This window comes from Trachypithecus francoisi, unplaced genomic scaffold, assembly GCF_009764315.1.
Source record: "Trachypithecus francoisi isolate TF-2019V2 unplaced genomic scaffold, Tfra_2.0 Lachesis_group17, whole genome shotgun sequence".
In the NCBI taxonomy this organism is placed as follows: domain Eukaryota; kingdom Metazoa; phylum Chordata; class Mammalia; order Primates; family Cercopithecidae; genus Trachypithecus; species Trachypithecus francoisi.
The window spans coordinates 5,605,815-5,749,993 of record NW_022681462.1 but is presented as its reverse complement, the minus strand read 5'-3'; the positions used below and the strand labels follow the sequence as shown (position 1 = coordinate 5,749,993).

The 144,179-nt window shown below is 41.0% G+C and overlaps 1 protein-coding gene and 1 long non-coding RNA gene across 3 annotated transcripts; one reads left to right on the top strand and one right to left on the bottom strand.

The window, feature by feature from the left end:
* Window positions 1-12,699: 12,699 nt before the first annotated feature.
* On the bottom strand, window positions 12,700-29,060 carry LOC117062920. Its single transcript, XR_004428625.1, has 3 exons — window positions 29,050-29,060; window positions 19,770-19,773; window positions 12,700-12,801 (listed from the first exon to the last, which is right to left on the bottom strand). It is a non-coding gene; the product is annotated as an uncharacterized LOC117062920 (long non-coding RNA).
* A 41,854-nt stretch (window positions 29,061-70,914) lies between these two features.
* Window positions 70,915-129,128, top strand: PNPT1 (polyribonucleotide nucleotidyltransferase 1). 2 transcript variants are annotated; one of them, XM_033239099.1, is made up of 28 exons: window positions 70,915-71,157; window positions 76,858-76,918; window positions 78,151-78,225; window positions 79,583-79,688; window positions 80,822-80,871; window positions 83,721-83,784; window positions 83,881-83,928; window positions 84,799-84,912; window positions 92,080-92,266; window positions 93,107-93,158; window positions 93,783-93,840; window positions 97,143-97,239; window positions 97,989-98,091; window positions 103,890-103,960; window positions 106,003-106,039; window positions 110,052-110,118; window positions 110,203-110,292; window positions 111,470-111,523; window positions 117,711-117,817; window positions 118,672-118,743; window positions 118,836-118,899; window positions 119,724-119,807; window positions 120,115-120,198; window positions 121,398-121,504; window positions 121,610-121,665; window positions 123,828-123,906; window positions 127,530-127,577; window positions 128,728-129,128. In XM_033239099.1, exons 1-28 carry the CDS (start codon window positions 70,997-70,999, stop codon window positions 128,881-128,883), a joined length of 2,352 nt encoding a protein of 783 aa, XP_033094990.1. In that variant the 5' UTR covers window positions 70,915-70,996; the 3' UTR covers window positions 128,884-129,128. The 2 variants fall into 2 exon arrangements, with proteins under 2 accessions (XP_033094990.1, XP_033094991.1); XM_033239100.1 differs by having other exon boundaries at window positions 70,976-71,157; window positions 78,155-78,225.
* The last annotated feature ends 15,051 nt before the right edge of the window (window positions 129,129-144,179 follow it).

Genomic DNA, 144,179 nt, shown 5'->3' with positions numbered 1-144,179 from the left:
CACCACATAGCAGCTGGCTTCCCCCAGAAGCAGAGAGATTCAAGAGATCAAGGCAGAAGCTGAAATGCCTTTTATAACCTAGCCTCCAAAGTCTCACATCTTCACGTCTGTCTATATTCTATATGGGCACACAGAGCAGCTCTGACTTAATATAGGAAGGTATTACACAAGGGCAAGGATTAGTGTGGATCCTGTTAGGGGACCTCTATTGCCCAAAAAATTGAGAACGCATACTAAAAATGCATATGCATCAAAATCATTAAAAATAATATTAGAAAGTCAAATCAGAAACCATAAACAGGCAAGAAGGGAGCTATTTCTGCCTGGGCCTTCAGGTAAGATATTTATTACAAGTCTACAATTTATTAAGAAAAACCCTTGAGAGCAGATATGTTTCAGAATTTAGAATTTTTTGATTCCAGAAAGGTAAGGAGACACATACACCATATATTACATAATACCCTCCAGTAGGGCCAGGAGCAACAATGTAAAATCAACCACATTGTTATTTATACAGCAAAATGTGTGAATTTTAAAACTAAGTAGAAAAAAGATTTTAAGTGGTCTGACAACCATTTAGGTCAGATTTTGACAACAAAAAAATTTTTTAAGCCTGGGTTTTTAGAGCTTTTTGGATTTCTGAATTGTGGATAAAGAATTGTGAGCATGGAGAAGTTGTAAGCTCACAGGTTCGGGACATATGGCTACAGATGCGGAGTGGAAAAATACTAAATATCAGAGGTCAGGAAAGTCAGGAAACTCCCCTTAATGCTAGAACAACAAGGTTATCTGGAAGGTCCCTAGCAGGGCAAACGGCCGTTTGTGGTTTGGTCAAAGGGCGGGAACCAATGAACAACTGACTAATGTTTAACTTTAAATGTTAGCCAACTGTAAACCTACAACTGTAAAAATCCCCAGTGACTCTGTAACTTGCTGTAACTTGTTTGTGTCTGACTATAAAAGATGGCTGAGCACCGAGCTCGAGGTCTCTCCCTAGGATCTGATGCCTAGCCGGAGAGATCCGAGTTCGAACTCAAAATAAAGCGATCCCTGCCGCTTGGCTTTGTCTCTGGACTCTGGTGGTTGCTTTTGGGTCATCGCGGGTCTGGGCATTACACAGACTGTCCTAGATTTCATGCATCCATCCCTATTTCCAGGCCTTGCTTCCCAACAACACCCTTCTACTGCTGATCAAGTTTGTCACAAACTCAAATTCTCAAAGCTGACCCATTCATATTTAGGGTCTTCTGATCATACTTCTCTGCCATAGATTTTGATTTGGGAGCTAGCTTTCCATAGTACCCAGCTTATCCCCAGTCAAGACAAAAAAGCATAGAAGTTGTTTAAGAGAAACCAATGTTTTCCTTACATCAAATCCTGATAGGAATTTAGTCAAATGTCCTATCATAAATACATACTTTTAGTTTGATAATGGAAACATCCAAAGCAAGACACAACATCCCCACAAGTCACAAAGTAAATGATTATTCATTTGTATAAAATAAAAGTATGAAATTTCTAAGCAGGGTTAAAAGACAACTGACAGACTTGGAAGTTTTACAGCATGTAAAATAAAGAAAGAATTAATGAGAGCTCTCCAAGTTAACAGGAAAAGAACAAAAAACTAATGAACAGTAAATTCACAGGAAATACATTTAAATGCCAGATAAACACATGAAAAGATTCCTGACATTGCTAAGAATGAGGAAAATACAATTTTTTAAAGTGAAGTACTATTTTTTATTCATCAGATGGGTGGAAATTCAAAAGTTTGATAATATCAAGTTTTTACAAGGGCGTAGGGAATAGCACTCTCACACTCTTATCTGTGGACATATAAATGGTACAAACTTTGCAAAGGTTAATTTGGCAATATCCATCTCAATATAAATACAAAACCCTTTAACCATTGATTACACTTCTAGGACTTTATTAGCATATGACATGGTTTGGCTGTGTCCCCACCCAAATCTCATCTTGAATTGTAATTCCCACAGTTCCCACATGTCATGGGAGGAGCCTGGTGGGAGGTGACTGGATTATAGGGGTGGGTCTTTCCTGTGCTGTTCTCATGATAGTGAATGAGTCTCAAGAGATCTGATGGTTTTAAAACCAGGAGTTTCCCTGCACAAGCTCTCTCTTTGCCTGCCGCCATCCACATAAGATGTGACTTGCTCCTCCTGGCTTTTTGCCATGATTGTGAGGCCTCCCCAGCCACGTGGAAATGTAAGTCCACTAAACCTGTTTCTTTTGTAAATTACTGAGTCTCAGGTATGTCTTTATCAGCAGCATGAAAACGGACTAATACAGCATATATCCACAAAAACACAAGTAGTCAGATTTTAACCACAGCATTTCTTGAAACAGTGAAAAATGTGAACAATCTAACTTTCCATTAATAATGAAGTATTTTAAAAAGAAACAACTATGATATAGCCCAGGAGTTAGAAATCTATTGGTCCCTGAGCCAAATGTGGCCTGCATCCTGCCTTAGTACTGTCTCCAAGCTAAGAATTGTTTTGAAAGAATTGAGGACAAGGAGGACAAATAAGAGGACTCCATCTCTACAAAAAAAAAAAAAAAAATTTAAAACTAGCCAGGCACAGTGGCACATGCCTGTAGTCCCAGCTACTCAGGAGGCTGAGATGAGAGAATCTCTTGAGCCCAGGAGGTCGGTGAGCTGTGACCACGCCACAGCACTCAAACCTGTGTAATAGAGAGAGACCTGTCTTTAAAAAAAGAAAGGAAGGAAGGAAGGAATGAAAGAAAAGGAAAGAAAATAAATTCTACTTTATTTTGGGCTTAAATCTTTCCTGTCACATTTTTTTTTCTTTTAACACTGTGGAAGATGTGTGTGTTGGGGGGCAGGGGTGTGTATGTAAATCTTTAGTACCTCAATGTACTGTGAGTTTTAGAGTATGAAGGGAGGCTGGGCATGGTGGCTCATGCCTGTCATCTCTGCACTTTGGGAGGCTGAGGCAGGCAGGCTGCTTGACCCCAGGAGTTCAAGACCAGCCTGGGCAACATGGCGAAACCCTATTCTACAAAAAAATATAAAAATTAGCCATGCATAGTGGTGCATGCCTGTAGTCCAAGCTACTCAGGGGGTGAGGCAGGTGGATCAACTGAACCCAGGAGGTCAAGGCGGTAGTGAACTGTGATCGTGCTACTGCACTCCAGCCTGGGTGACAGAGCGAGAAGAAAGGAAAGAAAGGAAGAAAGGGAGGAAAAGAGAGAGAAAGAGCGAGAGAGAGGAAGGAAGTAAGGAAGGTAGGAAGGAGGGAGGGAGGGAGGGAAGGAAAGGAAGGAAGGAAGGAAGGAAGGAGAAAGAAAGAAAGAAAGAAAGAAAGAAAGAAAGAAAGAAAGAAAGAAAGAAAGAAAGAAAGAAAGAAAGAGAGAGAGAGAGAAAGGAAATCTGAATATAAACTCTACGTCAAGTTAGCGATCCTGATCTTTAGCCTAGCATAGACAGTATGATACTATATATCTCATAGAGTAAAATATCTCTTAAACATTGCATTTATGGGAGCCTCCTTGTGTCATATCAGTACACAGGAAGAGAAGCCCTGAACAACCAAGAAACAAACAAAAAAAGGAGACCTGAATCACTTGCTGTTGGGTTTTTTGTTTGTTTGTTTGTTTAATAATTGTAGCAGAAGAAAAAGTAGTGGAAATATCCTAACAGGCAAAATGCTACCCATCTGCGTCTTGTATGGCATTGCTTAAACTCTGAGAACAGGGGGAACTGATTCCTCTGCCCAGATTTCCCATGATAGTGGCAGCTTAAAAACAAAACAAAACTGGACTTGACTCTCACAAAGTATTTTTCTTAAAAGCCTTGCAAAAGATCCTAACGGTTTTCAAAGGCCAGGCCTTAAAAGCAAAATGATTTTGCAAAAGCCAACTCTGGTTTTGTTGAAACTACCATGGCCAAATGAAAACTTCACCAATCTTTCATGAGTTAAAGCAGCCCCAGAGCAGCATACCAAGCAAATGGCAAGGCTACGGTCAATGTAACTTACATTGAGAAAATAATGACAGTTCAGATTTGAAGGAGCTCAGAGTCAAGCTTTATCCCCAAATAGAGACTCATTAAGCAAACAGTGTACTAACCACAGCGTACCCTACAGGGATAAATTCAGACCTCTTGGCATATGAGATGTTAGGGCTGGAGCAACTCTGAACTTCTTTTATAAAGGCATGAAAAACATGAGAAGCATGCCTCTGAACCTAAGCCAACACGTAAGACTGCCATGCCCTCCTGTTTGGGCAAGAAATTGAAAAACACTTAACCTTCAGGTAGTTATCTGTCCTTATTGTGTTATTCTAATCCGTAATATTCTGAAGATAGAAAACTAAGGCTAAAATTTGAGTTAACTGGGAATAGGGTGAGGAAGACCTTATATCTAAACCCAACTTCACATTGCCAATTACTATCACTAATATTACTACTTTTTCCTCTCCTATCAGTAGACTTCAGTGTGTACTATAGGTTTATTTGCCAAAAAATTGTATAGATCTGTTTTGGAAGAAAATGCTGTGTTTGAGGAGCAAATGATATGAGGCAACAATGCTTGTTGGAAAAAACACAATGAAAAGTAAAAGGAAACAGCAATCCAAGGAAATTGAAAAACAAGGAAAAACAAAGTGAGTGATGAAATCATATAATGAGGAAATCCGTAAAGCAAGATTAGGACATGCACACAGAGAAATAAATATAAAATGGAGAAGGGAAAAAGCAAGGAGCAAACATAAGAAAATTTTTTAAATGACAAAGGAAGAGAAAAGGGCATAGGAAAACAGGGTTAGAGGAATTGAGGGACTAAGCACTTGTAGGACAAGAAGAACACACTTGCAAACATTTCAGAAAGCACCTAGGTAATGGGACAAAATGATCTTGGAAAATGTTTGTCTTTGAGAGGTTTTACATTTGCATTATTTGGTCCTGTATTAATTGCAGCAAATAAGGTATTTTTAATTGTGTTCAGGTACCAGGCAATGTAAGTCAGACTTTTTAAACTATCAATGTATAATTATGCCTCGGAACTTTTTCCCCAATAAGCATATAAGCAGATGAAGTCAATATAAAGTTACTATGATGGAAAAATACGATGAGTATTAAGGAGTCCTGTGGGGGTAATTATGCATGACAGAACACAAAAACACCTAAGCTTCCCCCTTAGAGAAATATTAGGAATTTCAAATAGAGGAGAACACAGTCTAAGGGTCAAGCAAGCTTAGTATCTTGGCCTGATGCATAATAGAAGCAAAATTAGACTCATACTTAACTGATCCATTTCTCACAGAGGAAATTATTTCAGTCATACCATTCTAAAGCCATCTTAATATAGAAATTCTTAACACAGAAACTTGAAGACTGTAGCCAGTAAGCCAGTCACAATGGCACACACGTGCAGTCCCAGCTACTCAGAGTATTGCTTGTGCCCAGGAGTTCGAGACTGGCCTGGGCAAAGCAGTGAGACCCTGTCTCTTAAATAAATAAATAAAGCCTGCAGCCAGTAATGTGAACAGATAAAAAAAAATTACAACTTCTAATAATATGTTCCCAAATTTTGAAGCCAGCTTTTCTTTTCTTATTTAACTTCTAAAATGTTGTGGTATGCAAAATTTTGGCCTGCATGGTCTTTGCCCCTGGGATTACTCCTACGGTTATGGTTCATTACGTGGTAAAAGGATGTTAATGATCTAATGAATGTTTCTAATCGGCTAACCCTAAAATAGGTAAATTACTCTGGATTATCCAAGGGGACCCCAAATAATCACATTTACCCTTAAAAGCAGGAGAGGAAGTCGGAGAGATGTAATAGAAAAGGAAGTCAAAGGAATTGAAAGTATGAGAAAGATGTAATGTGCTGCTGTGGGCTCAAAGGTGAAGGGGGCTGTGTAGGAGGCATGAGAAGGAACTGAACTCTGCCAACAACCTGAGTAAGTTTGTGCTTTAAAATGTAAGTCCTATTATTATTCAGATATGGTGGGCCAAAAGATCAGAAGACAGTTGCCATTGAAAAGACAGTTTGTTACAGCTGCCAAAAGGAGGCGGCACGTCACACCACACAGGGAAGCACCAGGGTTGGTCAGGACACAAGAACCCTAATTGTGGTTTCCGTAGGAAGAAATGGGAGAGGCGGAGTATGCAGGTTTAGAACTGGCTAGTTAGAAAAATTACACTGGGTTCTGGAGAACAGAGGTTTTCCCCACGTGCCTGGTACCTGGGCCCTGGGATAACTGAGCAAGTGGAAAAGGGTCCTGAATGTGAATCTGATAAATGAAGTGGTTCGGGTGGGTTTGCTAATTTGCATATGAAAGATACACTCAAAGGCAAGTCATTTACTATCTCTAGGAATTGGCTAGCCCTGGGAGGTACAGGCACGGGAGTGCCAGCAAAGTCCCAGATGTCAAAGCATCAGAAATACAGAAATAAAAAGGCATGATTAATACCTTGGATACAGCTTGGATATAGATTCTTCCCAATAGCCACCAAAAAGGAATGCAGCCCTACCAACACCTTGATTTTGGCTTTGTGAGATCCTGAGCAAAGAATACATGCCATGCCAGACTTCTGTTCTACAGATCTGTGAGAAAACAAATGGATATTGTTTTAAGCTGTTAAATTTGTGGCAATTTATTACAGCAGCAAGAGAAAACTAACACATATGCCAAATCTTCTTTGGGGTATGCTTCCAATTAATTCTCTGGGCATGCTATATCCTGCAGTACTTTCTGCCCTTTCACAATTACAATCATACAGAAAAAGGCTAATTAGACAAGCTATGTTTGATGACTACTTTTGGCAGGTTTCCATCAAGTTAAATATAATAAGAAAATTCTAATGCTATTCACCATTAGAGTATGGAGGAAAATTAAATCAAGATGTGCTTAGGAAATTACTTCGAGTTTGTGAAGCTCAAATTCTTAAAAACTTTAAGCATTTGAAGGTTGTGTGAGATAAGGACTGATAATGCAGCACATGTGATCCATTCCTCTTAGGCAAAAAGCTAACTGTATTAATATATATATACATTTAGCCTCAACTATGACAGATCAAGATAATGTCATAAATTCATGTTTTGGGCCACTCCCCACCCCAAATAAGTTTATAGCAATGAAAGATAAAATAGAAATTTGAAAAAAAATAATTGCAGCCAAGCTTACAAAAAGACAAACATTTCTGTGGGTCAGAAACCAAATATTCATTCATTAATTTACTTAACAAGCTTTTATTCAGCAACAATGTGACAGACATTGTTCTACACAAAGGATGCTGAGCTGAAGAGAATAAAGTTCCTGCTTTTATGAAATTTAGGTTGCAACAGAAGAGAATTCTAACAGAAACACAGAGCAATAAACTGGTGGATGCAGTAGGCAAAGGCAGACAGGAATTTACACCCTTAAGGGAAATCAAGACTATGCATCCAATGTGAGGTAGAAGATGAAATCTAGTCACACTGCTTGAAATAAGAGACTAGGGTGGATCCCAGCACTTTGGGAGGCCGAAGTGGGCAGATTGCCTAAGGTCAGGAGTTTCAGACCAGCCTGGCCAATTTGGTGAAACCCTGTCTCTACTAAAAATACAAAAATTAGCTGGGCATGGTGGCACATGCCTGTAATCCCAGCTACTCATAAGGCTGATGCAGGAGAATCACTTGAACCCAGGAAGTGGAGGTTGCAGTGAGCCAGGATCACACCACTGCACTCCAACCTGTGCAACATAGTAAGACTCTATCCAAAAAAAAAAAAAAGAGAGAGAGAAAATGGAAAGGAAGCTGGAAAAAGCTATATTTCTGTACCTTCCTCTTAATGTTGCAGTGAACCTGAAACTTTTCCAATAAAATTGCCCTTTTAAAAAATTACTGGCCAGGTGCAGTGGCTCATGCCTGTAATCCCAGCATTTTGGGAGACTGAGGCTGGTGGAGCACGAGGTCAGGAGCTCGAGACCAGCCTAGCCAATATGGTGAAACTCCGTCTCTACTAAAAATACAAAAATTAGCCAGGTGTGATGGTGCGTGCCTGTAGTTCCAGCTACTGGGGAGGCTGAGGCAGAAGAATGGCTTGAACCCAGGAGAGAGAGGTTGCAGTGAGCTGAGATCGGGCCATTGCACTCTAGCCTGGGCAACAGAGCAAGACTCTGTCTCAAAAAAAAAAAAAAGAAAGAAAAGAAAGAAAAAAAGTTACTGATTTAGTTTGGGTCTGCATCTACATCAAATTTCATGTTGAATTGTAATCCCTAGTGTTGGAGGTGGGGCCTGGTGGGAGGTAATTAGATCATGGGGGTAGTTTCTCATGAATCATTCAGTACCATACCCGTTGGTACTGTCCTCATGATGGTGAGTTTTCATGAGATCTGGTTGTTTAAAAGTGTGTAACACCTCCCCCAACCTCCTCTCTCTCTCTCTCGTTCCTGTTCCGGCCATGTAAGATGCACCTTCTCCCTCTTTGTCTTCCACTATGAGTAAAAGCTCCCTGAGGGTACGGGCACGGTGGCTCAAGCCTGTAATCCCAGCACTTTGGGAGGCCGAGACGGGCGGATCACGAGGTCAGGCAATCGAGACCATCCTGGCTAACACGGTGAAACCTCGTCTCTACTAAAAAAATACAAAAAACTAGCCAGGCAAGGTGGTGAGCGCCTATAGTCCCAGCTACTCGGGAGGCTGAGGCAGGAGAATGGCGTAAACCCGGGAGGCGGAGCTTGCAGTGAGCTGAGATCTGGCCACTGCACTTCAGCCTGGGCGACAGAGCGAGACTCCGTTCCAAAAAAAAAAAAAACGTTCCCTGAGGGCTTCCAGAAGCAACTGCTATGCTTCCTGCACAGCCTGGAGAACCATGAGCCAATTAAACCTTTTTTCTTTATAAATTCCCCAGTCTCAGGTATTTCTTTGTAGCAATGTGAGAACAGACTGATACAGTGAGAAATCCTGGAAATGAAAAATTAGAGTTTAAGTTTTCAAAAACCTTAATAATTGAGATAATGGAATCCAGAATTGATATATTGAAAGAGTACTGGGAATTTACCCAAAACCCATTTTGGTGGACTAAAGAGGTGCAAACACATTATAAAAAATACGGAAGATCCACTGGGCATCTCCAACATATATATAATGGAAGCACCAGAAAATAACATTGAAGAAATGGCATAAACTTTCCCAAAATAGAAAAAATACAGTAGCCTTCAGATTAAAAGCACCCACCAAGTGCTACACAGAATAAGTGGGCCAAATTTATGCTCAAGTAAAACATCTACCCTTAAAATACCTATTTATATTTAAAATATTTAGAAGTCTAAATATAAGAACTTATACAATGAGTTCAGTGTTCCTTAGCAGCTCCAAAACTCAATGGAAGACACATGTAAGTAAATTTTGAATTTCCAGTTAAAACTGGTATGGAAATTATCTAACAATGTTAAATTTATCATGTCTTCCTATTAATAAATTGCCTGTCCATTTCAATGATTCTGTGAAGTAATGATGTTGAAGTAACTCAAAAAGTTAAAATGGAGGAAAAAATAAAGTCAGCCATAGGGGAAACGAAATACTACTAATAAGTTGCCTGTATTACCTGGAGGAAGGGCAAAGTTTTTATTAACCTTAGATTTTGATAAGTAAATTAGGCATGTTATAATGTATAGTATAATTACTAAAAGAATAAAACTGAAGTATATAACTACAAAGTTAATGTTTTTTAAAAATATTGCCAATCCGGAAAAAAAGCAAACAAGGAGAGAAAAAAATGGCATGTCAAACATAAATAAAATAAAATAAAATAATTAAATAAAAATATATCAATGTTTACCTTCAATGTAAATAGACTAGATGTTCCAGTGTTAGAAACAAAGATTTTTAACCTGGATTTTTTAAATGACATTGAGAAATTGAAAATTAAAAGATGCAAAAATCATAAACCATGCAAATAACCATAAAAAAGCTGTGTGCGCTTATGTTAATATCACACAAAATCAACTTTAAGGAAAAAAAGTGTCCGGGTACTGTGGCTCATGCCTGTAATCCCAGCACTTTGGGAGGCCGAGACAGGTGGATCACCTGAGGTCAGGGGTTCAAGACCAGCCTGGTCAACATGGTGAAACCCTCTCTCTACTAAAAATACAAAAAATTAGCTGGGCATGGTGGTGGGTGCCTATAATCCCAGCTACTTGGGAGGCTAAGGCAAGAGAATCGCTTGAACCCAAAAGGCAGAGGTTACAGTGAGGCAAGATCATGCCATTGCATTCCAGCCTGGGTGACAAGGCAAAACTCCATCTTAAAATAAAAAAAAAAAAAAAGTATTCTAAATAAAGAGGCTTCCTAATGATAAAATTTCAATTGACCAGGAAGATAAAATTTTAAATTTGTACACACCTAACATGGCCTCAAAATATGTGGAGCAAAAACTGATCTACAAAGATAAATAAAGGAACCCACAATCATACTAGGAGATTTAGCATACCTCTCTCAGTAAATGACAGAACATTTATTATCAATATTAAGCCATTTAACATTGGCTGGGCACGGTGACTCACACCTGTAATCCCAGCACTTTGGGAGGCCGAGGTGGGTGAATCACTTCAAGTCAGAAGTTCAAGATTAGCCTGGCTAACATGGCGAAACCCCATCTCCACTAAAAATACAAAAATTAGCCAGGCATGGTGGCATGTGCCTGTAGTCCCAGCTACTTGGGAGACTGAGGCAGAAGCACTGCTTGAACCTGGGAGGAGGAGGTTGCAGTGAGCTGAGATCACCACACAGCATTCCAGCCTGGGCAACAGAGCAAGACTCTGTCTCAAAACAACAAAAAAAGACATTTAATATTAACATTAAAAAGATTACATTTCTTCCCCAATTTATGTAAGACAAACATAGAAAAATGAGGACAAAAGATCTGAACAACACAATTAACAAACTGACTTACTAGATGAACCAGACATACATAGAACACTGACTCCAAATGTAGTTGTACACAAGAAATATTTACAAAAATTTCCCATATACTGGACCATAAAGCAAGTCTTAACAAATTTCAAAGGACTAAAATCACACAAAGAATATTCTGTGACCACTATACATTTTGGAAAGATAACTACAAAAATTGCCATTTTTTTGAGAAATAATGAAATGGGCCAAAGAAAACAAATGAGATAAATTAGAAAATAATTTAAATTGAATGATAATGTACAAACTTGAATACCAGAACTTTAAGATACAACTAAAAGAATACTTAGAGGGAAACATATAACTTAAACTGAGTATGTCAGGAAATTATAAGGATTAAAAATTAGTAAGCTAAGCATTTGTCTCTAGAAATAAGAAAAAGAAAACTGAAGAAAAGAAGGAAATAAATAATGACAGAGTAGATAGAAATTAAATAAAAAAAAAATGGACAAAAGCCAATAAAGTCAAAAGGTCTTTCTTCAAGAAAAACTAACAAAATTGACAAACCTTTGGTGAAACTGATCAGGAAAAAATAAAAAAGGAATGAATACCAAATATCAAAGGTAAAGAAGGGAACCGCTACTTATGCTACACACATTAAACAAATAATAAGAGCATATTATTGACAGATTTTTGTCAATAAATTTTAAATTTTAGATGAAATTTTATAAAAACCTAGAGGAATATCATATGTAAAACTGACATCAGAAGAAATAGAAAATATTGAATCCTATAAACAGTAAAGAAGTTAAATCAGTAGTCACAGTGTGCCCACAAAAAAAACTCCAGGTCCAGATGATTTTACTGGTGAGTTTTAACAAACGCACAAAGAATTAATAATTCCCAATATATACAACCTCTTCCAGAGAAGAGAAAAATAGAAAATATTGTCCAACTCATTTCATATGGCTAGCATAATTGTGATACCAAAACCTAACAATGATACTATAAAGAAAAGAAAATTACAGGCCAACCTCACTTATGAGCTATGATGGTTAATTTTATGTGTTAATTTGGGTGGGTCATGGAGTGCGTGGATTAAACATTGTCTCTAGATGTGTCTGTAAATGTGTCTTTGGATGAGATTAGCATCTGAACAAACAGATTGTCTTCCGCAACATGGTTGAGTATCATCCAATCCACTGAGGGCCTGAGTAGAATAAAAGCTGGAAGAAGGAGGAATTCACCTTACTTACTGGTTGAGTTGCCACATCTCATTTCTTTTTTCTGATTTTTTTTTTTGAGACAGAGTCTCGCTCTGTCTCCCAGGCTAGAGTGCAGTGGCAGGATCTCAAGCTCACTGCAAGCTCCGCCTCCCGGGTTCACACCATTCTCCTGCCTCAGTCTTCCAAGTAGCTGGGAATACAGGCACCAGGCACCCGCCACCATGCCCAGCTAATTTGTTGTATTTTTAGTAGAGATGGAGTGTCACCATGTTAGTCAGGATGGTCTTGATCTCCTGACCTCGTGATTCGTCCGCCTTGGCCTCCCAAAGTGCTGGGATTACAGGCACATGCCACCGCACCCAGCCCTTTTTTTTTTTTGAGACAGAATCTTGCTGTGTTGCCCAGGCTGGAATGCAATGGTGCGATCTTGGCTCACTGCAAGCTCTGCCTCCTGGGTTCACACCATTCTCCTGCCTCAACCTCCCAAGTAGCTGGGACTACAGGTGCCCGCCACCACACCTGGCTAATTTTGTGTGTGTCTGTGTGTTTTTAGTAGAGACGGGGTTTCACCGTGTTAGCCAGGATGGTCTCAATCTTCTGACCTTGTAATCCGCCCACCTCAGCCTCCCAAAGTGCTGGGATTACAGGCGTGAGCCACTGCGCCTGGCCTGCCACATTTCATTTCATCTAATCTCATCAGGCCTTCGGACTCTGACTGAATTACACTACCAGCTTTCCTATGTCTCTAGCTTACCAACAGCATATCGTAGGACTTCTCAGCCTCCATAACTGCATGACTCATTCCACATAATAAATCTCCTTTTGTGCATATATTTGTTTTGTTTCTCTAGAGAACCCTAATATATGAGCACAGATGCAAAAATCCTGAGCTAATAGTTTGCTCTACTGGATTGGCAAATACAATCTAGCAACCTATAAAAACAGATCATGATCAAGTTGGATTTATCCCATTTATCCCAGAAACGTATGGTTGGTTTAACATTCAAAAATTAATTAATGTTTTTCACTATGTTAACAGATTAAAGGAGAAAAAAGTCATATGGTCATCTCAATATAGGCAGATAAAAGTACTTAACACACTTTAACATCCATTTACGATTTCATCAAATAAAGCTCTGCGCAAACTAACAACAGAAGAAATCTTCTTTAATTTGATAAAGGATATTTGTAAAAACATACTGTAAACATCGTACTTAAATGCTGAAAGTTTTTCATTTGAGATCAGGAACAAGACAGGAAAGTCTGCTATCACTGTTTCTAGTCAACATTTCACTGGAGGGCCCAGCCATGAGGGAAAAAAAAAGAAATTAAAGGTAAGAAATTAAAGTAAAGGAAAAAACATAATTATGATTATTTACAGCTGATAATGATTATACACAAAAATCCAAAAATATATATAAATAAATTGTTGGCATTTAGAACAAGCAAGTTTAGCAAACATTTTAGATAATAAATCAATATATAAAAATCTATTTATTTATACCACCAACAAATAGAAATTTTAATTTTGTAAAAGATACCATTTACAATAGCATTAAAATATTACCAGTTACTTAGGAATAAATCTAATAAAGATGTTTAAGACCTTTATAGAGAAAATTATAAAACCTTGTTGAGAGACCTTAAAGAAAAGTAATATAGAGGAGACTGTCCAAGGATTGGAACAGTCAATATTAAAAATATGGCATTTCTTCCACAATTTATGCAAAAATTCAATGCAATCTTATCAAAATCATAAGTTTTTATGGAATTTGACAAACTGCTTTTAAAATTAATATAGAAATGCAAAAAGCCAAAACAATCAAGGCACTTGTATTAGTTTTCTAGAGATGCTCTAACAAAGAACACCACAACCAAGTGGTACTGGCTTCAAAAAGAAGTTTATTGTCTCACAGTTCTGATGGCTACAAGTTCAAAATTGAGGTATTTCCTGGTTGATGCTTCCCCTGAAGCCTGTACAGAGAATCCTTCCTTGTTTTTTCTCAGCTTCTGGTGGTTTCCTGGCAGTCTTTAATTTTCCTTGGCTTGCAGCTGCATAACTCCAACCTGCCTTCATCGTCGCATAGCATTCTCCTTGTGTGTTTCTGTCATCACATAGCCCTCATCGTACAAGGACATCATTTGTGCTGGATTAGGGGCCCACCCTACTCCAACATGTCCTCATTTTAACTAATGAGGACATTATCTGCAATTACTTTATTTCCAAATAAGGTCACATTCTGAGATATGAAAACTTCAACATATGTTTTTGGGGGAGACACAATTCAGACTATAACAAAACACTTGAAGACAAAGAACAAAGAGGAAGATGTGTGTTACTAGACATCAAGATATATTCTAAAGCTATAGTGAGTGAGACAATGTGGTATTGGCACATGCATAGGGAAATAGATGAATATACACAGAAAGACAACTCACAAACAGCTCAGAAACAGACTTGTGTGAAATCTGATTTATGACAGAGATGTCATTGCAGAGCAGTGGAGATGGAATGGACTTTCCAATAAATAATACTGCACAATGAAAAAATGAAATTAGACCCCTCTTTCACAGCATATGGAAAAATAAAACACAATGGATGTGAGAATAGAATACACACAGAATGGTTTCTTCTTGACCTTGGACTAGGGAAGGATTTCCTAAACCACTCATTATGAAGAAAAAGACTGACAAAATTAATTTTAGAACTTCTACTTATAAAAGGCAATACAGAAAGAGCAAAAAGTCAACCCTCAGAGTAAGAAAAGATATTTGCAACATATATACGGGCATAACTTTGGAGACAGTGCCAGTTCAGTTACACACCACCTCAATAAAACTGATATTACAATAATATGAGCCACACAATTGCAATAATATGAGCCACCCAGTGTATATGAAGTTGTATTTATATTATACATAGTCTAATTCAATGTACATAGCATTATGTCTGAAAAAAACAATGTATGTACTTTTATTTTTAAAAATGCTTTATTGCTAAAAAGTGCTAATGATCACCTAGGCCTTCAGCAAGTAATAATCTTTTTGCTGGTAGAGAGTTTTGCCTCAATGTTGATGGCTGCTGACTGATCAGAATGGTGGCTGCTGAAGGTTGGGTGGCTGTGGCAATTTCATAAAACAAGACGACAATGAGCCAGGCGTGGTGGCTCATGCCTGTAATACCAAAACTTTGGGAGGACAAGGCGGGAGGGTTATTTGAGACTAGGAGTTTGAGACCAGCCTAAGCAACATAGTGAGACCCTATGTCTATTAAAAAAAAAAAAAAAAAATTTAAATAGCTGGGTTTGGTGGTACGTGCCTGTAGTCCTAGCTACTTGGGAGGCTGAGGCAGGAGGACTGCTTGATTCCAGGAGTTTGAGATTACAGTGAGCGATGATTGTACCACTGCTTTACAGCCTGGGTGACAGACAGCAAGATCCTGTCTCAACAATAACAACAAAAGAAAACAATCAAATTTGCTTTGCTGCATTGATTAGCTCTTTTCACACACATACACACACACACACAAAATTTATGCAATGTTGTTTGATAGCATTTCACCCACAGAAGAACTTCTTTCAAAATTGGAGTCAATCTTCTCAAACCCTGCCACTGCTTTATCAAGTAAGTTTATGTAATATTCTAAATCCTTTGTGGTCATTTAAACAATTGTTTACAACATCTTTAGCAGGAGTAGGTTCCATATCAAGAAACCACTTTCTTTGCTCATTCATAAGAAGCAACTCTGCATTTAAGTTTTATCATGAGAGTCCAGCAATTCGGTCACATCTTCAGGCTCCACTTCTAGTTCTCTTGCTATCTCCACCATATCTGCAAATACTTCATCCACTGAAGTCTTGAACCTCTCAAAGTCATCTATGAGGGGTGGAATCAACTTCTTCCAAATTCCTGTTAATATTGATATTTGACCTTGTCTCATGAATCAAAAGTGCTCTTAATGGCTTCTAGAGTAGTGAATCCTTTCCAGGTTTTTCTTTTTTTTTCCAGTGTCTGATGAGGGCTACTCTCTGCGTTAAAGGTGGCACCTTCCTGTTGCATCCTCGCATGGCAGAAGGGGAAAGCAGTCTCCCCACAGCCTCTTTTATAAAGGCACTAATCCCATTTGTGAGGGCTCCACCCCTCTGCCCCAATCACCTCCCAAAGACCCTACCTCCTAGTACCATCACCTTGAGGGTTTTCTTTCTTTCTTTTTTTTTTTTTTCTCTTCAATTTGTATTTTAAGTTCAGGAGTACATGTGCAGGATGTCCATGTTTGTTACATAGGTAAATGTGTGCCATGGTGGTGTGCTGCACAGATCATCCCATCACCTAGGTATTAATCCCAGCATCCATTATTCTTCCTGATGCTCTTCCTCCCCCAATCCCCCACAACAAGCCTTAGTGTATGTTGTTCCCCACCATGTGTTCATGTGTTCTCATCATTCAGCTCCCACTCATTTATATAAGTGAGGACATGCAGTGTTTGGTTTTCTGTTCTTATGTTACTTTCCTGAGGATAATGGCTTCCAGCTCCATCCAAGTCCCTGCAAAGGACATAATCTCATTCCTTTTTAGGACTGCACAGTATTCCATGGTATATATGTATCACATTTTCTTTATCCAGTCTATCATTGATGGGCATTTGGGTTGATTCCATATCTTTGCTATTGTGAATACTGCTGCAATGAACATACACATGCATATATATTTATAATAGAATAATTTACATATTTGGGGGTACACACCTAGTAATGGGATTGCTCAGTCAAATGGTATTTCTGCCTCTAGATCTTTGAGAGGTTGCCACACCATCTTCCACAATGGTTGAACTAATTTACACTCCCATCAACAGTGTAAGTGTTCCTTTATCTCTGCAACCTTGCCAGCATCTGTTGTTTCTCAACTTTTTAATAATACTCATTTTAGCTGGCATTAGATGGTATCTCATTGTGGTTTTGATTTGCATTTCTCTAATGATCAGTGATATTGAGCTCTTTTTCATGTCTGTTCATGTCCTTTGACCAATTTTTAATGGGGTTGTTTTTTGTTTGTTTTTTGAGACGGAGTCTCACTCTATTGCCCAGGCTGGAGTGCAGTGGCGAGATCTTGGCTCACTGTAACCTCCGCCTCCCAGGTTCAAGTGATTCTCCTGCCTCAGCCTACCAAGTAGCTGGGATTACAGGCGTGTGCCACCATGCCCAGCTAATTTTTGTATTTTTTTCTTTTTTTTTTGAGACGGAGTCTCACTCTGTCCCCCAGGTTAGAGTGCAGTGGCACGATCTCGGCTCACTGCAAGCTTCACCTCCCGGGTTCCCTCCATTCTCCTGCCTCAGCCTCCCGAGTAGCTGGGACTACAGGCGCCCGCCACCTCGCCCGGCTAATTTTTTGTATTTTTAGTAGAGACAGGGTTTCACCATGGTCTCGATCTCCTGACCTTGTGATCCGCCCGCCTCGGCCTCCCAAAGTGCTGGGATTACAGGCGTAAGCCACCGCTCCCGGCTTAATTTTTGTATTTTTAATTGTGAAGGGGTTTCACTATGTTGGCCAGGCTGGTCTCGAACTCCTGACCTCAAGTAATCCTCCCACCCTGGCCTCCCAAAGTGCTGGAATTACAAGTGTGAGCCACCATGCCTGGCCTTGTTTTTATCTTGTAAATGTAAGTTTCTTGTAGACTGGATATTAGACCTTTGTCAAATGGATAAATTGCAAAAATGTTCTCTCATTCTGTAGATTGTCTGTTCACTCTGATAGTTTCTTTTGCTGTGCAAAAGCTCTTTAGTTTAATTAGACCCCACTTGTCAATTTTTGTTTTTGTTGCAAATGCTTTCAGCATTTTTGTCATGAAATTTTTGTCTGTGCCTATGTCTCGCTCTGTCACTCAGGCTGGAGAGAAGTGGCGCGATCTCGGCTCACTGCAACCGCCACCTCCCGGGTTCACGCCATTCTCCTGCCTCAGCCTCCCGAGTAGCTGGGACTACAGGCGCCTGCCACCATGCCCGGTTAATTTTTTTTTGTATTTTTAGTAGAGACGGGGTTTCACCATGTTAGCCAGGATGTTCTCAATCTCCTGACCTTGTGATCCCCCCGCCTCGGCCTCCCAAAGTGCTGGGATTACAGGCGTGAACCACCGTGCACGGCCTCTTCTAGAGTTTTTATAGTTTTGGGTTTAACATTTAAGGCTTTAATCCATCTTGAGTTAATTTTTCTATATGGTGTAAAGAAGGTGTCCAGTTTCACTTTTCTAAACATGGCTAGCCAGCACTCCCAGCACCATTTATTAAATAGGAAGTACTTTCACCATTGCTTGTTTTTGTCAAGTTTGTTGAAGATCAAATGGTGTAGGTGTGCAGTCTTGTTTCTGAGTTCTCTATTCTGTTCCATTGGTCTATGTGCCTATTCTTGTACCAGCATCATACTGTTCTGGTTACTATAGCTTCGTAGTACAGTTTGAAGTCAGGGAGCATGATGCCTGCAGCTTTGTTCTTTTTGTTTAGGATTATCTTGGCTATTCGGGCTCTTTGTGGTTCCATATGAATTTTAAAATAGTTTTATCTAATTCTGTGAAGAATGTCAGTGGTAGTTTAATGGGAATAGCACTTAATCTATAAACTACATTGGGGCAGTATGGTCATTTTCATGATATTGATTCTTCCTGTCCAATGAATGTGGAATGGTTCTCCATTTGTGTCCTCTCTGATTTCTTTGAGCAGTGATTTGTAGTTCTCGTTGAAGAGGTCCTTCACTTCCCTTGTTAACTGTATTTTTATGTATTTTATTCTTTTTGTAGCAATTGTTAATGGGACTTCATAATTTTTAAGGGCTCTGGGATTTAGGGAATGGTAAATGAGCACAGGCTTCAACTTAAAGTCACCAGCTGCATCAGCCTTTAACAAGTGAGTCAGCCTGTTCTTCGAAGCTTTGAAGCCAGGCATTAACTTCTCCTCTCTAACTGTGCAAGTCCTCATGGCATCTTCTTCCAATAGAAGGGTGTTTTGTCTACATGGAAAATCTGTTGTTTATATAGCCACCTACATTAATTATCTTAGCTAGATCTTCTGGATACCCTGCTGCAGCTTCTCTATCAACACTTGCTGCGTCATCTTGAACTTCATATGTTAAGGAGATGGCTTCCTTCCTTAAACCTCATGAACCAACTTTGGCTGGCTTACAATCTTTCTCCTGCAGCTTCCTCACCTCTCTCAGCCTTCTCAGATTTGAAGAGAATTAGGGCCTTGATCTGGATAAGGCTTTGGCTTAAAGGAATGCTGTAGTTGGTTTGATCTTCTATCCAGGCTACTCACACTTTCTCCATATCAACAATAAGGTTGTTTCACTTCCTTATCATTCATGTGTTCACCACAGGAGTACTTTAGTTTTCTTCAGAACTTTCTTTCAATGCACAATGAACTGTTTGGCACAAGAGGTTGGTCTATCTTGGCTTTAAGCATGCTTTCCTCAACTAAGCTCAATCATTTTCAGTTTTTGATTTAAAGTAAGAGATGTATGACTCTTCCTTTCATATCAACAGTTAGAGGTCATTGTAGGGTTATTAATTGGCCTAATTTCAATATTACTGTGTCTCAGGGAATAGGGAAGCCCAAAGAGAGAGAGAGATAGGGGAACAGTCAGTCAGTGGAGCAGTCAGAACACACCATTTGACTTATCTTATATCTAACTTATTTATCAATTAAGTTCTCTATCTTACATGGGCATGATTTATGGTGTCCCACAACAACTACAGTGTACCATCAAAGATCACTTATCACACATCACCAAAGCAAATATAATAATAATTTAAAAGTTTGAAATATTGCAAGAATTAACAAAATATGACACAGAGACACAAAGGGAATCCATGCTGTTGAAACACCTGCTCAATATGGAGTTGCCACAACCTTCAATTTGTAAAAAAAAAAAAAAAAATGCAGTATCTGTGAAGCACAATAAAGCAAAGCTACAATAAAACAAGGTATCAGCCGGGCGCGGTGGCTCAAGCCTGTAATCCCAGCACTTTGGGAGGCCGAGACGGGCGGATCACGAGGTCAGGAGATCGAGACCATCCTGGCTAACACGGTGAAACCCCGTCTCTACTAAAAAATACAAAAAGCTAGCCGGGCGAGGTGGCGGGCGTCTGTAGTCCCAGCTACTCGGGAGGCTGAGGCAGGAGAATGGCATAAACCCGGGAGGTGGAGTTTGCAGTGAGCTGAGATCCGGCCACTGCACTCCAGCCTGGGTGACAGAGCAAGACTCCGCCTCAAAAAAAAAAAAAAAAAAAAAAAAAAAAAAAAATGCCTGTAACTGACAAAGTATTAGTATCCAGGACATGAAGAAACTCCTCCAAATAACAAGGAAAACCAGGAGTAAAACTAGTGAAAAAGACTTGAACAAACACTTCTCAAAAGAGAAAATCCCAACAACCAATACCATATTTTTAAATCTTCAGTGTCATTATTTGTCAGGGAAATGTATTTTTTTTTTGTTCTTTTTTTTGTTTGTTTTTTGTCTTTTTAGGGAAATGTATTTTAAAGTCACAATGAAATACCACTACTCATCTATCAGATGAGCAAAAATATAAAAGTCTAATACAGACTACATTATACAGATGGAATTAACTGTATTAACTGTAATAACTGTGTTACCAAAATATGGAGCATCAGGAACTTACATAATGTGAATGATGTAAATTGCTACAAATCATTTGAAAATGTGTTGTATTATCTAAAGAAGTTGAAGATATGCTTACCTCATGACCTTGAAATTCTACCCCCAATCTTTATCTTAGAGATTGTATGTTTAAATTTACCAGGGTATATGTACAAGAATATCCACAGAAGCATTGTTTATCGTCACCCAAAACTGGAAACAATTCAAATGTCCATTAGCAAAAGAATGGATAAATAAAGCATGATCTTTTTTTTTAGCAACAGTGTCTCACTATGTTGCCTCTCCCTGGCCTCAAATTCCTGAGCTCAAGTGATCCTCTTGTCTCAGTTTCCTGAGGAGCTGTGATTACAGGAAGCTCCTCTCCACCCAGCAAGTGCACACCACTCCACCCAGCAAGTGTGGCCTTAATCAGCAATGAGAATGAACAATTCATAACTATAAATAATAATCAGAATAATTTTTCATTCTTTTGAGATGGAGTTTTGCTCTTGTGGCCCAGGCTGAAGTACAGTGGCACGATCTCAGCTCTCTGAAACCTCCAGCTCCTAGGTTCAAGTGATTCTCCTGCCCAGCTTCCCAAGTAGCTGGGATTACAGATGCCTGCCACCATGCCCAGCTAATTTTTGTCTTTTTAGTAGAGACAGGGTTTCACCATGTTGGCCAGGCTGGTCTCGAACTCCTGACTTCAGGTAATCTACCCACCTCAGCCTCCCAAAGTTCTGGGATTACAGGCATGAGCCACCATGTCTGACCAGGAATAATTCTTAAAACAAAGTCAGTAGAAGAAAAGAAAAGTCACACAGTAAGAATACATACAATAATGATTCCATCTACATAAACATCAAAAACAGGGAAACACAAACTATATTACTCAGGGGTATACACCCAAGTAGTAAGATGACAATGAAAAACAAGAAAAGTACTTCTATAAAAGTCAGGAGAGTGATTTTCCCTGGTGAAAGAAAAGGAACTTGGGATTGAGAGAAGGACAATTGGGAAGACAGACATAGGAAGCTTCCTATGTGTCAATAATGTTATATTTCCTCACCTGGGTGGTAGTTTTCATGGATATTCACTTTCCAGATATTTGTTAAGCTATACATATGAGTTGTATGCACTTTTTGTATCCTATATTTCACAATATTTAAGTTGTTTAAAACATTTTTAAGCCCAAATTGTCTGGAAGAGAATAAACAAGTCAATCTTTTAGTCAAGAGAGAAGCCTGTGATTTTGAAAAGAGACCCCTCTAAGTGCCATAAGTGGATACATCATTGAAGATTTTCTGAGCAGGGAATAATAATAATATCAGACTTGGGCTTCAGGAAGTTAGAAATGGGACAGTAAATAGTCTGAAGGCAAGAAAATTGTAGAGAGATGGGGGCTCAGAATTGGATTGCATCTGTTAGAATTGGGTAGGTATGAGAGCTTGCAGGAAGGTAAACTGTATACAACTTAGCAACTGGTCAGCAGAGCAAAGAATAAGGCAGAGAAAAATTAAATATGGCTGGAGATCCCAATCCTGGGTGATTTTCATGGATGGTTCTATCATTAACTCAAAAGGGACTCAAATAAGGCTTCACTATTTCAGGGCTTATGTTCTTGCTTTTTGTTTTGTTTCGGTTTGTCTTTTTTGTGGTTCAAGATGTACTGTTTATGTTGCTCTCAGAGTTGAAGTCATCTGCAGTAAGTATCACATTGAAAAAGTGTTGAGGAAAACACAAAATGCTTGAGAAGGCCAGTGTGAGAAATATGAGAGAGTAATTATAGATTTCAAAGATAATAAAGTATCAGAGATGGCCTGTAATTACACTTGTAATTCTAGCACTTTGGGAGGCTGAAGCAGGTGGATCACTTGAGCCCAGGAGTTCAAAACCAGCCTAGCCAACATGGTGAAACCTCGTCTCTCCTAAAAATACAAAAAAAAATTAGCCAGGTATGGTGGCAGGTACCTGTAATCCCAGTTACCTGGGAGGCTAAGGCAGGAGAATTGCTTGAACCCAGGAGGCAGAGGTTGTAGTGAGCCAAGATCACATCACTGCACTCCAGCCTGGGCGACAGACTGAGACTCCATCTCAAAAAAAAAATAAAAAATAAAATAAAATATCAGAGATGGTGAAAACAGGAAAGTCATCCAATCCATCCTTATCAATATATGTTTGGGAAAAATGAGCTGAGAACCGGCCACTGCACTCCAGCCCGGGCAACAGAGCAAGACTCCGTCTCAAAAAAAAAAAAAAAAAAAAAAAAAAATGAGGCCTAGAGAAAGGACTTACTAAAAAGCAAAGTTTGAACTATACGGCTATCAACACATAGGACAGTATTCTTCTTTAAGCCTTACCATTTTGTCATGTAAAATCAAAGTCCTTTGGAGCCCAATTCCTTCTTTGTGAGTTATGTAATACATGCATAGGAATAGAATCCTAGCATGAGCAGTAAAACAAGCATTTCCCATGCTTTCAAATGCAAGTTAGGTACCTTGGATTATACTTCTTTTGATCTTGGCCAGACTTTTTGGTGTGGGGGATTGGGGAGAGGAACACAGTATTTCTTTTTAAATTCATTTAAAAAGTTAGAAGTATTGTAGGGATAAATTTAGAAAAAAAAATTATCTAATAGTATAGCATTTTATATTAAACTGGTATTTTAAAAAATATTTCTAGCTTCCTAATTTCTTAATCTAATCAAGAGCTCACTTTGCATTAAATTAATCCTAAGAACAGCTAAAATAAACGTACTTATTTAATCACAGAAGTTATTAAGACACTATTAAGATATGGGAAAATTTCAAATCTCTTGCTAATATCAAATCACATTATTAAGTTGTTCTGATAATGAAAAGTTTAAGTGCAGCTTGAAGACAAGACTAAAAGGGTAAAGAAACACTTCACTAGTCTTCTACCACATTTTAATCATACCAGAGAATAGTAAAATCTGCTAATATGTGTAAAATAGCCAAATGAGGAAGCCACAGAAAATATCCACCTATAAAACTGCGGTACTAGTTTTAAAATAATCAGTTTCTGTTTTTAATTATCTTCTAATTTACAGAAGAGCAATCTGAATGTATATTTTAGGAAAAATTGTAATTAGATAAGGCCCATTTTCTTAAAGTTACCCATTTTAGATTCAAATATGAAAAATTGTCAAAAATAATATGAAGGCAGCTGTTTCCAATTATACTTATTTTGACAACTGAAAATGAGTAAACAAACCAAAAATAGTTTAATATTTTAATCAATGTAGCTTAATACTAAACAAAATAATTATGCTTTATATTAAAGTACAATTTAAGAAACACATGTTAATGTTTAAATAGAAAGGAATTATTTTCCCAAGTTCTCAGAAATTCATTTTTATACAAATTCAGGTAAACAAATTCAGGCAGATAAAGTATATCTTCATAAACACAAACATTCCAAAGACGTCATGCCCAGTCTCTAAGTCAGATATTCAAATTGACTCAACGCAAGTTCATAAAAGGTTTCCACAATATTTGTTATTTGAAAGATAAGTCAAAATAGAATGTCAATACAATAATAGTATAAATGTGACTCAATTCTCCTAAATATTTTCCATTCTGCCAAAGGTAGATTTCTACCCTAATTCTTAAAAAACTACAAAACTATTTTCTAGTAGGGAAACTTCAACTTTCTGACTTTCTATTTAGAAGGAATGTTTTTCATGCATCAAAACAAACATATAAATAATAAGGACAAGGCAAAAAGAAGGGAAACATGAGCAAGAGAATTAGTTGTCAGTCATATAAAAGAGCTAGAAAATACTGCAGAAACAATACAGGAATCTGGGTTTTTCTCATCTAGACTGCTATGAAATATTTGGAACACCATTTAAACACTTTGTATTTTTTGGTTAAAACATCTTTCCAATAAGGACCCACCCTTCTTTCATTACAAATCTGCATTTTTCTTTGAAGCTTTCATTAAGACCTTTTAATAGAAGGAATAAGGATTTTTCTCAAGAGAAAAGAAGTGAAGATTCAAAGGCAGCTCTAACCTTATATATAATATACTATGAGACACTAGAAAACTTGCCTGCTCCCAGACAGACAGGTTCAATTTGCCTGACATCACCTAAAATTTCCACAAATTGGTTATACTTACAGATTTTTGGGGGGGATCAGAAATTAATTCTAAAAGATTCCTGTTATTAAAGTGCAAAATGGTATATTCCTGCTATTTATCTTTCCAGTAAGCTAGCTGGCTATGCCTGTTTGGGAGCAAATACATAAGGGAAGGGGACACTCAACTATTTCAGGTCAGTGGCTGGGCACTGTGGCTCACACCTGTAATCCTAGAACACTTTGGGAGGCCGAGGCGAGAGGATCACCTGAGGTCAGGAGTTCAAGACCAGCCTGGCCAACATGGTGAAACCCCATCTCTACTGAAAAAATAAAAATTAGCCAGGCATGGTGGCAGGTGCCTGTAATCCCAGCTACTTGGGAGGCTGAGGCAGGAGAATCACTTGAACCTGGGGGGCAGAGGTTGCAGTGAACTGAGATTGCACCGCTGCACTCCAGCCTGGGCGACAGAGCGAGACTGTGCCTCAACAATAAATAAATAAATAAATAATAAATAGACTGTTTCAGGTCAGCAGCTGTCCATCCTTACCAAGGACAGTAGGGTAACGAAGAGATCCAGAGCATGGGGTATGGTCTAAAGGCAAATCTGTGAGGGTTTTGAGGGGGGTGTCCTTAAACAAAGCCATGTGGGAATAGTCATGTTATACCAGAAACGGGGACAGTAAAAGAACTAAAAAACACCATTTTCCTACTTTACCATTTGATTTCCTAAATACTTTTCATTGCCAGAGGTAGCTTCACTCACAGTATAATAGTATCGATTGAATGTACCAGAAAAAAGCAACATGCTACCGTACTGTAAGTTTTGTATTTCTCCATGTTTGGAAAAGGAGCTGTTTCTTCATATAAATCTGTGCCTTGTTTTCTGCCTTTGAGTAGTAATTCTGCTTTTCCCTAATTCCTTATCTGCCTAGTCCTGCAGCAGGTTAGGCATAAAACACAGGCCCAGTGAGGATCATTCCACCTTAATATTAAACAATCAGGCCAAGGGCAGGAAGGAGCCAGGAGTAGCCATCTTTGCATATTTCTAAAACGAAAAGCCATGACTTTGCTTATTTAAAGTGTCAAGCCATCTCATGGACTAACAGGATCAAAACCAGATGGTTAGCCTGTTTTAAAGATTACCCTGTTTTTCCTAAGAAAAAATAACCCTAGTTAGCCTAAAAACTATAATCTAATTTTTATCTTAAAAAAATAAAAAACTCTTGAAAGTAAATTATTTCACACACACAGACCCAAAAACACCATAGTTTACTTGGGTGGAAGGGAGGGGAGGGAAAGAAAAAGAAAAGAGACATAAATTGAGGTTTGTGTGGAGCGTAAGTAATTTGAACCCTGGACATGGGCATAGATCTTTACCATTAGTAATTCTTCTGCTATTCCGGGGGAGAGGAGAGTTAAAGCTAGGGTTGAAAACAATTCAGGATTGACCAGAGATTAAAGCACTAATTCCAATGCGGGTGGGGGATCAGATTCAGAAATACTGGAAAGCTTTGTATTCCTCACCCTGTGTCTTGGAACTGCCGGATCAGAAGTTGGCAACTCTAGATTAAACATCATAACAGCTGGGATGAGGAAACTCTTCACAGAAGGGCCACCCCAAAAGTCAGGAATGAAAAAATGCTAGAGGAATAAACACAAGGAAATCCCTCAGGAAAACATATCTGGCCACTGGGTGGGTATCAGCTTTGTGTCATATTTGGTATGCACTGGAATTTTTTTTTTTCTTTAAAATAAAGATTATTTTTCCTTTCAGAAAGTTTTCTCATTTTTAGGTATTCACTCATCTTTCCTAGAAACTTCAATTCTAAGTATATATTGCTTATTATAAGGCTTTATTTTGAGGGGACCTCTGAGGCCCCTCAAGTGATGTGAAAACAGAGTACTTAGAAAGTATAACAAGGTGGGAACCAAACCCATGAACAGGTAGTTTGAGACCCTAGAAAACAATTCTTAGTCAAAACAAGGATCAAAATCAAGGGCAGAGAGAGGTCTAGAAAGACAACAAAATATCCTGTCGGGCGCAGTGGCTCATGCCTGTAATCCCAGCACTTTGGGAGGCCGAGGTGGGCGGATCACAAGGTCAGGAGATCGAGACCATCCTGGCTAACATGATGAAACCCTGTCTCTACTAAAAATACAAAAAATTAGCCAGGTGTGGTGGCGGGCGCCTGTAGTCCCAGCTACTCGGGAGGCTGAGGCAGGAGAATGGCGTGAACCTGGGAGGCAGAGCTTGCCGTGAGCCAAGATCTCGCCACTGCACTCCAGCCTGGGCGACAGAGCAAGACTCTGTCTCAAAAAAAAAAAAAAAAAGAACACAATAAAATATCCTTAATTTAGCTTTTTAACCTTAAAGAGAAATCCAGAAAAACAAAGCTTTCTATATAGAATGTGCTTTTCCCCCATTGAACAATGAATTATCTAGGTAAATGTCAGAGAAACTACCAGAATACCTTCACTCTAAGTTGCCACATAGACAGATACATTTCTTCTGTATACTAAGGAAGAAATAGAGCTCTAGGCCGGATGCGGTGGCTCGCAACTGTAATCCCAGCACTTTGGGAGGCCGAGGCGGGTGAATCACCTGAGCTCAGGAGTTCCAGACCAGCATGACCAACATGGAGAAATCCTATCTCTACTAAAAATAAAAAATTAGCCGGGTGTGGTGGTGCATGCCTGTAATCCAGCTACTCAGGAGGCTGAGGCAGGAGAACTACTTGAACCCGGGAGGCAGAGATTGTGGTGAGCCGAGATCGCACCATTGCACTCCAGCCTGGGCAATAAGAGTGAAGCTCCATCTCAAAAAAAAAAAAGAAAAGAAAAGAAACAGAGTTCTAATACAAGAGATGACGTTTGTACTAGACTTTTTTTTTTTTTTTTTTTGAGACGGAGTCTCGCTCTGTTGCCCAGGCTGGAGTGCAGTGGCCGGATCTCAGCTCACTGCAAGCTCCGCCTCCCGGGTTCACGCCATTCTCCTGCCTCAGCCTCCTGAGTAGCTGGGACTACAGGCGCCCGCCACCTCGCCCGGCTAGTTTTTTGTGTATGTTAGTAGAGACGGGGTTTCACCATATTAGCCAGGATGGTCTCGATCTCCTGACCTCGTGATCCGCCCGTCTCGGCCTCCCAAAGTGCTGGGATTACAGGCTTGAGCCACCGCGCCCGGCCTAGACTTTTTTTTTTTAACTGACTTTAGGGGAACAAGTCACTGGAATATGGCACCAAAACATCTTCTCTGGAAACCTAAAGAATCTAAACTAATTATTGGACAGGGCTACCTGGAAAATCTAGATGAGAGCTCCTTTAAGCCAGGGAAAGACTATACAATGTTTTTGAACACTAGCTTGGCAGTCAAGCATATTCTGGATGTGAATTATGCTTCTACCAGTCGCCATATCTGTGATCTCAGGCAAGTTGGTTAGCCTCTAGAAGCAAAGGTTTCTCAGCTATGAAAATGGAGCTAATACTAAGCTCCTCTGCAGGGTTGTTATGAGAATTAAATGAAATGGTGTGTGTAAGTTCTGGTACAAGACAGACAAATAATAATAAAGCTAAACTGTATCTAGTGATAGCTAAGTGTCAGGCACTGTTCACCCGTATTCTTAATTTAAACTTCACAGCAATCCTATATGACATGCTATTAGTAGCCACATTTCACAGATGAGGAAACTGAGGTTTAAGTAATTTGTCTGTGGTCCATCAGGAAGTAGTAAAGGTAGGACCCAAACCCAACTACCCTTACCCACTATGTAACTACTACCTTTCAATACTCGTCGGTATACCCCCAGTACCAAGCACAAGCCTAGCATATTAGGCATTCAATAAATAATGTATTGTGTTGAATTTAATCTCTCCGCATTACTTAGCGCTGAGACTGGCAAGCAAGTCAACTGTCCAGGCCAGGCGCGGTGGTTCACGCCTGTAATCCCAACACTTTGGGAGGTCAAAGCAGTAGGATCGTTTGAGCTCAGGAGTTCAAGACCAGCCTGGGCAACACAGTGAGACCTCATCTCTACAAAAAATCAAAAACTGAGGCAGGGGGATCGCTTGAGCCCGTAAGGTCGAGGCTGCAATGAACCGTGATCGCATCACTACACTCCCACCTGGGTGACAGAGCAAGACCCTGTCAAAAAGAAAAAAAGGAAAAGGAAAGGAATGGATGGGAACTGTCCAAACAACCAAATAAATTGTATTCATATTTACAATACCAAAAGGCATGATTGTCATTTTCTTCATTGCTTTTGTTTTTCTTAATTTAAGTGAACTGAATAAGAGTTTGGGTAATAGAGTACACTCTAATGTTCATGAATGTTACAAGAAAACTATAGGCCGGGCGCGGTGGCTCAAGCCTGTAATCCCAGCACTTTGGGAGGCCGAGACGGGCGGATCACGAGGTCAGGAGATCGAGACCATCCTGGCTAACACGGTGAAACCCCGTCTCTACTAAAAAAAAAATACAAAAACTAGCCGGGCGAGGTGGCGGGCGCCTGTAGTCCCAGCTCCTCGGGAGGCTGAGGCAGGAGAATGGCGTAAACCCGGGAGGCGGAGCTTGCAGTGAGCTGAGATCCGGCCACTGCACTCCAGTCCGGGTGACAGAGCGAGACTCCGCCTCAAAAAAAAAGAAAAAAAAAAAAAACTATAGACCTGGCGAGGCACAGTGGCTCACGCCTGTAATCCTAGCACTTTGGGAGGCCAAGGCAGGCAGATCATTTGAGGTCAGGAGTTTGAAACCAGCCTGGCCAACACGGTGAAACCCCACCTCTACTAAAAATACAAAAATTACCCAGGCGTGGTGACAGGTGCCTGTAATCCCAGCTGCTGAGGAGGCTGAGGCAGGAGAATTACTTGAACCCAGGAGGCGGAGGTTGCAGTGAGCCAGGATCACGTCACTGCACTCTAGCTTAGGGGACAGAGTGAGACTTCATTTCAAAAAACAAAAAAAAGGAAAAGAAAACTACAGACCAATATTGCTTAGGAAAATAGAAATAAAAATCATCAACAAAGTACTAGCAAACCAAATCCAGCAACATGTATTATATATTGTGATTATATATTGTGAATATTATATATTGTGAAAGAATTATATATCATGATCAAGTGAGATTTATCCCAGAAATGCACAGCTGAAAATCGGTGTGATAATCACGAATAGCCTCAAAGATATGACATGCAGCATTTTGTCATTTTACTAAGAAGCAAATTTGAATCACACACAACATGAGATTGATGCGTACAGGTTAGGTGTAGGAAGGTGTTTGGTGTGTGCACTGAGAAAGGGCCCACTTGGAAGGCAGATTTGCCCTTTTCTATAGGTCATTATCTTGGTAATAATTCCTATGAAGTTGTGGCGGGAGAGGCTTCTTTATGGAAAAGTGTGCCTGAAATGTCAGCCAAAGATAGAGCTATAACAGTATTCATGATTGGGAATTCAAAAGAAGATGGGGAAAATCCCTAGTAGATATCATACGGAATTTGATAACCATGAAAACTAAAATCAGATCAAGTCAGAGCCACCCAGATGGAAGACCAAATAAATTATCTAACAATTACCCAAAAATTCTGATGCAAACTTTCAAAATCCAGTTCCTCTTTCTTATAATTTTTCCATAGTTGTTACATAAATATGATATATTCATGATTTCCTATTTAATTATCTTCAGAAACTTTTTAAAAAACGGTTACATTTTTGCATTTTCCAAATAACACAAGGAATCAGATATCAAAGCAACCATAATAAAGGATTTAAAACGGACACAAAGAAAATATGAAATTGCTTTGCATTGTAACATGAACTTAACCACATTCCAGAGTAAATATTGTGTTCCCATCCAGAATATCATAAGAGTAAACTAATGGTTCAGAAACAACATGTGTGATCTGACTAAATTAGTGTTACTATGGAAACGTGATATTTTCAATTTCCTGACCCTTACCCTTAAGGTTGATTTCAACACAGCAATATACTGTGTTTTCCATTTTGCTGCTATAGTTTAGTACAGTAGAAATGCACACTGCAAATCAAAGTTATTAAACACTCTAAACTACAACCAGGAAACAAAAGTAGGAACAACTATATTCTCTTAAAAAGTTCACTCATATGTCATCTATGGTTCACTCCATAACCCAAGTCCTCATCTGGCTTGTCTTTATTTTTCCCAACAGTTTGCTGGCAGATTAACAAACTCAAAATAAATAGAATTTTTCCACTATCTAATTCTGAATTTGGCAGAGGAACTCAATGATGAATCTATTCCTACCTCAAAAAAATGTTTTCTTTCATACATTTCACTCACCCATACACGAGTCTGTAGACTAGAGGAATAACATAACTTTATTATGGGGGTGTTTCTATCATGTTTTTCAGGAATAAGTCAAATGCAACTTAAATCATAATATCTGAAATTTCAAATAGGAATACTCAGTTTTTCTACCATTTTCCATTTTGGATTTCTTCCAGGCCATCTGATAGCGGATAGTGCAGTGGCTCACAGCTTTGCCTAGCCCACAACTCGATCCTGTTTAAAGTACAAATGTTTCACAGCCCATACGACCTTGTAGCTAGCTAACTTATGCAGGACTTACAACAATAATTTAAACAATTTTTTAATTTTTTCCTTCACTATGTGTAAGGAGTATAGCCATCCAAAAATGCTTTCTCTAGTAGTTTTTTTCTCACTTTTTCTATTTAAACTTAGTCCCAGTCACTGTCCACCTACCAAGTCTACTTCTGTTACAAATCTTTTCAAAAGAGCCTTAAAGCTTTTTCATTCTAGTTTGGAATTAATACCAAGGAAGTGACACAATGTGAACCACCCTGTTTGTTCCACGTAGGTTCCTGGAAACAACTTATAATTTCTATTTGGAAAGAGACAAACCTAGACTATATATGGTCTTTTACTGTGGAATCAGTTAACATTTCTGTGTCCCCAGGGCATTATTTCAAGGGAATTTATTAATTTATACTGCATAGTGCCTCCAAAATTGTTTACCAAAATCATGTCACTACCTTGTGCAAAAACCTTCAATGATCCTCTTTCTTCCTCCATTGCCTACAAGCTAACATTCCAAAAGGCCCTCCACAATCTGGGCAATTAATGATGGGAAACCTACTTTCTACTCTTGCTACCCAGACTCTCTTACAACCAGGGTAGGGAGAACTTAAAATTCCTTTCCAGCAGGATGTAATATGTGCTGTGGACCAGGGAAACTGTGTATTGTGGTCCATCCACTCTTCCTAATGAGCATTTTATTGAAGTTATCCTATTCTTTATTCACAATTCCATATTAGTTATGTTAGAAGTGGAATCCTGGCCGGGCGCGGTGGCTCAAGCCTGTAATCCCAGCACTTTGGGAGGCCAAGACGGGCGGATCACGAGGTCAGGAGATCGAGACCATCCTGGCTAACACGGTGAAACCCCGTCTCTACTAAAAAATACAAAAACTAGCCGGGCAAGGTGGCGGGCGCCTGTAGTCCCAGCTACTGGGGAGGCTGAGGCAGGAGAATGGCATAAACCCAGGAGGCGGAGCTTGCAGTGAGCTGAGATCTGGCCACTGCACTCCAGTCCGGGCGACAGAGCGAGACTCCGCCTCAAAAAAAAAAAAAAAAAAAAGAAGTGGACTCCTGAGGCCGGGCACAGTGGCTCATGTTTGTAATCCCAACACTTTGGGAGGCCAAGGTGGGTGGATCACGAGGTCAGGAGTTTGAGACCAGCCTGACCAATATGGTGAAACCCTCTCTCTACTAAAAATACAAAAATGAGCCGGGTGTGGTGGTGTGCATCTGTAGTCCCAGCTACGCAGAAGGCTCAGGCAGAAGAATCTCTTGAACCCGGGAGGTGGAGGTTGCAGTGAGCCGAGATCGCACCACTGCGCTCCAGCCTGGGTGACAAAGTGAGACTCCATCTCAAAAAAAAAAAAAAAAAAAAAGTGGACTCCTGAAATCTTTAGACTGTGAAAAGTTGTATCCAGACCTGATGGAGAAGAAGGAACAACACCCAGAGAGCCTGGACTTGGAACTTGAATTAGACTTTGGATTGCCTCATTAGAGAAGGGTCGTAACACACGTGACCATGTGATAGTCTTCGGGTAAGCATCCTCATGCCGAAAAGCTCACATAGATGGATGCTGAGGACTTTGCAGTTGCCTCCCCACATATTATCCACTCCCTTCTATGAATCAACCATGCTGTTTGAACCATGCAGCAACCCACAACTCTAGCTCTAGGTGTATCCTAATTTGTCTAAGCCAGTCATCATCATCCTATTCCCCTTGAAACAGACATTGGCTCAGTAACCTAGACCTAAGCCACATAGTAGCTGTTATTCTCTCAGCCCCTGTGTTTAAAGATGGCACAATCAGAGAAAATCTGAGAACTTTTGTTCAATGGCTAAAAGAAGCAACTTTATTCTGGATATAAATAAGGAATCCTATAGGCCAGATGTAGTAGCCAGCTTCTAAGATGGCCCCAATGATGCCAGCCTCCTGACATTTGCACCTTTGAATAATTCCCCCTCACAATATATCAGGGTTGGCAAGGTTGGTCTGCATAATCAATAGAGTGGGAAGAAGTGAGGGAATATCACTTCTGAGATTGTGTTATAACACACACCCCTCTCCCTCATCATTTGCTCTGAGAGAAGCCAGTTACCATGTCATGAGAAACTGTATAGAGAGGCCCATATAACAAGGAACTGAAGTCTCCATTACAGCAGGATGAGTTAGCTTGGAAGCTGATCCTCCAGCCCTCATAAAGTTTCAGATGGTCAGCCTGACTGATATCTTGATTGCAGCCTCACAAGAGACCCTGAGACAGAGCCACCTACTAAGCTGCACTGAGATTCCTGACATTTATTCCAGAGAATAAATGTTTTGTTTGGTGGTGGTTGTTGTTTTAGACAGGGACTCACTCTGTCACTCAGGCTGGAGTGCAGTGGTACTAAACCTCAACCTCCTGGGCTCAGGTAATCCTCCCACCTTTGCTCACTAAAACCTCAACCTCCTGGGCTCAGGTAATCCTCCCACCTTTGCCTCCCAAGTAACTGGGACCTCAGGCACGTGGCACCACACCTGGCTAATTTTTGCATGTTTTTGTAGAGATAAGGTTTTGCCATGTTGCCCAGGCTGGTCTTGAACTCCTGACCTCAAGTGATCCACCCACCTCAGCCTCCCAAAGTGCTGGGATTATAGGAGTGAGCCACCGTGCCAGGCCTGATGATGTTTATTGTGGCCAGGCGTGGTGGCTCACATCCTCAATCCCAGCACTTTGGGAGGCCAAGGCAGGATGATCACTTGAGCCCAGGAGGTAGACGCTGCAGTGAACCTGTTCATGCCACTGCACTCCAGCCTGGGTGACAGAGTGAGATACTGTAACAACAACAAAAACAGTTTACTGGCCGGGTGCGGTAGCTCACGCCTGTAATCCCAGCACCTTGGGAAGACAAGGCAGGAGGATCATTTGAAGTCAGGAGTTCGAGACCAGCCTGACCAACATGGTGAAACCCTGTCTCTACTAAAATACAAAAATTAGGTGGGTGTGGTGGTGGGCACCTGTAATCTTAGCTACTCAGGAGGCTGAAGCAGGAGAATTACTTGAACCCAGCAGACAGAGGTTGTAGTGAGCCAAGATTGTGCCACTGCACTCCAACCTGGGCAACACAGTGAGACTCTGTCTCAAAAATAAATAAATAAAAATTAAAAAGTTCACTGCTTGGCCAGACACAGTGGCTCACACCTGTAATTCTAGCACTCTGCGAGCCAGAGGTGAGTGGATTACCTGAAGTCAGGAGTTCGAGACCAGCCTGGCCAACATGGTGAAACCTCGTCTCTACTAAAAATACAAAAATTAGCTGGGCTTGGTGGTGCATGCCTGTAATCCCCACTACTCGAGAGGCTGAGGCATGAGAATCACTTGAACCCAGGAAGTGGAGGTTGCACTGAGCTAAGATCGTGCCATTGCTCTCCAGCCTGGTCGACAGAGTGAAACTCTGTCTCAAAAAAAAAAAAGTTTACTGCTTAATCTGCTAAATTTGAGGGGGTTTTGTTATGCAGCAATAGATAACCAATACACCCAGGGAACCATCTAACAACCAAGAACACCAGGCTGAAGGTAGAGAGCAGTGACGCTCACAGAGAAACAGAGCTACTACCCAAATTAACCCACTCCTGCACACTCTACCTCTCGTTCTCTTTACTTATATCAACTAATAAATATCAACTAATAAATCTGTCCCCAAATGTGACTTCCCAGCTACCCTGATCTCTGCTCATTTGCTCATGTAGCAGCCCTTTAATCTCTGCCCTCTTATTCTCACCCATCCTTCTTGGCACCATTCGAGCCTCACCTTTTCCGATCAGGCAATCAGTGCAAGAGGGTCTCTAGGTAATCTAAAGTCATACACTACCTTTGCTGTCACTTTGATTCACTTTGCTGTCACTTTCATTCACTTGGCACTTGTCATATGCTGCTCTATCTTTAATGTGTATACGTTTATCTACAGTAGGGAACTTTTTTTTTTTTTTTTGGTGAGATAAGATCATAATCTATCACCCAGGCTGGAGTGCAGTGGCATGATCATGACTCACCGCAGCCTCGACCTCCTGGGCTCAAGTGATCCTCCCACCTCAGCCCCCTGAGTAGCCAAGACTACAGGTATGTACTACCAAGCACAGCTAATTTTTTGTATATCTTTTAGAGACAGGGTTTTACCATGTTTTCCAGGCTGGTCTCGAATTCCTGGACTTAAGTGATCCACCTGCCTTAGCCTCCCAAAGTGCTAGGATTATAGGTGTGAGCCACTGTACCTGGCCAGGACCATTTTTTGTATACTCTTTCATTCCTATGGTATTTGCCATGGAAGGTACTAATTGAATACTGACTAAGTCTATTAGTCTATCAGGTAGGATTTCTTAACCTCCTGGCAGGTCAGATGCCAACACATCTGCTGGGGCAAAAGGAAAACTCAGAAGAAAATAGGAGGTTACCTTTTTTTGCTGGCCCATGTTTTCTTAATTTCATCACTTGGATATGCAATAATTTTTTAAATGCTGCTTGGTTCCTGACAATATCATCCCATAAGACTTTCTGCATATTTGAAAACAATGCAAAGCTATCAATAAACATTATTATATTTATATATATACAGAGAAACATATGTAATGTCTATTCTACCCAACCTGAATTCAGTAGAGTAAAAGTATAAAGTATCCTTTTTTCCCCCAATTACTACCTTAACCGTGCTGTACTGAACCTCCCTTTCTCACCACTTAACAACATTCTGGGCAGCTCTCACAGCTTTGAAATGAAGAAGTCCAATCCTCCCTTCCTGTAGAGAGCTCAGGCATTTGTGGCCAGGGCCTGAAATGGAAAAAGGGTGCAGTCTCCACCTTCCATCCCTCTTGAGTTGTTGGCTTTGGGGGTGGTGGTTTGTAGTAGATGCAGAGACAGAAAGGAACTGTCTCATTCAGTGCTGTAACTGTGGTCTTCTCTTGGCTGGTGCTGTCGATTAGTCTCTGTGTGGTGGGTGTCCCAACACAGGCTCTTCCATGGGCTACGTTTGGGACTTGCAGGAGTCTCCCCAGGACAGAGTTTCCTGCTGTGGGAGCACCATCCACCTGGCTCTTCTACCACCCCCTCAGTTGCTTCCCCTGGCATTCCCCCAACTCCTTTTGAGTAGAGTATTGGCAGGTTAAGTCAAGTCCGGCTACTTTCATGGTGGCTTTCTGACCCCTGGAAGACCCATACAGAACTGCCATACCACCAGGTGGGTGCAGCCTGCTCCACTGCCTCACTTCCCTCTGCCTCATTATCTCAATTCTCCATTCCCTTACTTTCAGAGGCACTGGGGTCAGATCAGCTGGTGTGAGCTAAGAAATAAGATGTCATTCTTCTCATTTAGTCCCACTTCTGTAGGTGGTCCTCAGGGCACCCAGTCTTTGGCTTCAAAGCAGGAGTCACTGTACTTTTCACCAAAGACTTGAAACTCTCATCACATGCCTGTCTTCCCTGTCTAGTCAAAAGTGTAAACAGATTGGGCATGAGGAGTGGTTGAGTCTCAGATGATGATTAGGGGAATGCCTAGTCAGTTTGCCTGACTCTTACTAAATCCTGGAGGAGGTACTTGGCCTCCAGTACTCGGAATATGAGGTTCTTGGTGCCTCTTTGTCCTTAGCTTTGGATCCAAGTCACCAATTGCCCACTCCACATTCTGAGACACATGTCAGAGAAAAAGAAGCTAGTGTGGTGAAAAGAACTGGCTTCTTACCTCTGCTCATCATTGTCAGCTAGCACAGTACTACTATGAGAGTCTTTAATTCTCCATGTCCATATTTTCTCATCTGTAAAATGAGAATACTATTTACTTAACCAATCAACCTCATACATCGCAATGCGATACTATCCTAAATACATATTATCATGTTGATTTTATTTAATATTTAGGTTGTGTCTATAGAAGAGAATGCAGGAAAAAAGTCAGTTATGCCAGTTTCTTAGCACTGATTTATAATGCTAGCTTGTCACATATTATGTAAGAGGTAATAGGTCTATTGTGAGGATTAAATGTGATCATGCATGAGGAAGGCTTGGCATAGAGTAAGTGCTCAATGAATATTATCCATCATTATTATGTTTATCTCTGTGACCTTAGATAAGTCATTTAAGTCCTCAGAGTCTCCATTTCCTCATTTTAAATTGAGGGTAATAATAGAGTTCTGAGGATTCTATGAAATCATGTTATCTGGAAGCAATTGTAAATTTCTTTGTAAATGTTAGATATTATCTATGAAACAAGGACATTGAACTTTTAAAGTATTTTCCTCTTCTAAAATGCTATGTGTTTATTAATTGGTGTTACAAAGAAAGAAAAGAAAAATGTTTCTTTTTCAACAGAGTGTGTTGGAGTTATCAAAAAATAAAATCAGGAAACACTGCCTCATTTTATCTATGAACTCACAAATTTTCACAGATAGTAAGAGACTTGTCTTTCTTTCTATCATAGTTTCAATTCTTATCTGTTCTCCAAAATGTTTTATGTCCTCAATGTATATACATTTCAAGTACCATCACATAACCTAAAACAGAAAAGGAATTATTTAAGATACAACGGAAAACTACCAAAGAATCAACAAATAAAATTTAGTTATAGGGGTTATTTATTCTAATTCTTGGCATCTAAGACCTTGGTGGAAAACTTTCTTTCATCCCACCTTTAAATATGAATATTAATCATATCACAAAGATATCAGCTCCATTTCGAAAATTCCAAATTGTATCATATTCCTTTCCTATTGAATAAGGTACAGAGTATATGCAAAAACTAGGGTTTGGGTGGGTTAAGTGGCCCAGGCTTGTAATCCCAACATTTTAGGAGGCCAAGACTGGAGGATCACTTGATCCCAGGAGTTCAAGACAAGCCTGGGTAACATAGTAAGATCTAGTCTCTATTAATAAATAAATAAATAAGAAAAATTTAAAAGTTGACCATTTGTAATTCTATATATGTAATGTGATACCAAGTGCTATTATGGTCTTTAAATACAATGTGAAATAACTGAATCAACCTAGTTAACATACACATCACCCCACATATTTAACAACTCTTGTGGTGAGATCATTTGAAATGTACACTGTTAGCAATTTTGAAACGTACAATGTTCTATTATTAACTATATTCACCATGATGTCCAATAGATCTCAAAAATAAACATATTCCTGCAGTGCAAAAAAAAAAAAAAAAAGAATAACACACTATTGTTACAGGCAACAAAATGGATGAATAACTTTGCGTAAAAGAAGCCAAGCATAAAAGGTGACAACATAGTGGATGGTTTCATTTGTAAAGGTTTAAAACAAGAAAAACGAGTCTCTGATGATAGAAGTCAGAATAAAGGTTTTCTTCTTGGGGTGGTATCTGGAAAGGCATAGGGGAGGGGCTTCTAGATGCTGGACATGCTCTATTTTCTTATCTCACTGTCGACTACATTAGGCCTATTGCATTTGTGAACATCCTCAAAATACTGATGATTTAAGCACTCTTTTGTATGTATACTATACATCAGTAAAAAGCTTACTTTATTAAAAAAATAAAAAATTTAAAACTAAGGTGTGTTTTTAAAATAATCTATGTAATTTACATTCATTGTCTAGTCTGCCAAAAAATATCTTGACTGCCTCAGCACAATGAAATTTGAAAGAAACATAAATCTAAGTTTCTACTGTCACAACATATCATAATTATTTATTGCTATCTTTAAGTACAAAATTGAAACAAACTCTACAATGTCTGCCCTCAAGAAATAACGTAATAGTTAATGTATTTTGGCTACTAAAGACATTCAGACTCACAATTATTTCCAATTATTAAGTTTTGAAATAGGAGATTGTCTTGGAAACAATCAATTTCAAGTTTTAAAGTTAGCACCTCAGCACAAATTAGCAAGTGGCTCCATTTATTTATAAAGCAAAATATCTTTTGAACAACCTTCGCTATATATTTTTATGGACCTTTGCAATTGAGAAGGGCTTTTTCATGCATTTTTGTATTTAATGTGTGAGATTATCTGGGAGAGAAGCAGAGTATAAATAAGGAAAATGAGGCTCAGTGACTTGCTCAAGAGCAGAGGAACTGGTAGAGCAAAAAGCAGAACGTGGGTTTCTTTAGTTCCAGCACAGGAATCCTGCCATAACAGGCTGCTTCAGACATCCATGGACTTATCTGAAATCCTGAGAGAACACCTCATCTATCCCCGAACATCCACCAGTTAAAATCACGTCCAAAATAAATAAATAATAAAATAAAATCATGTCCAGTGTAGGAAAAATGCTTACAAAATTCTTCATTTACTTATTTACTCATTCAAAAATGATTTGTTGGCCGGGCGCGGTGGCTCAAGCCTGTAATCCCAGCACTTTGGGAGGCCGAGACGGGCGGATCACGAGGTCAGGAGATCGAGACCATCCTGGCTAATACGGTGAAACCCCGTCTCTACTAAAAAAAATACAAAAAACTAGCCGGGCGAGGTGGCGGGCGCCTGTAGTCCCAGCTACTCGGGAGGCTGAGGCAGGAGAATGGCGTAAACCCGGGGGGCGGAGCTTGCAGTGAGCTGAGATCCGGCCACTGCACTCCAGCCTGGGCGACACAGCGAGACTCCGTCTCAAAAAAAAAAAAAAAAAAAAAAAAACAAAAATGATTTGTTGAGGGCACACTATGTGTCCAGCATTGTGCTAGCACTTGGCATCCAGTTGTGAGTAAACCAGACACAGCTCCTACTTTCCCAGAGCTTGCAGTTCAGCCACGGACAGAGACAACTGACATCATCACACAGGTAAATGTATAATTAAAGACCATGAGCAACACTGTACAGAGTGAGCACAGCACGCTTTGAAAGCGTCTAGCAGGGAGTCCTCATCTTATCTGAAGCATCAGGGTGGGCTGGGATGGGAGGAAAGGGTAGGGAAAGAAGGAGCAACCCAAGCCAGAGAAAGCCGTGCCCAGCCAAGAGAATCATCTAAAGAAGCCCTGACGCAGGAAGGAAAATTGAACATGCGTTATGATAGCAATTTTATGTAAGCCAAGGGGGAAAAGTCTAGCAGGAAATACTCCAAAACATGAATGATGTTTTCTTCTGGAGAAGGACTGGCGATGTTCATTTCCTCGTTTATGCTTTATTGAATATTGCACATTTTCTACAATAAAAATATAAGCTTTGTGATCTGGAGGGGAAAAGAATAGAAAATCTGGCCCAAAAGACCCCTGTGTGAGAAAAGGAGGGAAAATAGGACCCTCTCCCAGCCACTCTAGAAATCCAGGAGCTGGAGTGTGAAGCTGGAAGTAAACAGTACAAGAACGCCGGGCGCCGTGGCTCAAGCCTGTAATCCCAGCACTTTGGGAGGCCAAGACGGGCGGATCACGAGGTCAGGAGATCGAGACCATCCTGGCTAACACAGTGAAACCCCGTCTCTACTGAAAAATACAAAAAACTAGCCGGGCGAGGTGGCGGGCGCCTGTAGTCCCAGCTACTCGGGAGGCTGAGGCAGGAGAATGGCGTAAACCCGGGAGGCGGAGCTTGCAGTGAGCTGAACATAATTCACTCTGATGATTTTTTATTTTTTATTATTTTTATTTTATTTTATTTTATTTTTATTATTTATTTATTTATTTATTGCCTAGGCTGGAGCACCACGGCAACAATCACAGCTCACTGCAGCCTTGAAAACCGGGGCCCAAGTGATGCTCCCACCTTGACCTCCCAAAGTCCTGGGATTACAGGCATAAACTACCAGCCCCAGCCCACTTTGACAATTTAAAAGGGCCCTGAATACTCAAAATGTACAAAGCTTTGAAAGAAAAGGAACTAATGTGTATCTAGCCCTATCATGTGGCTAGAGCTACCCTATTAACTCTACAGCATTTCCTGGAACAGTAATATACAGATAATGGTGCCTTATTTCCACAATTTACCTTCTGATTGTATTCCTTTCTCTCACACTAACTCTGTTAGATGATTATTATCATCCCTATTTTACAAATGAGAAAGAAAGTAAAATTTAAAGAGAGGTTTAGTAACTTGCTCACAGTCAGTCCTATTAGGTGGGAGAGCTGGGATTAAAAGAAAATTCCAGGCTGGGGTGCAATGGTGCAATCTCGACTCACTGCAACCTCCTTCCCCCACCTCCCCAGGTTCAAGCGATTCTCCTGCCTCAGCCTCCCAAGTAGCTAGGATTACAGGCACCTGCCATCATGCCTGGCTAATTTTTTGTATTTTTAGTAGAGATGCGGTTTCACCATGTTGACCAGGTTGGTCTCAAACTCCAGACCTCAGGTGATCCAACCACCTCGGCCTCCCAAAATGCAAGGATTACAGGCGTGAGCCACCACACCTGCCCATAAATTCTTAACTGTCATGGTGCCCTCTATATGTGAATGGTCTATGGACTGGTGCCCCTGATGAGACTGGTGAAAGACAAGTTCTCTTTAGAAACTTGAAGCAGGTAGAAAACCACCTTGACCCTGACTGCCATCTGCCTAAGGGTCTGAGACCTAGCCTGGAGGCAGTCTGTTCCTGATTCTTAGAGGGGGCACTAACTGATAAAACCTGAGCTCTGATTGCCCAAAAGCAGTGTGCCCTGTAAAAACCAAGTATCTAAGCTAGTGGGTCTCAAACTGTAGCATTCATCAGAATCACTCAGAGAAATTGTTCAAATGCAGACCAATGGGTCCACTCTCAGAAGTTCTAATTCGGCCGGGCGCGGTGGCTCAAGCCTGTAATCCCAGCACTTTGGGAGGCCGAGACGGGTGGATCACAAGGTCAGGAGATCGAGACCATCCTGGCTAACACGGTGAAACCCCGTCTCTACTAAAAAATACAAAAAACTAGCCGGGCGAGGTGGCGGGCGCCTGTAGTCCCAGCTACCCGGGAGGCTGAGGCAGGAGAATGGCATGAACCCGGGAGGGAGCTTGCAGTGAGCCAGGATCCGGCCACTGCACTCCAGCCGGGGGGACAGAGCGAGACTCCGTCTCAAAAAAAAAAAAAAGAAGTTCTAATTCAATAGGTCTGGGGTGGGGCCCAAGAATTTCCATTCTAACAAGTTCCCAGGTGATGCTGATGTTGCTTGGTGGGTTGAGAACCATTAGCATAGTCTAACGTAAGGCAAGACTCACAAAAGTGTCAGTGCCTTGCACCAAATTCTGACACGGAGAGTTTATCTCACCCTGGCCATCCCACCCCACCTCCACCTTCTATAAAGTGGTTCTAGAGTAGGTAAATAATGGAGAAGACACTGTAGCTCTCAAACTTGCGATGAACCAGGACCAGAAATGTTTGCTGGAAAACAAAAACAATTTATTTGGGGGATGGTGGAAGTTTATTTTTTTCTTTTTGGAGGGAGTTTTGATTGCTGTCATTTGGGTAATTATTTTTAATACAAAAGGAAAAACAAGACACCCCCAAGCTTTAAAATGTCGTTGCTACATTAATCCTAAAATCTTAGTTAAGTTCACGCACAAATATAAAAATTAAAATTCCATTTTACAGTTTGAGTTACAAAGGAGGTCCCAAAACCTGAAGAGGTGAATTAAGCAACACCTGAGCGCCCTCTAGTGGGAAATAAATTCTCCTAGTGTCCAAAGGTAAACAATAAATGAGACTGCCATTATTTTATTTTAACCCTTTGAAGCTGGTGAATGGTTTGTGCCTTAAAAACAAATATAAAGAAAAATAGGCCGGGCGCGGTGGCTCCCGCCTATAATCCCAGCACTTTGGGAGGCTGAGGCGGGTGGATCACGAGGTCAGGAGATCAAGACCACTCTGGCTAACACGGTGAAACTCCGTCTCTACTAAAAATACAAAAAATTAGCCAGGTGCAGTGGCAGACGCCTGTAGTCCCAGCTACTGGGGAGGCTGAGGCAGGAGAATGGTGTGAACCCAGAAGGTGGAGTTTGCAGTAAGCCGAGATCGCACCACTGCACTCCAGCCTGGGCGAGAGAGCAAGACTCCCTCTCAAAAAAAAAAAAAGAAAGAAAAAGAAGAATAGAAGAAAGCTAAATTTTAGATCATGTAAATATCTGTTACTCTTCAAAAGTTCACCCACTAGTTTAAGCATCCATTGACGATTCCTGCTTGCCTCAATTATTTACGATGGCAGAAAGTATCTTTACTTACATTATAGAATCCAAAGCACTTCAACAATATATTAATCTATTAATATAGAATTCTAGTAAACTCTTGAGATTACCTCAAGTTGTAAATATTATGCTGGTCTCATTTGAAAACACATACGACTTTTGTAGAAATCACTGGTCTTGTGGCCGGGTATGGTGGCTCACACCTGTAATCCCAGCACTTTGGGAGGCCAAAGAGGGTGGATCACCTGAGGTCAAGAGATTGAGACCAGCCTGGCCAACATAGCGAAACCCCATCTCTACTAAAAATACAAAAAGGTAGCCAGGTGTGGTGGTGGGCACCTGTAATCCCAGTTACTCAGGAGACTGAGGCAGGAGAATCACTTGAACCTGGGAGACGGAAGTTGCAGTGAACCAAGATCGTGCCATTGCACTCTAGCCTAGGCAACAAGAGCGAACTCCATCTCAAAAAAAAGAAAGAAAGAAAGGAAGGAAGGAAGGAAGGAAGGAAGGAAGGAAGGAAGGAAGGAAGGAAAGGAAAGGAAAGAAAGAAAAGAAAAAAGAAAAGAAAGATAGATAACTGGCCTTATTTCCATTTACTTGACATTTTGTAAAGCTAACTTTTACACTTTGTAAGGTGTCTTGACCCACTACATGGCTCTCTCTGGATTCAAATTAGTATAGCACATACCTAAATGTTCAGAGCCAGATCTAGGGGTTCAGTATAAATCTGTTTTTCTATTAGACGCCTTTATTTCTATAGAGGCAGACCATCTTCCCAATCCCTTGTAATCCAACCATCTGTAACCTTTGACCTGAACCACACTCTCAAATGCAATAATTTCGCGCTCTTCATCACTGGTCCCTCCTCTCCATTCCTGTTTCTGGTATCCTGGTGTAGTGTCCTGACTCCTCTCTGCCTTTAATTTTTCTACCTCTAATGTATCTTACATAATACCTGAGATTATTTTTCCTGAAGTGTAGTCCCATTCAAAGTATTGCCTAATGCGAAGCCCAGTGCGAAGCCCAACGCTCATTAGAGACAGAACCCCAGAGCCTTTCAGGACTTGGTTCCGACTTACCTTGGCAGCCACATCCTCCTCATCTGGCTTTAGCTTTACTCTATCATCACACAAACAAGAAGTCTCAGTTGTTCCCAAACAATATCCTGAGGGTGACTGTGCCTTCACTTGGACAATTCCCTCCCATCATATCCCCATATCCAAATCTTACCAATCCTTCAAGACCTAGACCAGTCCTCAGTGATTCTGAGAGGTGACAACGTGCTAGCAGCCCTCGCTCTCAGCGCCTCCTCGGCCTCGGAGTCCACTCCGGCGTCGCTTGAGGAGCCCTTCAGCCCGCCACGGCACTGTAGGAGCCCCTCTCTGGGCTGGCCGAGGCCGGAGCCGCCTCTCTCTCTGCTTGCGGGGAGGTGTGGAGGCAGAGGCGCGGGCGGGAACCGGGGCTGCGCGCGGCGCTCGCGGGCCAGCGCGAGTTCCGGCAGGCGCGGGCGCGGGTTCCGCTGGCCCAGCACTCGGAGAGGCCGGCCGGCGCCGCCAGCCCAGGGCAGTGAGGGGCTTAGCACCCGGGCCAGCAGCTGCGGAGGTTGCGCCGCGTCCCCCAGCACTGCCGGCCCGCATGCACCGCTCTCGAATACTCGCCGGGCCTGAGCCTCCTCCCCGCGGGGCACGGCTCGGGACCTGCAGCCCGCCATGCCCGAAACCCCCACCACGGTGGGCTCCCGCGCGGCACAAGCCTCCCGGACGAGCGCTGCCCCCTGCTCCGCGGCGCTGGGTCCCGTGGACCGCCTAAGGGCTGAGGAGTGCAGGCGCACCGTGCAGGACTGGTGGGCAGCTCCGCCCGCCGCCCCGGTGCCCGACCCACTGGGTGAAGCCGGCTGGGCTCCTGAGTCTGGTGGGGACTTGGAGAGCTTTTATGTCTGGCTGAGGGATTGTAGATACACCAATCAGCACTCTGTGTCTAGCCCAGGGTTTGTAAATACACCAATCAGTACTCTGTATCTAGCTAACCTAGTGGGGACTTGGAAAACGTTTCTGTCTAGCATTCTGTGGCTTCCTCACGGATTGTAAACGCACCAATCAGCTCTCTGTAAAATGGACCAATCAGCAGGATGTGGGTGGGGCCAGATAAGGGAGTAAAAGCAGGCTGCCCCCACCAGCCAAAGGCAACCCGCTCAGGTCCCTTTTGGAAGCATTATTTTTTTGCTGTGTGTAATACATGTTGTTGCTGTTCACTCCAGATCCACACTACCTTTAAGAGCTGTAACACTCACCGCTAAGGTCTGCAGCTTCACTCCTGACAGTGAGACCACGAACCCACTAGAAAGAAGAAGCTCCAGACACGTCTATCTGAACGTCTGAAGGAACAGACTCCGGACACACCGTCTTTAAGAACTGTTAACACTCACCGCGAGGGTCCGTGGCTTCATTCTTTAAGTCAGTGAGACCAAGAACCCACAAATTCCAGTCACAATTCTATCTTTTGTAATTTTGCAAACTATAAATTATTTTCTTCTGAGTCCTATTTTTATTTTATTCCTCTGAGTTCTATTTCTGTTTTCTCCATCATTTGTTACTTTCAACCTTGTGTTACAAGGCAAGATGGTTAACAAGTACGTCAGACTTGGCATGAGCAAAAACTGACATCATGGTTGGTTGTGGTGGCTCATGCCTGTAATCCCAGCACTTTGGGAGGCCAAGGCAGGTGGATCACCTGAGGTCAGAAGTTTGAGACCAGTCTGGCCAACATGATGAAATCCTGTCTCTACTAAAAATACAAAAATTAGCCAGGCATGGTGGTGGGTGCCTGTAATCCCAGCTACTTGGGAGGCTGAGGGAGGAGAATCACTTGAACCCGGGAGGTGAAGCTGGCAGTGAGCGGAGATCGTGCCACTGCACTCCAGCCTGGGCAACAAGAGCAAAACTGTCTTAAAAAAAGGCCGGGCACGGTGGCTCAAGCCTGTAATCCCAGCACTTTGGGAGGCCGAGGCGGGCGGATCACAAGGTCAGGAGAGCGAGACCATCCTGGCTAACACGGTGAAACCCCGTCTCTACTAAAAAGTACAAAAAACTAGCCGGGCGAGGTGGCGGGCGCCTGTAGTCCCAGCTACTCGGGAGGCTGAGGCAGGAGAATGGGGTGAACCCAGGAGGCGGAGCTTGCAGTGAGCTGAGATCCGGCCACTGCACTCCAGCTTGGGCGACAGAGCGAGAATCCGTCTCAAAAGAAAAAAGAAAAAAAAAAGACATCATTTTCTCTCACACTCTAAATCTCTCAGAAACCTGGGAGTCATCCTGGAATACCCCCTTCCCTTCAGCCTTTATTGTAATCATAAACCAAATTCTGGATGCCCTGAACATCTCTAACATTCACACCTATTTTGCCCTCTTGCAATGCCCTAGTTCTTGTCATCCTCATCACTCACGGAACTACAGCAACTAGTCTCTTTCTGTCTTCTGATCTTACCCCCTCAGGTTCACCCTCCACACTAGCACAGGAGACATCTTTTGGAAATTCAGACCTTTACATCTCTCTCCTACTTAAACCCACTTTTACTTCTCCACTGCCTACAGAGTGCAGTCCCGGATCCACAGCACAGAATCACCCATCCTCTAGTTTTGCATTTTACCACTTTCCACCTTAATTTTACAGTATAGTAATAGCAAACTGATTCCAGTTCCCTAAACACACTCTGCTATTTTACAACTCTCCACCTCTGTTCTGCCTGGGCTGATCTTCCCTTCAAGACCCCTCTTCCGGAACTGCCCCATTGCATTACCCCAGGAGCGCTAGTCACACAGTCGGGCCAGCAGTGGCCTCTGGCACCCTCAGCTCCACTTCTGTACCTGGTGATGTCATTCTGGTTCAGTTCAAAATTCATCTTTCTCAGGAAGCTTCCCTGGAATTCTTCAGCAAGCAGAAGTCTGTGCACATGGCTTCTATCATAGCACCTTACCATGTTTTTTTGTTTGTTTGTTTTGAGACAGTCTAGCTCTGTCACCCAGGCTGGAGTGCAATGGCATGATCTTGGCTCACTACAACCTCTGCCTCCTGGGCTCAAGCGAGTCTCCTGCCTCAGCCTCCAAGTAGCTGGGATTACAGGCACCTGCCACCATGCCCAGCTAATTTTTGTATTTTTAATAGAGATGGGGTTCCACCATGTTGGCCAGGCTGGTCTCAAACTCCTGGCCTCAAGTAATCTGCCCACCTCTGCCTCCCAAAGTACTGGGATTACAGGTGTGAGCCACCATGCCGGGCCGCCATGCTTTCTTTTGAAGCCACCTGGCTGTGTGTTTGTTTCTTTCATTACCAGAGTTAAGGACAAAGTCCATGACTTACTCATCTTTATAGCTCCAACTCCTAGCCCAGTGTCTCATACATTCAATAAATGTTGGTTAAACTGAAATGTTATGTTCATGCCATCTCACTTTCAGGACTGATTTGCTAGAGAGGAATTCTGACGTATAGTACATATCTTTACATCATCTACAGTCATCATATACAAAGCTGGCTAAATATCAATCTCCTGAAGAGTTTTTTGTTTTGTTTTATTTTAAATATAGCTTCCTGGGCCAGGCATGGTGGTTCACCCCTGAAATCCCAGCACGTTGGGAGGTCGAGGCAGGCAGATCATTTGAGGTCAGGAGTTTGAGAACAACCTGACTGACATGGTGAAACCCTGTCTCTACTAAGAATACAAAAAAATTAGCCAGGTGTGGTGGCACACATCTGTAGTCCCAGCTACTCAGGAGGCTGAGGCAGGAGAATCGCTTCAACCTGGGAGGCAGAGGTTGCAGTGAGCTGAGATCATGCCATTGCACTCCAGCCTGGGCAACAGAACGAGACTGTCAAAAAAAAAAAAAAAATCATATGTGTATATACAGGAATTGGGCGTATTACAAAGATGCCATTTCATATCATAGGGGAATGGATAGCAACCATTTCTCCAATAATACTAATTTTAATAATTTCCCTAGGCCATAATGTGATCAGTGTCATGCACGTCCGTGTGAAGAGACCACCAAACAGGCTTTGTGTGAGCAATAAAGCTTTTTTATCACCTGGGTGCAGGTGGGCTGAGTCCAAAAAGAGAGTCAGCGAAGGGAGATAAGGGCGGGGCCGTTTTATAGGAGTTGGGTAAGTAAAGGAAAATTACAGTCAAAGGGGGGTTGTTCTCTGGTGGGCAGGAGTGGGGGGTCACAAGGTGCTCAGCCAGGGAGCTTTTTGAGCCAGGAAAAGGACTTTCACAAGGTAATGTCATCACTTAAGGCCAGGACGGGCCATTTTCACTTCTTTTGTGGTGGAATGTCATCAATTAAGGCGCGGCAGGGCATTTTCACTTCTTTTGTAATTCTTCAGTTACTTCAGGCCATCTGGGTGTATACGTGCAAGTCACAGGGGATGTAATGGCTTGGCTTGGGCTCAGAGGCCTGACAATCAGTAGTTTAATAATTTGATTGTGATAGAGAACTAACTCTGACTACGTAGACAACATGTATACAAAGCACAGGACACAGAGCCACTTTGCTGGAATGAATGGCTACTCTCAGGTATTTATTCACCTGTGCAATGCATTTGCTCTTATGTTTACCTTTGATGTTTATGAGGTGTGCTGCAAGTAAAATTGCCAGGTCAAGGCCAAAGATTAAAGAAAATAATAAGTGGAGGGAGTGGAATGGAATGAAAGTGAAGAAGTTTATTTTGTCAGTTTTAATATAATTTATCATTTTTAGCATCTAATAACTAAATATACTTATATTCAAAATTCCTTTATTATTGAAATCCCTGCAGCAAAAATAACTTTGATATTGCCCCTCTAAAAACTCTCTAACTCCTAATTTCCTTAATCTCCAGAGACAATGGTTTTGATAATATACTTTTCGTAGTAATAAGCATCTTAGGAATGATACTATTGACTTACAGCAGAATAAGTTATATTTAATAAATAGTATTGCCTGACCTCATAGAATTTACAGATGAAGGGAAGAAGAAACCATTAAACAACATCAACATGACCAAACCTGAACTCACCTTTTTTCTTCCAAATCCAGACTTCTTCGCATTTGTCTAAGAGAAGCATATCATGTCTTACTTGACTCTGGCCGCTACATATTTCTCTAGCCTCATCTCTTGCCACTTTTTCCCTCAAACATGCCTTTCCAGGCCACACACAGTGGCTCACGCCTATAATCTGAGCACTTTCGGAGGCCAAGGCAGGCGGATTACCTGAGGTCAGGAGTTCGAGACCAGCCTGGCCAACATGGTGAAACTCCACCTCTACTAAAAATACAAAAATTAGCCAGGCGTACTGGCATGCATCTGTAATCCCAGCTACTCTGAAGGCTGAGGCACAAGAATCACTCAAACCCAGGAGGCTGAGGTTGTGGTGAGATCACGCCACTGCACTCCAGCCTGGGTGACAGAGCAAGATTCCATCTCAAAACAACAACAACAAAAATTCCTTTCCAGATACAATAAAATTACTTCACTCTTCTCACTTCCTGGTTTTTATATATGTGTTGCCTCTGCTTTAATCACCCTTTTCTACCCTTTGTCATTTGCCTACTTAGCAAGCAGCTCTTCACCCACTCTAGGAAGCTTGACCTGACACCCTCCTCACTAGTTTTTGTTGGCCTCTTATCTCTCTGCTCCCTATGGCACCCTGCACTATGCCCGTCATAGCTGCTACTATGCTGAACTGTATTTATCTGTTTACTTCTCTCCTTCACCACCAGACTATAAACTCGTTGATTGTAAGGATTGTGCCTATTATGTTTACTCCTATACCTCTAGGCTTAACACAATGCCTGGGACATGGCAGTCATTCAATAGTTCATTGGTTAAATGGATGGATGGATGGATGGATGGATGGATGGATGAATGAACAGTGTGGTAAGTGTTAGAGAAAAAAATTATCAAAGAGTGTCAAGATCACCTTGAGGTTTGATGATTCACTGGAAGGACTCACAGGACTCAGAAAAGTTATTACACTCACAATTATGGTTTACTACAGCAAAAGAATGCAGACTTAAATCAGAAAAAAAAAAAAAAGGTGCCTAGGGCAGAGTCCATGAGAAACCAAGAACAAGCTTCCAGTTGTCATCTCTCAGAGGAATCTCACAGACAGCACTTACTTCCCCCAGTTGAACAATGCGTGATAACAAGCGCAAAGTGTTGCCAAGCAGGGCCCCCCCCCCCCCCCCCCGCCCCACGAAGCCTTGGTTCAGGGGTTTTTATTGGTGTGAGTCACATAGGTATGGGATTCCTGCATGACCAACTCTAGTTACTCTATCTCCAGCCTCCATCCAGAGGTAAAACTGGTACAGTGTGGCCCAGGACTTCAGGCACACAAAAACAGGCAGGCATTCATCATAAATCACATTGTTAGCATAAAGGATCCATGTAAACCAAAGTCTCAGGTACACAAAGACAGTCTTGTCAGAAAGGATATTTCAAGGGCTCAGAGGTTACCTCCCAGGAACTATTCAAGGACACTTCCTGAAGACCTTTGGAAAATTCAGAGTTTGAGGAACCCAGGCCTACTGAGTTAACCCTTTACTTATTACAGAAACTCGGTAGACTGGGGTAGGCTAAAGCCGCATACAAATGTAGAAGCAGCATGAGCAAAATCACTGGTAGAAGCAGCATGAGCAAAATCACTGAGGCTTGAGTGAATATGGCTCTTTGGGGGACTGAAAACTCATTCAGCTCAAGTCTCCTCTATTACAGATCCTCAAGTTTCAAGTCCCTACGACCACCCCTCCCCAACCTGCGTTTATCTTCTCTCTAGACTGTCTTTTCAAAATACTGGAAAAACGCTCCTCACATAATTCCATATTCTTCTTAATCTACTTTTTATGCCATGCAGAACTTTATGCCCCTTGTCTCACAAAGCATTTCTTTCAAAATATGGTCTGTATCTATTTTGAAACTCAAAAAGTATTTATTATTTTCTTTCTTCTTTTTTTTTATTTTTATTTTTTATTTTTGGAGACAGAGTCTTGCTCTGCCGCCCAGGCTGGAGTGCAGTGGCCAGATCTCAGCTCACTGCAAGCTCCGCCTCCCGGCTTTACGCCATTCTCCTGCCTCAGCCTCCTGAGTAGCTGGGACTACAGGCACCTGCCACCTCGCCCGGCTAGTTTTTTGTATTTTTTAGTAGAGACGGGGTTTCACCGTGTTAGCCAGGATGGTCTCGATCTCCTGACCTCGTGATCCGCCCGTCTCAGCCTCCCAAAGTGCTGGGATTACAGGCTTGAGCCACCGCGCCCGGCTTCTTTCTTCTTTTTAACAATCTCTCCTAGGGGCACTTAAAGTAAAGTACCCTAGTTACTTCCTAGGTTGGGGAGAATGGTAGGATAGCATAAAATATTAGGAGAGAGGAATAAGTTTATATCTCAAAATATAGTCTCATTATACTCATGTGTCTCCTTGCAAATTTCTCAAGAGAAAACAGTCTCGCCAGGTGTGGCTCACGCCTATAATCCCAGCACTTTGGGAGGCCGAGGTGGGTGGATCACCTGAAGTCAGGAGTTTTAGACCAGGCAGGTCAACATGGTGAAACCCCCTCTCTACTAAAAATGCAAAAAAATTAGCGGGGTGTGGTGGTGGGCACCTGTAATCCCAGCTACTTGGGAGGCTGAGGCAGGAGAATTGCTTGAATCTGAGAGGTATAGGTTGCAGTGAGCCGAGACAGCACCATTGCACTCCAGCCTGAGCAACAAGAGCAAAACTCTGCAAGAAAGAAAGAGAGAGAGAGAGAGAGAGAGAGAGAGAGAGAGAGAGAGAAAAGAAAGAAAGAAAGAAAGAAAGAAAGAAAGAAAGAAAGAAAGAAAGAAAGGGAGAGAGAGAAAACAATGTCTTCTATATCACTTGAATTCCCAGTTGCACATTGCTCATGAATTTATATTAGGCCAAGTCTGCATGGCCATGCTCCCCTATTCATTACAATTAAATAAAATGATAAATGTGAATAGTGCTGCAATGAACATACATGTGCATGTACGTTTGTAATAGAATGATTTATATTCTTTTGGGTATATACCCAGTAATGGTATTGCTGAGTCAAATGGTATTTCTGGTTCTAGATCTTGAGTCATGGAATCAACCCAAATGCCCATCAATGATACACTAGATAAAGAAAATCTGGTACATATACACAATGGAATACAATGCAGTTATAAAAAGGAATGAGATCATGTCCTTTACAGGGACATGGGTGGAGCTGGAAGCCATTATCCTCAGCAAACTAAGGCAGGAACAGAAAACCAAACACCGCATGTTCTCACTTGTAAGTGGGAGTTGAACAATGAGAACAAATGGACAAATGAGGGAAACAACACACACTGGGGCCTGTCAGGGTGTGGGATGGGGGAAGGGAGAGTATTAGGAAAAATAGCTAATGCATGCTGGGCTTAATAACTAGGTGATGGGTTGATAGGTACTGCAAGCCACCACAGCACATGTTCACCTATGTAACAAACCTGCACACCCTGCGCATGTACCCCGCAACTTAAAATTAAAGCTAAAATTAACTTTTTAAATGATAAATGTGAAAACAACATACTGCCTACATTCAACAAATTAAACAAATTATTGAAACCAAACCCCAATTTTTTTTTTTTTTTTTTTTTTTTTTTTTTTTGAGGCGGAGTCTCGCTCTGTCGCCCGGACTGGAGTGCAGTGGCCGGATCTCAGCTCACTGCAAGCTCTGCCTCCCGGGTTTACGCCATTCTCCTGCCTCAGCCTCCCGAGTAGCTGGGACTACAGGCGCCCGCCACCTCGCCCAGCTAGTTTTTTGTATTTTTAGTAGAGACGGGGTTTCACCGTGTTAGCCAGGATGGTCTCGATCTCCTGACCTCGTGATCCACCCGTCTCGGCCTCCCAAAGTGCTGGGATTACAGGCTTGAGCCACCGCGCCCGGCCTTTTTTTTTTTTTTTTTGAGACGGAGTCTCGCTCTGTCGTCCGGCTGGAGTGCAGTGGCCGGATCTCAGCTCACTGCAAGCTCCGCCTCCCGGGTTTACGCCATTCTCCTGCCTCAACCTCCCAAGTAGCTGGGACTACAGGCGCCCGCCACCTCACCCGGCTAGTTTTTTGTATTTTTAGTAGAGACGGGGTTTCACCGTGTTAGCCAGGATGGTCTCGATCTCCTGACCTCGTGATCCACCCGTCTCGGCCTCCCAAAGTGCTGGGATTACAGGCTTGAGCCACCGCGCCCGGCCTTTTTTTTTTTTTTTTTTTTGAGACGGAGTCTCGCTCTGTCGTCCGGCTGGAGTGCAGTGGCCGGATCTCAGCTCACTGCAAGCTCCGCCTCCCGGGTTTACGCCATTCTCCTGCCTCAACCTCCCAAGTAGCTGGGACTACAGGCGCCCGCCACCTCACCCGGCTAGTTTTTTGTATTTTTTAGTAGAGACGGGGTTTCCTCGTGTTAGCCAGGATGGTCTCGATCTCCTGACCTCGTGATCCGCCTGTCTCGGCCTCCCAAAGTGCTAGGATTACAGGCTTGAACCACCGCGCCCGGCCCAAACTCCAATATTTTAAGCATCATTTCCAAATTTACCTCTTCATCAAAAGGGATAATAATTTCAGTTTGTATAAACCTCAAGTCTTTTTTTTTTTTTTTGAGATGAAGTCTCCTCTGTCACCCAGGCTGGAGGGCAGTATGGGACTACAGGGGCCTGCCACCACGCCTGGCTAATTTTTGTAGTTTTAGTAGAGACGGGGTTGCACCTCGTTGGTCAGGCTGGTCTCAAACTCCTGACCTCAGGTGATCCAACCTCCTCAGCCTGCCAAAGTGCTGGGATTACAGGCGTGAGCCACCATGCCCAGCTAGAGCTCAAGTCTTGAGTGAAGTATACTTTCTTAACATTCAGAGTATTTAAAAAATTTAATTAGGAGGTCGTTAGGCTGAAACAACTCCAGCACCATGGGTCCCTTACTAGTAAACCAAAACCTAACTCAATGTCAACAGGAAAATGAAACTTAAGCTTAATCTCAATCAGAAACCACCAACTAACCTCTAACTAGGGACTTTCCACTTTAACCAATCAAATATTTTCTTTGTCTTGCTTCCACAAACACCTTATAAAAGTTTTCCCATCAAACCCCCTTGGTGGAGTCCTGGACTGCTTGAGGTCTGGCACTGCCCAATTCATGAATCTCTGCCTGGACAAATAAATTCTTCCAAATTTTAATGTACCTAAGTTTATCTTTTAACAAAAGCAACCAAATTTTACAAAAGTTAAAAACTAAAACTAAAACTTTCCACAAGAAAATATTGGGGCAGGGGAGGTAAATTAAACTGGGTTGTGTAGCTAAAGCCAAAACCAGATTAAGTGAGGCCTAATGAGAACCAGGCAGAGGCCTAAGACAAATCTCGTACACCCTTTTCACCCTGGCATTGCTTTGCTTACAGTCCACCAGAGTCTGTATTTAAAGCGATAAAATGTGAACACATTTACTAAGGAAATTCCTGTGCTTTCTCATGTAATGATATAGGCTCCATGCATGGTTAATGGTATTGAGAATGATACATATGAGGCCGGGCGTGGTGGCTCACACCCATAATCCCAGCACTTTGGGAGGCTGAGGTGGCTGGATCACCTGAGGTCAGGAGTTTGAGACCAGCCTCAACGTGGAGAAACCCCGTCTCTACTAAAAATACAAAATTAGCCGGGCGTGGTGCTGCATGCCTGTAATTCCAGCTACTCGGGAGGCTGAGACAGGAGAATTGCTTGAACCTGGGAGGCAGAGGTTGCGGTGAGCTGAGATTGCACCATTGCACTCCAGCCTGGGCAACAAGCGTGAAACTCTGTCTCAAAAAAAAAAAAAAAAAGAGAATGATGCATATGAGAACCAGGAAAAAAAGAGACAAGGATTGCTAAAAGAAAGAGAAACTGCAAATGTGGGTGAATTTCTGTGAACTTAATACTTTTTGAAAGCTATATGAGAGACTGAAAAGGATAATAAAATATTAAAGTTGACCAGGCGTGGTGGCTCACACCTGTAATCCCAGCACTTTGCGAGGCTGAGGCAGGCGGATCACCTGGGGTCAAGAGTTCAAGACCAGCCTGGCCAACATGGTGAACCCTCGTCTCTACTAAAAATACAAAAAAAATTATCTGGGAGGGTGGCGCACGCCTGTAGTCTCAGCTACCCCAAGAGGCTGAGGTAGGGAAATAGCTTGAACCCAGAAGGCAGAGGTTGTAGTGAGTTAAGATTGCACCACAGCACTCCAGCCTGAGCAACAGAGAGAGACTCCATCTGAAAAAAAAAAAATTAAAGTTGATATTACTGTTCAACTTCAAAGCCACCTCTCTCATAAGATTAATTCACAAGCAAAAGCAGAGGCTTTATTTATTTAATTTATTTTTATTTTCATTTTTTTTTTTGAGATGGAGTCCCACTCTGTCACCCAGCTGGAGTGCATTGGGGTCATCTTGGCTCACTGCAACCTACGCCCCCCAGATTCAAGCGATTCTCCTGCCTCAGCCTCCCAAGTAGCTGGGATTACAGGCACCTGCCACCATACCCAGCTAATTTTTGTATTTTTAGTAGAGGCAGGGGTTTCACCATCTTGGCCAGGCTGGTCTTGAACTCCTGACCTCATGATCCACCCGTCTTGACCTCCCAAAGTGCTGAGCCACCCCGTCCGGCCCACGAGGTTTTATTTTAAATGTAAACATTTCAAAGACTACAGCATGACCTTGAACATCATCTCTTTAAAAGAAAACAAGCTGTGAGAAGCTAAAAGCTTGTGATTTTAATGCGGGTTAACGATGATAATGTAAAGCTTCTTTGCGTATAATAGTTCATTTATTACAACAGCTCATGCTTGTCTGCTGAGCCACCTGTTTCATATCCAAGACACAGTAAGTATCTTTTAGTAGAAAGTCTTAAGTTACTCTAAGACATTCTAAATTTGGATCAATGTTATCATCTTACACAATGAGCCAAAATTCAAATGTATGGATTGCTTCTCTCCCCATCAGCCTTATGTCAATCGTCAAAGGAAACCAGAGAAAATTGGGTGAAGGATGGTTTCCACATTATCCCTGAGCTAACATTAAAGATAGCCTATTCCAAAATCAGGTCAAAGACATAATTACTCTGTTAACAAAACACACAAACACAGAACAATTTTAAGGAGCAAGAGAAAATGTTAATATGTTCCGAAATTCCCACTAGCATAATTGACCAAAACAATCCAAAAATTCTCCAAATTTTAAATCACATTAATTAGAAATGGCAAACACAATTAATATAAACTGTAATGGTCTAAACTAATTTGACTAAGCATGCAATGCAATGTTGGCAAGGTCAGGCTTTTGTGCTCAATTACTGTTCATTCATCCTGATTTTAAAGAAACTGTTTTGTTTTGTGAGAAGGAACAATGATCCCAATATCCTAAAAACAATGAACCAACATGAAAAGTTAGACAACAATTCAGTGGCATGGGCTGTGGAGAGGGGGGCGATTCACTTAGTTAAAATCCTATGAACACACAAGTAAACACCGAAGATTACTTGTGAATTGAGTCTGTTTATCACAAATAAGTATATCTTTCTCTGTAGCAGTTTGTGACTCAGTTGCGTGTATGAAAACATCAGAAGTGTGGTCAGCACAGGAAAAATCTGTTCCCTGGGAATAATGACAACGATGGGTGGTGGTAGAAGTAGCAAATAACCAAAATGGTCATTGGTGGTGGCATGACACAGAGTAACACTCAAGACACTGAGGGTCTAGACATTGAACCTTGCTGTTTTACGATCTGGAAAAATTAAGGGTGATCTTTTTTGGAGGCAGACCCTTTCTAATTCTCTTCTGTTGGAATGAAGGAAAAGTTCAGTATACCAAGACAGAAAAACAGGCTGAAAGAGGTTTTTATTGTCAATTAAGAAAAAAAAAAAAAAAACTGCAGCAGCAAGTATCATCCAGGCATATCTAACCTGCTGCTACCCTCTGCCTTAAAGTAGGAGTTTTTAGTTATCCAGTTGGTCCAGAACCCCAGAACTGCGCAGTTTGTTCGTTCTTAGGGAAGATACAGAAGAGATATCTGCTACCTGCACCAGCAGGGCTGGGTGACCATTCCAAAGGAAGGAAATGTTCTAACCTCTGTCATTGCTTTCCTCAGAGCAGAAACTGTGGGCCAGCGGTGCTATCTAGTCACAGCTTTCTTATTGAACCCATGACAATGAGGAATAGGTGGGTTTGTTTCTTAAGTAAAAAGATTAAGAAGTAAAACACAAAAATTAAGCAAGAAAGCATAATTTTTAGATAAATGCTTACTTTTCACAGACAGTGAAAATAGCAGATATCGCTGCTATTAGTAGCAGATATATCTTCTGTATCTTCCCTAAGGACAAACAAACTGAGCAGTTCTGGGTCTGTGGACCAATTGGATAACTAAATGTGTGAACGTACTCTTCCTTGATTTTCCCAAGTACACAGACTGTATTCTGGACTGTGCAGCAGTATCCATTACATATATAATCCCTATAAAATCTCTGTGCAATTGACATTGTTATGACATTCACACTCACCAGTATGTGAAACTTTTTAAACCGCAAATGTCAGAAGCCCAGTAAAAATTAACTGGGGAAAAAAAAATCCAATAATTCACATTTCTGCAAACAAACCAAATGTCCATCAACTGATAAATGGATAAAGAAAACAGGGTATATCCATCCAATGAAATATTATTCAGCCACAAAAAGGAAGAATGTAGTGATATATACTACATGAATGAACCTTGAAAACAACCACCACCTTTTATCCTCATTGCTATAGTTCAACATTTGATCCATTGATCCCACCATTTCTCACTGTTCATCAACTTTCTCTTGGCTTCATGTCTAAAGCGCCTTGTCTAGCCTAGATTTCATGGTCCCCTCCTTATAATCACTCTTCTGCAAACATCCATAACTCCTTTGCCCCTCTCTCCCTCAGTCATCCTTGCCTATTGTATTAGTACGCTTGGACTGCCATAACAAAATACCATAAACCAGGTGACTTAAACAGCAGAAATGTATTTTCTCACAGTTGTGGAAACTAGCAGTCCCAGATCAAGGTCTGGCAGAGTCTGTCCTTGGAAAGGCCTTTCTTCCCGTCTTGTAGATGACTGCCTTTTCACAGTCCTCACATGATGAGGAGAGAGGGAAAGCCCAAAAGCTCTTCGGTGTCTCTTCTTATAAGGAAACTAATCCTATCAGAGCTCCACCCTCAGGATTTTATTAAACTTAATTACTGCCTTACTCCAAATGCAGCAACATTGGGGGTTAGAGCTTCAACATATGAATTTTTTCTTTTTCTTTTCTTTCTTCTTTCTCTTTCTTTCTTTTTTTTTTTTTTGTTTTGAGACAAGGTCTCGCTCTGTCACCCAGGCTGGAGTGCAGTCACCCAATCTTGGCTCACTGCAACCTCCACCTCCTAGGTTCAAGTGAATCTCGTACTTCAGCCTCCTGAGTAGCCAGGATTACAGGCATATGCCACTGCAGCTGACTGTTTTGTATTTTTAGTATAGACAAGGTTTCACCATGTTGGCCAGGCTGATCTCAAACTCCTGGCCTCAAGTGATCCTCCCACTTCAGCCTCCCAAAGTGCTGGGATTACAGGCATGAGCCACCATGTCGGCTGAGCTTCGGCATATGAATTTGAAGGGTGGAGGGACAAAATGAGTCATGGCACCTGGAAAACCCCAACCCCAGATGAATCCTACCATTAGCTTTTTCCATGCCTGCACCAAACAGGTACAATTTGCTAGAAAAAAGTCACCCAACTGAATAGACTGGTTTCTCTTGAAATTCAGGATCACAAACTTCAAAGGGCATGTAGCAAGGCACCACTGTCCAGCAATCCCACTGTGTTTCTTGAGTAAACTTACTCTTCCATCTCCCAAAATAACTTCCTCCCTTAACTTCACATACCTTCTTTTCCCCGTTTATTCTCAGCTGCTCCCCTTGCCTCAAAATTTACTAGAGACTGAAGTCAAATAAATTTTTCCCATCCTCCCTTAAGCAAACCTTCTAATTCACCTGCATCTGGCTGGGCACAGTGGCTTATGCCTGTAATCCTACTACTTTGGGAGGCAGGTGGATCACCTGAGGTCAGGAGTTTGAGAACACCCTGGCCAACATGGTGAAACCCCATCTTTACTAAAAATAAAAATAAAAATAATTAGCTGGGTGTGCTGCCACACACCTGTAATCCCAACTACTAGGGAGACTGAGGCAGGAGACTAGCTTGAATCCAGGAGGTGGAGGTTGCAGTGAGCTGAGATCGTGCCACTGCACTCCAGCCTGGGCAACAAAATGAGATTCTGTCAAAAAAAAAGAAAGGAAGGAAGGGAGGGAGGGAGGGAGGGAGGGAAGGAGGGGAAGGGAAGGAGGGAGGGAGGGAAGGAGGGAGAGAGGGAGGGAAGGAAGGGAGGAAGGGAGGGATTCACCTGCATCTGTTCTCAGCCTTACACTCTCTGCCATCCCAATGACAGAAATTTCCCTCCTCCTCTGTGTATAACTGGATGTTGAATGAATGCTTTTCCCATCGTCTCAGAATTTGAGTTAAGACTCTAAAACTGAAAACAATGAGTAATAATTGCCCCAACACTCTATAAAATCTAAGATAGCAGAATTAGTCCATAATTATCAACTCCTATCACTCATTGCAGCCAAAAAGCAGAATAGTAGAAATTTGGAACATGGATTGATGAGAGGCATTGAGGTAGAGAGTTGCCAGCCTAGTTAGAAATTATGTGACATTTTTCTCCTCTCTGTGGAGGAAGACAGAGTCCCTCTTCCCTATCTTCCCCTCCAAACTAAGCAATGGAAGCCCAAGAGAACCACAGTAGAGAATGAGGAAAAGATTGGCATCTCCCTCTCCAACTAGACATTTATTAAGCTGTACAATAGTCCTGTGCTATCATGAGTTAGAAGCCAAACCCAGGCCCGGGTAGAGAGTTATCAGGAAGTCTTGCCATATGTCCCCTAGAGTTAGACTAAGTCTTAATATAGTTTGAATCCATTTTTTGATGTTTGATTCCTGATCATTTTTAATGCTCGCCACTGTCTCTTCCCCTTGTGGCCCACATCTGGGCAAGCTGATAAGCTCAGGTGCTTCCTCCTTTGGCACTCGTGGGAGATTCTAACCACACAAGCCTCTGCCTGCCCATACGCAGGGACCCTCACCCCCCCTCCAGCCCACCAAATTACCAGAAGAAAAACTCCAAGCCAGTCTCCCTTTCCTACTCACTCAAGTCACCTTTAGACCAGCTTGTGAAGCCTGTCCTGCTCTCCCTAAGAAGCCTCATTATGAAAGAAATACACCTGGCCAGGGGCAGTGGCTCACGTCTGTAATCCTAGCACTTTGAGAGGCCAAGGCAGGCAGATTGCTTGAGCTCAGGAGTTCAAGACTAGCCCGGGCTACATGGTGAAACCCCGTCTCTAATAAAATACAAAGAATTAGCCAGGCATGGTGGCATGTTCCTGTAGTCCCAGCTACTCGGGAGCCTGAGGCAGAAGAATCACTTGAACTCAGGAGGCGGAGGTTGCAGTGAGCCAAGATCGCGCCACTGCACTCCAGCCTGGGCAACAAGAGCGAAACTCCATCTCAAAAAAGAACAAAACTGTACAATAGACCATCAGGAGCAGAGGCTGGGAGAGTCACAAAAGATCACCCAGAGAGCACCCATGTTGGAAAACAGTGTAGTTTGTGATTTGTTTTTCTAAGACTACCAGAGAGAGCACAAAAGAACCAGCGAGTAGGCAAGGCTAAAAGCAAAACTGCAAATTTATTCTTTGATCATGGAGCTCCAGGGAAAAAGGTATGGGGGTGAAGTCTGTTGGCCTCTGGCAAAGGAGGCTGAGAGAGTCACCTGGTAGAGTTCTCAGGCAGAGTTCCTAATGCAGTCCCGACAAAGGTGGGGGCTGAGGAAGCCCGCCCTGCGTGTCTGCCAGGAGCCGGGAGCGGCTTTTCTAGGAGTGGAAAGGCAATAGGCGGGGCACGGCGTGTCGGGGAGGGGGAGGGGCTCTGCATGTGCCACCAGGTAAATCTTGGTCTCTTCGGATTGACGTCACCTGGCGCATGCCTGGTTGGTCTGCACCTTCCCGGGCGCCAGCTGCATTTTCGCGCACACGGGAAAAGTTGGTGATGAAGAACCCGGAAATGCGCCATCTTGCCTCCGTTCATCCAAACAGTTTGGCAGTCCTAGCAGAGGTCACCATGTAACCCATACCTATAACCCATATCATGGCCAGATTTTGGATGTCTGTAGTAATGGCAGAAATGGAAAACATCCAGTGTTGGTCAAAGAAGAATTCCATTGGCTCCAGAAATTGAATTATTTCAACCTTCCTCTATTCTGTTATCCTATGTCCCAATCCTGGAAGAGCCATAAGAATTATGGAGGTGGCCGGGCGCGGTGGCTCAAGCCTGTAATCCCAGCACTTTGGGAGGCCGAGACGGGCGGATCACGAGGTCAGGAGATCGAGACCATCCTGGCTAATACGGTGAAACCCCGTCTCTACTAAAAAATACAAAAAAAAAACTAGCCGGGCGACGAGGCGGGCGCCTGTAGTCCCAGCTACTCGGGAGGCTGAGACAGGAGAATGGCATGAACCCGGGAGGCGGAGCTTGCAGTGAGCTGAGAGCCGGCCACTGCACTCCAGCCTGGGTGGCAGAGCAAGACTCCGTCTCAAAAAAAAAAAAAAAAAAATAATTATGGAGGCAGGAGGCGGCAAAAACAAAAACAAAAACTCGTGAATGAACAAATTAGACTCTTTCTTCACCTCCTTGAGTAGTAGAGAGGAGAGGTCTTGAATTGCATGAGAGGTCTGTGGCTTCTGCTTAGGCTTTAGAAATCTGGAGAGAGCATCCCACTCTTAGAGCAACAAAAACAATCACAACAGTAACAACAACAAAGCCAGACCATCGGAAACTTCACAACTCTTCTTGAGCCCATCAGAGAGGTGAAGAGACAGAACAAACTACTAACCAGAAATCTTAGGAAAGATGGGCACCTGCAAAGAGAGCTGGGGCATGAGGTCTTGCCACCTGGCGCAGTCACCACCAAACACTGACAAGAAGAAGAATTCAACCAAATGCTTTAATTGCTAAAACCTGAGTATGGGCTACTATGAATTGTGTCCCTCCACAATTCATATGTTGAAGCCCTAATCCCCAGTATGATACTGTTTGGAGATGGAGCCTTTGGGAGGTAATTAGGTTTAGAAGAAGGTGTGAGGGTATCTTCATACAGGGATTAATACCCTTATAAGAAAAGACTGGGGAACTTGCTCACATTTTCTCTATCTCCCTTCCATCCTCCATCCGTCCTTCCCTCTCTCTCCTTCTCCTTCCCTGCTTTCTCTTTCCCCCTCTCTCTCTGCCTCTCTCTCTCCTCCTATAACCCTGCTCTCTCTTTCCTTGTAAGGACACAAAGAGAAAGTGACCAACTACAAGCAAGAAGAGGACCCCTACCGGGAACTGGATTGGCCAGCCCCTTGATCTTGGACTTCCCAGCCTCCAGAAGTATAAGAAATACATTTCTGGGCCAGGTGCGGTGGCTCATGCCTGTAATCCCAGCACTTTGGAAGTCCAAGGTGGGCAGATCACAAGGTCAGAAGTTCGAGACCACCCTGACCAACATGGTAAAACCCCATCTCTACTAAAACAAAAATTAGCCCTCTGTGGTGGTGCACACCTGTAATCCCAGCTTACTCAGGAGGCTGAGGCAGGAGAACCACTTGAACCCAAGAGATGGAGGTTACAGTGAGCTGAGATCGCACCACTGCACACCAGCCTGGGCGACAGAGCAAGACTCTGTCTCAAAAAAAGAAAGAAAGAAATACATTTCTGTTGTTTAAGCCAACCAGTCTATGGCCTTCTGGCTCAAGCTGACTAAGACAGCTACCCAGAGAATATAGAACCACTGAGGACCATAGACACAAGAGGAATTTGCAATCACTCAAAAGCTCATCTCCATGGACCTCACTGGACCTTACCAAAAAGACTCAGGTAAGAGCAAGAATCCTGAGAAAGTGTCCCTCGTGGTGTAGGCCTGGGGAAGGAGTACACAGTCACTGTGGGAAAGGCAGAAGCCTCGCTGGATGCTTCTTCCCCATCTCTCCAAAGGAATAGAAGCCTTAGGCACTATGGGAAGACAACAAACACCATTAGCCCAAGACATTGTGAAAAGCAGCCACGCACAGTGGAGCATGCCTGTAGTCCCAGCTGCTCCAGACGCTGAGGTGGCAGGACCCCTTGAGCCCAGGAATTTGAATCCAGCCAGGGCAACATAGTGAAACCCCCCCTCCCCCAAAAGGAAGAAAGAGAAAGAGAGAAGGAAGGAGGAAAGGAAAGAAAGAAGGAAGGAAGGAAGGAAGGGAGGGAGGGAGGAAGGGAGGGAGGGAGGGAGGGAGGAAGGGAGGGAAGGTGGGAGGGTGGCAGAGAGGGAGGGAAAAGAAAGGAGAAAGGGGAGGCAAGGGAAGGGGAGAGAGGGAGGGGAAGGCAGGGGAGGAGAGGGGACAGGAGAGAGGGAGAGGAGGGGAGAGAAGGAAAGGGAAGGGAAGGGAAGGGGAAAACAAGAAAAAGAAAGAAAAAACTGTAGAAAGTGATTGCAGCTCAGGGAAGAAACAGAACAAGACTCTCTACCCTGGGGAAGGGGCAGAATGAATGCTGGGCTCAGAATGACAGCTGGGATGGGAGTATGAACCCAGAGAATGCCACCAGCACCCAAGACCCTGAGACACAGTGCCTGCCTGAGACTGAGGGTTAATCAGAACAACAGACAGCACAAGCCCCTGACTTCCCACCTCCAGGCTAACAAGCTGCCAGTGACAAGTAACAATGACCTCCTGCTAGGAGAGAGTATGGATAGGCATCTCTGAGGTGTCTCTGAGGTGGCAAGGGAAGCAGGAAACAGATTGCATACTCAAGTGAATTCTGAAGAGAATTTTAGTTACAGAGTGGCAGGCAGATTCCAGGACTAACAAGAGTGCTGTAGCACTGAGGGACTAGCAACCATGGGGAACTGTTAAGGCCCGAGCAGCAAGGAGGAGAAGCAATAGAACTGGAGTGAGAGTTGGAAGCAAGCAAACAGGGCCTGCCTAGTAGGAGCCACAGTGGCAGAGAAATACAGCCACTAATACAGCCACTGCCTTGCCATAAGGAATTATGGCTTCCTAACTTTTAGTGTGTCTCTTCTCTTGTATCTTTGGCTGGTACTTCCCATTGGCTGATCCAACCAACAGCCAGAGGGCCAGGGAGTTGGGGCATTGTAATCCATAATGATCAGTTCCCTGGGGCATAGAGCAAAGCCAAGGAAGGTAGAGAATGGATGGATGGAAGCAAATGGAAAATACCTAGCATAATACATGCTCACGCTCCTCCTGCATCAACACAATGCTGGCTCCAACTTCATAGCCATGGCAGCCTCTCCCTCCACAGGGTTCAGAGCAGGCCATCTTCTCTTTTCTCTCTACTCCCTCTCTAATCTCTACTCCCACAGTGATTACTTTTTGTATTTACATTACCCTAGTCCTCTCCTCTGCGTCCTGCACTCAGATCCAACTGTCTGCTGACAGCTACACTCTGGTGCCTCAGACCTTGCATTTCTGACCCATCTGAGCCTATTAATGGTCTTAATTCTTCTCTCTCTGTATCCAAATTCATCAGCAAGTCTGATCAATTCCACCTCTAAAATATATACCAAATCTGCTCATCCTTTCTTCTTATCACCCCTGCCACCATATCAGTTCATGCCATCTCATTACTCCTTTTTTTTTTTTTTGTATTTTTTTTTTAGTAGAGACGGGGTTCCACCATGTTAGCCAGGATGGTCTCGATCTCCTGACCTCGTGATCCACCCGTCTCGGCCTCCCAAAGTGCTGGGATTACAGGCTTGAGCCACCGCGCCCGGCCTCGTTACTCCTAATCACAACATTTCCCTCTTGTCCTCCTCTGATCCATTCTAGACCTGGCAGCCAGAGGGACCATCTTAAAATGTAGGCTAGATCATGCTACTCCCCTGTTTAAACTTTCTGCTGTTTTCCCAAACCCCGTGCTATGCTTTGCCTTCCTCTTCTACTTCGTACCCACCTGCTTACTACTCTCATGCTTACTACTGTCTAGTGACACTGGCTTTTCCACATCCTCAGAGAAACCAAATTCTCTCCTGACTCGGGGTACCCCTTCCTGCTACAAGTCACTGCTCCTGCCTGGCCCCCATATTTCAGAAGGTGTCTTCTTCTCGTCCTTCAGATTGGCTAAAATATCTCCTCAGGAGTGCATTCCCTGGCCACTGTTTCTGAAGTTTGTCCTCTCTCCATCCCATTATTCTCTTTTTACCTAGTTTATTTCCTTCTTAGTATTAACCACATTATAATTTATCTGTTTATGTTTGATTGTGTTTTTGTCAGTTTCTCGTTAGAATGCAAGCTCCATAAACCACGTTCTAATGTACGTGTTTATATGTTTGATTGTGTTTTTGTCAGTCTCTCACTAGAATGCAAGCTCCATAAAGCAAGGATTATGCCCCATGGTTCTCTTGACATCTCTATGGTCTAGCACAGTGCCTGGCATAAAATAAGTATTCAATAAATATTGGAGCATCTTATCATGCTTTCCATATGCTAGGGACTATCCTTAGTTTCATAAAAATAAGACTGCATTAAGTCTGCATAACAACCCTGGGAGGTAGGTATTTACTATCATTCCCATTTACAAAACAGGAAACTGAGGTATAGAAAGGGTAAGTACCTTATCAAGAGTCACATGTTTAGGAGGGGAAAGAGCTAAGATGCAAACCCAGGCAATCTGATGCCAGAGACAGCACTTTTAACCACTATGCAATACCTATTCCCACATTCACTTCCACAGATGAATTAATAACTACATAAATAAATTAATAAAGTGGAAGGACAGACATAGATTGTATCCATAAGTCTGCCTAGGGAAGTAAAGAGGATAGTACTGAAGACTGAGTTTGTCTGATTGATACATGTGAGGAGTGTGTGCCAAGCACAGAGAATCATACCTGCAAAGCCACAGAGGCGAGAAAGTGGTGCAAGGGAACAAGCAGTTCAGTTTACTTGGAGTATAAAGTGAAAAGAGGGCGGGAAGGAAATAGGGTAGTAAGAAAAAGTTGATGAGGCCAATAGGAAAGGAAAGGTTTATAGTCCATGCAAAGCAGTTTAAATTTTATCCTTAAAGACTTAGGAAGCCACTAAAAAAATTTAATCAGGATGGAGACACAATTCTATTTGTGTTTGAGAAAGATCCTTCTGGTAGTGGTGTAGAGCAGACTTCCTTAGTGTTGAGTAGGCTACTTTTTTTTTTTTTTTTTTTTTTTTTTTTTGAGACGGAGTCTTGCTGTGTCGCCCAGGCTGGGGTGCAGTGGCCGGATCTCAGCTCACTGCAAGCTCCGCCTCCCGGGTTTACGCCATTCTCCTGCCTCAGCCTCCCGAGTAGCTGGGACTACAGGCGCCCACCACCTCCCCCTGCTAGTTTTTTGTATTTTTTAGTAGACACGGGGTTTCACTGGGTTAGCCAGAATGGTCTCGATCTCCTGACCTCGTGATCCGCCCGTCTCGGCCTCCCAAAGTGCTGGGATTACAGGCTTGAGCCACCGCGCCCGGCCGAGTAGGCTACATTCTTACAAGACAAACATTTTTTCCTGAACACTTCAGGGTCTACTGATACTTTTAATTATAATGCTACTATATAACAAAATATAACTTCCATATTGTTACAGCTTTCAGTCATAAAAGCAATATAAATGTATACCCTGTCTAAACTAAACTACAAGCTAAATTAAAATGTAGTTAAAGGGCCGGGCTCTGTGGCTCACGCCTGTAATCCTAGCACTTTGTGAGGCCAAGGCAGGCAGATCACCTGAGGTCGGGAGTTGGAGACCAGCTTGGCCAACATGGTGAAACCCCGTCTCTACTAAAAATACAAAAATTAGCTGGGCATGATGGTGCAAGTCTGTAGTCCTAGCTACTTGGGAGGCTGAGGCAGAAGAATTGCTTGAACCCAGGAGGCGGAGGTTGCAGTGAGCCAAGATTGCATCACTGCACTCCAGCCTGGGCAACAGAGCAAGACTCCATCTCAAAAAAATAAAATAAAAGTAGTTAAACACAACTTAATGCAATGATGTTTTACTTAACTGTAGTTGCTTATTCAGAGCATGCAGTGGTATTAACTATTTTGATGCAGGTTCGTTGGAGTTTGAGGAAAAGGGAAAAGGAGATCTGAGAAGTTGCTGGTGGATTTAAGTTGGATCATTTTTAATGCCCTTCAACAATCATAGGTAAATAAATTCCTTTTAAATTATATTTTGGTTGTTGAACTATACTTGAGGGAAACATAACTCTACTTCCAGAATAACATCTCAGACTGAACCTCATGGATTATAGCTCCAGTAGTTAACAACTACAAGAATTTAAACTTTTTATATTTTTGTTTCTACGCTAATCTAAAAATGTTTCATATAAACATATAAACGTATTCTGTATCATCTATATCTTCATAACAAAGCTCTGCTACAATATTTTAGTGCCTACATTTGCTTTTGAGTTTACGATCCAATTACTACTATTTGAATTATATCAGATTTGTGTGAGGAAATGATGGTGGAGGATTCTTTTTTTTTTTTTTTTTTTTTGAGGCGGAGTCTCGCTCTGTCGCCCGGACTGGAGTGCAGTGGCCAGATCTCAGCTCACTGCAAGCTCCGCCTCCTGGGTTTCCGCCATTCTCCTGCCTCAGCCTCCAAGTAGCTGGGACTACAGGCGCCCGCCACCTCGCCCGGCTAGTTTTTGTATTTTTAGTAGAGACGGGGTTTCACCGTATTAGCCAGGATGGTCTCGATCTCCTGACCTCGTGATCCGCCCGTCTCGGCCTCCCAAAGTGCTGGGATTACAGGCTTGAGCCACCGCGCCCGGCCGGTGGAGGATTCTTAATAGGTAAATGCTGCTTTCCATCATTTCTGGCTGGATGAAAGCTAACCGATTCAAGGAGTTGAAGGAGTTCTGAAGAAGAGAAAGATGTTCAGAATACCTGGAAACTGGAGGAAGAATTAAGAAAAGGCTGGATAAGGCCGGGTGTGGTGGCTCACGCCTGTAATCCCTGTACTTTGGGAGGCCAGGGAGGGTGGATCACTTGAGGTCAGGAGTTCGAGACCACCCTGGCCAACATGATGAAACCCCATCTCTACTAAAAATACAAAAAATTAGCCAGGCATGGTGGTGGGCGCCTGTAATCCCAGCTACTCAGGAGGGCTGCAGCAGGGGAATCACTTGATCCCAGGAGGCAGAGGTTGCAGTGAAGTGAGATCGCACCACTGCACTCTAGCCTGGGCAACAAGAACAAAACTCCGTTTTAAAAAAAAGGAAAAGGCTGGATAAAAGCTAAATTTACCATTTATTGATGTTGACAACGTGCTAGGTACTATTATAAATATATTATCTGACATGTTTAATCCTTACAAAAACCCTGTTAGATTCATATTACTATCCATTTTTATGGGGAAACTGAGGCTCAGAGAGCTAGGGTCACACAAGTGGTAATTAACAGACAAGATCGGAACCAGCTGGGACTAACTCCAAGTCTATGCTCTAAACTATTAGGCAATACTGCCTAAATGAAAATGATTACATAGTACTTAAGTATATTACCAAAAGATGATTTTGTGTTCTTACTCTATAAATCAAAAGTCATGTTCAACTGTGGCAAGTAGGTTTTCTGAGACATTTATCTTCATGACAGATTTCACTAGATTGATTGGTCTTGAAAACTCTGTGGCAACTCAAGGTAAAGTAAAAGGGAGAAGACGCAAAAACTGCTTTAACACTAAAAATCCGTAAACAAGGTTAATGGTAATCCCTCTATTGACACGGAAATCCCACGAAAGCAAGTTGTCAGAAAGCTGCTTTGCCACCAAATCATTTGTCTGTTTAGAGTTCATCATTCTTTTTTCTTTTTTAAATCATGGATCAACATTTTTCTTTTCTTTCTTTCTTTTTTTTTTTTTTGAGATGGAGTCTCGCTCTGGAGTGCAGTGGCGTGATCTCGGCTCACTGCAACCTCCGCCTCCTGGATTCAAGCAATTCTCGTGCCTCAGCCTCCCGAGTAGCTGGGATTACAGCATGGGCCACCACACCCAGCTAATTTTTGTATTTTTAGTACAGACGCGTTTTCAGCCTGTTGGCCAGGATGAACTGGATCTCCTGACCTCGTGATTCATCCGCCTTGGCCTTCCAGCGTGCTGGGATTACACGCGTGGGCCACCGCGCCAGGATTTTTTTTTTTTTTTTTTTGAGACGGAGTTTCACTCTTGTAGAAATGCCGCGATCTCGGCTCACTGCAACCTCTGCCTCCCGGGTTCAAGCGATTCCCCTGCCTCAGCCTTCCGAGTAGCTGGGATTACAGGCATGAACCACCCCGCCCGGCTAATTTGGTATTTTTAGTAGAGACGGGGGTTTCTCCATATTGGTCAGGCTGGTCTCAAACTCCCGACCTCAGGTGATCCGCCTGCCTCGGCCTCCCAAAGTGCTGGGATTATAGGCCTCCCAAAGTGCTAGGATTACAAGCCACCGCGTCCAGCCAACGTTTTTAATTCTTAAAACTGTGTTTGAATGAGTGTTGGGTTTTTGTTTTTTGGTTTTCTTTGGGGGAAGGCGGTTATGACCTTAAACAAGAAATATACATCATAATATGAAAATGCTCATTGGTTCATTAAAGGAACAACATAAAGAATTTCTAACGGAATGGATTAATGTGATGGAAGAAATTTACCCACTCTCTAAAAATTTTTCAAATCCCAAAAACTTTTTTTTTTCATTTTACAAAATATTTACTTCAAACAGTAGCTGACATTTTGCATTTAAGAGTTTGACCAAAAGGGGCAGAAATATAAATTTGCTAATTATTAGCAATGGAAATGAAAATGAATCAGAAATGACAATAAATATTTCTAAAATTACAAGTCGATGAAAAATGAATTAATTTGTTGTAAATTGGTTAACACAAATCGCTGCAGTGACATATCTGCTATGTGGAATTTATAAAATAAAAACCAGGGCGGAGAAGGGGAGAGGGAGAGCTCTTTCCAAAGGTCCACCACACAAATTCTAATTCTTAGTTCACAGTCAAATAATAATAATGTGTTGTTCTATGACTTCTAGTAATAAAAGTAAATATAAATTTACTCTGCATATTACACGTTTACATTATTCTAGGACTTCTTTAAATTACGATAGTACACACACAAAAACCTTATTTATCTAATTGCCTTTCATTGGCAGATAAAAACAAAGATTGTTTACAACATAATCGCTTTCTGATAGGTTTGATCCTCTCTAGTCTTCGTAGGAGGTGGCCAACGTTTCTGTTGTCCCGGCGTCCCTCACGCACCGCGGAAACGAAACTGCATCAGGCTCCGCCCCACGGTCTGAGGAGTGAGCCAATCAGGGCACAGCCTGGGTTGATCGCGTGCCGGGTGTCATGGCTGCCTGCAGGTACTGCAGCTCGTGCCTCCGGCTCCGGCCCCTGAGCTATGGTCCCTTCCGTGTGCCAGGGCGGGATCGGGCACTCACCCAGTTGCAGGTGCGAGCACTATGGGGTAGCGCAGGGTCTCGAGCTGTGGCCGTGGACTTAGGCAACAGGTAAGGAGTGTCGTGCGTTCCCTGTATTGTCATAAGGCGTCCTGTCCAGCCAGCCTGAGCGTATTCGTCTCCCAGGGTAGAAACCCAGTATCCTAGGTCTATTTAATCTCTCTTTACCCTAAACCTAAATTCCAAATTTTTCTTTCCGGGTTTGGAATGTGTCTCCTCGGACCCCTCTTCTTCCCGCGCTATCTCATGCCCTCTGTTGGTGTGTGCCGGGCTTCTTTGCTCCATCCGACTCTGTCAGTCCACCTGACTTCCGATCTCTTTACTTTCCGGGACCACTGGGCTCTTAAGAGGGAAACATTCCACCTAGGGATAACGAGTTGACGTGGATGTATCACGTCATACAATCTAATTGATTGCCTAAAGTGTGGCCACTATGATCCCGGGTTAGGAGGGAAAGGAAAAGTCAGTTTTTTGAACGCCAGTTATATGATCCTCGCAATCTTTTTAAACCTGTCGTAAATGTACTATTACCCTCATTTTGTGGTTAAGACTACAGAGGCTCAAAAAAGGTTAGATAACTTTCTAAGAGTCAATTAAAAAGTATTATGGGACTAGGTGGTTTTTTCTGTTTCTTGCTTACAAAGCCCGTACTTTTTTAAGGGACCGTTTAAAAAAGAAAAAGAAAAAACTTATGCTTTAGTCGTTTTTAGAATAAATGAAATTGCTAATGCAAACTTCATATATGTAAATTTCTTACGTGTACTTTGAAAAAATTTTGACCCCAGTTCATACAAAAAGCAAAAAAATTGTTTTGAATCCAGGTCTCCCACTCTAACTTTGATTAAGTAATTCACGTTGGACAAGTTAATTCACCATTTTCTTGTGCAAAGTGTGGAGACTGGATTCCATTAAGGGTCTGCAAACTTTTTCTGTAAAGGACCGGATAATATATATATTAGGCTTTTTGGGGTATACACTGTGTGTATGTGTTTACAAACCCTTTAGAAATATTTTTAAAAACGGCCCGGCACAGTGGCTCACACCTGTAATCCGAGCACTTTGGGAGGCTGAGGTGGATGGATCACCTGAGGTCAGTAGTTGGAGACCAGCCTGGCCAACATCATGAAACCCCATCTTTACTAAAAATACAAAAAATAGCTGGGCGTGGTGGCAGGCACCTGTAATTCCAGTTACTTGGGAGGCCGAGGCAGGAGAATCGGTTGAACCCAGGAGACAGAGGATGCAGTGGCCGAGATTGTGCCATTGCACTCCAGCCTGGGCGACAAGAGCCAAACTCTGTCTCAAAAATAAATAAATAAAAAAATAAAAAAAATTTTAGTTACAGAGTAATATAGAAATAGGCCATGAGCTGTAGTTTGGTCACCCCTAAACTAGGTTATCTCTAAGGCTCATTCCACTCCCAGCATTCCTTAATTCTGATTTTTTTTTTTTTTTTTTTTTTTTTTGAGACGGAGTCTTGCTCTGTCGCCCGGGCTGGAGTGCAGTGGCCGGATCTCAGCTCACTGCAAGCTCCGCCTCCCGGGTTTACGCCATTCTCCTGCCTCAGCCTCCCAAGTAGCTAGGACTACAGGCGCCCGCCACCTCGCCCGGCTAGTTTTTTTGTATTTTTAGTAGACACGGGGTTTCACCGTGTTAGCCAGGATGGTCTCGATCTCCTGACCTCGTGATCCGCCCGTCTCGGCCTCCCAAAGTGCTGGGATTACAGGCTTGAGACACCGCGCCCGGCCAATTCTGATTTTTGAGGGAAGAGGACATCTTTGCCATTCTTCAAGGACTGCACATGCTTCGAAGAAATGCCCAGAACATTTCATTCAGCAGTCACGGACTGTGAGATAGGCACTAGATACTCAAAATAAGATGCAGCTCCTACCCTCTATATTTTCCATAAATAATCTACTTTGACTCTTTCTTTTATTAATCAACCTGTTCTTTTGTAGATAGTTCTCTTTAAACTTGTGTCATGTATTGAAATAACTAGACTCATAAATATCATACTTGCTGGATAAATTCTTTCATTTTTGTCTTGTTTGCCATTGGCAACATTTATTGAGTGACACATTATATTTGTTATCATATGTATTCTTTACTGCATTCTAGAAGATTATATAATTATTGTAGGTGTTTTTCAGGTAGTATATTTAATGCTCACAGTAACCTTGGAGGCAGGTGTTTAATATTCGTTTCAGCAATCTGTTATTGAGCATCTACTATGCATCAAATCACTGAGGATATTCAACAGAATATGCCACTGTGGACAAAATGTTAAGGCAGTAGCCCCATTAATGGAGTAGACCTGTAGCTTCACAGCTTTTCTTCCCTGTGTTTTGGGCCCACTGCGGTCTAGTGAAAGATCCTCCACTCCCCTTCACAGAGATCACTTAGGTATTCAGAATTCACATTGGTAGACAGAATGCCAGTTCCTGGTAGGTTTTGAGAAGTACTGGTAGCATCTTACTCGGGGTTAAACAAAATTTCAAGATGTCAAATTTACATTTGCCACAGGAAACCATTACTTAATACTGATTTCAGCTATAGGTTGTTGCAGATCTGTACTACACAGTATGACTGGTTTTGAGTATCCCATTCCTTCCATCTACTCCACGTATTAATCCAGCACCAGCCTCCTCTCTGTACCTCATTATTCCCATTAGTCAGAGGAGACCCATTTTATTGTAGGCTTTCATCAGTATACCATCTGTGTTGACTAAGTAGAAACCCAACTAGAACTTCTCAAATATTCCCTGATTTAAAAAAAAAAACTAATATTTCAGAGTCAAGAATTTGATACTACAAAATCACTGTATTAACATATATTAAATGTACATACTTTGTTCTGACTTTCAAACTTAACAAAATGAGTCTAACTGAACAGATAAATATGCTTTTCATTAACTCAGGCTTCTGGCAGAGGTATTTAACAGGTGAAAATATTAAAGGTTGTTCCTTCATCTCTTTGGTATGTGAAGGACAGAATAATCTTATTTGGGGCAGGGCTTTGGGCCTGTCTGCATGCTTGTGTTTGGTTTGTGCATTTTCAGCACCAGACTATGAAAGAATATTGCTGAAGCTGAGTTCATGTGACAGAGCATCTTCCTCTGTATCTTCAGGGGTCACTGACTTGGTTTCATCTCAAAACACCTTTTGATGAATCTTGAGCTCTTTGGCAAGTTTTGCTGGTCTGTTTCAAGACCTCAGTAAGCTCTTTTTGCATTCTTTGCTGAAACTGGGGAATGAGGCTGATAGTGCTGCGTATTTCATGTATATAAGACAGCTTTATTAAGATATAATTAACATACCATACAGTTCATTTAAAGTGTACAGCTCATCTGGGAGCAGTGGCTCATGTCTGTAATCCTAGCACTTTGGGAAGCCAAGGCAGGAGGATTGCTTGAGTTTGAGTCCAGGAGTTTGAGACCAGCCTGGGTAACATAGTGAGACCTCATCACTACAAAAAATTTAAAAATTAGCCCAGTATGGTGGTGCACACCTGTATTTCAAGCTACTTGGGAGGCTGAGGTGGGAGGATTGCTTGAGCTTGGGAGGTCAAGGCTGCAGTGAGCTGTGATGGCACCACTGCACTCCAGCCTGGGCAACACAGCAAGACCCTATCTCAAAATAAATAAATACAGATAAATAAAGTGTATAATTCAATGGATATTAGTATATTCAAAGTTTTGCAGCCATTACCACCATCAATTTTAGAACACTTCTTTCACCCTAAAAAGAAATTCATTAGTAGTAGTCACTTAAATTTTTTTCTTCAGCTCCAGGCAACCACTAATCTACTTTCCATCTCTGTGGATTTGCCTATTATGAACGTTTACTATGTGGAAACATAGTCTTTTGTGACTGCCTTCTTTCACTTAACATGATGTTGTCAATGTTTATTCATGTTGTAACATGTATAAGTACTTTGTTCCTTTTTATCACTGAAAAATAATCCGTTGTATGAATTATACCACATTTAGCTTATCCATTCATCAGTTGATGGACATTTGGGTTGTTTCCATTTGGGAACTACTATGAATAATGCTACAAGGAACATTCATAACAGGTGTCAAGTGGTACTCATTGTGATTTTGATTTGCATTTCCCTGCTGATAGTTAATGATATTGAGCATATTTTTATGTCCTTACTGGCCATTTGTATATCTTCTTTGGAGAGATGTCTGTTCAAGTCCTTTGCCAAGTTTTAAAATTCAGTTGTCTTTATTGTTGAATTGTAAGCATTCTTTAAATATTCTAGATATTAATACAAGTCCCTTATCAGATATTTGGTTTGCAGATATTTTTCTCTTAATATATGGCACTTCTTTGGCTTTCTTAAAGTTTTAAATTTTTATGAAATCCAACTTACCTATTTTTTCTTTTGTCATTTATGCTTTTGATGTCATATTTAAGACTTTGGCCCAAGTCTCTGAAGATTTACTCCTGTGTTTTGTTTCTAAGACTTTTATCGTTTTAGGTCTTAACGTTTGGGTCCAGGATCCATTTTGAGTTAATTTATGAAGATTCATTCTTTTTTGCATCCAGTTGTTCACTATTGCCTCACAAGACTACTCTTTCCTCATTGAATTGAAGATTATTCTTTCCCCTTCTGTTGAATATGAAGGTCCTTATAGGCAATATTTAGGAGTTTATATTTTGTCCTAAAAGCATTGGGAGAAATTCTCAAGTTTTTTTTTTGTTGTTGTTGTTTTGGTACGGAGTCTCACTCTCGCCCAGGCTGGAGTGCATTGGCACAATCTCGGCTCACTGTAACTTCCCCCTCCTGGGTTTAAGCAACTGCCTTGCTTCAACCTCCCTAGTAGCTGGGATGATAGACAGGCACCACCATGCCCAGCTAATTTTGTTATTTTTAGTAGAGATGGGGTTTCAGCATGTTGGCCAGGCTGGTCTTGAACTGCTGACCTCAGGTGATCAGCCTGCGTCAGCCTTTCAAAGTCCTGGGATTACCGTTGGGAGACACCACACCTGGCTAAAGGATTTTTAAGTAGGGAAACAATCCTGTTTGTATGTTAAAATGTTACTGTAGTCAACAAGGTGAGAGATGATAAGAGACTGTACTAAGATGGTAAATGGAGCCAGGCACCGTGACTCACACCTGTAATCCCAGCACTTTGGGAGGCCAAGGCGGGAGAATTGCTTTAGGCCAGGAGTTCAAGACCAGCCTAGACAATATAGTGAGATCTCATCCATAACAAAAACTAAAATTAGCCAAGTGTAGTGGTGTGCACCTGTAGTCCCAACTACTCAGGAAGCTGAGTTGGAGGATCGCTTGAGCCCAGGTGTTCAAGGTTACAGTGAGCTGTAATTGTGCTATTGCACTCCAGCCTAGGCAACAGAGCAAGACTGTCAAAAAAAAAAAAGAAAAGAAAAGAAAAAGAAGATACAAGGCACAATGACCCCCCCCCCGCCCCCACCGCCCCCGCAAAAAAAAAAATAGATGGTACATGGGAATTAACATTTAGGGAAGGAGTTAACTTCTGAACCTCCAAAATGCTTTCCTGTTCAGATCAATCCTGTGCCTTGGTTTCTGTATTCTTCTTTAAGTCTCTCTTAAATTCCCCTTTTACTTTTGATAACGATCATGGATTCTGCCCCTTTTTGTTGGTGGGGTGGGTGGGAGGGGGTTAGAATCTTCCCTTAGAATCTTTTATTATTTTATACTAAGCAGGAATTGTACAGATAACCTAAGTCTTCTTGTATTGCATTTTTATTTTTAAACAGGAAATTAGAAATATCCTCTGGAAAGCTGGCCAGATTTGCAGATGGCTCTGCTGTAGTGCAGGTAAAAAGTCTAGATTTTTAAAATTCATCTTAAAAATGGGTACGGAGACTCATACTAAATGTGTAACTACAACATCGTGTAACTACTTAGGATTTGGATACTGGAAATTAATTCAGATACTACTAAGATAGTTTGTACTGTAAGAATCATTCCAGACAACCAGAGGGCTGCATGTATTCAGTAACCTATTTTTTTTTATTATTTTTATTTTTTTTTATTTTTTTTTTCTATTTTCTAAGATGGACTCTTGCTCCATCACCAGACTGGAGTGCAGTGGTGTGATTTCGGCTCACTGCAACCTCTGCCTCCCGGGTTAAAGCGATTCTTTTGCTTCAGCCTCCCGAGTAACTGGGACTACAGGCGTGCACCACCACACCCAGCTAATTTTTTTATTTTTAGTGGAGATGGGGTTTCACCATGTTGGCCAGGATGGTCTCGATCTCTCTTTTTTTTTTTTTTTTTTTTGAGACAGAGTCTCACTCTGTCGCCCAGGCTGGAGTGCAGTGGCGTGATCTCAGCTCACTGCAACCTCCGCCTCCTGGGTTCACGCCATTCTCCTGCCTCAGCCTCCCGAGCAGCTGGGACCACAGGCGCCCGCCACCACGCCTGGCTAATTTTTTGTGTTTTTAGTAGAGTTGGGATTTCACTGTGCTAGCCAGGATGGTCTTGATCTCCTGACCTCGTGATCCACCTGCCTCGGCCTCCCAAAGTGCTGGGATTACAGGCATGGGCCACCGCGCCTGGCCTGGTCTCGATCTCTTGAACTCATGATCCACCTGCCTTGCCCTCCCAAAATGCTGGAATTACAAGCGTGAGCGACCGCGCCTGGCCATTTTAAGTGACCTTTAACATCCTTTCCAAACTTCGGCTTCTCTTTTATGCATTAATAAATTCTGTTGTGCGTTTCTAGAGAAAGTGATTTTGGTATTTTCTTCTATAGTAATAATTGGGGAATTTTTCCTTACGTATAGCCACATAAGAAGTAGAGAATACTATTCAATTCATTGGATATGACTAAATTACCTGTTCATCTTGCCTTATCCATAGCTTTTGAAAAGCTCAGAGATCAAGATTGGACTACTTGTGAAAATAACTATTTTTATTTCATAATCATGTCATAGAATTACATATCTTTTCTTGAGTTTAATTGGAGTAAGGATTTATTCAGTTGCTACTTAGATGCTAATATCTGATTTCAAATGACCTTACCATTGTTGTTCTTTATTTTTAAGTCAGGTGACACTGCTGTAATGGTCACAGTGGTCAGTAAAACAAAACCTTCGCCTTCCCAGTTTATGCCTTTGGTGGTAAGTTTTTGCTGATTTATCTGAACTGTAATATGGTGTAAGTAAGTGTAGAATGTATAATATTTTTGTCCAGTGTCTAGTGAGTGGAAAATACACGTCTAGTGAGTGGAAAATATGAACTTGCACAACAAAGAATTTTTCCTAGTTTTTTGATGCTGGCTCATTAAAAGAGTATAAACTGCTTCATAAACAAATACTAGGATTAAGCATGCTTTAGAATTTGGAGCGTCCAGGTGCATAAGTTGACAAGAAGATTGGAAGTGCGTGACTACTTTGACACTGAATAAGCAATGAATTCATTTCCCTCATAGTTTCCCTTCAGTATGACTCTGCAAGTACAGTCAGCCCTCCATGTCCTTGGGTTCTGCATCCATGGATTCAACCAACCATGAATCAAAAATATTGGGGAAAAAATTGCATCTGTACTGAACACGTACAGACTTTTTTTTCTTGTCATTCCCTACAATACGGTATAAAAACTGTGTAGCATTTACTTTGTATTAAGGATTATATGTAATCTAGAGATTGATTTAAAGTATATGAGAGGATGTACATAGGTTATAAACAAATACTATGGTGTTTTACATCAAGGATTTGAGCATCAATGGATTTTGATATCTGCAAGAGGTCCTAGAACCAATCTCCCAGGGATACCAAGAGACAACTGTATATGTTTAGTAATGAGCTCATTAGAATTTTATAGCTCCCTTCTGTTATGAAAAGGGGGGAACAATTATATTTAACAGAGTTGATACCCAAAAAAGCAATGTTTGACTTGCTCAGAATGAGTATCTGTGGGAAATAGTGAGTCTTCCACTCTTACTGTTGAGTAGAAGACTTTTTTTTTTTTTTTTTTAAAGAGACAGGGTCTTGCTCTGTCACCCAGGTTAGAGTTGTTCAGTGGTGTGATCATAGTTCACTGCAACCTGAAACTGCTGGGCTCAAGCAATCCTCCTACCTCAGCCTTCTGAGTAGCTAGGACTATGGGCGCAGGCCATTGTGCCCAACTAATTTTTTTTTTTTATGGGGAGTAGAGATGAGGTCTTTCTGTGTTACCCAGGCAGTTCTAATACCCCTGGCCTCAAGTGATCCTCCTGCCTTGGCCTCCCAAAATGCTGGGATTACAGGTGTGAGCCACTATACCTGAATATTTTTTAAAATCACTTTGCGGAAACATTTCTATCAACTTTCCTTTCCCCAAAAGATATAAAATGCTATGTAAATAACATTTTCTGCTCTGAGTCTAGACTGTGTTGTTGGCAACCTCAGGAGAAGTAGCATTCATATAGTAGTTCTTACAGTATAGTTTGTTTCTACAAAAAGAATTATATGAACCTTTTTTTTTTTGCTGCTTCAGGTTGACTACAGACAAAAAGCTGCTGCAGCAGGTAGAATTCCCACAAACTATCTGAGAAGAGAGATTGGTACTTCTGATAAAGAAATTCTTACAAGTCGAATAATAGGTAAGATATTAACATAGATGCATTCATCTTCTCTGATATGCCTATATTAGCATCTTTTGCATCTGTGTTCTACAGTATATCTTAAGTTTTCCTTCATAGCATTAACACCACCTAAGATTGTTCATTCTTTCTCTTCCCTCACTCAAATGTGGGCACTATGAGAGAAAAAAGCTTTTGTTTCTTCACCGTTGAATCCCTAGTACCTGTTATACTGCTTAGCACAGAATAGGCATTCAATAAATATTTGTTGACTAAATGAGTAAATTTCTATTGAGCATATGAATTTTATGGTCCATGTCTCTACTCTGTTGAATCTATTCCTAGTACATTTTTTCATGTTCCGAATAGTAATTCCTAAACATTATATTTATCAGCTACTGAAATAATGTCCATAATCTTTCAAATCTTTAATATCCCTACCTATTGTGGGATCATATGTAATTTATAGCTCTTCTACCCATAAATTGCTTTTTTTTTGAGACAGAGTCTTGCTCTGTCACCCAGGCTGGAGTGCAATGGCACAGTCTTGGCTCACTGCAACCTCTGCCTCCTGGGTTCAAGTGATTCTGCTGCCTCAGCCTCCTGAGTAGCTGGGATTACAGGTGCCCACCACCATGCCTGGCTGATTTTTGTATTTTTAGTAGAGACGGGGTTTCTACATGTTACTCAGGCTGGTCTTGAACTCCTGATCTCTTGATCCGCCTGCCTCAGCCTCCCAAAGTGCTGGGATTGCAGGCGTGAGCCACTGCGGTCGGCCAGAAATTGCTCATTTAGGTATATTTATATACAGTCTTCAGACACAAAGTAGCAAGGAAGCATTTTCTTTTGGTCTGCTATTGGTCTTAAGTGTCTTTGCTCTGCTTATATATGTAACTGTTGCCTGTGGAACCAGAATGAAAAATTGCTCCCCAATCTTTATTGTTAATGTGCTCCTTCTGTGTTTGTTTTTTGTTGTTAGGGCATGGTATGTAATAATGGAAGCACTGACATTTATCTGTGTCCCTCTTAGTAAATTGGTCCAAGGGGATTTTTCTTGAAAACATATTGAATGGCTATCTATATTAGTTCAAAAGTTTTGAACTATAAAGCAACTCTGTCAGTATGGTTTAATGTCTTTTTTTTCCTTTTGGCAGATCGTTCAGTTAGACCGCTCTTTCCAGCTGGCTACTTCTATGATACACAGGTAGGTTCTGCTTTAGGTTTTTTAGTTGCCAGATCAATCAAAAATTACTTAATGAATCTCTGTAATACTTCCTAGACTAAACATTAGAAAGAACATAACATTTTTTATGATACTGTTATATTTTACAGTAAGTTTTCGAAAAGAGATAGTACTTTTTTTTTTTTTTTTGAGACTGAGTCTCACTGTCACCCAGGCTAGAGTGCAATGGTACAATCTCAACTCACTGCAACCTCTGCCTCCCAGGTTCAAGTGATTCTCCTGCCTCAGCCTCCTGAGTAGCTGGGATTACAGGCATGCACCACCACACCCGGCTAATTTTTGTATTTTTAGTAGAGAATAGTTTTCACCATGTTAGTCAGGCTGGTCTCGAGCTCCTGACCTCGTGATCCGCCCCCCTCGGCTTCCCAAAGTGCTAGGATTACAGGCATGAGCCACTGTGCCCAGCCAAAAGATAGTACTTTTACAAAGCTAACATTCATTCAGTGTCTATTTGAGTTGACACCTGAATTATGAGTAGGAGTTAGCCAGCCAAGGTGTGTCAGGGAAGCATTGAAAGTCCAGAGGCAGGAAAGAAATTAGTGAGTTTAAAAAGAAGATCAGCATGACTAGAGTGAGTGAAGACCAGATCAGGCTGGGAATAGGACAACCAACGTAGCTAATTTTTATTACCTAATTTTATTGCTGGATCCTCTGAACCTCTACTTTATTATATGGTAATACTTTCTGAATAATATTTTCTTTCAGGGTAATGACACATATACTTAAGTAACCATTTTATTCATTTGAAATAAATAAATACACCTTGCAAATATGCCTTCGCAAGAATATCACAGCCTTAACCTCAGGAAGTTTTTTTTTTTTTTTTTTTTGAGTCAGGGCCTCTGTTGCCCAGGCTGGAGTACAGTTGGCATGATTATAACTCACTGCAGCCTCAAACTCCTGAGCCCAAGTGATCCTCCCCACTTAGCCTTCTAAGTAGCTGGGACTACAGGCACAAACCACCATACCCAGCTAAGATTTTTTTTTTGTTTTTTGTAGAAAGGGGGTTTCACTATGTAAGCCAGGCTGGTCTCGAACTCCTGCTTTCAAGCAATCCTCCTGCCTCAGCCTCCCAAACTGCTGGTATTACAGCTATGAGCCACCACACCCAGTCAGAGAAGTTTTTTTCTTAAGTGCATGACATGGGCACATTATTGCAGTATGAAGTTTGTTTCATCTATGCTTATAAACAGAACTTTTTTTTTTTTTTGGAGACGGAGTCTCCCGCTGTCACCCAGGCTGGAGTGCAATGGCGCAATCTCAGCTCACTGCAATCTCCGCCTCCCAGGTTCAAACGATTCTCCCTGCCTCAGCCTCCTGAGTAGCTGGGATTACAGGTGCCTGCCACCACACCCAGCTAATTTTTTTGTATTTTTAATAGAGATGGGGTTTTGCCATGTTGGCCAGACTGGTCTTGAACTCCTGACCTCAAGTGATCCCCTGCCTCAGCCTCCCAAACTGCTGGTATTATAGGCGTGAGCCACCGCACCCTGCTCAACAGATTTTTTTTTTTTTTTTTTTTTTTTTTGAGACAGAGTTTTTGCTCTTATTGCCCAGGCTGGAGTCCAGTGGTGCGGTCTCAGCTCACTGAAACCTCTGCCTCCAGGTTCAAGTGATTCTCCCGCCTCAGCCTCCCTAGTAGCTGGAACTATAGGCATGCACTACCACGCATGGCTAATTTTTGTATTTTTAGTAGAGACGGGGTTTTGCCATGTTGGCCAGTCTGGTCTTGAACTCCCAACCTCAGGTGATCCGCCCACCTCGGCCTCCCAAAGTGCTGGGATTACAGGCATGAGCCACCATGCCTGGCCTAGAAAATATTTTTATATGATAGAAAGAGCTAACATTTACTGAATACTTGCAACATGCGAGGACTGTGATAAGTGCTTTACCTACAGTATTTATCTAATCCTCATAGGAACCCTTTGGGAAGATGCCATTATTTTTCCCATTTATTTATTTATTTAGTAACGGAGTCTCACTCTGGCATCCAGGCTGGAGTGCAATGGCGCAATCTCAGCTCACTGCAACCTCTACCTCCTGGGTTCAAGAGATTCTTCTGCTTCAGCCTCCTGAACTGGGACTGCCTTAGCTGGGACTACAGGCACTGGCCGCTACACCCAGCTAATTTTTGTCTTTTTAGTGGCGACAGGGTTTCACCATGTTGATCAGACTAGTCTCAAACTCCTGACCTCAGGTGATCTGCCCTCCTCAGCCTCCCAAAGTGCTGAGATTACAGATGTGAGCCACCACGCCTGGCCTATTTTTCCCTTTTAAAGATGAGAAAGCTTTTGGGGTTTAATTTAAGTAATTTATCCAATGTCAAGCATTTAGTTAAATGATAGCCAAAATTAAGAGGTTTGGCTACAAAGCCCCTGCTTTTAGCCATATGAGTGCTCTTGTATTTTAGGCCAGGATGTTAACCTAAATGATAACCCTTCCAAATCAAACAGATTATTATTATTATTATTATTATTATTTTGAGATGGAGTCTTGCTCTGTCGCCCGGGCTGGAGTGCAGTGGACAGATCTCAGCTCGCTGCAAGCTCCGCCTCCCGGGTTTACGCCATTCTCCTGCCTCAGCCTCCCCAGTAGCTGGGACTACAGGCGCCCGCCACCTCGCCCGGCTAGCTTTTTGTATTTTTCAGTAGAGACGGGGTTTCACCATGTTAGCCAGGATGGTCTCAAACTCCTGACCTCGTGATCCGCCCGTCTCGGCCTCCCAAAGTGCTGGGATTACAGGCTTGAGCCACCGCGCCTGGCCTCAAACAGATTATTTTAAGTGTTTCAAATTTTTTCTCTTTTACCAGGTTCTGTGTAATCTGTTAGCAGTAGATGGTGTTAATGAGCCTGATGTCCTAGCAATTAATGGCGGTAAGTATAAAAGTAGAGATGAAAAGTTATCAGTGTTGATTTTTTTTAAAGCAATGAAATTTTAATTTCAGCCCTTATTTTTCTCCCATTTTTAAGCTTCCGTGGCCCTGTCATTATCAGATATTCCTTGGAATGGACCTGTTGGTAAGTTAGGATTTGAAAATAAGAAATCATATGTATATTTTTTTTCAGTAAGTAGTAGCGACCATGAATTGAACTAGATGACATTCTAAGTCTCCCTTCAGGTCTTTCAGACATTTTCATCCTTGTCGTGGGTTCTGTTTCTAATAGCAGTATGTTATGGTGTTATAGATTTTATGTCCCTAGATATTTTGACTTCATAATTGCCTCTTTCCATTAGAGGACTTCTTTTTTTCTTTTTTTTTTTTAACTGGGAAATTATCAGAGTATATACTCCTTCAGGATAAAATTAATGTAACTTATAGCTGTTACAAGTCATAATCATGCAATATAAAAATGGCTCATTGAGTAAATAATTATCAAGTGTCCTAGGCAGAGCAGGCCCTAGCAATACAATGATGAAAGATGCAGTTCTTGCTTTCAGCATAAAGAAGACGGATAATTATTTATGATCAGTGATATTATAAAAACATAGTTAAAGTGCTAAGAATGTGATAGAGAAGAGCAGGTTTGTTTTTGTGTGGTCAGATTGTCAAGGAGGGCTCCTCAGAGTAGTCATTGTGTAAGCTGAACCTTAGTAGGGTCTGGTGTTAAGCGTTTGCCTTAGAGAGAATACTCTCTAGACCAGGGGACAAACATGAGCATAATCCCAGAGATGTGGAAGAAGTGGTATATTTGACTAATTCAGAGTGGTCCAATGAGGCCAGAAGGTAGGGTGGGGTGGGATGTTCTGTGGGTCTTAAATACCGTGTTAGAAACATGGATTTTATTCTGTGGTCACAATCAAAGATAGGGTTGAAGCCATCACTGGAATAATGTCTTGAAAACTGGGAATTTCCATTAAACAGTTGCCAATGTTCTAATACATTTTAGGGGCAGTACGAATAGGAATGATTGATGGAGAATATGTTGTTAACCCAACAAGAAAAGAAATGTCTTCCAGTACTTTAAATTTAGTGGTTGCTGGAGCACCTAAAAGTCAGATTGGTAAGTTGTTTAAATACCTCATTTTTTTCTGGATTTTACTTACAAGTTCTGGCTTCTTACACTAAATTTAAACTCTTTGTGTGTATGTTTTGTCGGTAGCCATAAAAATTTTGGTTATGTTTTATCTCTGTCCTATTTTTGTAGTGCTCTTGCTTCATATCAAATGATACCTAAAATTACAGGATTTTATTCAATTTTATTTAAAATATACAAAAATATTTACCAAGATCATTTCAGTAATTATTTTTAGACTAATATTTAGTCTAAGAATAATTTCAGTAATTATGTTTAATAAGTTATTAGTCTAAATAACTTAGTTTAAAAATAGAAGTTCTAAGTCTGGTAGTAACCATTTTATTAGTTTAAATATTATAATTTAGCTATTTCTTTCTAAGTCTGCTTGGTATCCTCTTGAGAAGTGACCCATTTCTACTAGGTGGAAAACGAGTAATAAAATAGAAGAAATGCATTGACCATGGGCCATTTTCACATACTCCTTGTAACAGAAATGCCATACTTGCATGAATGAAAATCAGGTCCTTGTTCTGTGGAAGGAAAATGGACTTTAGCAGTCAGAATGACCTGGATTTGAAACCTGTCTCTGCCACTATAATTGTGTGATCTTGGACAAATTATTTAAGGGCTTTTATTGTTGGTTTATTCTACTATGTGATGTTTGATGTGTGGGACATTTTGACATAGGGTCTTCTGATGTGGGAACATTTTGATGAAACAAACTATTCAACTATTACTGCTTTTTTGTACAAGTAATATGTGAAACATCTCATTTCCAGCTTCTGCTTCTGGTATGTTAGCCAGTGATAAAGTTAAAACTAGGTTCTATACGTTAGAAAAATCCCCATGTATTAGTTGGGGGTTGTGTTGTCAAACAAAATAAGACTTAAACAAGATGGAAACCTTATATTTCTCTCAGGTAAAAGAAATTCAGAGGTGATAAATCTAGGACAGTGACAGTGGTTCCATGACATCTTAAGAAATCTAGATTCCTTTTAGCTTTCTCCTCTGCTATCCTCAAGATGTGGCCTCATCTTCATGCTTAGGAACTGGCATGAAAAGCTCTGGCCAACGTATCTGACTTGTAGGCAGGAGGAAGAAAAAAGAAGGGAATAGCAAAAAGGTGTGTGGCAGCTGAGTGAGTCAACCTGCGGTTTAAGCACCTTTCCCAGAAATCCCCACACAGCAGTTTCTATTTACATCTCATTGAGCAGAACTGTGGCACATGACTATACCCTCGAATGCAAGCAAGGCAAGGAAATGATTTTTGTATTCTGCCTCCGGAAGGTGGGATTCGTACTGTGGGTAACTGTCAAAATATAGAGAGGATATTCCAAAGAATGAGGAAGCCATGAATAATAGATGATGTCTACTTCATGTTTGAGCATCTCGGAGCCTTGAGCAAAGTATTGGTTTCCCGTTCATCTGCACCTGAATTTTTTGCTGAAAGTTACAGTGTTCGTTTATTCTCTATTAGTAAACTAGTCTGGTTACTTTACAGGGTAGTTATGAAGATAGGAGTCAAGGTTTGCAAAGTGCCCAGCATGTTACTGGTACCTAATAAGCATATAGTTAATACTTGCTATTATCATTAAGACACAGAAATAAACCTGTTGCTAATTGTTCATGTAGCCGCTATCTGCCTTAGAGTTTGAACTCTTCTAATTGTAAGTAGACATTAGAGGAATGGACTAATTCACAATTTTTTTTTTTTTTGAGACTGAGTCTGGCTCTGTCTCCCAGGGTAGAGGAGTGCAGCAGTGCAGTCTCAGCTCACTGCAACCTCTGCCTCCCAGGTTCAATTGATTCTCCTGCCTAGTCTGCCAAGTAGCTGGGATTATAGGCATGTACCGCCACGCCCAGCTAATTTTTGTATTTTTAGTAGAGACGGGATTTTGCCATGTTGGCTAGGTTGGTCTCAAATTTCTGGCCTTAAGCGATCCGCCTGCTTCGGCCTCCAAAAGTGCTGGGATTACAGGCATGAGCCACCGCACCCAGCAGAACCAAGGAATCTTTGCTGCACATATGGCATGCCATAGAAACCCCATAGGCAGACTTCCAGCTGGCTCTTCTCACCTGTTGCTCTCAGGAGGGAAGAATGAGACTCTAGAGACTGCATAAATTTCAGAGAGTAGTCTTGGGTAGAGGGAGACTGAGAGTAATTCAGAACCAACCTGTAAGGAGATGGTTTTTAGGAATTACCAGCCTCCAATTTATGACTTTTGTATCACTATTTCCATGCAGCTATTTAACCAGATCTCTGCATTCATAAAGATGCATCAAATATGCATTTTAACCCCTTGTTTACCTGTTAAAGTTAACATCGGGTCCAAGTGAAATACCACCATCATGGAACTTTTGTGATACAAAAATACAAAAAAGTAATTGCTACTATTTCATTATTAAAATATTTAGTCATCCAAATCTTTTTTTTTTTTTTGGAAACCAAGTCTCTCTCTGTTGCCCAGGCTGGAGTGCAGTGGCACAATCTCGGCTCAGTGCAACCTCCGCCTCCCAGGTTCAAGTGATTCTTTTGACCCAGCCTCCTGAGTAGCTGGGATTACAGGCGTGCGCCACCACACCTGGCTAATTTTTGTATTTTTAGTAGAGACAGGGTTTCACCATGTTTGCCAGGCTGGTCTTGAACTCCTGACCTCAGGTGATCCACCCACCTTGGCCTCCCAAAGTGCTGGGATTACAGGCTTGAGCCACCACTCCTGGGCAGTCATCCAGATCTTTAGAGTATAATCTTATAGGGCAAGAATAATTACTCCATGCTGTCAACTGCTGGATTACTTCAACACCAACATTCTGAACAGTGCCATTTAGATGCTTGTTTTCAACTGGTATATTTAATATCACTAATATTTCTGTGTGTGAGAAGATATAAGTCAGGAAAAAGTATACCAATAACATGTTTTTGGAAGAGATTTTGTGTCTAGAATTTATAACTTCAGCTAATCTCAAAACTTCATCTTCAACTGCTAAAATGGTTGACAGTTTATAGCAATCTTTGTTTTCGTTTTGTTTTTAGTTGAGATGGAGTCTTACTCTGTCGCCCAGGCTAGAGTGCAGTGGTGCGATCTCGGCTCACTGCAACCTCCACCTCCAGGTTCAAGTGATTCTCTTGCCTCGGCCTCCCAAGTAGCTGGGACTACAGGCACGTGCCACCACATCTGGCTAATTTTTTATTTTTATTAGAGATGGGGTTTCACCTGTTGGCCAGGCTGGTCTCAAACTCCTGACCTCAGGTGATCTGCCTGCCTCGGCCTCCCAAAGTACTGGAAATACAGGCGTGAGCCACCATGCCGGGCCTATAGCAATCATTTTGACAAGCTTTTATGTTTAAATTTTTAGCATCCATGGCAGTGTTGTCCAGTAGAACTCTCTGCAGTGAAGGGAATGTTTTATATCTGATCATGTGGCTACTTAGCACTTCAGATGTGGCTAGAGTAACTGAGGAACCAAAATTTTAATTTTGTCTAATTTTAAATCATTTAAATGCAAATAGACATATGTGGCTAGTAGTTACTATATTGGACAGCACAGCTCTATAGACTCAACTGTAAGGAGTGTTCTTTCTTTCTTTCTTTCTTTCCTTTCCTTCTTTCCTTCTTTCCTTCTTTCCTTCCTTCCTTCCTCCCTTCCTCCCTTCCTCCCTTCCTCCCTTCCTCCCTTCCCCGCTTTCTTTTCTTTTCTTTCTTTCTTTCTTTCATTCGACAGAGTCTCACTCTGTCTCCAAGCTGTAATGCAATGGTGTGATTATATATATTACTACAGCCTCAAACTCTGGGGTTCAAACGATCCTCTGTCCTCAGCCTCCTGAGTAGCTGGGAATCCAGGCACATGTCACCACACCTGGCTAAAGGAATTTTCTTATAAAATATTTTTTAAAAGGAATTGCATTAAAGTTTAATGAGTGAAAACAAAATATATTTTGGGGGGAGGTATCCATTTTTCTTTTCTTTTCTTTTTTTTTTTTTTTTTTGAGATGGAATCTCGCTCTGTCGCCCAGGCTGGAGTGCAGTGGCGCAATCTCGGCTCACTGCAAGCTCTGCCTCCTGGGTTTACACCATTCTCCTGCCTCAGCCTCCCTGGTAGCTGGGACTACAGGCGCCCGCCACCTCACCTGGCTAGTTTTTTGTATTTTTTAGTAGAGACGGGATTTCACCATGTTAGCCAGGATGGTCTCGATCTCCTGACCTTGTGATCCGCCCATCTCGGCCTCCCAAAGTGCTGGGATTACAGGCGTGAGCCGCTACGCCCGGCCCCATTTTTCTTTGTCATATTCTTTTTTAAAAATTTTTATTATTATTTTTATTGAATATAGCATCTCACTATATTGCCCAGGCTAATCTCCTGGCCTCAAGCAATGCTCCTGTCTTGGCCTCCCATAGCACTGGAATTACAAGCATGAGCCCCATGTCCAGCCACATATATATATATATATATATTTTTTTTAAATCTGATTCTCAACTGTTCTCAACTCTGTTGTCCAGACTGGAGTATGAGTATAGTGGCATAATCATGGGTCACTGTACCTTCAAACTGCTGGGCTCAAGCGATCATCCTGCCTCAGCCTCTAGAAAAATAGCTAGGATTACAGGCACACCACCACAGCTGAGTTTTTTATCTTCTAGTTGTTATTTTTTTAGGACAGGACTTTGCTGTGTTGCTAAGCCTGGTCCCAGACTCCTGGCCTCAAATAATCCTCCCACCTTGGCCTCCCAAAGTACTGGGACAATAGGCATGAGCCATCATACCTGGCCACATATTTTATTTTTAAAAGCAATTTATTGAGATATAATTTATACCCATTAAACAAATTTTTAAAAATCTCCTGTTTAATTCTGTCAAAGTGAGAGGATATCCTGGAAATACAGATGAGAAAAAGAATATAGCCATCTTAGTATCATGTTATAGGAAATTTCTTCAGGCCTGATGCAAAATATGGAAACCTTATTTCCCTTTACCCTCTCCCATTTGGAATGCAATTGTTTACATTTTCTTCTACAGTTAGAACCATGTCAGGCAGCGTTAAAAATTTTTGCTTTTACTTCAAATGTCAACATAATTTAGAAAACTCAAGAGGGAAAGAAAAACTTATTGCTCTGTATTTACTCTTTTTCTTATTTATTTATTTATTTATTTATTTATTTATTTTGAGATGGAGCCTTGTTCTGTCGCCCAGGCTAGAGTGCAGTGGTGTGATCTCGGCTCACTGCAACCTGTACCTCCTGTGTTCAAACGATTCTTATGCCTCAGCTTCCTGAGTAGCTGGGATTGCAGGCACCCACCACCATGCCTGGCTAATTTTTTTGCATTTTTAGTACAGACAAAGTTTCGCTATGTTGGCCATGCTGGTCTCGAACTCCTGACCTCAGGTGATCTGCCCACCTTAGCCTCCCAAAGTGCTGGGATTACAGGTGTGAGCCACCGTGCCCAACCTCTATATTTATTCTTAGTTTGCATACTGATTTTCTTTCCTTTCTAACAGTCCACGATTTCTTCTTTTTTCATTTCTGTTTGGCAACAAATTTTCTTATTTCTCCTTTATTTGAGAGTCTTGATTTCCCCTTCCTTCCTTAGTATTTTCACTGGGTGTAGGATTCTGGGTTGACAGTTCTTTTCTTTCAGCACCTAAAAAATACCGTGCCACTTCCTTTTGGCCTGCATGGTTTCTGGTGGTAAATCTGCTATTATTTGAATTGCTTTTCCCCTAGAGGTAAGGTGTCATGTTTCTCTGGCTGGTTTCAAGTTTTCGTCTTTTTTTTCAGAAGTCTGATTATGATGTTTCTTGGCTTGGCTTTTTTGGGGATTACCCAGTTGAGAGTTTACTTTGAATCTGTAGGTTTGTGCCTGTCAAATTTGGGGAGTTTTCAGCAATTATTTTTTCTAGTACTTTTTTAGCCCTGACCTCTTTCTCCTATTCTTCCATAATTCTGATAACACAAATATTAGCTCCTTTCATGAGTCTACTTCCGTTGGCTGATGGAATTCCAGCATATAAAGCACATTGAGAGGGTGGAGGCATTCATTCTGTTATAAATTGAACCTAGAAACCTTAGAAGTGATGAGTTAGATAATAAATCTTAATGACAACAGGATGTGGTTAAGTATATAAAATATGTTGATAACTATGCATTTGCATAATCTTTGACTTTGTACAAGTTGAGAGACACCAGAACTGACACACAAGTAGGCGGGAGGCTAGTCAGCCTCCTGGAATGCAAAACTGAAACTGAATAGTAGATTTTAGAAGCCTAAATTCTACCTGCATTACACAGGAGTTTAATTGTTATAAAAGCTAACTGTTTATGATGGTCATTACAGTCCTTTAGTTGGCTTACTTGAAACAGGATCACTGCAAAGATTTCCCCATCTGTGCAAGAATTAGACAATGTGACAATTGTTAAACAGGAAATATTTATTAGATTCCTATTGTGTTGCATATTTTTACATTTTATTTAAAATATGTATTGCCAGGCGCGGTGGCTCACGCCTATAATCCGAGCACTTTGGGAGGCCGAGGCGGGTGGATCACAAGGTCAGGAGATCGAGACCATCCTGGCTAACATGGTGAAACCCCGTCTCTAACTAAAAATACAAAAAATTAGCTGGGCGTGGTGGTGGGCACCTGTAGTCCCAGCTGCTTGGGAGGCTGAGGCAGGAGAATGGCGTGAACCCGGGAGGCAGATCTGGCAGTGAGCCGAGATCACGCCACTGGACTCCATCCTGGGCGACAGAGCAAGACTCCGTTTCAAAAAAAAAAAAAAAAAAAGTATTAAAAACAAAATCATTTGTATACTTTTAAAGATTTAATTTTTATCTTATGTGACTTATAGCTCAATAAAACATTTTTTAAATATATACATAATTTATTTTTTTTCTTCTGTTTCATTTTTTATGGGAAATCCCTCCTTAAACTTAAGGAGAACATAAACCTAAATATAGATATCAAGGTATCTTTATTCATTTACTGCTGCTTACATTTTGGAAGTATGTTGATTCTGAGGAAAGAAATCAAGGTGGATCTATCACTAAGAAGTAAAATTGATCTGTAATATTTATGTCATGTCATGGTATTTGAAAATGTTATATTACTAAGAACTTCGATGGCAGTCATTTTTTTTTTCTTTTTCCTTTAAATAGTCATGTTGGAAGCCTCTGCAGAGAACATTTTACAGCAGGACTTTTGCCATGCTATCAAAGTGGGAGTGAAATATACCCAGCAAATAATTCAGGGCATTCAGCAGTTGGTAAAAGAAATTGGTGTTACCAAAAGGACGCCTCAGAAGTTATTTACCCCTTCGCCAGAGATTGTGAAACATACTCATAAGTAAGAACATCTATGCAAATGAAAATATGAAATTGTCATCAGATTTAATTTCTTCGTGGTAGAGAAACTTCCCATGGAAGCACTGCCCATCCATTACTTCGTAAATAGCCCTTTTCTGTTTTAAGAGTCAGTCTCATAAATATCTGTTTACTCCCTTAAAAAGGATAAGCCCACATCACACTTGTAAGGCGTAACTTTGAATCTCAAATGAAAGAGGGTGTTTATTGGTCAAGATTCAGGTAATCACCACATCTCTCCATGTCTGGGAAAAAGAAAATAAATAAGATACTTGAGTATCTAAGGAAGCTGTTGGAATTCTCAAAAAGAAATCAGATGTAATCACTGTTACATGCCCAGTGCTTAGAACGTTAGGCAGACACTCCGTAAATGTGAATGAGTCACTGGAAAATTATTTTATTTGAAAAAATTGAAAAGGTTAAAACTTTCCCTTAATGTCAGTTGCACAGCCATCAGTCAGAAATTAAATTAACTCTTCCTAGCAAAAGAGTTTCCTGTGATAATTGAGCCAAAATGGGTAGAATGAAGAAAGGAAGAGGTTAAAAAGAGTATGTGAAAGGTGAAATTAATTGAACAATTAAAAAAAAGAGAAGAGGATACCACATATAGTTTCCCCTAAGAGGGTGAGAGAAAGAAATTTGGGTTCTATGCCGTAAATAGTAAACAGATTAGCAATGATAAATAGCAATATAAATTTTTAATTCTTTCTGAAGTATTTTTAAAGTTTTAGCTGAGTATTAAATATTTCAGTTTTGTTTATAATAGAAACTGCCTCATGTTTCCAAATATTATTATGCTAACATTTATTTTGTGCTTAAATAGACTCGCTATGGAGAGACTCTATGCAGTTTTTACAGATTACGAACATGAAAAAGTAGGTATACCAGAGTTGTGTCTTCTATAATTGCGCTAGGAATACATTTTTGTCATAACTCATGTACTTTTATGAATGTTAGTCCTATTTTTATTAAAAATCTCTAAACAAAAAGCTAACAAAAGCCTAATTGTTTCTCCATTCTTTTGTTTTGTTTTGTTTTTGAGACAGAGTCTCTCTCTGTCTCCCAGGCTGGAGTGCAGTGGTGTGATCTCAGCTCACCGCAACTTTCGCCTTCCAGCAATTCTTCTGCCTCAGCCTCCCAAGTAGCCGGGATTGCAGGTGCACGCCACCACACCCAGCTATCTTCTGTATTTTTAGTAGAGACGAGGTTTCACCATGTTGGCCAGGCTGGTCTCGAACTCCTGGCCTCAAGTGATCTGCCCACTTTGGCCACCCAAAGTTCTTTTCTTTTTAGTGTAAGTTTTAGGGGAGTGCACAAATGTATTTGAATGAATTAACAGGTAATATTTGTCATAAATCAATAACCAATTCCAGTGTTTTAAAGAATATTACAGTTAGATAAATCTGAGTAATTCACAATGTGTTCATTGTATAATAATTAGAAAATAGAAATGTTAAATGTCATGTATATGTAATAACTGAACCTCAACTTTCTTTTAGGTTTCCAGAGATGAAGCTGTTAACAAAATAAGATTAGATACAGAGGAACAACTAAAAGGTAAATTTCATTTTATTTTATTTTGTTTTTTTGCTGAGGGCAGCTTTAATAAGGCGTGGCCTGACTCTTGCTTCTTGGGATTAAAGATCAAAGAGGAAAGGCATCACATCTATAGGAAAAGAAGAGTTCAAAGGACTTTGAACTTTACAGCTGCTGTTCCCTAGACCTGGAATGCTCTCTCATAGCAGGTGGTCTTCTTCTAACTCAAGGTTCAAATGCCACCTCTTCTCCAAAGCCTCCCCGAGCTGTTTCAGGGAAAGAGAAAGTCTCCTTTGCACAGAGTCGCTATTACTATGTATTTTTTAATTTTAAAAGTGTTGAAAGAAATAATAGACTTTTTTTAAAACTTTGGTTGAAGATCTCAAATAAATGTTACTCTCATTGCTTCGCAGCTTTATTTTCAGTAAACTTGCAATAATGATAGGTCACAGGGTTACTGCTAAATTAACTTCTATGAATGTGGCTAGCACTACATTTGATGCAGAGTAGGTACCTAGTAAATGTTGAATGTGAATGTTCCTGATCTTTTTTTCTGAATCAAATTCTTATCATACAAGAAATGTAACCTGGTATTTTGTCATTTGAAAACACAAATATATTCTTTAAAATTATTGAGTTCTTGATCTGTGAAATTGCAGTGTTAATAATACCTGGTTTATGGGGATTAAATGAGTGAATCATTTGTATCTGTGCCTGGCACACAGTAAGTGTTCAATAAATGTTAACTGATGCTATTCTTATTCTTAATACCTAGTGGAATCATAAGATACAGAACTTAGGTAATTTAGCTCTCCAGAAATTATTAAGCAAAGGATCTTACTGCATAATATAAACCTAACACAAATTGAATATAAATGAAGTATGACATAGTTTTTGATAATTTTTCTAATAGACAAATATACTTTCACATGAATATTTATTTTAAGATAAAAATCTGGCCAGGTGTGGTGGCTCATGCCTGTAATCCCAGCACTTTGGGAGGCCAAAGCAGGTGGATCACTTAAGGTCAGGAGTTCAAGACCAGCCTGGCCAATATGGTGAAACCACATCTCTACCAAAAATACAAAAATTAGGCAGGTGTGGTGGCAGGCGCCTGTAATCCCAGCTACTCGGGAGGCTGAGGCACGAGAATCGCTTGAACCTGTTAGGCAGAAGTTGTAGTGAGCTGAGATCGCCACTGCACTCCAGCCTGGGCAATAGAGCAAGACTCCATCTCAAAAAAAAAAATGCTGTTGGCATTGATATTAAGGCCATTAATTGTAATTGTCATTGAATAAGTTTAGTCCTTTCTCACTACATTTCATCCTAGTTGTTAAGAAAGAAATTTTATAGCAAATATTGTCTTATTTTAAAAGAAAAATGACTTTTTGTTTGTATTATACATAGTAGAATAGCTTCACGACCCTCTGGGTTGATAGGATATTTTAAATGTTTTGGTACTGATTGTTCTCCTTTCCAAGTATAACTCAATTAAAGCAGAAAAGATATTAAAGTCTAATATTAAAAATTATCTGAGGAAGATACGATATCTTTCTTTGATCACTTCTTATGTTTTGGTTACTTTGAAGTTATATTTAATAAACCATACACATGAGAGAACAGTACTTAAAACTTGGCATAAATTATTGATAGGGTAGAGTAGCTTAACATCTAAACCCTAAGCTAAAAATAAAATAAAATAAAACCATAAGCTTTTGAGGCTGACAGATCTGTATTCAGGTCACAGCTGTATCAGTTACTATCTGTGTGGTCTCAGACAGTTTACTCCACCTCTTTATTTTTTATTTATTTATTTATTTATTTTTAACTCACTGGTTATCTCTTACACAGCACTCCACCCCTTTAAGCTTCAGTTTTTTCTTCTGTAGAATGGGAATAATAAAATTTATTTCATAAATTATTATGAAAGTTAAAAGTATTAAAAAACCAATAATGTGCCTGGCTCATGAAAGCATTTGACAAATATTAGATAGAAAACAGTCTGTAGGGATTTATAATATATTTTTTAAATTGTTCCCCAATTTGCAGATTTAGATTAAAGGCAAAAGAGTGAGGGTGACTACTCTTAAAACTGTCAGTTAGGCCAGGTGTGGTGGCTCACGCCTGTAATCCCAGCACTTTGGGAGGCCAAGGTAGGCGGATCATCTGGGGTCAGGAGTTCGAGCACAGCCTGAAGGCCAGCCTGACCAACATGGAGAAACCCAGTCTCTACTAAAAATACAAAAATTAACTGGGTGTGTTGGCACATGCCTGTAATCCCAGCTACTAGGGAGGCTGAGGCAGAAGAATTGCTTGAACCCAGGAGGCGAAGGGTGTGGTGAGCTGAGATCATGCCATTGCACTTTAGCATGAGCAACAAGAGCGAAACTCCGTTTCAAAAAAAACAAAAAAAGACTGTCAGACCTTTCCATAAAGGTTGGCTGGATTCTTCTGGTAACATAATAGAGAAGGGAACTGATGGGCCGGGTGCAGTGGCTCACGCCTGTAATCCTAGCACTTTGGGAGGCCGAGGCAGGCAGATTGCCTGACTTCAGGAGTTACAAGAGCAGCCTGGGCAACATGGTAATACCCCGTCTCGGCCGGGCGCGGTGGCTCAAGCCTGTAATCCCAGCACTTTGGGAGGCCGAGACGGGCGGATCACGAGGTCAGGAGATCGAGACCATCCTGGCTAACACGGTGAAACCCCGTCTCTACTAAAATATACAAAAAATTAGCCGGGCGAGATGGCGGGCGCCTGTAGTCCCAGCTACTCGGGAGGCTGAGGCGAGAGAATGGCGTAAACCCGGGAGGCGGAGCTTGCAGTGAGCTGAGATCCGGCCACTGCACTCCAGCCTGGGCGACAGAGCGAGACTCCGTCTCAAAAAAAAAAAAAAAAAAAAAAAAAATACCCCGTCTCCACTAAAATACAAAAAATTAGCCGGATGTGGTGGTGCACGCCTGTAGTTCTAGCTACTCAGGAGGCTAAGGCAGGAGAATTGCTTGAACCCAGGAGACAGAGGTTGCAGTGAACCAAGATTGCGCCATTGCACTCCAACCTGGGTAACAGAGCGAGACTTTGTCTCCAAAAAAAAAAAAAGAAAGAAAATTAAATTCTCAATAACAACACCATTGTGGTACGTGGTACTTGATATGTCACAGTTGCTTGAGAACATTTATCTACTTTGTTTGCCTGAGGACTAAATGTTCAGAGTCATCTCCCTTGGTTGATTCCTGTAGTTAGTTGATTTTATGCTATGACCTTTAGAGAAATCCTATCTCCTAAAAAGTAAAAAACTTTGTCTTGGTTTGTCTTTTTTCTATAGAAAAATTTCCGGAAGCCGATCCATATGAAATAATAGAATCCTTCAATGTTGTTGCAAAGGAAGTTTTTAGAAGTATTATTTTGAATGAATACAAAAGGTAAACATACCCTTTTTTGTTGAAATTTAAGTATGCACTGTCTCTGCAAGTTGCCTTGAAAATAGAAACTTGATCAAAGAAAGTTTGTTTTTTTCAAGTGAACAGTAAAGAATTATAATATTTGCTATATAAATGGACACCTATTGAAGAAAGAAGATACATAGATATGTGACCATCTGTCTTGGGCCTTGTGTGTAAAGCAGTGCACTTCAGGATTCCCTGTAGAGCAATTTTTTTTTTTTGTTTTTTTGAGACAGAGTCTCGCTCTGTCGCCCAGGCTGAGTGCAGTGGCGCAATCTCGGCCCACTGCAAGCTCTGCCTCCCGGGTTCACGCCATTCTCCCCCCTCAGCCTCCCAAGTAGCTGGGACTACAGGTACCACCACCACGCCCAGCTACTTTTTTGTATTTTTAGTAGAGACGGGGTTTCACCATGTTAGCCAGGATGGTCTTGATCTCCTGACCTCGTGATCTGCCTGCCTTGGCCTCCCAAAGTGCTGGGTTTACAGGCATGAGCCACCGCACCTGGCCTACCTGTAGAGCTTTTTGACAGCACAGTAATATAGGTTCAACTTCAGACATTCTGATTCAGTGCTATTCAGGATAGTGCTCAAGTATCTATTATTTTTTAAAGTTCCACAGGGGATTATGATATGCAACTGAGACTGAGAACTTCCTGGCAGAAATAAACACGTGTGATTTATCTGATTTCCAGTATGACTTCATGTACTTATTTCCTGTATCACTATAGGTGTGATGGTCGGGATTTGACTTCACTTAGGAATATAAGTTGTGAGGTAGATACGTTTAAACCCCTTCATGGATCAGCATTATTTCAAAGAGGACAAACACAGGTAATTTATGTAAAAAGCTCTAATTATTTGCTGAATTAAGAATGTTTCATTAGATCTAATAGAAGTACATTAGTAGATGCTGTAGGTTTTGTCATGTGGTATATATTATTTATTTAAATTAATATCTGGCAGTTCTTGTTTGTTTGTTTAGTTTGAGACAGATTCTTGCTTTGTCACTCAGGCTCCAGTGCAGTGGCACAGTCATAGCTCATTGAAACCTCGAACTCCTGGACTCAGGTGATCCTCCCACCTCAGCTTCCCGAGTAGCTGGGACTACAGGCGTGTGGCACCATGCCTGGTTAATTAAAACTTATTTTTTTGTAGAGACAAGGTCTTACTCTGTTGCCCAAGCTGGTCTCAAACTCTTGGCCTCAAGCAATCCTCCTACCACAGCCTCCCAGTGTTCTGGGATTACAGGCATGAACCACTACGCTTGGCCTCTCGTGTGTTTTTTATGTAATCTTAACAGTTTATTTGAGGTATAATTGCTATTCAATGAACTATGTTGTTTAAAATGTGTGATTTGGCAACTTTTTGCATGTATACAACTGAGAAATCAGTTAAGATAATGAACGGGCCAGGCATGGTAGCTCATGCTTATAATTCCAGCACTTTGGGAGGCCCAGGAGGGAGGATTGCTTGAGGCCAGGAGTTCGAGGTTGCAATGAGCTGTGGTCGTGCCATTGCACTCCAGCCTGGACTACCGAGCAAGACCCTGTCTCTTAAAATATTTAAAAATGAAAAAGATAATGAGCATATCAGTTACCCCCAAGAGTTTCCTCATGCCTTTTTGTAATTCCTTCTTCCTGCCCCCCACCTCCTCAAGAGACTACTGATCTGCTTTTGTCACTATAAATTAGTTTGCATTTTCTAGAATTATCTGGTATTTCTGTTGTATCTTTCTTTTAACATTGGGTATACAAAATTGAGTAACTCAGACTCCAGTTTATGGCATATTGTCATTGTTGACCTATTCAAGGCCCACATTGTTTTCTCCATGTAGCCTGTACAGTTCTATTCTTTTTCTATTCTTTATTCTTTACATAGGCACCCACTCTTGTATTTAACAGGTAGCCTTCTGTTTCTCCTTCTGTTCGTTTATTAATATTTACCTACCTCTGTATTCATTGTTCTATGTACCATATTATGCTTTATACTTCTTTCCCACATTGTTTCTTTAATTCTATCAATCTGATAGGTACCAAGTAGTATCTTTTTGCTTTAATTTGTATTTTCCTGATTACTAGTGAGGCTGAGCATTATTTATATGACAGCCAGTCAACATGGTCACTGCACAAACCATGCCCTGGAGAACTGCACGCCTCCAGGGCACTATTTTCACATGAATATTGTCCCCTGGAGTTGTGCAGTGTGGTGACCCTGCTTCAGGTTTGCCCTTTTATGAATTTTCTGTCCATATCCTTTGGCCAGCTTTTCTTTTTTTAATATGGTTTACTGTATTTTACCTGCTATTTTGCAGTAATTTCTGAAGTGTTTTAAATATTAATTCTTTTTGGTAACAAACTTTATATATATATATGTCTCCTTTATTGATTGCCTTTTAACTTTGTCTGCGGTGGTCTACTATGTTTAGAGTAAATCTGAAATCTTTAGTTCTGATATAAATTCTTCTGTACCTTAAAGTCACAAAGTTACCGACTTTTTCTATTAGCTTTCTAGTTTTAGCTGTCAAATTTAGACCATTAGTCGATCTTTGAGTTTATTCCTACACGTTGTATAAAATGAAAACCTCCATAGTGAGCCAATTTTACATTATTTACTAATACTTTATTTTTGTCAATGACTTGAGATGTTACCTTATGATAGTCAGAGTTTATAAACACATTGTTGAGCTATATCTTTTTTCATTGTTTTTTTTTTTTTTTTTTTTGAGACGGAGTCTTGCTCTGCCGCCCAGGCTGGAGTACAGTGGCCGGATCTCAGCTCACTGCAAGCTCCGCCTCCTGGGTTCACGCCATTCTCCTGCCTCAGCCTCCTGAGTAGCTGGGACTATAGGCGCCCGCCACCGCGCCCGGCTAATTTTTTGTATTTTTTTAGTAGAGACGGGGTTTCACTGTGGTCTCGATCTCCTGACCTTGTGATCCGCCCGCCTCGGCCTCCCAAAGTGCTGGGATTACAGGCGTGAGCCACCGCGCCCGGCTTTTTTCATTGTTACGTGAATTTTCTGGGCCACTGTCAAACTATTTTAATTATTATGATTTAGGGATATATTTTAATATCTGAGAAGCAAGTCATCTTCCCTGTTTGTTTAATCCCCTCAAAATTATCTTAAACTTTAGGTACACTTGTTCCTTTGTTTGAATTTTAGTATTATATCAAGTTCTCAAAATATCCTTTTAGGATTTACAATTATAATTGCACTAAATCTTTATATTAATCTGAGAGAAGAATGATACTTTTACAATTTAAGTTAGAGTCTTTACAATGAATATAGTCTGTGTCACCTTTGATTCAGGTTTTGTTTTATGCTCTTTAGTCAAGTTTTTAAAATGCCTTTTTTTTTTTTTTTTTTTTTGAGACGGAGTCTTGCTCTTTCGCCCGGGCTGGAGTGCAGTGGCCGGATCTCAGCTCACTGCAAGCTCCGCCTCCCGGGTTTTACGCCATTCTCCTGCCTCAGCCTCCCGAGTAGCTGGGACTACAGGCGCCCGCCACCTCGCCCGGCTAGTTTTTTGTATTTTTAGTAGAGACGGGGTTTCACCGTGTTAGCCAGGATGGTCTCGATCTCCTGACCTCGTGGTCCGCCCGTCTCGGCCTCCCAAAGTGCTGGGATTACAGGCTTGAGCCACCGCGCCCGGCCTAAAATGCCTTTATTAAGATGTTCTGCATACTTTTGTTATCCATTGTGACAATCTCTGGCTTTGTAGCTGTAGTACTTAGTCCATTCATGTTAAATTTAAACACTGATGTGATTGAATTTACTGTCATTTTATTATTTTTCTTTTGCCCTTCCGTTTTTTGTTTCTCTATTTTTTACTTTCATTCAGGCTTTTTGAACGAATTAAATTTTTTTTAGAATTTTATTTTAATTTGCCTATTTATTTTTTAGCTGTACCTCTGAATTATTTTCCAGTGATTACTGTAGAAATTACAGCATACATCCATAACTTCTCACAGGTCTTTTTATTTATATATTTTAAAAAATTTTTGTAGAGACAAGGTTTTGCCATATTGCCCAGGCTAGTCTTGAATTCCTGGGCTCCAGCAGTCCAGTCCTCCTGCCTTGGCCTCCCAAGGTGCTGGTATTACAGGCGTGAGCCACCATGCCAGGCCCTCACAGTCTTTTTAGAATTAATTTTGTACCACTTAACATAAAATGAAGAAACTTTGAAACCATTTAGGTGCATTTCCCACCTCTTCTATCCTTTATATTGCAGTTGTCTTATGAGTTAAATCTGTATGTGTCATAAACCCCCACAAGGCGGTGTTACAACTTTCCTACAATCATGTCTTTTAAAGAAGTAATAAGAAAAAGACAGGCTTTTATATTGGCCCACATATTTACCATTTCTGGTGCTTTTTATTCCTTTCTGAAGATCCAAGTATGGATCCAGTATCATTTCCCTTCATTCTGACAAGACCTCCTTTAATATCATCCTGTGAGTTTTCTTTTTTTGAGATGGAGTCTCGCTCTGTTGCCCAGGCTGCAGTGCAGTGGGGCGATCTGTGGCGCGATCTCGGTTCACAGCAAGCTCTGCCTTCCGGATTCATGCCATTCTCCTGCCTCAGTCTCCCGAGTAGCTGGGACTACAGCTGGCCACCAACATGCCCGGCTAATTTTTTTGTATTTTTAGTAGAGACAGGGTTTCACCGTGTTAGCCAGGATGGTCTCAATCTCCTGACCTTGTGATCCGCCTGCCTCAGCCTCCCAAAGTGCTGGGGATTACAGGTGTGAGCCACCACGCCCAGCCCATTGTATGAGTTTTCTATTAACAAATTCTTATCTTTTGTTTTTCTGAAATGTCTTTATTTTGCCTCTGTGTACAAAGAATCTTTTTGCTGGGTATAGAATTCTGGGGTGAGCCTTTTTTTCTTTTAGCGCCTAAATATGTTTCAGTGGTTTTTGTTCTCCATGTTTTTCTGATGAAAAAGACACATTCAAATCATTATTCCTTATATATTATTATTGTTTTCATGTGGGTGCTTTCAAGATTTGCTCTTTATCTTTGGTTTTCAGCATTATGATTGAAAGATATGATTTCCTTTGCATTTATCCTGCTAAAAGTGTCCTGAGCCTAAATCTGTACATTCATGTCTTTCACCACACTTGAGAATTTTCATCGATTATTTCTTCGAAGATTTTTTCCTGTGTCATTTTCTCTCTTCTTGCCTTCTGGAATTGCAGCTGCACATATCCTTTTGATACGGTCCCACAGGTCACTGCAACTATATTCTCTTTCCTCTCTTCTGCAAATTGGACAATTTCTGTTCATTCATCTTCATGCTTACTGACTCTTGCCATCTCGTTTCCATTATGAGATATTAAAGTTTTCAATTGTAGAATTTCCACTTTTTTTTTTTTAATGTCCTTTGAGTATAGTTATAATAGCTGTTAAAAATCTTTTGTCGCCGGGCGCGGTGGCTCACACCTGTAATCCCAGCACTTTGGGAGGCCAAGGCAGGTGGATCACAAGGTCAGGAGATCGAGATCATCCTGGCTAACACAGTGAAACCCTGTCTCTACTAAAAATACAAAAAATTCACTGGGTGTGGTGGCACACGCCTGTAATCCCAGCTACTCAGGAGGCTGAGGTAGGAGAATCGTCTGAACCCGGGAGGTGGAGGTTGCAGTGAGCAAGATCATGCCCCTGTACTCCAGCCTGGGCAACAGAGCAAGACTGTATCTCAAAAAAAAAAAAAAAAAAAAGAAATCTTTTGTCTGCTAATCCACCATCTTAATCAACTCAGAATCAGCCTCCATTCCTGTTCTTATTTCTTGATAATGGGCCCTGTTTCCTGTTTCCTTGTAGGTTGTTTTCTGGATGTTGTGATTGATACATTGTAGAGTCTCCGGATTATGTTACGTCTCTACAAAGAAGACTGATTTTCTTAATTTTTTTTTTTTCTTTTTCTGACATGGAGACTTGCTCTGTTGCCCAGGGTGGAGTACAGTGGTGCGATCTCGGCTCACTGCAAGCTCCACCTCTCGGGTTCAAGCTATTCTTCTGCCTCAGCCTCCCAAGTAGCTAGGGCTACAGGCACACGCCACCATGCGCAGCTAATTTTTGTATTTTTAGTAGAGACAGGGTTTCACCATATTGGCCAGGCTGATCTCAAACTCCTGACCTCGTGATCCACCTGCAGGGTTTCACCATATTGGCCAGGCTGATCTCGAACTCCTGACCTCGTGATCCGCCCACCTCAGCCTCCCAAAGTGCTGGGGTTACAGGTGTGGGCCACCACGCCTGGCCTGATTTTTTTTTTAATTTTAAGCAGACAATTGTATTGGCTGAACCTGTATTGAGGCTTCCTTAGCGTACTCTCATACATCGTTCTTAAAAATATTACTTTCTTTTTCTGCCTTCTTTCCCCAGCACTCCTACTGCAGTGCTTTACATATGTAGTCTGTGCGATGTTACAACTTTGGATTATTGAGGTTTACACATAGTATGAATATTTATAGAACAAATAAGTGTATACTGCACTTAGTAGCATGGCAAGCTTTGTGTAGGATGTACTTATCCCATTTTTTTAAGAGTGAGTTGGATTCTTCAAGTATTTTTAGTTTTCATCTTTGTGGTTAGTATATTAAAGCCTGAGGAATTCTTTTTCTTTTTTAGGTGCTTTGTACCGTTACGTTTGATTCGTTAGAATCCAGTATTAAGTCAGATCAAGTTATAACAGCTATAAAGTAAGTTATGTTTTTATGATGTTTGTTATGTTTTATGATGTCCTAGTATATAATTAAAGCTTACGTGGTATAGTATTAATTATTGTTACTTTTTTAACCTGTGTTTTTGTACTTCATTTTTCTGTTTACATCATCATGATTTCAAAGGATTTTGTGTGTGTGCTAGATTGTCTTCTAAATTACTGATTTGGAACAAATGTTAGTAAAGCATTTAATTCTTTAATGTGAGTACATTTAGTTCGTTCTCTGTCTCTAGAATGATTTCTTAGGACAGACTTCCTTGGTAATCTTGAATGGATTGGTTTTTCTATTCGAAACAAGAGAGCAAATAAATACACAAAAGCCCCCGTTGCTGAAAATGATCTGGAGGCTGTTAATGAAAAACCTTGTTAATGAAAAGCCTTGTCGAATCCCGTTGTAATTTTGTGTTCAGAAATACTTGGCTGTCCTCCTCTACCCCTAAAAAGTCAGCAGTAAAATCATGCTGATAAATTTTGATGATAAGAATCTGTATTACAGGCTGGGCGCGGTGGCTCACGTCTGTAATCCCAGCACTTTGGGAGGCCGAGACGGGTGGATCACGAGGTCAGGAGATCGAGACCATCCTGGCTAACACGGTGAAACCCCATCTCTACTAAAAATGCAAAAATTAACCGGGCGTGATGGTGGGCACCTGTAGTCCCAGCTACTCAGGAGGCTGAGGCAGGAGAATGGCGTAAACCCGGGAAGCGGAGCTTGCAGTGAGCCGAGATCCCGCCACTGCACTCCAGCTTGGGCGACAGAGCAAGACTCTGTCTCAAAAAAAAAAAAAATCTGTATTGCAGTCCTCACCAGCATTATTGCATAGAGTCTTGACACTCATAGCCAGTTCTGTATTTTCCTCAGTGCGTAGTAGGGCTACTTCCTGTTCCTGGTTAAGGGTCTCAGAAGACCACAGGGCCTGGCCTCCCTTTGCCTGCTGCCCAACTGATGGGGATAATGCCCAGTATCTTCAGGATAGCCACTGTACTGGTTTTCCATGTATCTGATAGGATCGACAGTGCAGCTGTGTGTGTGAAGGTAGAATGCGGAACATTGGGCTTGGTCCTCCATCTATTCTGGTCTTAGGTCTATAATCTGTGTAAATAAAGGGGCACACGTCGTCACTCAGCCACACTGGCCTTTGGTTTCTATTTCTATTTCTTTTTTTTTTTTTTTTTTTTTTTTTTGAGACGGAGTGTCTCTCTGTCGCCCGGCCTGGAGTGCAGTGGCGGGATCTCAGCTCACTGCAAGCTCCGCCTCCCGGGTTCCCGCCATTCTCCTGCCTCAGCCTCCGGAGTAGCTGGGACTACAGGCGTCCGCCACCTCGCCCGGCTAGTTTTTTGTATTTTTTAGTAGAGACGGGGTTTCACCGTGTTAGCCAGGATGGTCTCGATCTCCTGACCTCGTGATCCGCCCGTCTCGGCCTCCCAAAGTGCTGGGATTACAGGCTTGAGCCACCGCGCCCGGCCGGTTTCTATTTCTTATAAAATGAACTGGGCCAGTGACCTGCTATAATCCTCTCTAGCTCCCAAAATCTGTGATTCCTTTAGTCCTCTGAAGGAGCTTGGTTTTTAGATTTCTTTCTCCAAAGCTACAGTTTATGGTCATGCAGATTCTGCCCCATCCCAGGACTTTTTCTTCATTTCACATATTGACTGGGAGAAGCATTGTAGCTCTGAGAATTAACTAAGGTGAGTATAGCACTTAGGATTCTCTCAGTAGTTATTAATGCTTAAAAATACATCTATTGTCTTGTCTTAGTATTCAAATCTGGATATTTAAGGACTTATATTTAAGGCAAAATTGGTTTCCTATATCTGTACAATTCATTCATAAGCCCCAGAAGAAAATATCATGTCACAATCATCCTTCTAATTAATTCTTTGGTTTTCAGTTTCAGTCTGATTTTTCATTAACACCTAGTTGTTTTGTAAAATCCCCTTAAATCTGTTTTAGTTGTGTTTTGAAATAAATATGTTTTTTCCCTATGATGTTTTTAATATTATGCCTTTTATTTGTAGTGGGATAAAAGATAAAAATTTCATGCTGCACTATGAGGTAAGGTGAATTTTTTTCCCCAAAATTTTATTTTATTAATTTTTATGAGACAAGGTCTCACTCTGTTGCCCAGGCTGGAGTGGAATGGTGCAGTCTCAGCTCACTGCAACCTCTCCCTCCCAGGCTCAAGACATCCTCCCGCCTCATCATCCCAAGTAGCTGGGATTACAGGCTTGTGCAACCACAATTGGCTAATTTTTCTATTTTTTTCTAGAAATGGGGTTTTGCCATGTTACTCAGGCTGAAACATTTTATTTTTAAAAACTTCCAGGATAAAGTAAAGTTGAAAGAACTTTACAGTGACTATCCATATATCCACTCTCTGGGTTTTACCAATAATATTTTACTTTTCTAGTTTTATCATATATCTATTAAGGTCAGTTTGGGGCTACTATTTTATTGCTTATAGAAGGCATGGCAAGCTTTGTGTAGAATGATAAATAGAGATGTAGTATTTTTAGAGAGTACTTTAGCACTCTCTAAAGTACTACTTTAGAGAGATAAGACATAAGTACTTTAGAGAGATAAATAGTACTTTTCTAATCAACAACTTCCTGTTTTAAGTCATTAAGTCATGCATAAAATTTAAAGAAAGTATAGCAGACAATATCGTTTTAGGTAAAAAAAAAAAAAAGTCATGCCTGTATACATGTGTGTCAAACAAAAGTAGAGTTTTTTAAATACCTCAACTGACAAATCACCTTATTCGCTCATTGAAATGTTCATATTTATACTCAGTTGATTGGTAGTAAAAGATGAGACATTTAATATTAAGTTACTTTATATGAGATGATTCTAGATAATTGAGTTTGTGATTGACTTTATTCACAACAATCCTAAGGGACTAGACCTAATATAAAGTACTTTTAATTATATTATTTGAAGAATATACATGGAGAGCAGGGTATGGTAGCTCATATCTGTAATCTCAGCACTTTGGGAGGCTGAGGAGGGAGGATTGCTGAGCCCAGAAATTCAAGACCAGCTTGGGCAACATAGTGAAATCCTGTCTCTACAAAAAAATCTAAAAATTAGCCAAGCATGGTGGCATCTGCCTATAGTCCCAGCTACTCGGGAGGCTGAGATGGGAGGATTGCTTGAGCCAAAGAGGTTGAGAATGCAGCGAGCCATTATCACCCCACTGCACTTCAGCCTGGGCAACAGAGTGAGACCCTGTCTCAAAAAATAAAAATAAAAAGAATACAACATGAGAGACTATGTAAGTGGCAAGTCATTTCGCTTTTGTGTAACCCTTGTTGGCTGCCCGGACTCCCAGCATTTCACTTTTGCTGATTCTGCTGTAATCAATAGAGAACATTTTCGTAGAAAGTATATGCTACAGAATATCCATAAACATCGAGATATATACAGGTTTTGAATCCCTTATAAATATCCTGTTCTAGATATACCCTGGTGCTACAGAAGCCAGAGAGGAATTGTAATTGAGTAAAGCAGGTTCTTTGTCATGAGCTGGAGAGCATGTGGCAGTCTTAAAAGGGCAGCTGTGCAAAGTGGAGGTCTAGCTGATTATTAGGTAAGGGGGTTGGGGAGGGAGCTGGAGAAGGATATGGGCCATTATTGCCATGTGTTTTTTTTTTAAATCTCTTTATTATAAAATAAAGCATAGGTGCTGAAAACTATATAAAACAAAGGATGGCTTAATAAGTTTTTATAAGGCAAATACCCTTGTAACCACCATCCAAGTCAGGAAATTTAACATTGCCAGCCACCTCAAAAGCCCCTCCATGTTTTTCATCCCAATCTCAATACCCTTCGTCCCCTAAAAGTAGGTAACTACTCAAGTTTTACAGTAATCATCTTGGATTTCCTGGCTCCATTTCTAGATACTATAATTTAGTCTTGTTTTTTTTTCTTTAAAACGTTTGGTATTTCCTTTTCTGTTTTAGTTTGTTTGAGACAGTCTCACTCTGTCACCCAGGCTGGAGTACAGTGGCACCATCTTGGCTCACTGCAACTTCCATCTCCCGGCCTTAAGTGATCCTCTTGCCTCAGCCCCCCAAGTAGCTGGGACTATAGGCACCACCACAACCCGCTAATTTTTAGATTTTTTACAAAATGGGGTTTTGCCATGTTGCCCAGGCTGGTCTCAAACTCCTGGGCTCAAGCAGTCTGCCTACCTCAGCCTCCCAAAGTGCTGGGATTACAGACGTAAGCCACCATGCCTGGCCTGATATTTCTTTAAGTCTTTTTAAATCTATACATTTCTCTTCCATTACATTCTTTTTTTACAGTCTATCTGTTGAAGCCCCATAACCGTTTGACTTATAGTCTCCCAGATTGGGGGTTGCTGATTGCTCACTCGTGGTGCAATTCAACATGTTCCTCTGCCCTCTCTATTTCCTGCAAATTGACTGCTAGATCCAGAGGTTAATCAGATTCCTGCTCCATCCACTGCTTTTAAGAGCAGTGGCTCACGCCTATAATCCCAGCACTTTGGGAGGCCGAGGCGGGCAGATCACCTGAGGTCAGGAGTTCAAAACCAGCCTGACCAACATGGTGAAACCCTGTCTATACTAGAAATACAAAACTAGCCGGGCATGGTGGTGCATGCCTATAATCCCAGCTACTTGGGAGACTGAGGCAGGAGAAGCGCTTGAACCTGGAAGCAGAGGTTGCAGTGAGCTGAGATCGCACCGTTGCACACCAGCCTAGGCAACAAGAGCAGACCTCTGTCTCTATATATATAGTTAGACTGGAATTACAGATATTTGGCGAAAATTTTTTTTTTTTAAATTTAAACGGAGTCTCTGGTGCACAGGCTGGAGTGCAGTGGCGCAGTCTCGGCTCCCTGCAACCTCCACTTCCTGGGTTCAAGCAATTCTTTTTTTTTTTTTTTTTGAGACGGAGTCTTGCCCTGTCGCCCAGGCTGGAGTGCAGTGGCTGGATCTCAGCTCACTGCAAGCTCCGCCTCCCGGGTTTAGGCCATTCTCCTGCCTCAGCCTCCCGAGTAGCTGGGACTACAGGCGCCCGCCACCTCGTCCGGCTAGTTTTTTGTATTTTTTTAGTAGAGACGGGGTTTCACCGGGTTAGCCAGGATGGTCTCGATCTCCTGACCTCGTGATCCACCCGTCTCGGCCTCCCAAAGTGCTGGGATTACAGGCTTGAGCCAGTGCGCCTGGCCTCAAGCAATTCTTGTGCCTCAGCCTCATGAGTAGCTGGGATTACAGGCATGCACCACGCCTGGATAATATTTGCATTTTTAGTAGATAGAGGATCTCACCATGTTGGCCAGGCTAGTCCCAAACTCCTGAGCTCAAGTGAGCTGCCTGCCTTGGCCTCCCAAAGTGCTGGAATTACAGGCATGAGCCATTGCACCCAGCCTGAAACTACAGATTTTTATCGGAAGTCTTCCTATTGTCAAATGATCACAACTAATTCATATTTCTTCAAGATAACATATACATCAAATAAAACAGTTTGCAACCACTGTCTAAAATAAAACCCTTACGAAAAAGAGCTGTTTCCTCCATACATTTTTGTCATTATGTTTTGCCTGAGACATACTTCAAAATATGCAACTTTCTCATTCATGTATTTTGTTTCATATCTGAAAAAGGTAGTAGAGAGAGATGACTCTAAAAAGTATCAGTGTAAATTAAATTTCAATTTAGTGAAATAAATGTGGGCTTTGCTATGGAAAAAAAAATCTGTGATTCTTCAATGTGTACTTTTTAAATATGTACATATTTTTTCTTACTACAAAAATAAAACATTTTCTTATTGTTACTAATTTAAATGTAATGGAAGTTTATGGTGTAAATCTCCATACCCCTCCAGTTGCCACATCCTAATCCATTTACATACTTATAATAGCTACTTTTAGCAATTTGGTATGTATGTTAAATTTATATCATACATTTTCTGTATATTTATGAATGTACTTTTTTAAAAAACAAAAATGAGATTCTACTGTTCTGTAAGTTCTATTATTTTGGTAATATAACTTGGACATCTTTCTATGTCAATTGTATATGTGTGTGTTTTTTTTAAGTTTCCTCCTTATGCAACTAATGAAATTGGCAAAGTCACTGGTTTAAATAGAAGAGAACTTGGGCATGGTAAGTACAGATCTGTAAACTTATACAGTATTCTTACAGAGACTTAATACACTTTTTTACTTACTGTCTTCTATTCTAATTTAGGTGCTCTTGCTGAGAAAGCTTTGTATCCTGTTATTCCCAAAGATTTTCCTTTCACCATAAGAGTTACATCTGAAGTCCTAGAGTCAAATGGTATGGTATTTAAATACTTCTTTCACAGTAGAAAAGACCATATTCCCTATTCTATTATTAAGTTTTAAAATATAGTGTTACATTTTGTTTATTACTACAGAACCCAAGTTTATTGCAAGAGAAAAATGTATTGAGTTAATCGTATACTTGTCTTAATCTCTGTTCTTAGCTAATGAGTTGTTTTGAAAGCAATATAAAACAAATGTTTTTCTTTATCTGTTATAGTAGATCCAGTTTGGCTTGTTTCTTTATTTGTACAAACAAACCACAGAACAAGGTTATCAGAGAGGGGAAGGGCCAAAATAGAGTGATCATTAGGCAGGGGATACCTGTCACATATCCACATGAATAATAAGTGGACATCACAGAGGGAGTCTAGGCAAGAGGTCACATTTAAATAAAAAATTCGTCCATAGGTCAAAGTACGGTGCAGTCATTAAAGGCAGAAAGGTCATGGAGTTCTTAAATGTGTAATAGACATAAATCAGATAGTCACAGATTTTGAGAGAAAAATACCAAAGTAAACTCAGAATTTAAACTAAAGACTTTGTGATTCTCTACTGGGTGTGACTAAACTAATGGGCTTATGCTAGTGAGAGAGCCAAAGCCCTATATCTTTAACTACTTCTGATAAGCAAGAAAAAAGATATGCCCTAGGAAGTCTATTAGAATATCTGTAGCAATACTGTGCAATAGAACTTTTTGTGATGAACTGGGTGTGGTGGCTCACACCTGTAATCCCAGCACTGTGGGAGGCCGAGGCGGGCAGATCACAAGGTTCCGAGGGTCTAACATGGTGAAACCCTGTCTCTACTAAAAATACAAAAAATTAGCTGGGTGTGGTGACAGGCTGAGACTCCGTCTCAAAAAATAATAATAAAATAAAACTTTTTGTGACGATAGAAATCCTCTTTCTCTGTGCTATCTAGTTGAAGAACTAAATTTATTTTAATTGATTAACCTTTAAGTCACCACTTATGGTTAATGGCTACCATATTGGACCATGCAGCCCCATAGTTTATAGCTTAAAAGAACTTGCCTTAGGTGCTTTTAAAAAGAAGAGACTATTGAATATTTGTATTGTAATTGAATATTTATAAGGAAATAACCACTAGTAATACTTTTCTACATTTAAAAAAATCAGTATAATATAAAGCAGGTATTTTTTTTTCTATAGGGTCATCTTCTATGGCATCTGCATGTGGCGGAAGTTTAGCATTAATGGATTCAGGTAAAAGAATTATGTCTCAAAACTGCTGATATTGCTCATGCCTGTAACCCCAGCACTTTGGGAGGCCAAGGCAGGAGGCTCACTTGAGGCCAGTAGTTGAAGACCAGCCTGGGCAACATAGCAAGACCCCATCTCTACAAAAAAGATTTAAAAAAAAAACATGCTAACCTTTTATACACACCTGTTAGTATAAAATATTAGATTTCTTTAAATTTGAGTTTTAGTAAAACTCAAAGTCAGATTACAGATGACCAAATCAAGCCAGAGGCAAGATGTTTGAAAAGTAGAGCTTCAGATACCCAGATATCTGCTGGAATTCTTATTTTTAGCTAAAAGCAGTACACTGAAAAATTTTTATTTGCATTGGTGACCTAGTAAACTTTATTTCATTCCAAAAGGTAGAGAGCTCCAGAATTGATTCCAATCACCAAGGAAGTTTTGCTTAGTAAGTACTATTAGGACTCATAAGAGAAAGCAACTGTATTCTTTCAGTTGATTTATACAAGCCAAGAGAACAATGCCACTCAGGCATGTACACACAATTTTAGGAAGGCGGACTACAAATGGTTCATTTTAATCCCCGGGTCTGAAACACCAAAAAGGAACACATTATGCTTGGAGATTTTTTTTTTTTTTTTTTTCCTGAGACAGAGTCTCACTCTGTTGCCCAGGCTGGAATGCAGTGGTGCAATCTTGGCTCACTGCAACCTCCGCCTCCTGGGTTCAAGCAATTCTTCTGCCTCAGCCTCCTGAGTAGCTGGGATTACAGGCACGTGCTACCACGCCTGGCTAATTTTTGTATTTTTAGTAGAGATGGGGTTTCACCATATTGGCCAGGCTGGTCTCGAACTCCTGACCTCGTGATCCACCCACCTTGCCCTCCCAAAGTGCTGGGATTACAAGCGTGAGCCACCGCGCCTGGCTGCTAGGAGATTCTTAAAACCAATTCGTGCCAAACTGCCATCAATGCTGCTATTTGAGAAGAAAGAGAGAAGGAACCTAAAGACACTAAAGAGGCCACAGAAGGAGTTCTCTGATAAGTTCACACATTTACAGTACTGGCATGAAAGATAGAAAGGAGGGGTCGTAACAAAAGATAAAATGAAAACGTGGTGTGACTATGTAGTAATATTATCTAGAAAAATTAAAAACAGGCCAAAGCAAAAAATGCTAAAGGCACTTTATTAAATAAAGGAAAACATAATCTGATATTTAAGGTAGCTGGTAAAATACTGCTGCTACTATTTTCATCTTCTTTCACTCTACAGATCTTTACTTTGTGGCACCTATGTGCCAAGCACTGATCTAAGGTCTTAGGACGTGGTGATGAACAAAACAGTCTTAGTGTTCATGGCACTTGTGTTTCTCATTCCAAATCTCATATTGGAAAACACTGAACAAATCTTGAAAAGAGGTAAACTGAAAAATAAAAGATGACATCATAGGAGAGTCTTTACCTGCCATTTTTATATGAATTCAGATCTTTTGGTCTACACAAAAATTCATCCTCGATTATAATGAGAACTTCAGGATTAGATTACTGAAGTATGATGGCAGGCATTGAGAAATCATGGAGACTGGTATCCCAAGGACAGAAAACGTTATTATTGGAAGAGAAAAAAAGTATTTTCTATAAAGTATAACACAATGAACTTGACTGTGACCCTCAACAAGACTCTTAAAGACTTATAAAAAGAATGGTTTGTAAGTAGTTTAGAAAGGAAAGGGGCCAGGCACGGTGGCTTATGCCTGTAATCCCAGCACTTTGGGAGCCTGAGGCGGGTGGATCACTTGAGGTCAGGAGTTTGAGGTCCACCTGGCCAACATAGTGAAACCCCGTCTCTACTAAAAATACAACAATTAGCTGGGTGTGGTGGCCCACGCCTATAATCCCAGCTATTTGGGAGGCTGAGTCAAGAGAATCACTTGAACCCAGCAGGCAAGAGGCTGCAGTGAGTCGAGATCATGCCACTGCACTCCAGCCCGGGTGACAGAGTGACTCTGTCTCAAAAAAAAAAAAAAAAAAAGGAAGGAAACGGACTGCAGAAAGAAGCCAGAAGCGACTTCTCCAAAACAAGTCATGCCATAGTTATTTAATTCACTTTCTGTTTTGAAGAAATTACTAGATTTGCAGTAGAGGGTATTGCTGTTGGTGTGATGTATCTATAATTCAGCTTTATGGTTTATGATATCTTTATGATACCTTGTGTAAATGATGCAGAAATTTAGACTAGATAATAGGTGCACCATTCATACTGGCTAAGGGATGAGCAAAGGGACTGCTTAATGTGATCAGCAGGTCAGAGGAGGATCTCAGGTTGAAGACTTGAGGATGCTTATTTCAGCCCTGTCTCTTTCAATGTTAACTTGACTGAGAACACTGGCCTGCCAATAAAAAGGATACTGATTAAAAGGAATGAGTGACTGGTTTGTTAAATGACAAAATTGAGCAGGATAAAAAAAATATGGAGCTTAATAGTTTAAAAATTAAATTTGAAGCGATAAAGCCAAAAACCTCAAAAAAATTAAATTTGATAAGAATGAATGTCAAGTCCTGTGGGATGGGCCAATACAGGGTATACAGTTCAATTCAAATATGAATTTGAATTGCTTGAGAAGGGCTTGCCCTGCTCTAAGTCAGGCACTGTCCTATGCCCCATGCCCGGGGATACAAATTGTACCCAGGTTTTGAAAAGCTTAAAGGTTTGAAAACAAAAAGATACTAATAGATCGAAGAGGTAATAATGCAAATATGTGTAAGGCATACAGGGTGATTGATGAACTAGGCTGAGCATAATTGGCTTAGAGAGACTACTACATTTCATTTGATTTTAAAGGCTGAGTAGTTGTTGACTGGGTATATTAGGAGCAGGGCCTGTATTTCACATGAAGGGACCAGCATGTGCAAAGTTAAGAAGTTATGTAACAGTGTAGTGTGTTTCAGGAATGCACTTGAAAGAGGTGTTAAGGTAATAAAGTAGAATCATATGTTGAAGGTCATTGTTATGCTAAGGAGTTTGGACTTAAAGCCAGCATTTTTCCAATTCAGTATTCCATGGAATAGTGTTCCGCAGGACATTGATTATTGTATACCATGAAAAAGTTTATCCTGTTCTAAAGTAAGTTTCAGCAGGGTTAAGCAGGTTTATTTAATGTGGGTTAAATAGACTTTAATAAGCTAATTGGAATACTGACTCTCTAGGAATAGGACATGTAATATTTTTTGAAATTTACTTGACCACAGAATATGTACAAAAATTTCCTGAAAGCAGTCAATGAGGAACTTGAAGGATTTTATGGAAAACAGTGGCATGATTTGAATCTGCTTTTGTTTTTTCAAATAGTTTTTCCCAGCTTAAGTGATGAATAGCCCTGGGGAATGAGATGGCAGAGACTCAGAAGTAAAGAGAGAAACTAAAATCTGGGAAGCCAGACAGGGAGCTTGTTGCCAGGGCAAGAAATGATATGGACTCAGACTAAAAAGTAGCAATAGGTATTTTAATATTTAGGGTAAAGGACAGCTTTCTAAAAAATTAAACAGATCTTTGTGACTTGATGGGATATAGGAAATGAGGAAAGAAATGTTGATTCTGGCATGAGTGTCTTAGTTGCTTTAAACCAAAGATTGCAGGAGGTAAAGGATTTTTTGATAGTGATTCAATTTTGAACATATATGTATTTCTTTCATCATCATTATTATTATTTATAGAGATGAGGTCTCACTATGTTGCCCAGGCGGTTCTCAAATTCCTGAGTTCAAGTGATCCTCCCATCTTGGCCTACCAAAGCGTTCAGATTACAAGCGTGAGCCACTGGGCCTGGCTCAATTTTGAATATATATTTAAGGTGCTTTGGGTACATTTAGCTGAAGATGTCTGACAAGCAGTTTACTAATACAGGTCCAGGGTTTGGCACAGAGAGCTGGACAGAAGGGATAGATTTTTAAGTCATCAACATTATAGATGGTGGTTAAAACCATAAGTATAGATGAGGTTGCTTAGAGAAAATGAAATGAGATACACACTCCTTTACACCAAAGTAAATTCCAAGTGATCAAAACTTAAACATTTTTAAACAAATGAAAGTTGGTAGGTTTTATCAAAATCTTGGAGAAGAAAAGCTCTGCTAAGCAAAACCCAGGAACCATGATTACATAAGCTAAAACTTCTACACGGAAAACTAATGACCATAAGCAAAGTCAACGAACTAGGAAATAAAATATTTTATATTTATATGTTATTAAATGTAATATTTTATCTTTACATTTTAATAAAGATCTGTCCATACTGAAAGAAGATCAATAATAAAAAGACTGGCAAACAAGTAGAAAAATGTTGAAGGTCATGAACAGGGAGTTCTCAAAATAAGACATAAATAGGTTTATGAACATGAAATAGTTTTCAACCTCAGTCATAAAAAAACAAGTCAGATTTAAAATAACCATTTCTTACCCTTTAAATTGAGAAAAGTCAAAAGATTTGATAAGAATTAATAAGAATAGGCCGGGCTCGGTGGCTCAAGCCTGTAATCCCAGCACTTTGGGAGGCCGAGACGGGCGGATCACGAGGTCAGGAGATCCAGACCATCCTGGCTAACACTGTGAAACCCCGTCTCTACTAAAAAATACAAAAAACTAGCCGGGCGAGGTGGCGGGCGCCTGTAGTCCCAGCTACTCCGGAGGCTGAGGCAGGAGAATGGCGTGAACCCGGGAGGCGGAGCTTGCAGTGAGCTGAGATCTGCACTTCAGCCCCGGCGACAGAGTGAGACTCCGTCTCAAAAAAAAAAAAAAAAAAAAAAAAAGAATTAATAAGAATATAGAGTAGCATGTACCTTCTTATACCACTGGTAAAAGTTTAAAATGCTATGTCTTTAGAAGGCAGTTTGACAGTGTAACAAATGTAAATGTACATACCTTTTGACTCAGCAATCACACTTCTGTGTGTGACATAAAACATATAGGGAGTAGTATGCAACTATTCAAAGGAATAAAGTAGAGCTTTGTGTGGTGGTATGTGTCAATATCCAAGACATGTTATTAAGTGAAAAAGGCAAGGTGCAAAACAGTAAATGCATAGGGTCTGCCACCATCAGTAAAGAAAACAAAAGATTATATTTACATTTATACGTGTGCACAGAAATTTTCTAGGAGGATACACTAATGTTAGCTGCCATGAGGGGGTAAACTGAGGGGTTCAGACTGGAAGAATTTACCAAATAGATGCTTACTTTCCAACAAAAACAATTAAGACACCTGAAGCCAAAAAGCAAAGCAATGGATAATTTAAAAGCTATAAAGTTTGCTTTTGTTAGAGAAGTTTTTGCTGGATATAGTACTTGTTTACATTGTTTTAGGGAACTTTATTATATATTCAAAAACTAATGAAGTAGTCAAATGACCTCTTAAGACTTTTCCAAATCAGCTTCAGTGATTGTCAATTTAGATAACAATATCCATTTACGTTAAAAATAAATGTCTGGGCCGGGCGTGGTGGCTCAAGCCTGTAATCCCAGCACTTTGGGAGGCCGAGGTGGGCGGATCACAACGTCAGGAGATCGAGACCATCCTGGTTAACACGGTGAAACCTGTCTCTACTAAAAACACGAAAAAATGAGCCAGGTGTGTGGCAGGTGCCTGTAGTCCCAGCTACTCGGGAGGCTGAGGCAGGACTCTGGAGGCTGAGGCAGGAGAATGGCGTGAACCCGGGAGGCGGAGCTTGCAGTGAGCCAAGATGGCGCCACTGCACCCCAGCCTGGACGACAGAGCCAGACTCCGTCTCAAAAAATAAATAAATAAGTAAAATAAATGTCTGCTGGGCACAGTGGCTCACACTTGAAATCCCAGCACTTTGGGAAGCCGAGGCTGTCAGATCACCTGAGGTCAGGAGTTCAAGACCAACAGGGCCAACATGGTTGAAACCCCATCTCTACTAAAAATACAAGCAAATTAGCCAGGCGTATTGGCGGGCGCCTATAATCCCAGCTACTCGGGAGGCTGAGGTGGGAGGATCACTTGAACCCAGGAGACAGAGGCTGCAGTGAGCCAAGATCATGCCACTGCACTCCAGTCTGGGCAACAGAGCGAGACTCCCCTCTCGAAAAAAAATAAATAAATAATTGATAGAAAGATAAATATGTGTTTTAAGCTCATGTACACATTACCCACAAAAGTTCTTTTTCCTAATTATAGGGGTTCCAATTTCATCTGCTGTTGCAGGCGTAGCAATAGGATTGGTCACCAGAACTGATCCTGAGAAGGGTGAAATAGAAGATTATTGTTTGCTGACAGATATTCTGGCAAGTATATTCCCGGTTTCATATACTTAATGAAGACTAAAAATAAATAAATAAAAATTAAAAGATAAAAACAAATCAAATAATGGTGAAGACTATATGTACTTTGCACGTAGCATATGCTCAGAATGCTAGTATTTGAAGAACAGGTACTTGTTCTTCCCTTCCTCCTCTGCGTGTTCACCTTGTATCTCACAGGATATGAATTTAAAATAGGTATTATATTAATAGTAATAGGCCAGGCATGGTGACTCATGCCTGTAATCCCAGCACTTTGGGAAGTCGGGAGTTCAAGACCAGTGTGGCTAATGTGGCAAAACTCCGTCTCTACTAAAAATACAAAAATTAGCCCAGGCAGGGTGGCACACACCTGTAATGCCAGCTACTTGGCAGGCTGAGGCAGAATTGTTTGAACCCGGGAGGCAGAGGTTGCAGTGAGCCAAGATCGTGCCACTGCACTCCAACCTGTGCAACAGAGCACGACTCTGTCTCAAAATAAATAAAATAAAATAAAATGATTACTTAAAAAAATAGTAATGCTTACCCTTAAGTATTGCAGTAAGACTTACACAGTGTAAGTATTCATAGTGGCTCACTTTAGGATGATCATAAATTCATTCTTACACATTTATGAAGGAAAGGAATGATCTGAAAATGAAATGATGTTTCTGGTGAAAATAATTGTAGTTTAAAAAGTCACAAATTGGAAGCGGTAGTTAATGTAGAAAACATTGCTTTGTGTTTGGACTTAGGATATGGTTTACTTCTAAAGCTGTTTTTTTGAAATGTTTCTGTAGTGAATATGTTGACTTTTGTTTTTGTTTAAAACTATGTCACAACTTTTTAAATTCCTGAAGGGAATTGAAGATTACAATGGTGACATGGACTTCAAAATAGCTGGCACTAATAAAGGAATAACTGCATTACAGGTATTTTTAAAACCCATTTTGTTTCATTTTTGTAACATTTAAATAATGCCATGAGTCAATGTTTATATAATTGTTTGACTTTTCCATATTAGGCTGATATTAAATTACCTGGAATACCAATAAAAATTGTAATGGAGGCTATTCAACAAGCTTCAGGTGAGCTAGTATGCTTGATTCTCCTTTCATTCTTTCCCACTTTGCTAATGGGAACTACAGTTCTCATTAGGCTTATTATAAAATATTGCTTTAAAAAGTGGAATTTCATAAAACTTAAATCAAGAAGTACTGGCCAGGTGCAGTGGCTCACATCTGTAATCCCAGCAGTTTGAGAGGCCGAGGCAGGCGGATCACTTCAGGTCAGGAGTTCGAGACCAGCCTGGCCAACATGGTGAAACCCTGTCTCTACTAAAAGTACAAAAATTAGCCAGGCATGGTGACGCATACCTGTAATCCCAGCTACTGAGGAGGCTGAGACAGGAGAATTGCTTGAGCCCAGGAGGCAGAGGTTACAATGAGCTGAGATCATGCCATTGCACTCCAGCCTGGGTGACAGAGGGAAACTGTCTCAAAAAAAAGAAGTACTAAGTAGCCAGGCATGGCATGGTGGCTCATCCTAGCACTTTGGGAGGCCAAGGCAGGAAGATTGGTTGAGCCCCAGGAGTTTAAAACCAGCCTGGGCAACATAGTGAGATCCCATATCTATTTTAAAGAAAGAAGAAGAACTTAAGTTTTTGGAACACACGAATAAACCCCAAAGTGGGTTACCATTGGAATTTCAATTTTTACAAATTAAGCAACTCTCTTTAAAATAGGATTTATGGAGAAGAGAATATGAGTGAATTTTCAAGGTAATAGGGATGTGGAGAGTTTCAATTATTAAGCCACAGGGTTTAGATGGTATACCACAAAAACTAAGAATGCAGCTATTTCAGATCTTATTTGTTTTATGTAGTTATAACTTTTGTGTTTTTCTCTTCTAGTGGCAAAAAAGGAGATATTACAGATCATGAACAAAACTATTTCAAAACCTCGAGCATCTAGAAAAGAAAATGGACCTGTTGTAGGTAATACATTAAAATTTTGGTGATCCTTGTAAGATAAACATTAATATATGAACGAATATTACTGCTTTTAAATTGTTTTTACCCAATACACAAAAATATTTTAAATGCTTTTATAGTTAAAATGCTTTAAGTTTTAGGGAATATTCTTTAACAGTTTTCAGTAGCTTTAATTGTGTACTTTTCTGTTTTAGAGTAAAATATTTTTACATGTGTCTAGGTCAAAAAAAAAATCTCACGTGACCATGGCATGTTTTAGGTTCATGTATGTAGTTGAATTGTTTATATATTTGTCTGTATTACATCCCAGAAACTGTTCAGGTTCCATTATCAAAACGAGCAAAATTTGTTGGACCAGGTGGATATAACTTAAAAAAGCTTCAGGCTGAAACAGGTAAGAGTTGTATGAAGTTTGGGGTTTTTTAATTAAATGCTAGACCATTTAAGTTTGCTATTTCATCTCTAGTATGTTGCTTTAAATATATATTTATTGGAGAAATGAGAGAAAGACCAGGAGAAAAGGATATGACATGTCTTGACTGAGTATTAATAAATTAGCAAATGGTCATTCTTAACTGTATTCAAGAAGGATAGCCAAGAATTCATCAGGACTTTTTTGCAACATTTTATAGTTGAACATCTAGAATAATATTTAGTTTTTAACTTTAGAGGAATTATTACAGTTATTTCTTTTTTATTCTGCTACTTTCACTTAGTTTTATTTATACTCTTTTATTTAAAGAGTATATATAAAAATAGTATGCTTTAATTTATTTTTCCTGAAGCAATGTTTGAATTACCTAGTACTTCAAGGTTTGAGGTTATTGCAGGAGAGTGAGAAGCAGAGTCACCTTAGCCATTTGCTAACATTGAGAAACTGATGTGATTTTGTCCCTTATTCATTTATTCACCCCTCCTAAGAGTAAGCGGGATAAAGAAAACAAGGCAAGGAAAGGGTTCAATTACGGTTTCTACTCGTAATTAAGAGAGCAGAACCAGACTCTCCAAAATTTGTATAGATATATTTGATTTCACCAGATGGTGAACTTCAAGAAATCAAGCATATTGGCTCACCATTGTATCCCCAGGGCCTACCTAGTATAATGCCAGGTACCTAACACGTATGCAGAGTATGTTTGTTGACGAATGAATTCCTTCATTCCTGAAGTAATGATTAAATACGGCATAACTCCACCCAGCTACTAACAGGTCCCTCCCGTTCTCACATCTATTTTTAAGACTAGTTTCCACTGGAATTAGCAAGTTAACTTTTTTTTTTGAGACGGGGTCTTGCTCTGTCACCCAGACTGGAGTGCAATACACAATCGCTGCTCACTCCAGCCGTGACCCCTGGGCTCAGGTGATCCTTCCGACTGTAATTCCCAAGTAGTTGGACACATGCTACCATGTCCAGCTAATTTTTTTCATTTATTTTTTGTAGTAACAGGCTCTCCGTATGTTGCCCAGGCTGGCCTTAAACACCTGGGCTCAAGTGATCCTCCCACCTCAGCCCCCCAGAGTGCTGGGATTACAAATGTGATCCACCATGCCCAGCCAAGTTAACTTTAATATGTTAAATTATGTTTTTAAAAGGTGTAACTATTAGTCAGGTAGATGAAGAAACGTTTTCTGTATTTGCACCAACACCCAGTGCTATGCATGAGGCAAGAGACTTCATTACTGAACTCTGCAAGGATGATGTGAGTATAGATCATATTAATTACATATCATATAGATATATTTGTTTTTTCTACTTTTTGTTGATGTTTTCTTTATGAATCTTATGGCTTATTTTGCACTTACAGCAGGAGCAGCAATTAGAATTTGGAGCAGTGTATACCGCCACAATAACTGAAATCAGGTAATATCAAGTAATATACTATGCTGAGCGTTTTCCTTTATTTCTTTAGAGACAGGTTCTCACCCTGCCACCCACAGTGGGATGCAGTGGTGCCATAGTACCTCACAGCTGCCTTAAATTTCTGGGATCAAGCAATTCTCCCCCCTCGGCCTCCTGAGTATTTAGAACTGTAAGCACACACCACCACACGTGGCTGATTTTTAAATTTTTTGTAAAGACACGGTCTCACTATGTTGCCTGGGTTGGTCTTAAACTCCTGGCCTCAAGCCCTCCTCCCGCCTCAGACTCCCAAAGTGCCAGGATTACAGGCATGAGCCACCGTGTCCAGCCCTGTGTTGGTTTTTAACAGATTTCTATTATGATCCCAATTTAATTTTACATTTACTTTATTTACTTTGAAATCATAAGATGTTTAGATTACATGCCAGTTACTGTATAATCATTACTTTTTAAGGTATAGTATATTTTATTTTCTATATCATTTTATCAAATTTCAGTAACAGTTCTGTGGTTCTAATTATGATAGGTTCTCCTAACTGAATTCTTTAACCAAATTTTCTACTAGTAATTGGTGAAACCCCAAATTAATTTTCCCAGTAAATACTAAATAGGCCCAAAATAGACCTATCAATATTTCCTTGTTTCCTTGTTTCCTTTTTCTTTTCTTTTTTTTTTTTTGATGGCTTATTTTAAACATAGTCTGAATGCTTAATTGGCACGTTTTTAAATGCTAGTTTCAACCAGGCACCGTGGCTCACGTCTGTAATCCCAGCACTTTGGGAGGCCGAGGCAGGCAGATCACAAAGTCAGGGGTTCGAGACCAGCCTGACCAACATAGCGAAACCCCATTTCTACTAAAAATACAAAAATTAGCCAGGCGTGGTGGTGCATGCCTATAATCCCTGCTACTCAGGAGGCTGAGGCAGGAGAATCGCTTGAACCCAGTAGGCGGAGGTTGCAGGGAGATGAGATCACACCATTACACGCCAGCCTGGGTGACAGGGTGAGACTCCATCTCAAAAAAAAAAAAAAAAAAAGCCGATTTCAATCTCAAAGGATTTTTTTTTTTTGACCAGCTAAAAGAGATTGTATTTTTAGGATCAGAAAATCCCTTTTTTAAGAAAAAAAATGATCAAACGTAGCAAAAATGTTCAAAGCTATTTGAAATAAAAGGCAATCAGATGATTAATATTGCAGGTGAAAAATAAGAAATGGGATGGCTTATTTTCATAGACTAGAGAAAAAGGGAAGATTAGTTTTTTAATGAAATAAGTATCTCATTTTACCTGACCACCTTCCTTAAATCCTTACCTTATAGGTTAATGATATGATATTCTATACTATGTTTAAAATATTTAATGTCATTTCGAAAATTTTTGGAAAATCGAGACCAGCCTGGCCAACTTCGGGAAACCCCATCTCTACTAAAAATACATAAGTTAGCTGGTCATGGTGGCACATGCCTGTAATTCCAACTGCTTGGGAGGCTGAGGCATGAGAATGGCTTGAACCTGGCAGGCAGAGGTTACAGTGAGCCCAGATGCCACCACTGCACTCCAGCCTGGGTGACAAAAAAAAAAAATGTTTTTGGAAATTATGAAGAGAAATACAGAAGAATATATATTCTAAAAGCTTTTTTTGTTGAGACAGAGTCTCGCTCTGTTACCATGCTGGAGTACAGTGGCACGATCTCGGCTCACTGCAACTTCTGCCGCTCAGGTTCAGACAATTCTCCTGCCTCACCCTCCTGAGTAGCTGGGATTACAGGCATGCGCCACCATGCCCAGCTAATTTTTGTATTTTTAGTAGAGACATGGTTTCACCATGTTGGCCAGGATGATCTTGATCTCTTGACCTTGTGATCTGCCCGCACTGGCCTCCCAAAGTGCTGGGATTACAGGTGTGAGCCACCATGCCTGGCTCTAAAAGCTTTTTTATTGCATGTTTTTTCTTTATCTTTTCTTCATTCTTTGATTCATACATATTTATTTATAGGGCATATTTTCAGTTGAAAAGTATACTTTTTATAGTTCTAAAAACATGATAGAATGGGTTTCTTTTTGTTTTTTACTTTTTCCTCCTATGAAAACATAATGTTTTATTTGTCAATGGATATACAGATACTTATTGGTTTAACCAGGCTTATTATTTATTTTTTGTAGAGATACTGGTGTAATGGTAAAATTATATCCAAATATGACTGCGGTACTGCTTCATAACACACAACTTGATCAACGAAAGGTAAAAAGACAGATGTTATTATTTTTATAACTTCCTTCAAACACCTTAAAACACAGTATTGAAATTAGAATTATATACTTTGCCTACTACTAGCCTAAACAGAGAAAACAAAAGTGGCAGAGATGCTCTGGCAAAAGTTTTACATTGTTTAGCATAAATAAAAATTCGCTGGGTGGGGTGGCTCATGTCTGTAATCCCAGCACTTCGGGAGGCCGAGGTGGATGGATCACGAAGTCAGGAGTTCAAGACCAGCCCGGCCAAGATGGTGAAACCCCTTCTCTACTAAAAATACAAAAACCAGCTGGGCATGGTGGTGGGTACTTGTAATCCCAGCTACTTAGGAGGCTGAGGCAGATGATTGCTTGAACCTGGGAGGTGGAGGTTGCAGTGAGTGGAGATCACGCCACTGCGCTTCAGCCCGGGCAATAGAGCGAGACTCCGTCTCAAAAAATAAAATAAATAAATAAAATAAATAAGTAAATAAATAAACACCAAATATTTTTCTTTCCATGATGGAATAGAAACACTGACTGTTTTGAAGGAGAACAGCATCTAGAGCTAGCAGTTACTAGAAATACCTATGTATAGCTGTTTTCCCAATTTTCTACTGACTAACCAATTATGGCAAGATAATTCTTGGAATATTTTGAAATTTAATCTTTGTTGTAGTTCAGACATCCAGTAAATAAAAACTCTAACACAACTCTAGAAAGCAGTGGGATCAGGGGAGTAATAAGAGTGTCTGTTGGCCAGGTATGGTGGCTCACGCCTGTAATCCTAGCACTTTGAAGGCCAAGGTGGGTGGATCACAAGGTCAAGAGATGGTGACCATCCTGACCAACATGGTGAAACCCAGTCTCTACTAAAAATACAAAAATTAGCTGGGCGTGGTGGCATGCACCTGCAGTCCCAGCTACTCGGGAGGCTGAGGAAGGAGAATCGCTTAAACCCAGGAGGCGGAGGATGCAGTGAGCCGAGGTTGTGCCACTGCACTCTAGTCTGGTGACAGAGTGAGACTCTGTCTCAAAAAAAAAAAAAAGGGTCTGTTGTACCATATATTAAAATATATTATAAAGACATAGATAATAAAATAGTATATTACCAGCCGAGAAATAGATAATCCATGCAACAAGAAAACAAAGACCAGAAATAATATACATGGGATTATAATATATGCTAGAAGTTGTATTATAGTCAGTGAATAAAGATTATTTAATAAATTACGTTGGTACAGCTGGTTATCTTAAAACAGGATCTCTACTCATTTTTATACCAAAATACTGTCTGGATCAAATAGCTAAATGTGCTTTTTAAAAAAGGTGGTGAGAAAAGATAATCTTGTTGGGGCAGGAGAGTTTACTAGAAGAAAATTGGATGTTTTAATAAAATTAGTACTGAAGAACTCCTCAACATGATATCAAAGCCAAAAAGGTAAATAAATTTATAAAATTTGACCCCATAATTTTTTAATTATATGGCAAAAATTTCAATAAGGTTAAGAGATAATCAGCAACCTAAAGGAAAAATGCTTATAACATAGGACAGAAGCTTAATTTACAAAGGGCTTTTATAAATCAGTAAGAATGATGAATATCAATAGAAAAATAAGTAAAGAACATGAACAAATTATTTTTATAAAAAGCCGACCAAGATATTTAATATCAACAGCAATTTTTGAAATGCAAACGAAATTAATATATCAGTTTTAACTTTCAGATAGTTTAAAATTCTCAGTGTGTATAAGAGAAAAGATGGACATTTTCATATACTGTTGATGGGGGTGTGAATTGGGACAAACTTTTTAGAGGTTGTTTGGTAAATGTCTATGGACCTAGACATTGTAGGATTTTGTTTGGAGAGGATAATTAGAGTAGGTGAATTCATGATCTGTGCTACACTACAGCTTATTTTTTTTTTCACCTTTTTATTTTGAAAAGTTTTTAATGTACAAAAAAGTTGAAAGAATAATACACTAAACCCTCATATATTTCTCCTGTATTCATCAGTCATTAACATTTGCAACACCGGAATTTAAAACAAATTATTGTCTTTAGGTGATTGTTTAAATAAATTATATAGTTTGAAACTTAACAGTAATGCTCAATTTACTGATATGAAAAGATGCCCTTGGGCCGGGCGCAGTGGCTCACGCCTGTAAGCGCAGCACTTTGGGAGGCTGAGGTGGACAGATCACTTTAGGTCAGGAGTTTGAGACCAGCCTGGCCAACATGGCAGACCCCCATCTCTACTAAACATACAAAAAATTAGCTGGGCACGGTGGCATGCACCTGTAATCCCAGCTACTTGGGAGGCTGAGGCAGGAGAAACTCTTGAACCTAGGAGGAGGAGGTTGCAGTGAGCGGAGATCATGCCACTGCACTGCAGCCTGGATGACAGAGTAAGACTCCATCTCAAAAAAATAAAAATAAAAATAAAAAAGATGTCCTTAAGATATACAATAAGCACAGCGGGTCCATTTTTATAAATGCATTACACATACACTAAATAGACATCTGAAGGGATACTCATTGGAATGTTAGCAGTAGTTATCTACAACTTGAGAGGTTTTTGAGACAGGGTCTTGCTCTGTCACCCAGGCTGGAGTATAGTGGCACGATCACAGCTCACTACAGCCTCAGCCTCCCAGGCTCAAGTGATTCTCCCACCTTAGCCTCTGGAGGGGCTGGGACCCTAGGCCCAAGCCACTACACCCGGCTAATTTTTTTGTATTTTTTGTAGAGATGGGGTTTCTTCATGTTGCCCAGTCTGGTTTAAGCAGTCCTTCCACCTCAGCCTCCCAAACTTCTGGGACTACAGGTGTGAGCCACTGTACCCAGCCTGTTTTGGATAATTTTTATGTTCTTAATACATCTATATTTTAAATCCTTATAATTAACTGATTTTTTTTTTTTTTTTAAGACAGTCTCACTCTGTTGCCCAGGCTGGAATGCAGTGGCACAATCTCAGCTCACTGCAACCTCTGCCTCCCAGATTCAGGCAATTCTCCTGCCTCAGCCTCCCGAGTAGCTGGGAGTACAGGTGTGTGCCACCACACCCAGCTAGTTTTTGTATTTTTAGTAGAGATAGGGTTTCACCATGTTGGTCAGACTGGTTTCGAACTCCTGAGCTCAAGGGATCTGCCCGTCCCGGCCTCCCAAAGTGCTGGGATTACAGCCATGAGCCGCCATGCCTGGCTAACTGATTTTTTTGTTTTGTTTTGAGATGGAGTCTTGCTTTGTCACCCAGGCTGGAGTGCAGTGGCGCAATCTCGGTTCACTGCAAGCTCTGCCTCCCGGGTTCAGGCCATTCTCCTGCTTAGCCTCCTGAGTAGCTGGGACTACAGGCGCCCGCCACCACGCCCGGCTACTTTTTTTGTGTTTTTAATAGAGACGGAGTTTCAACATGTTAACCAGAATGGTCTGAATCTCCTGACCTCCTGATCCACTTGCCTCGGCCTCCCAAAGTGCTGGGATTACAGGTGTGAGCCACCACACCTGGCCACTAACTGATTTGTTTAATCAGAAAAATGAATAAAGCTTGAGAAAAAAATGTGTACCTCCGTGGGCACTATGTAATTATGCACAACAACTAATAGATTAACATGTTTTTTTTTTTTTTTTCAGATTAAACATCCTACTGCCCTAGGATTAGAAGTTGGCCAAGAAATTCAGGTACTTGTATTCCACCTTTTAGCCTTAAAGTTGTAAATTGTTCTTGAAGCTTCCATTATTTTTTTCAAAAAGTTGAAAGAGTCACCATCTATGAGGTTTTTTATTTATATGCAGTACTTCATTTTTAATCTTAGAGCTGCTTGAACAGACTCATTAAGGATTTAAGACACAATTCTTTCCCTGAAGGAGATTGCAGCTTGGCCAAAATGGTAGTCACCCTTAGTGCATTTAAAAAATACATGAGCATGTCAGTGTTAGCTATGCAGACTCCACGATTTGGAGACTGACATAAGAACTCTGATGAGGTAACTTGTTGAAATCCTTGAATGTCATCTTTGAGGAGGTGAGACTTTGTTTCCCCACTACTTAAAACTTCAAGTTTTTGAGCCTGGTAAGAGCCATGTTATTCAGGCATAGAATTCGTATAACAAAATTGGCCCTTTCTTTGGAGTCCTTTATGAGTGAATGAAAGAAGTCATTGCCAGTCTGTTTTTTCTGGCTCCACCACATTCTCTTTCACTTATGACTAATACCCATGACCTGAGTAACTAAGGCTTCTGGTTTATTCCCAATCTGTGGTCTTACTGTCCAAGTAGCCTCCAGGGGAGGATGAGTGCTAAGATATAATATCTCTGTATAAGGTTGATTTTTGGGTTTCTTTATTGTTGTTGTTGTTTTCATATCAGAAGGAACTTTAAACCTTCTGCATTTCTCCCTTTCATTTTCCAAGGTGAAGCCAAATAAACACTAATGTGACGGTCCTTTGAGCAGTAGTGAAAATCCAAGTGACCTAAGTATAATCCTGTATAGTATATAGCACAATTAGGCTCACAAAGCCCTTGCCTAGAATCATTCACTATGTCTGTGACTATTCCCCCAGTGTAAGGACTTGGCCTGGTGAGAATAAAAAGGCACAGATTAATTCAATGACAGATCATAGTTGAACAACTAATTGCCCCTGTCTCTTTTCTTTTTTTATAATAACTACTTATATATATTAAGTGTATACCTCCACTTAGCACTGAACTATGCTTTCAGTGAACAAGTAAAAACAATCATTGCCTTATTTGGACCATGTAAATTTAAATGTCTATTTAGATGTCACTCAATGTGCTATAACTTTAAAGGAAGAGCTGTTTCTTTAACACAGGTGAAATACTTTGGACGTGATCCAGCCGATGGAAGAATGAGGCTTTCTCGTAAAGTGCTTCAGTCGCCAGCTACAACTGTGGTCAGAACTTTGAATGACAGAAATAGTATTGTAATGGGAGAAACTATTTCACAGTCATCATCTAATTCTCAGTGATTTTTTTAAAGAGAATTCTAGAATTCTATTTTGCCTAGGGTGATGTGTTGCAGAGCAACATTTTAGTAGTATCTTCCATTGTGTAGATTTATATGTAATATCAATACATTCTAATTATGTGTACTAAAATGCTCATTTACACGTGCCATTTTTTAAATTCAAGAGTAAGCCATATTCGTTTAATCTTATTTACATTATAAATCAAAAAATATTTATTGTTAAAAAGAAGTCATTTATATATCTTAGAAAAGATTACATACTTTTGTTTCTATAATTCCGAAATATATGAAAAACTTAGATAGAATATGTCATATATGTTATTCTAACAGATCTCTTCCTACATTTTATTTTTCTTTTCTTTTCTTTCTTTCTTTCTTTTTTTTTTTTTTGAGACGGAGTCTTGCTCTGTCGCCCAGGCTGGAGTGCAATGGCCGGATCTCAGCTCACTGCAAGCTCCGCCTCCCAGGTTCATGCCATTCTCCTGCCTCAGCCTCCCAAGCAGCTGGGACTACAGGCGCCCGCCACCATGCCCGGCTAATTTTTTTGCATTTTTTAGTAGAGACTGGGTTTCACCGTGTTAGCCAGGATGATCTCGATCTCCCGACCTCGTGCTCCGCCCGTCTCGGCCTCCCAAAGTGCTGGGATTACAGGCTTGAGCCACCGCGCCCGGCCGCATATTTTTCTTCTTTATATATAGTAGTGACAATTTACCCTCAATCATCCTACGGCTCACCTCTTTGCGTAACAAATTTACTTGTCTACAATGGTTCACAAACTGGAACAGGCCATATTCAAAGCCAGTGCCTATTTCATCAGAACAGTTACTAGATATAGTGAGTTGAGGGAGCTAATCTGATACACTTTTATTTTTTTTTATTTTTATTTTTATTTTTTTTGAGACGGAGTCTCGCTCTGTCGCCCAGGCTGGAGTGCAGTGGTGCAATCTCGGCTCACTGCAAGCTCCGCCTCCCGGGTTCCCGCCATTCTCCCGCCTCAGCCTCCGAGTAGCTGGGACTACAGGCGCCCGCCACCGCGCCCGGCTAGTTTTTTGTATTTTTAGTAGAGACGGGGTTTCACCGTGTTAGCCAGGAGGGTCTCGATCTCCTGACCTCGTGATCCACCCGCCTCGGCCTCCCAAAGTGCTGGGATTACAGGCTTGAGCCACCGCGCCCGGCCTACACTTTTAATAATATGATGCCTTTCAAACTTGTTACTGAATCATAAACATAGTGGAATAAAGATGAGATTCTAACTAGGATGAATGTGGTAGTAATGATGTATATTTTTCAAATTTACCTAAACATAGAAAAATTATTGGCTGGGCGTGGTGGCTCATGGCTGTAATCCCAGTACTTTGGGAGGCCGAGGCGGGCAGATCATGAGGTCAAGAGATCGAGACCATCTTGGCTAACACGGTGAAACCCTGTCTCTACTAAAAATGCAAAGATTAGCCGGGTGTGGTGGCGCACACCTGTAATGCCAGCTACTCAGGAGGCTGAGGCAGGAGAATCCCTTGAACCCAGGGGGCAGAGGTTGCAGTGAGCTGAGATCACGCCATTGCACTCCAGCTTGGGCAACAAGAGCAAAACTCCGTCTCAAAAAAATAATAATAAATAAATAATTTACTTGTCAAATTGAACTAGGTCATTTTGAATATGTATATTGCTCTAATGTATGGAAGTTCTTAGTATAAGAGCTGGAGGATCATGACTTTCGGTTAATAGGTGTTTGAAATAGATGTTTAGAGGTTACTGATACACATGTCAAGTTGTTCATTCCCATCATTTAAAATATCACCTTATAATTCCACACAAAAGTAAATGGTATGTGGACGTCATAATTTAGAATGTGTAATCCTTTTTAAAAATCTTATAAAAATACACTAGATTTAGTGGTACGTGCCTGTAGTCCCAGCTATTTGGAAGGCTGAGGTGGGAAGATCACTAGAGCCCAGAAGTTCGACACTGTAGTGTGCAACAATCATACCTGTGAATAGCTACTGTACTCCAGCCTGGGCAACATAGCAGGACTCCATCTCTAAAAAAATTTTAAATATCACAAAAATGTAGGTAAATCTGGCCAGACGTGGTGGCTCACACTTGTAATCCCAACACTTTGGGAGGCTAAGGCAAGTAGATCACCTGAGGTCAGGAGTTCGAGACCAGAATGGCCAACGTGGCGAAACCCCGTCTCTACTAAAAATACAAAAATTAGCCAGGTGTGGTGGTGGGCGCCTGTAATCCCACCTACTCAGGAGGCTGAGGCAGGAGAATCTCTTGAACCTGGGAGGCGGAGGTTGCAGTGAGCTGAGATTGCACCAGTGCACTCCAGCCTGGGCAAAAAAAGTGAAACTCAATCTCAAAAAAAGAAAAAAAAAATGCTGGGCACGGTGGCTCAGGCCTGTAATTCCAACACTTTGGGAGGCCAGGGTGGGTGAATTACCTCAGGTCAGGAATTCAAGACCGGCCTGGCCAACAGAGTAAAACCCCATCTCTACTACAAATACAAAAATTAGCAGGGCATGGTGGTGGGTGCCTGTAATCCTAGCTACTTGGGAGGCTGAGGCAGGAAAATCACTTGAGCCTGGGAGACGGAGGTTGCAGTGAGCCGAGATTGCATCATTGTGCTCCAGCCTGGGCGACAGAGCAAGACTCGTCTTGAGAAAAAAAGATAACAACAAATAGGTGAACTCATGATTCAGGGTAAACTAGTTCATAATATATTACAAATTTAGCTGGCTAAACCAAAGATTTTTAAGTTAATGAACATTGATTATATATCTATTGTGTGTAAAACAGCATGTTAGGCAATGTTGATATACTTTCTGAAATATTAAAGATTAATTGAAAATGAAAGATTAAATTTATTTGCTTTCTACAATTGATAGACTATTATTTAATCACAGTAACAAAAGTTTTTATTCTCACTTCTGCTTTCTAAGACATAATTCTTACTTTAAGATATCATCCTTAATGGTAGAATTTCAAAATTGCAATTTATGTTTTTCTTAACTTTTCTGTTCTTTTTCAAAGGAACTCCTAACTCCTAATTGAAGGGGTGGCCTGCCCCTCCACACTTGTGGGTGTTTCTCGTTAGGTGGAAACGAAAGACTTGAGAAAAGGAATAAAACACAGAGACAAAGTGTAGAGAAAGGAAAGCGGGGCCCAGGGGACCGGCGCTCAGCTTACAGAGGACCCACGCCGGCCCCGGCCTCTGAGTTCCCTTAGTATTTATTGAGAATTATCTTAGTCATTAAAAGGATAAGGGAGTGGCTGGACAATAGGATTATTGTAGGGAGGAAATCGGCAGTAAGACATATGAAAAAATCCTTGTAATATGAACAAGTTTAAAGGAAAATGCTGTGCCTTGAGATGTATATGCGACATCTCCATAAACCTTTTAGCAGTATTGCTCCAGCAAGTCCCACCTTATTCCTAAAGGCGGTTTCTCCTCCATTGCCCAGGGAGGGGCAGGAGACAAATGTTTTTCTCTTTCTTGAGATTTAAGAGAATGGTGATGACTTTTAACCACAAGCAGCCTTTAGGCACTTGTTTAACAAAGCACATTCTACACAGCCCAAAATCCTTTTAACCTTAAATCACCTTCACACATGTCTCTTGCAAGGACAAAGTTGAAAGTAAGGTCACAGATTAACAGCATCTCAAATACAGAACTAAATGGAGTCTTTTGTGTCTACTTCCTTCTATATAGACATGGTAACAAGCTGATCTCTCATTCTTTTCCCCACACCTAATATGGAAAATGAAGCCAGTTCTTAAACAAACTCCAGAAACCTGTAGTGACATAAAGTACAAATATAGCTTACTAACTGCAGACCACCAAAAGAACCCCATTTCTGCTTAAACCAGGAGCCTACACTTTATGTCTGAACTTTTCATATTTTTGTTTTCATTTAAATGTTGGTAGTTTTCTCTACTTTCCAATGAAGATTTTCTTTTTCTGTCTTTCTTTTTTTTTTTTTTTTTTTTTTTTTTGAGACGGAGTCTCACTCTGTTGCCAGGCTGGAGTGCAGTGGTGCAATCTTGGCTCACTGCAAGCTCCGCCTCCCGGGTTCATGCCATTCTCCTGACTGAGCCTCTGTAGCTGGAACTATAGGTGCCTGCCAAAACTCTTGGCTAATTTTTTTTTTTTTTTGTATTTTTTAGTAGAGACAGGGATTCACCGTGTTAGCCGGGATGGTCTTGATCTCCTGACCTCGTGATCTGGCTGCCTTGGCCTCCCAAAGTGCTGGGATTACAGGCATGAGCCACTGCGCCTGGCCCCAGTGAAGTTGTTCTATGACAGCTATATTATATGCTGGAAACTCTAATTTATAGTGACCCAGATCAAATTGAATGCCATCTTTGGTGGTTAGCTCAATACAAGTACTTACAAGACATTTTTCCCATAACTTTTGTTTTGACACACAAGCACACATACACTCTACTAGAAATACAAAAATTAGCCAGGCATGGTGGCACATGCCTGTAGTTATTGTTCTATCACAGTGCAGTTTTTATACAATCATTTTTTCTTCTCTTACAGAATATCTTACATTCTTGGATCTAAAATGAAAGCATAAATATCTTTCTTAGTTCAGTTCAGCCAAGCATAACATTGTTTTTATTCATCATTTAACATGTGCCAGGCATTATAAGGTATGCAGGGGATGTGTCAGTAAATAAAACACCTAAGTTAGGCCTGGCACAGTGGCTCACACCTGTAATCCCAGCACTTTGGGAGGCTGAGGCGGGTGGATTGCCTGAGGTCAGGAGCTCGAGACCAGTCTGGCCAACATGGAGAAACCCTGTCTCTACTAGAAATACAAAAATTAGCCAGGCATGGTGGCACATGCCTGTAGTTTTAGCTACTCGGGAGGCTGAAGCAGGAAAATCACTTGAACCTGGGAGGCAGAGGTTACAGTGAGTCGAGATCATGCCACTGTACTCCAGCCTGGGCAACACAGCAAGACTCCATCTCAAAATAACAAAAACAGACAAAACAGCTAAAGTTCCAATGCTCACATTCTAGAGTTTGGAAATTGACAGCAAATTAGGATACAGCAGGTCCTTGAATAATGTTTTTTTTCAACATCATTTGCATTACAATGTTGAGAGGGAAACAAAACATTGATCCCTGACCAAGCCTATTGTCTGTGTGGAGTCTGCACTTTTTCCTGTGCCTGCAGGAGTGTATTAGTCCATTCTTGCATTCCTATAAAGAAATACCTGAGGTCGGGCACGGTGGCTCACACCTGTAATCCCAACACTTTGGGAGGCCAAGGCAAGTGGATCACCTGAGGTCAGGGATTTGAGACCAGCCTGGCCAACATGGTGAAACCCTGTCTTACTAAAAAAAGAAACACACAAAAATTAGCCGGGCGTAGTGATGCACGCCTGTAATCCCAGCTACTCGGGAGGCTGAGGCAGGAGAATCGCTTGAACCTGGGAGACAGGTTGCAGTGAGCGGAGATCGTGCCACTGCACTCCAGCCTGGGTGACAGGGGGAGACTCCATCTCAAAAAAGAAAAAAGAAATACCTGAGACAATTTATTTCATTTCGTTTGTTTGTTTGTTTGTTTTGAGACGGAGTTTTGCTCTTGTTGCCCAGTCTGAGTGAATGTGGATGTGTGTGTGAGTGCGCCGTGCAATGGGATGGCTGTCCTGTCCAGTATCAGTTCCCACCTGGCACCCTGAGCTGCCAGGATGGGCTCCAACCACCCAAAACCCTGAACTGTTGTAATTTGATAAATCATCTTGTTTTTATTCATCTTTCTTAAATGTTGTCTAGCTCACATTTACTTCAGTGTTTAATTTAACATTAGAAATGTTTTGGTCTTTATTTGCAAGTTTGGTAATATTTTTTTGACCAGAAATGTGCCATAGGATCTTAACTCTTGTTTGTATCAATTAGCCTGTGGTAAATTTGGTTTCATTTTATGTAGTTTATCTTAGAGTTACAGTTTGCAAGAACCTATTGAAGACATTAAGTAAGGACTTAACTGTATGCAACATGTCAGGTAGTGGTAGGTACCTTAAAGAAAAACAACTGGTTAAAGGGATACAATGATAAAAGTTACTATTTAATATGAAATGATCCAGAATGTCTTCTCTGAGTAGATAACAGTTGAACACAGATTTAAATGAAGCAGAGGAAAAAGATGTGCAGCTATTTGGGAAAGAATTCTAGATAGAGGGACTAACAACTTCATTTTCACTTGGCATTGCTTTGTATGTTTACAAGATACAACAGCCTTTCAATTTATAACCCAATTTCACATAGTCTTACTCCTTAATCTTGTGCTTGTTCTTCACCGAAATTAGAAAGCAAAGTTTATTAATGAGTATGAAACAAGAGATGGCCAGTACAAGATGGTATTTTCTTTTTTTTTTTTTTTTTGAGATGGAGTCTCACTCTGTCGCCCAGGCTGGAGTGCAGTGGCATGATCTTGGCTCACTGCAGCCTCCGCCTCCTGGGTTCAAGCTGTTTTCCTGCCTCTGCCTCCCGAGTAGCTGGGACTAGCACCACACCCGGCTAATGTTTGTATTTTTATTAGAGACGGGGTTCCACCATATTGGCCAGGCTGGTCTCAAACTCATGACATCAAGTGATCCGCCTGCCTCGGCCTCCCGAAGTGCTGGGCTTACAGGCGTGAGCTACTGCGCCCGGCCCAAGATGATATTTTCAAAGCATTTAATCAGGCAAGAATATCTTGGTTACTTACAAGGAATGGGTAGACACTGGAATCATGTGACAAGTTTATCAGGCTTTTGCAAAATTTCAGACTCATGAGAGTTGAGACTAGAGTGGTAGACAGTGGAAATGAGAGGAGAGCTATTTTAGTTGAAGCTTCTTGCTAAAGCAAAGAGGGAAAATGATCACGGGACCGTGAGTTTATTTTATGGAAGCCAAGTCACACCCTGGGGAAGACTGGAATGAGGACTAACAAGCCACTAAGAACTAGGGCAGTTCGTCTCTGCTTAATTATGGAGTCTCATGGTCTCTCTTTTGTGCTTCTTTTCACGCAACTGCTTTTTTAAATGTTTATTTATTTGTTTGTTTTTATTCTCTGCAAACCTGTTTCTTCAGCACAGGGCAAAGGATGGCTGTCCCACAGGATGTTACCTGTCCTTAAGGTTGTGTTCTTTTGGAGGAAATGAGAAGCTCAGCTTGGGAAAGGTGTTAAACCTGCCTGAGATTGCCAGATAAAATGATGCCAAATTAAATTGCAATTACAGATAAACAGATGTTCAGTGTAGGTCCCATGTAACACTAAAAGATTATTCCTTGTTTATCTGAAATTCAAATAATTTAACTGAGTGTCCTATATTTTTATTTGCTAAGTCTGGTAACCATAAGCCAGATATAAGCAACCGATCAGACGATTGTCTATATTTTTATTTGCTAAATCTGGTAACCCTAAACCTGGTATAAGCAACTAGTCAGGCAATTACCAAGAGCTTACTTCTCAGAAGAGAGTGTACTCAGAAAAAGTGGGCTGGGCACATACCAAGATGTTGCAGAGCAAATATAAGGGATAATGGATGGATTTGACCCAGATGAAACGGGGAGTGAGTAGAAGGTGGAGGAAAGAGAGAAGCAGTTATGACTAAGGATTTCAGCCTGAGGAGTGTGAGGACAATAGGATCTGTTACATAAATAGAAACTAAAAGGGACAAAATAGGGGTTTTTTTGTTTTTGTTTTTGTTTTTAAGATGGAGTCTCACTCTGTCGCCAGCCTGGAGTGCAGTGGTGTGATCTCGGCTCACTGCAGCCTCCGCCTCCTAGGTTCGGGGATTCTCCTGCCTCAGCCTCCCGAGTAGCTGGGACTACAGGTGCACACCACCATGCCCAGCTAATTTTTGTGTTTTTAGTAGAGATGGGGTTTCACCATGTTGGCCAGGATGATCTCAATCTCTTGACCTCGTGATCTTCCCGCCTCGGCCTCCCAAAGTGCTGGGATTACTGGTGTGAGCCACCGCACCTGGCCAATGAACAAAATAGTTTTAAAGAGAAAGATGGCCTGGGTGTGGTGGCTTGTAATCCCAGCACTTTGAGAGGCCAAGGTGGGTGGATCACTTGAGCCCAGGAGTTCAGTACCAGCTTGGGCCAAGTGGTCACACCTCGTTCTACAGAAAATACAAAAATTAGCCTGGCATGGTGGTACACACCTGTAATCTTAGCTATTTGGTAGGCTGAGGGCTGAGGTCGGAGGATCACTTGGGCCTGGTAATGCAAGGCTGCAGTGAGCTGTGATTGTGCCACTGCACTCCAGTCGTGAGCAGCAGAGCCAGACCCTGTCTCAAAAAAAAGAGAGAGATGTCTGACTCATTAAATACGAGTATGAAGTCATCAACCAACATATAGATAAAATGATCTAAAAAGCAATTTGGTAATAAGTAACTTTTGTAGAGGTAATATTTAAAGCAACCTCAGTTTTGCCATCTCAAGCATATCTCAAATCATTGCAAGAGGCTTCAGTATAACCGAAATTTATAAAATTAATTTTAATGTAATAAAAACTTTAAAACTACCTATTAGGAGCACAGTACTCTGCTGTAGAATAATTTGTTTCCTTAAGGGACTTAAATATAGTCTAATACAGAGTTACTAATTAATGAAAGGCAGGTTGGTGAGCACTCTAATGAAGGTTTTTTAAAAGTCATGCTTTATAAAAAGAGAAGAGGTAAACTAGAAGGAAAAATGAAGGTTTCTAAGAAGTGCAATTTGAATTGGATTTCAATATAGAGAGCTAGTATTTGATCTGGGCTTTAAAGGACAATTATAAAGGGAAAGGCAGTTTGTAGAGTAGGGACAGTTTTATCAATGGATGAAGAAGCCAGTAAGTAGAGGTCAGATTGTGTGGGAGTTTAGAATATGAGATTTAGGACTCTGACTTCATCCTGCATGGGATGGGAAGCATTGAAAAATACCCAGTGTTTCATGAAAACCAAAATTGAGTTGTTGACTATAGTTTTTTTAATACTGTGGTTATAAAATTTAATGCAATTGCCCAGGACTCATACCTAGAAGAGATGATTTTAAAAAAAAAAGCATGGCCGGGCGCGGTGGCTCAAGCCTGTAATCCCAGCACTTTGGGAGGCCGAGACGGGCGGATCACGAGGTCAGGAGATCGAGACCATCCTGGCTAACACGGTGAAACCCCGTCTCTACTAAAAAAATACAAAAATTTAGCCGGGCGAGGTGGCGGGCGCCTGTAGTCCCAGCTACTCCGGAGGCTGAGGCAGGAGAATGGCGTAAACCCGGGAGGCGGAGCTTGCAGTGAGCTGAGATCCAGCCACCGCACTCCAGCCTGGGCGACAGAGCGAGACTCCGTCTCAAAAAAAAAAAAAAAAAAAAAAGCAAACATAAAAATTTATAGATCGTTATCATTTATGAGAACAGTTATAAATTGTCATATTATAGGAAAACCACATGGTCACCAGATGCAAAAAATGGTCCTGTTTTTCTTTTTCTTTTTTTTAGAGACAGGGTCTTGCTCTGTTGCCCAAGCTGGAGTGCAGTGGCAGGATCATAGTTCACTGTAGCCTCAAACTCCTGGGCTGAAGCGATCCTCCTGCCTCAGCCTTCTGAGGTGCTGGGACTACAAGTATGCACCAGCATGGCAGCCAATTTTGTTGTTGTTGCTGTTGTTTTAGAGACAGAGTCTCACTATGTTGCCCAGGCTAAAAAGAGACATTTCTTATAATTCAATATCCATGTCCTAATGTCCTAGAGAGTTTAGAATATCAGGAAATGTCCTTAACGTCACAAGTGGTATGTATCAAAAATTAGAAACATGTATACAACACTGGAAACATGGTCATTAAAGTCAGGAACAAAACAAGAATCACCAGTGTTCTGGATGTCCTAATCAGTATGATGAGATTAAAAAGGGATACAGGGAAAGAACAAAAATATTTGCAGATGATCACCTAAAAACCACTATTTATTTTTTAGACAGGGTCTGTCACTCAGGCAGTGATATAATCATAGCTTACTACAAGCTCGAATTCCTAGGCTCAAGGGATCCTGCCTCAGCCTCCCAAGTAGCTGGTACTACAGGCATGCACTACCATGCCTGGTTAATTTTTTTTTTTTTTAGTAGAGGTGAGGTCTCGCTCTGTTGCCCAGGCGCTGATCTCAAACTCCTGGGAAGCTGAGGTGGGCGGATCACAAAGTCAGGAGTTCAAGACCAGCCTGGCCAACATGGCGAAAACCCATCTCTGTTAAAAATGCAAAAATTAGCCAGGTGTAGTGGCAGGCGCCAGTAATCCCAGCTACTCAGGAGGCTGAGGCAGGAGAATTGCTCAAACCCGGGAGGTGGAGGTTGGAGTGAGCTGAGATCATGCTATTGTACTCCAGCCTCGGCAACAAGAGCAAGACTCCATCTCAAAAAACAAAAAAAACAGTCCCGGTGTGGTGGCTCACGCCTGTAATCCCAACACTTTGGGAGGCCAAAATGGGCAGATCACTTGAGTCCAGGAGTTCAAGACCAGTCTGGGTGACATGGGGAAACCTCATCTCTACAAAAAAATGCAAAAATTAGGAGGCTGAGGTGGGAGGATGGCTTAACCCTGAGACATAGGTGTTGCAAGGAGCCAAGAGTGCACCACTGCACACCAGTCTAGACAACAGAATGAGGCTATAAATAAATAGATAGATAGATAGATAGATAGATAAATAAATAAATAGTGGTTACAAAACAATTGGGACTAGTAAGTGAGCAGTAACCACATAAGTATGCCAAAATAAATAGCTGTCTTCTCAAGTTAAAAGCTGCCATGGTGTGAATTCATTTCCACTTTTTCAAAGCCGTCACTTTTTCCAGGCTTTGAAAAGCTAACCTCGGGACTACTTGCTGAGGTTAAATCTGTCCCAAAAAAGTACTCCAAGTCCATAAAGTCTTGCTTATCTCATCTTAAATTCCAGGCCCCTTAATTGAACACCCTTAAAATCCAATTCTAAGTGTGCTTCTCTGGCACCTGATAGTCATGCTAACTTACTTCAATTCCTTCGGTGTGTAATCGTTCCTTTCCTATCAGGGCCAACACTTCCTAGGCAGATTATGCTGAGATGTTAACTCCAATTACGTTGGCCTGGCAGCCAGGAGAAGAACTGAGAACAATTATGGAAGAGGGCTTTCTGTAATGAGGGAAGTGCTTGCTCTCACTAGGAAGTGTGAGCCAGTTCTGGAAGCTCTTGAGTGTCCAGAGGTATCTACAGAGCCAAAATCCTCAGGGGCACCCATCCCATGTTTCAAAGCTTCAGGCTGGTTTCCCCAACCAGGGCCCTGACTACATACTGGATCTCCCTAGGCTGAGCATTCAAATATCTTTAGAGCTCTGTGACCATCAAATCCCATTTCTGCTCTTCCATTGCAGGAAATAAAAGCTTCTTTGTTAAGCTCCAGAGAAGACCCTTGGCTCCCACACTTAGCCTTTAACTGTTTAAGTGCTCTCAGTTTCTCATTATCCATCTGCAAGGCAATAATTGTCTTAGTAACAATTGGCCAGCTCTGCTGTCTTTGTAGGCATCGTATTCTCCCTATCTTTTAAATGCCTGAATTGCACAGGCAAGAGGATTTCCCTTCTCTGGGATGTTTTCCTAGGTCACTGCTGGCTAAATCAGGACTCAAATGGCTGCTTTGTGCTAGGGACCAAATAAGCCATTCCCCAAAACCCATCTTACTATCTGTTTTCTTGCACCACTTGGTAAACCACCTATCTGTTTTGGTGCTCAGAGAAGCAGATGCCAAGAAGGGATTAGACATGCAAGATATTTATTGGGGAAAATGTTTGTGAAGGATAAAGTGGGAAGGTTCAGGAATTGGCAGAGAGCCTTCAGATTGTGGTACAGGCCTGACTTCTGTAAAAAGAAGAGAAGGAAATATTGGGTAGAAAGAGCCTGGACTACACTGTAGTTCTAAGACAGTCTCATCCAGGCTGATGAGAAGTTTCCCCAAGCCAAAGTTGCCCATTAGAGTTCTGCATTGGGCAAGAAAGAACAAGTTTAGTACTCCTACTGTGCTCAGCCATTAGCTGGGGGCAACTCGAGATACTTGGCATTGATGTGAATGCATGGTAGTTCCAAAGGGGTGGCACTGACTACAGGCCGTCAGTGACCTGTAGTCCCCAGAGTAGGTTTCTCTTGAAGATCTGAGTGGAAACTTCTATGGCCACTGTCAAAACACAATCCAGGGCCAGGTGCAGTGGTTCATACCTATAATCCCATCACTTTAGGAGGCCGAGATGGGAGGATTGCTTGAGCCCATAAGTTTGAGACCAGTTTGAGCAAGATAGCCAGACCCTGTCTCAAAAATAACCCCACAATCACTCCAAAACTGTAGCAATGAAAACTATCATACTAGAATTGACCAACTACAGCAATTGAAACAGTGAATTCAGACTCAAACCTATATATATGTAAGTATATGTGTGTGCATGTAAATTTAGTATATAATATGAAAAGATAGCATTTTCAGATTGTTTTTTCTGTACATGATGTTGAGACAACTGGATATCCATTTGGAGGAAAATTTGTAAATTAGCATCATCCTACTTCATATATATTTTTAAAATTCTAACTGGATTAAAGAACTAAACATTTAAAAACCATAAAAATATATTAGAACACCAGAAGACATGGAAAATTAACCATACACAGTATGTCATCTCTTTGACAGCTAAGTAAATTTTTAAAGAAGTGTAGAGCCCAAAAGGCAAACAAAATGCAAAAGCAGTTTCAACAAATGGTTGTATGACAAGCCGATGGAAGAGTAGAAGTAGACTTAACAGCAAAAGGCACAATCTAAAAGCCCCTACAGGTGATTAAAGAAACAAAAGAGCTAAGGCTGGGTGCAGTGGCTCACATCTGTAATCCCAGCACTTTGGGAGGCCGAGACAGGCGAATCACGAGGTCAGGAGATTGAAACCATCCTGGCTAACACAGTGAAACCCCGTCTCTACTAAAAATAAAAAAAATTAGCCTGGCATGGTGGCAGGCACCTGTAGTCCCAGCTACTCGGGAGGCTGAGGCAGGAGAATCGCTTGAACCCGGGAGGCAGAGGTTGCAGTGAGCCGAGATCACACCACTGTACTCCAGCCTGGGCGACACAGCAAGATTCCATCTCAAAAAAAAATAAATAAATAAATAAAAAGAGCTAATTATTTCCACAAAAAAATTGGAAAGGATCAGGGCAGAAAATTTTGAGGAAGGGTGAAAGCCTGCATAAAGAACAGCTACAGCTCTGGGTCTACTTCCCAGTCCCATATAACCAAAGGACTGCCACCCCCCTACACACACTCATACCCACACACTCACCCACACATGCCCCTATAACACCACCACCACATCCCAGGATCCTGATTTATTTTCTAGAATGGGAGAGACTCTTGACTTGAGAACATTAGTCACAGTAGATAGTAGGGGATTGTGAAGCAGAGCTAAAGTGAGCATTAAATGAAAGCCTGAATGCCAAACAGTGGGACCTCTAGCCTCCTTCCTCTGCCTCCTTCTAGAATACCTTTACCCAGGAAGGATATGGGGGAATCCTGAATGAACTGTTACTGCCCCCTCTCTACTCCCTGCAAGAGAAAAGACTTCTAAAAACTGATATTTGGTGAGTGGTTGGAGAGGGACTATGATTGAAAGAGAAAGATCACCCTGAAGAAGGCCAGAAGTCTATAGTTTTGCTCTTGAGAATAGAAAGCCAGATAGGGACCAAACCATGCAGAGCTTTGAATGGCATCATAAAGAACTTTATCCTAAAAGAAATCAGGAACACTTGAAAGATGTCAAGGGAATATAATATGGTCAGATTTATTCCATGACTCTTACTCAGTGGTGTGTCAAGAACTGACTGCCTGGAGATAGAAATTAGAAATCTCAGTCTGGGATTTTCAAAGATGTAATATAAGTCTGATATGGTAGCTGTTAAATTGCCTGCTAAAGGGAATGTCAAATTGAGTAGTAAACTTCTAAGGAAAGTTTCATTCTTTGAATGGTTATTGAGAACCTGATATTTTTGACACCCTATGCTAGACTAGAGATACAATGGTGAGAAAAAAGCAGTTCCCTGGACTAATAGAGGTTTTTCATCTAGATGAGAAGACAGTTATTAATCAGAAATCATATAAATATAAAGCTACAAGTATGACAGGTGCTACAATGGAAGGGTGCATGGTGCTATGAGTGTGTAATAGGATATAATGGATTCTCTGATTGTATTCCTAGCATCAGTTTTACCCATACCTCACAGAGTAACATCCATGGGATTTAGGTGGGATTATTGTAACTTCCAGTTCCAGGGATAGGCCCTGATTTGCCCCAGAGAATCAGTGCTTGACATTCTCTATAACACAGAACTTTAGGTTTAGGGGTGGACATATGACCTAAATTAGTTTAATCACATTGAAACTGTGAAATATGTGAAAGAAACTGTCTTTTGATATGGACAAAGAACTACATAACCTGGGGAACTCCTGGCCACCATTTTACGATACAAAAGGAGTAAGCCTTAGGATAAATCTGACAGCAGAAAGAAAATTGAAAGGCAGAAGGAAATCAAGTTCTTGCTGATACTGTTAAGTCACTCAATCAAATCAACCTGAGGTTCACCTTATCTTCAGGCTTCTCATTTATGTGAGCCAATAAATTCTCTTATCATTTAAACTAGTTTAAATTGGATTTTTTGGCAGTCGTAACATTCCAAGGGGGATTTGTTCGAATGTGGCTTTTGTCAAAGGAAAAAAAAACACACACCCTGGGGATTTGAACTAGTTAGGGAGTCCAAGAAGGATCCTCCAAGGAAGTGATAATAGTGGCAACATTTAAAAGATAAAATGGGAGTTATTAGGAGATGATTGGTGGGGAAGAAAGCTCCAGACAAAGAGAATACCTGTGCAAAGACACTACAGCAAGCGTGGGCATGAATCTGAAAAAAGAGTGTTTGGGTTCTAAGATGCAGCTGGAGAGGTAGGCAGAAGCAGGATAAAAAGGGCCTTTTAAGTCATTGAAAGGATTCTGGCCACTGAAATATTTTTCATAATATATAGGGGTGGACAGTATACATCATATAATGCACATGACAGCACCTCACAACAAATTATCCAGCCCCAAATGCCAATGGTGTTTAGGTTGAAAAACTTTGCTCTAGGAAATTAACCTACAAAGATATTGGCACCCATAAAACAACTTTTGCACAATCATTTATTGTTTGAAATTACAAACCATTGGAAATGGCACAAATATACAAGAAATAAGTTAAATAAATTGGGGTACATCTATGCAGTTGA

Excerpts from the sequence above, each read along its gene's own strand:
- PNPT1 (XM_033239099.1), top strand. The coding sequence starts at position 70,997 with ATGGCTGCCTGCAGGTACTGCAGCTCGTGCCTCCGGCTCCGGCCCCTG. Across the intron at positions 83,929-84,798 it reads TCCTTGGAATGGACCTGTTG|GGGCAGTACGAATAGGAATG; the intron begins GTAAGTTAGGAT and ends AATACATTTTAG. Across the intron at positions 98,092-103,889 it reads TTCAAAGAGGACAAACACAG|GTGCTTTGTACCGTTACGTT; the intron begins GTAATTTATGTA and ends TTTCTTTTTTAG.